Source organism: Heterodontus francisci, chromosome 1 (assembly GCF_036365525.1).
Source record: "Heterodontus francisci isolate sHetFra1 chromosome 1, sHetFra1.hap1, whole genome shotgun sequence".
Taxonomy (NCBI): domain Eukaryota; kingdom Metazoa; phylum Chordata; class Chondrichthyes; order Heterodontiformes; family Heterodontidae; genus Heterodontus; species Heterodontus francisci.
The window spans coordinates 74578499-74722677 of record NC_090371.1 but is presented as its reverse complement, the minus strand read 5'-3'; the positions used below and the strand labels follow the sequence as shown (position 1 = coordinate 74722677).

Here is a 144179-nt window from a genome sequence, read left to right as displayed (position 1 = left end):
TGCAGAGTTGCACGAATGTCCTGCATGTACAAAGTGCTCTGCTGGATGTGGCTCTCAATGGAAGACACAGTCAGAGACAATTCAGCACTCAAGGCTGGATGGACTCTTCCATCGTCCGCGCTTGGGGACACATAGTCTCTGTGCCACACGTTGCCTGACCTCTTGCTGCAGCTGCAGCATTTCTCATGAAGCTGGTGACACCAGAGGCACGTCATGAGCCTGGTGCTCAGCACGGGCCTGGCCTCCCACATTCCTCTGACTGTCCGAGGCCTGGGCTGTCACAGCCTCCTTCAGCTGCATGGGCGCATGTGTGCTGTGCTCACCAGGTTGTGGCCGAATTTTACCATGAGTGCATAGCCATCAATGTGGGAGTATCTGCGCTGGTGGAGGGTGCAGGGGTATGAGGTAATGATGCACCCTCTGAGGCTCCAGCCTCCCCCACAGTTTCAGAGGCTCTTTGTGGATTTCTACGTGACCAACATGAGAGAACAGACATCGAAGACAATGAGCCTCCCCTTCCGACATAGCACACACGCCTATGTAGGAGATCCCTGTCGACACCAGTTGCCTGATTAGCAACAGGGCTCCATCGCTGCAGATGCACTCTTGTGCCCCATGACGACCTTACTCACTGCCTTGGGAAGGTACCCCTGGCTCTAAGTCCGCCATGCTTCTTCCATCCTGTGTCCAGCCAGCTCCTTGGCCTCCTCCTCCATCGAGCTCAGAACATGGAGAATCGGTAGCCCTCCGCCTGTCTTGCCCACTTTCTCAGGTTGTGTACAGTCTTCTCTGGCAGACACAAGGATGAATGCTGTTGGTCTCCCAGCAGGAACAATCCCAAGATTGGTGTTTGTCCAGTAGTTACGGATGTAGCACTTAGATGCCTCCTGCATCCAGCCCTTGTCCAGGGTCCTTGTGGGGGTCCCCAATAAGAAACAGCCTCCCTTCAGAACCATTTCTTTTTTTAAAATTCATTCATGGGATGTGGGCATCATTGGCCAGGCCAGCATTAATTGCCCATCCCTAATCGCCCTTGAGAAGGTGGTGGTGAGCTGCCTTCTTGAACTGCTGCAGTCCATTTGGGGTAGGTATACCCACAGTGCTGTTAGGAAGGGAGTTCCAGGATTTTGACCCAGTGACAGTGAAGGAACGGCGATATAGTCCCAAGTCAGGATGGTGTGTGACTTGGAAGGGAACTTGCAGGTGGTGGTGTTCCCATGCATTTGCTGCCCTTGTCCTTCTAGTTGGTAGAGGTCACGGGTTTGGAAGGTGCTATCTATGGAGCCTTGGTGCATTACTGCAGTGCATCTTGCAGATGGTACACACTGCTGCCACTGTGCGTCGGTGGTGGAGGGAGTGAATGTTTGTGGATGGGGTGCCAATCAAGCGGGCTGCTTTGTCCTGGATGGTGTCGAGCTTCTTGAGTGTTGTTGGAGCTGTACCCATCCAGGCAAGTGGAGAGTATTCCATCGCACTCCTGATTTTTTTTTATAAAAGAGATACAGCACTGAAACAGGCCCTTCGGCCCAAGTCTGTGCCAACCATCAACCACCCTTTTATACTAATCCTACATTAATCCCATATTCATACCACATTACCCCTACCACCTACCTATACTTGGGGCAATTTATAATGGCCAATTTACCTATCAACTGCAGGTCTTTGGCTGTGGGAGGAAACCGGAGCACCTGGCGAAAACCCACACGGTCACAGCGAGAACTTGCAAACTCCGCACAGGCAGTACCCAGAATTGATCCCGGGTCGCTGGAGCTGTGAGGTTGCGGTGCTAACCACTGCGTCACTTGTGCCTTGTAGATGGTGGACAGGCTTTGTGGAGTCAGGAGGTGAGTTACTCGCCTCAGGATTCCTAGCCTCTGTCCTGCTCTTGCAGCCACGGTATTTATATGGCTACTCTAGTTCAGTTTCTGGTCAATGGTAGCCCCTAGGATGTTGATAGTGGGGGATTCAGTGATGGTAATGCCATTAAATGTCAAGGGGAGATGGTTAGATTCTCTCTTGTTGGAGATGGTCATTGCCTGGCACTTGTGTGGCGCGAATGTTACTTGCCACTTATCAGCCCAAGCCTGAATATTGTCCAGGTCTTGCTGCATTTCTACACGGACTGCTTCAGTATCTGAGGAGTCATGAATGGTGCTGAATATTGTGCAATCATCAGCAAACATCCCCACTTCTGACCTTATGATTGAAGGAAGGTCATTGATGAAGCAGCTGAAGATGGTTGGGCTTAGGACACTACCCTGAGGAACTCCTGCATCAGGCCTCAGGCAGTTTATTTGCACCCCTTGACCCTGTGCCCACATCTGGGTGGGCATTCTCTCTCCTCCCAATGCACTATCCTCCTTTGCCAGATGCAAGACCCAAGAGCTGATGGTTTAAGAGGTATTCACTTTTGCTGCCCATTAAGCCACTTGTGGCACTGAATCCAGGTCCTTGGAGTGACCCCACAGCTGCTGACCTCCTCTGCAATCTGCAGCCAGGCACGCTTGGTCTGGCTCTCAGCTCTTCTCCTCCTGCCTCTAGAGAACAGAATCTCCAACCTTTCCTTGGCAGCTTGTAAGAGCACCTGGCGGGAGGCATCTTTAAAATGTGGGCCCCCTGAGGTTTACAGTCCTCCATTACTCAGCAGTCTTTCTGCACTCTGCAAATCCTATCAATACAGACTGCAACATTGAATGCAGGTCTGAAAGCCCTGTAAAAATGGCATCAGCACCTGCCGCAGTGTCAACTGATGCCACGTCCCTGCCACGGCTCCTGGCACCGACCACATAATTGGTTGGCCCCAGCACTTCATTGCCTTGAATTGGCCGGCTGCCGCTCCTGACCCCGACATAAGGCGCATCCACTTCTGGTCCCAACGGCAGGACTGGCGGCTTCAACACAAAATCTGTCCCCTTCTCTCTGTAAGGATTCTTCAATCTGATTGGTCGAATTCAAACAGACACCAAGGATGGAATTTCCATTCCTGGGTCAGCATCCCAATATTGCAGTTACTTCTGGGTCCCTACCCTGTTCCGTGTTGACAACATGCATGTGTTGCAATTGTGATTTGTAAAGTATTTAGTTGGTTTGGAGTTGCATTTGCTGCCCAATTAGCGGAAGTGGATGTGGGAAGGAGGTGGGACTTAGGCAGCAGCAGGCCCGATTTAAAGGATGGATGCAGCCATTGCTGAGGAAGGTGAACAGCAAAGGGAATTGAGAAAGGAGCCCTGCCCTCCCAGCCCCGTGCCAGGGCAGCCCCCTCCCCTTGTGTTTATCGGATGCCTCACGGGAGGTGCTGCTGGAGGCGGTGACTGAGAGAAGGAACGTCTTGTTCCCTGCCAGTTGCAACAGAAAGCCTGCAAAACTCATCAAAAGAGCATGGCAGGAGGTGGCACACAAGGTCAGCAGCAGAGGAGTGGTGAGAAAGAACTGGGGTGCAGTACAGGAAGCTTTTCAATGACCTTCTCAGATCTGGAAAGGGGAATCCAAAAATAGGCCCAGACGGCATGCCTTCTGGTCAGCAGTCACCATGGTGCAAAAGACAGGGGCATCTTCAGGATGCACAGAATTCTCCTGACCATGGGACAGATGTGTGTGCAGCAGCCTTGAAGACCCACAAGCATAGGTCAGAACCCTAGTGATGTTGGACAGGAGGCTGGAGTGCAGACTGCAGCTGCATATGCATTTGAAAAGCTGCGAGTGGTGAGGGAGAGAGGTATTGTCCTAACTGTATCTTTCTTCAACTCCCGTTTGGCTTGTAAGGTGAACATCAAGAACAAGAGGGCAAGCCTTGACGGCGGGCTGCCACAGCTCGCATCGCTGCGCATTTTCAGGAGATGGCCTTTGACCTGGTCACAGTGTCAAGCCACAGGGACACTGAGGATGGAGAAACCGGGGCCCACTGGAGACAGAGTGAAAAGATCTCAACATCTCCATGTTCAGGGGATATATGGCAGTGCTTGCTGTGAAACAAGCTGTCAATGCCTAAGCTGTCACTTCATTGTTTTTAGCAGTGTGAGCATCTGTTGACTGTCCCGATTTCTCACCAACATGTTTTCATGTCTCCCAAGGGCTAGCCGCAGAGGGACAGGAGGCCACGCAAAGACAACATGTTCTTGAGGAGTCAGAGAAGGACAACACCTCAGAGCTTGTACCATCACATCTTTCCTGTGCAGATACCTTCCACCAGTGCAGATACTCGCATCACACTGGGTATTTGGGCATTATTAGAGAGGGTGGCACAGGGACCACACATCCAAGCTGGAGGATTTGGGGGATACAGAGTTGGCCATGGCCAGCCCCACTTGGAGGATGGGGGACAGGCACAGCCCTGCTCAGAACCTGGGGAATCACAAAACAGGCAGCTCTACTTGGGGAACCAGCGTGAGATGTGTGCCCACGTGTTGGAGTTAACTAAGGCACTGGGGAGTCATGGGATAAGAATAGAGGAAGTCCATTCATTTCATATGCTCCATAATATCTCAGTGCTTTGAGCTCATGAGCTCTTCCATTGAAAGAATGGCCAACCTCATGGAGAGCCATGTGCAGCAGCACTGAGAGTGGATACAGGAACAGCGCAATGACATACACGGAATGCATGCCACAGTCTGTAGTATTGAACAGTCAGTGGTACTAATGGCACAACGGACCATTCCTCAAAATGAAGTTCAGGACCTGGAACATCAGGACCCTCATGGACAATCCCAACAGCGACAGACCTGAATGTCGTATGGCTAACATAGTTCGGGAACTCAGGTGCTAGGACATTAATATCATTGCCCTGAGTGAGACACGGCGGCTAGAAGAAGGCCAGCTCAGGGAACAAGGCGGCAGGTTCACCTTTTTCTGGAGGGAAATCCAGATTACAACTCCAGGCTTTCCACCTGGCAGGGGAGAAACCATGATCTGTGGCCTTTGATCCTGCAGGTGCTGTTTTTTGTGCTTTTTTGGGGTGGTTTCAGCGCCGTTTTTATGGTATTTCGCCCTTTGGGATTGGAGATCTACCGTGGTTGTTTTCCTGTTGGTTGGGGTTTTAATGCCTGTCCCAGGAAAGCTTCAAGCAAAAAATGGCTGCAACCAACACCAGAGCTCCAGGCCAGGGGGTGCGTAACACCGTTAGGGTGGCAGTGAAAGACAGCGAAGGAGGTGCACCCATCGACCGCGCCTTCTTCATTAAGAAAATCCTGATTGAATGCTGTGGATTCCAAACAGCGGACTTCTTCTGCCTGCAGGATTTCCCCAGCAGTGAATATTTTGACGTGATGTTCAAGAATGTGACGGGATGCGTCAAGTTCCTCAAGGAGAAAGGAAACCAGGCACCACTGTCCAACCTCACAGTGCAGCCGCTCTTCACGCTGCCATCACAACGCACCGGCTGGTGACAATCCACTTCTACAACCCCCATGTTCCTGTTGATGTGCTCACCTTCCTCGCCAGGTACGTTGAGGTGGCCGACTGCAGCACTGAGGTCAAGGACCCCTTTGGGATTTGAACCAGCAAGCGGCAGGTCAAGATGACCTTGAACATCGCGCCAATGGAGCCATCATCCATCCTCTTTTCAGTTTCGCTATTGGGGGAAGTCGAGGCTTCTTGTTTTACGCAGGGCACCCCAGCCTTTGTTGGACCTGTGGCAAATTTGGTCATGTGGCGGCCAACTGCCGCACAGTCGTCTGCAAGAACTGCAAGCAGGAAGGCCATCAGACCAAGGACTGTAAGCAGAGTAAATGCTGCAACCTTTGTGGTGGAGCAGACCACGTCTACAAGACCTGCCCCAAACGCTGCCTCAGTTACATACAGGCGGCAAGATCACAGGAAAGGATGGGCGAAGGAACGGTGCAGAAGAGGCCCTTCGGCCCATTGAGTCTGCACCGATACATTAAAACACCTGACCTGTCTACCTAATCCCATTTGCCAGCACTTGGCCCATAGCCTTGAATGTTATGACGGGCCAAGTGCTCATCCAGGTACTTTTTAAAGGATGTGAGGCAACCTGCCTCTACCACCCTCCCAGGCAGGGCATTCCAGACCGTCACCACCCTCTGGGTAAAAAAGTTCTCCCTTAAACCTCCCGCCCCTCACCTTAAACTTGTGACCCCTCGTAACTGACCCTTCAACTAAGGGGAACAGCTGCTCCCTATCCACCCTGTCCATGCCCCTCATAATCTTGTACATCTCGATCAGGTCACCCCTCAGTCTTCTCTGCTCCACTGAAAACAACCCAAGCCTATCCAACCTCTCTTCATGGCTTAAATGTTCCATCCCAGGCAACATCCTGGTGAATCGCCTCTGCACCCCCTCCAATGCAATCACATCCTTCCTATAATGTGGCGACCAGAATTGCACACAGTACTCCAGCTGTGGCCATACCAAAGTTCTGTACAACTCCAACATGACCTCCCTGCTTTTGTAATCTATGCCTCGATTGATAAAGGCAAGTGTCCCATATGCCTTTTTCACCACCCTATTAACCTGCCCTTCTGCCTTCAGAGATCTATGGACAAATACGCCAAGGTCCCTTTGTTCCTCGGAACTTCCCAGTGTCAGGCCATTCATTGAATACTTCCGTGTCATATTACTCCTTCCAAAGTATATCACCTCACACTTTTCAGGGTTAAATTCCATCTGCCACTTTTCTGCCCATTTGACCATCCCGTCTATATCTTCCTGTGACCCAAGACACTCAACCTCACTGTTAACCACTCGGCCAATCTTTGTGTCATCCACGAACTTACTGATCCTACCCCCCACAGTCATCTATGTCGTTTATATAAATGACAAACAATAGGGGACCCAGCACAGATCCCTGTGGTACGCCACTAGACACTGGCTTCCAGTCACTAAAACAGCCGTCTGTCATCACTCTCTGTCTCCTGCAGCTAAGCCAATTTTGAATCCACCTTATCAAGTTACCCTGTATCCCATATGCATTTGCTTTCTTGATAAGTCTCCCATGTGGGACCTTGTCAAAGACTTTGCTGAAATCCATGTAAACTACATCAATTGCACTACCCTCATCTACGCACCTGGTCACATGCTCAATAAGTTCAATCAAATTTGTTAGGCAATACCTCCCTCTGACAAAGCTATGCTGACTAGTCCTAATCAAATTTTGCCTCTCCAAGTGGAGATAGATTCTCTCCTTCAGAATTTTCTCCAATAGTTTCCCTACCACTGACGTGAGACTCACTGGTCTGTCGTTCCCTGGCTTATCTCTACAACCTTTCTCAAATAGTGGGACCACATTAGCTGTTCTCCAGTCCTCTGGTACCTCCCCCATGGCCAGAGAGGAATTAAAAATTAGGGTCAGAGCCCCTGCAATCTCCACCCTCGCCTCCCACAGCATGCTGGGACACAAATCGTCCGGACCTGGAGATTTGTCTACTTTTAAGCCTGCCAAAACCTCCAATACTTGTCACTCCCTATGACAATTTGCTCAAGAACCTCACAGTCCCTCTCTCTGAGTTCCATATCTACATCCTCATTCTCTTGGGTGAAGACAGATGTGAAGTATTCATTCAACACCCTACCAATGTCCTTTGGCTCCACCCACAGATTTCCCCCTTGGTCCCTAATGGGTCCTACTCTTTCCCTGGTTATCCTCTTCCCATTGATATACTTATAGAATATCTTGGGATTTTCCCTACTTTTACCAGCTATAGAATATCTTGGGATTTTCCCTACTTTTACCAGCACAGTCTCAATCAATGGGTGGGAATCAGAAAGATTCCCCATCAAATCTGGAGTCAGACAGGGCTGTTCTCTCTCTCCTGTTTTGTTTGTTTGCTGTATCAACCTTTTTGCTGAGTCCATTAGGAAGGATGCGGACATAAAAGGGATGACAATCCCAGGCAGCGGTGGCACTCAGGTCAAAGCCTCTCTGTACATGGACGACGTCACTGTCTTCTGCTCGGATCCACTATCCATTCGCAGGCTGATGAGCATCAGCAACCAGTTCGAACTGGCCTCGGGAGCCAAAGTAAATCGCAGCAAGAGTGAGGCCATGTTCTTTGGGAACTGGGCTGACCGATCCTTTGCTCCCTTCACCATCAGGTCAGACTACCTGAAGGTGCTGGGGATATGGTTCGGAGGGGCCGGCGCGTGTGCCAAAACCTGGAAGGAGCGAGTAGCCATGGTACACTATAAACTGAGTATATGGGAGCAGTGTTCTCTCTCCATTGCAGATAAGAACCTGGTCATCAGGTGCGAGGTGCTCACGTTGTTGCTATATGTGGTGCAGGTCTGGCCCATACCCCACTCCTGCATTGTGGCTGTCACCCAAGCCATCTTCCACTTTATCTGGAGATCCAAAATTGACCCTGTCTGGAGGGACATGATGTTCAAACCTCTAGATAAAAGGGGAAAAAACGTACCCAATGTCGCCCTCATCCTGATGGCCACCTTTGTGTGCAGCTGCATCAAGCTGTGCTTAGAACCTCGGTACGCAAACACCAAGTGTCACTATGTGTTGAGGTTCTATCTGTTGCGAAGGATAGGTCTGGCCATATAGCCACAGAACACTCCATCCAGTTGGGCCGTGCCATACCACCTAATCGTCGTGGAAAAATTTGTGCAGAAAAACACCTTTGACCACCAATCCATCAGGCAGTGGTCCGCACGAAATCTCCTCAAGAGCCTCTGGGACAAGGAGATGGTGGATCCTGTCGGATGGTTCATTTGGCAGAATGCCTCATCACCAGAACTTTCAAACAAGCACCAAGACGTAGCTTGGCTGGTGGTGAGAAGCGTCCTCCCAGTCAAATTATTCCTGCATGCCCGGAATCTCACTGCCTCCGCACGCTGCCCTCGAGGTGGCTGTGGTGGGGAAGAGACTGTTGCCCACCTCCTTCTGGAATGTGCTTTTGCAAAGTAAGTGTGGAAAGAGATGCAGTGGTTTTTGTCGAGGTTCATCCTGAGCAGCCCTGTAACACAAGAGTCTGTGCTCTATGGGCTGTTCCCAGGGACATATATCGAGATAAACATTTACTGCTGCTGGAGGACCATCAGCTTGGTGAATGACGCTCTTTGGTCTGCCCGAAACTTGCTGGTCTTCCAGTGCAAAGGGTTGTCCACGACCAAGTGTTGCAGACTTGCACATTCCAAAGGTCCAGGACTACGTGCTGAGGGACACACTAAAGCTTGGAGCAGCCGCTGCAAAGGCTCAATGGGGAAAGACCACTGTGTAAGGTTCTCCCGCCATAGTGAACCGAGGGGCTGAAACCTGCGTAAAACCCCTTGTGCTGTATGCACCAAAATATGGTTTTGCTGTGTAATGCAAATGTACACTGCATGCAAAATGGAATGGAAGGGTTACGAGGCAACTCACGTTCTGTATTGAAGAAAACGGATTTCTTTTGCGCTTTCTGGAATGTCAACTTGGAACTGTTTTGAAATGCAATTTTACATATTTTTATGAATAAAGTATATTTTTGGGAAAAAAAGCAGTCCAGCAGAGAAGCGACGCCTTCATGGGGTGGGCTTCGCCATCACGAACGAGCTGGTCTGGTGTCTCAGTGACTGCCCCTGTGGGATGTGTGAGTGCCTCATGACCCCAACGACTCTCCCCAACGAGGAACAAGTACGCCATGTCATCAGCACTTATGCTCCCACCCTATGCAACAGTCAAAGCCAAAGATGGATTCTACTCCGATCTTGAGCAATCTCCAGAGCGAGTTCCAGTGGGGTGCAAGCTGATTCTCCTTGGTGACACCAATGCCAGAGTTGGGAAGGACTCTAATCCCTGGAAGGGTGCGATTGACAAGGAAGGAGTAGGGAAAGCAAAATCCAAAGGAATCCTTCTCTTGATGAAATGCTTAGAACATGACCTTGTCATAACCCAACACCCTGTTTCATCAGAGAGACAAGTTCAAGACCTCATGGTAACACTCACGATCTCGGCACTGGCAGCCATTTGACTCCATCATCATCCGAGTGAGAGATTGCAGTGATATCTGTATCACTCTTGCCATGACATGTGCCGATGACTGCTGGACTGATCATTGTCTTATCCGGTGTATTATCTCCATTAACCTGGCTCCTAGACAGCGGCGGTAACAGAAATGTTGCCACAAGAAAATTAATATTGAAAGTCTCAGGGATCCCGTAAAGGCTGCTCTCCTCAGCCAGCACCTCATAAGCAACCTCTTGACTTCCAGCCAACATGAGCCACAATGTGTCCCTGGTCCACTCTAAAGTCCACTATAATCAGCACCTGCAAAGAGGTTCTTGACTTCTCTCCCATAAAGCATAGGGACTGGTTCAATGAAAATGACCAAGAGATTCAAGAGCTAATCGAATGTAAGCGCCAAGCATTTGTAGATTGGAAGCACAATCACATTTCAAGATAAAAGCAGCTGGCCTATAGGCATCTGCCTTCAGCGGTACAACAAAAAACCCATGACATAAATAACAAATGGTGGGAGATTCAACAGCTTGCGGACAACCACGACATGCGCTGTCAAATCCGTCTACAGCCCAAACACGCAAAGGCCCATCCTGCTAATAACTAAGAACAGAGAGCTCATTAAGGACAGACAGGCAGTCAGTATCTGCTGGAGGGTCAAAGAGCTGCTCAATGAAGACTCTGTCTTTGACCCAAGCGTCCTTGATTCCATCCCTCAGTACACTGCCTCACTCAACCTTGGCATTTGGTACCTCAACCTGGAATGAAGTTGGAAAAGCCATCCATCAGCTGAAACCAGCAAGGCCTCTGGAGTAGATGGAATTCCTGCCAAAATCCTGAAACACAGCAGTGCTGCACTCCTAGCAAGATTACACAACCTCATATCCCTTATCTGGGTAGAGGAGCATCTCAGGGACACTGTGATTGTGAAAATTTTCAAGAAAGGAGACAAATCTGATTGCGGTAAGAACATGGGAGTCTCCCTGCTGTCTGCCACAAGAGAGGTCAGCACAAGGATTCTCCGCAACCGCCACCTTCCAGTGGCTGAAGAGCTCCTCCCAGAGCCACAATGTGGATTTCACCCACTGAGAGGCGCGACAGAGATGATCTTCACTGCATGGCAAATCCAAGAAAAATGTAGGGAGCAGCATCAACCACTGTACATGACCTCGCAAAAGTCTTTGACTCGGTCAATCGTCAGGAGAGTCACCATCCTTCGCCTACTACATTTTTTTTTTTAACTGTTTGTGGGATGTGGGCATCACTGACTAGGCCAGCATTTATTGCCCATCCTGAATAGCCCTTGGCTTGCTAGGCCATTTCAGCAGGTATTTAAGAGTCAACCACATTGCTGTGGATCACATATAGGCCAGACCAGGTAAGGATAGCAGATTTCCTTCCCTAAAGGACATTAGTGAAGCAGATGGGTTTTCACAACAATCGACAATGGTTGTATGGTCACCATTAGACGAACTTGTAATTCCAGATTTTTTTTTTATTAATTGAATTCAAATTTCACTATCTGCCGTGGTGGGATTTGAACCCATGTCCCCAGGGCATTAGCCTGGGCTCTAGATTACTAATCCAGTGACATTACCACAACGCCACCGTCTCCCCTAATGTTGGTTAGGGCATGCAAGCCATAATCCTTAGCAACGGGACCACCACAGACCCTATCTCAATGAAGACTGGCATCAAACAAGACTGTGTCCTCACACCAACCCCAAAATTTCAACCCCCAAGATAGTTATATATGACCAGCTTTACTGAATCCATAGAAAAGTATAACTTGTTAAAGAATCGCGAAGTGTTTGTCCACGAGAACTCTCAAGATCTTTTCAAAGACATTCTCTACAATCATGGAAAGTTTCATAGAAAGTTTAAGGCACAGAAAGAGGCCACTTGGCCCATCGTGCCTGTGCCGGCTGAAAAATGATCCACCCAATGTAATACCACCTTCCAGCATTTGGTCCGTAGCCCTGCAGCTTACGGCACTTGAGGTGCATATCCAGACTCCTTTTGAATGAGTTGACAGTCTCTGCCTCAACTACCCTTTCAGGCAGTGAGTTCCAGACCACCACCACCCTCTGGGTGAAAATGTTTTTCCTCATCTCCCCTCTAATTTTTCTACCAATCACTTTAAATCTATGGCTCCTCGTCACTGACCTCTCTGCTAAGGTGAATAGACCCTTCACCTCCACTCTATCCAGGCCTCTCAAAATTTTGTACATTTCAAATCAGATCTCCCCTCAGCCTTCTCTGTTCCAAGGAGAACAACCCGAACCTATCGAATCTTTCCTCATAGCTGCATTTTTCCAGTCCTGGCAATATCCTCGTAAATCTCCTTTGAAACTTCTCTAGTGCAATTACATCCTTTCTGTAATGAGGTGACGAGAACTGCACACAGTACTCAAGTTGTGACCTAACCAATGAGTTATATAGTTCCAGCATAACCTCCCTGCTCTTATATTCTATACCTTGGCTAATAAAGGAAAGGATTCCATATGCCTTCTTAACCACCTTATCAACCTGTTCTGCTACCTTCATTGGTCTGTGGACATTCACTCCAAGGTCCCTTATTTCCTCTACACTTCTCAGTATTTTCCCAATAATCGTGTATTCCTTTGCCTTGTTTGACCTCCCCAAATGCATCACCTCACACTTCTCCAAGTTGAATTCCATTTGCCACTTTTCTGCCCAACTGACCAGACCATCAATATCTTCCTGCAGCCTACAGCTATCCTCCTCGCTATCTCCCACACAGCCAATATTTGTGTTGTCCACAAACTTCTTGATCATGCTCCCTACATTTACGTCCAAATCGTTAATATACACCACAAAAAGCAGGAGACCCAGTACTGAGCCCTGCGGAATGCCACTGGAAACAGCCCTCCACTCGCTAAAACAACTGACCAATTACCCTTTGTTTCCTGCCACTGAGCCAATTTTGTATCCACCTTGCTGCATTTCCCTGGATCCCATGGGATTTTATTTTTTTAACCAGTCTGCCATGTGGGACCTTGTCAAAAGCCTTGCTAAAATCCATGTAAATCACATCAAATGCACGACCCCCATCTATCTTCCTTGTTACCTCTTCAAAAAATTTGATCAGGTTGGTCAAACAATATCTTCCCTTAACAAATCCATGCTGACTATCCTTGATTAACCTGTGCCTTTCTAAGTGACAGTTTATCCTGTCTCTCAGAATATATTCCAATAATTTGCCCGCTACTGAGGTTAGACTGACTGGCCTGTAATTATTAGGCCTATCCTTCGCTCCCTTTTTAAACAGAGGTACAACATTAGTAATTCTCCAATCCTCCGGCACCACACTTACCAGTTTATACTTTCCAGGCATGTCCGTGAACCACTTTTAAATAACAATGTTAGCCACTTCCAAGCCTCAAATCTATCTCCAATGTAGCAAACTTACAAAAATATCAGTATAAGTGTCGTTAAGAAAGAAGGAATTTTTTTTTTCTTTCACAGGTTGTGGCCATCACTGGCTAGGCCAGCATTTATTGCCCATCCCTAATTGCCCTTGAGAAGGTGGTGGTGAGCCACCTTCTTGAACCGCTGCAGTCCATGTGGCGTAGGTACACCCACAGTGCTGTTAGGAAGGGAGTTCCAGGATTTTGACCCAGCGACAGTGAAGGAACGGTAATATCAACAGGACTGGGCGTGTAGGGGCCCGAACAACCCCACTGCCTTGTGGGCGTCTCAGGAGAGACCAAGGCTAAGGGAGTAAGCCCTAACAGAAAATCCGGAGCGGAACCCCGGAGGCAGTCATGTGTCACCTTTGGCATGTTTCCGGCAGTTCCTGCAGCCATACCGGTGCCAAACGTCGTGCTCTGCACTCCTTTGGACCCCACCAGAAAGGCAGAGAGGGGATTTTGACGATTGGGCAACTCTCAACCTCCATACATTCGCCCAGGTATGCGCCATGGAGAGGTCACTCTATAGTTGCCTCACAGCGACTGAAACAACACGGAAGGCAGCAGTTACGGGTTATAAGTCCAGCTAAATTGGCATAGAAACTGGGCGCCACGGGTTGCCTTTGTTGGTGGGAGAGGTCATCGCACCTCACTGGACAGCTACCGCCCGCCTCAAACCGGGCAGCCCCCGGTCAATAAGGTTCTGTCCCGCCACAGTCTACCTGCTTCAATGGGTGCTTGGAGCTCAGGGTCATTGCCCGAAAGGTGGACTGCAACACCGCACCAAACAACACGAAAAAAGGAAAGAAGGTACCAGCCCTTCGCTTTGCAAGCTGGAACATCAGAACTGTGTGTCCTGGCCTGTCGGAAGACCTTACACAAATCAACGATTCTCGGAAGACCGCCATCATTAACAACGAGCTCAGTAGACTCAATGTAGATATTGCAGCACTTCAGGAGACACGCCTCCCCACGAGTGGATCTCTAGCAGAGCAAGACTACACCTTCTTCTGGCAGGGCAGGGATCCTGAAGAACCAAGACAGCATGGAGTGGACTTCGCCATCAGAAACTCCTTGCTCAGCATGATAGAGCCTCCCTCAAATGGCTCGGAACACATACTGTCCATCTGACTGCTCACCACCTCTGGTCCAGTACACCTACTCAGCATCTATGCTCCAACACTCTGCTCCCCACCTGAAGCTAAAGACCAGTTCTACGAGGAACTCCATATCATCAGCAGCATCCCCAACACCGAACACCTATTCCTGCTGGGGGACTTTAATGCCAGGGTTGGGGCCGACCATGACTCATGGCCCTCCTGCCTTGGGCGCTATGGCGTTGGAAGGATGAATGAGAACGGGCAGAGACTGCTTGAGTTGTGTACCTATCATAACCTCTGCATCACCAACTCGTTCTTTCACACTAAACCCTGTCACCAGGTTTCATGGAGGCACCCAAGATCCCGTCGTTGGCACCAGCTAGACCTCATCGTCACAAGGCGAGCCTCCTTAAACAGTGTTCAAATCACACGCAGCTTCCACAGTGCGGACTGCGACACCGACCACTCCCTGGTGTGCAGCAAGGTTAGACTCAGACCAAAGAAGTTGCATCATTCCAAGCAGAAGGGCCACCCGCGCATCAACACGAGCAGAATTTCTCATCCACAGCTGTTACAAAAATTTCTAAATTCACTTGTAACAGCCCTTCAAAACACTCCCACAGGGGATGCGGAGACCAAGTGGGCCCACATCAGAGACGCCATCTATGAGTCAGCTTTGACCACCTATGGCAAAAGTGCGATGAGAAATGCAGACTGGTTTCAATCTCATAATGAAGAGCTGGGACGTGTCATAGCTGCTAAGCGCATTGCACTGTTGAACTACAAGAAAGCCCCCAGCGAGTTAACATCCGTAGCACTTAAAGCAGCCAGAAGCACTGCACAAAGAACAGCCAGGCGCTGCGCAAACGACTACTGGCAACACCTATGTAGTCATATTCAGTTACAGTTACAGAGATACAGCACTGAAACAGGCCCTTCGGCCCACCGAGTCTGTGCCGACCATCAACCACCCATTTATACTAATCCTACATTAATTCCATATTCCTACCACATCCCCACCTGTCCCTATATTTCCCTACCACCTACCTATACTAGGGGCAATTTATAATGGCCAATTAACCTATCAACCAGCAAGTCTTTGGCTTGTGGGAGGAAACCGGAGCACCCGGAGGAAACCCACGCAGACACAGGGAGAACTTGCAAACTCCACACAGGCAGTACCCAAAATTGAACCTGGGTGGCTGGAGCTGTGAGGCTGCGGTGCTAACCACTGCGCCACTGACCTCAGACACCGGAAACATCAGAGGAATGTATGATGGCATTAAGAGAGCTCTTGGGCCAACCATCAAGAAGATCGCCCCCCTCAAATCTAAATCAGGGGACATAATCACTGACCAACGCAAACAAATGGACTGCTGGGTTGAGCACTACCTAGAACTGTACTCCAGGGAGAATGTTGTCACTGAGACTGCCCTCTACCAGTCATGGATGAGCTGGACATACAGCCAACAAAATTGGAACTCAGTGATGCCATTGATTCTCTAGCCAGCGGAAAAGCCCCTGGGAAGGACAGCATTACCCCTGAAATAATCAAGAGTGCCAAGCCTGCTATACTCTCAGCACTACATGAACTGCTATGCCTGTGCTGGGACGAGGGAGCAGTACCTCAGGACATGCGCGATGCCAATATCATCACCCTCTATAAAAACAAAGGTGACCGTGGTGACTGCAACAACTACCGTGGAATCTCCCTGCTCAGCATAGTGGGGAAAGTCTTTGCTCGAGTCGCTCTGAACAGGCTCCAGAAGCTGGCCGAGCGCGTCTACCCTGAGGCACAGTGTGGCTTTCGTGCAGAGAGATCGACCGTTGACATGCTGTTCTCCCTTCGTCAGATACAGGAGAAATGCCGCGAACAACAGATGCCCCTCTACATTGCTTTCATTGATCTCACCAAAGCCTTTGACCTCGTCAGCAGACGTGGTCTCTTCAGACTACTAGAAAAGATTGGATGTCCACCAAAGCTACTAAGTATCATCACCTCATTCCATGACAATATGAAAGGCACAATTCAACATGGCGACTCCTCATCAGACCCCTATCCTATCCTGAGTGGCGTGAAACAGGGCTGTGTTCTCGCAACCACACTGTTTGGGATTTTCTTCTCCCTGCTGCTTTCACATGCGTTCAAGTCTTCTGAAGAAGGAATTTTCCTCCACACAAGATCAGGGGGCAAGTTGTTCAACCTTGCCCGTCTAAGAGAGACGTCCAAAGTACGGAAAGTCCTCATCAGGAGTTCGTCCTCTTAGCTGACGATGCTGCTTTAACATCTCACACTGAAGAGTGCCTGCAAAGTCTCATCGACAGGTTTGCAGCTGCCTGCAATGAATTTGGCCTAACCATCAGCCTCAAGAAAACGAACATCATGGGGCAGGACATCAGAAATGCTCCATCCATCAATATTGGCGACCACGCTCTGGAAGTGGTTCAAGAGTTCACCTACCTAGGCTCAACGATCACCAGTAACCTGTCTCTAGATGCAGAAATCAACATGGGAAAGGCTTCCACTGCTATGTCCAGACTGGCCAAGAGAGTGTGGGAAAATGGCGCACTGACACGGAACACAAAAGTCCGAGTGTATCAAGCCTGTGTCCTCAGTACCTTGCTCTATGGCAGCGAGGCCTGGACAACGTATGTCAGCCAAGAGCGACGTCTCAATTCATTCCATCTTCGCTGCCTCCGGAGCATACTTGGCATCAGGTGGCAGGACCGTATCTCCAACACAGAAGTCCTCGAGGAGGCCAACATCCCCAGCTTATGCACACTACTGAGTCAGCAGCGTTTGAGATGGCTTGGCCATGTGAGCCGCATGGAAGATGGCAGGATCCCCAAAGACACATTGTACAGCGAGCTCGCCACTGGTATCAGACCCACCGGCCGTCCATGTCTCTGCTTTAAAGACGTCTGCAAACGCGATATGAAGTCCTGTGACATTGATCACAAGTCGTGAGAGTCAGTTGCCAGCGATCGCCAGAGCTGGCGGGCAGCCATAAAGGCGGGGCTAAAGTGTGGCGCGTTGAAGAGACTTAGCAGTTGGCAGGAAAAAAGACAAAAGCGCAAGGGGAGAGCCAACTGTGTAACAGCCCCGACTAACAAATTTCTCTGCAGCACCTGTGGAAGAGCCTGTCACTCTAGAATTGGCCTTTATAGCCACTCCAGGTGCTGCTCCACACACCACTGACCACCTCCAGGCGCTTGCCCATTGTCTCTCGAGCTAAGGAGGCCAAAGAAGAAGATGAAGGGTGTGCTGTTGTCATTTCCAGTGCCTAGGTCAATGCCGGGTGGTCCGTCTGGTTTCATTCCTTTCAGACTTTTCTCTAGCGGATTGGTACAACTGCGTGGCTTGTTAGGCCATTTCAAAGGGCATTTAAGAGTCAACCACATTGTATTATTTAGCACCTTTTAATGTTTTCAAGAAGTCCCAAAGTACTTCACAACAAAATACATATTATAAATAAGAGGAATAGGCCATACAACCCCTTGAGCCTGCACCACCACCATTAAGTAAGCTCATCTTCTACATCAACTCTACTTTCCTGCCCTATCCCTTGATTCCCTTAGTACCAAAAAGCTATCAATCTCAGCTTTGAATATACTCATTGTTACGACCGAGGCGGGAGCAATGCACTGTCAATTCAGTCCCATCACTCCATAGGTCGCAGCATATTATTAAAGATTTCCCAGCCAACTGGAAAACAGCCAAATTAAAAACTCTAGTAACCCCCTGAATAAAATAGACCAAACCAGGTATCTTTAGACAGTAACAAATCAATTATTTATTAAGATAAACCTATGTCTAAAGACCTTATAACTTCTTATTTTAGCCTAACTTCCCCATTCACACACATACACTCAAATAACTTTATTTTTAAAATGTTTTAACAATTAGCTGTTTCTTAAGAATAAATAAATGGGTTATAAGTCTTTGTGGGTTACATTCCTGATGGGTGAGGTATCCTAATGTAAAAATAATCAAATGCCACTCGAAGTCTCCATTCGGATTTGATGAAACAGTCCTTCAATAGATAGGCATTCAAAGCACTTCGGCTGCAGCAGGTGTCAAACAGTTCTTTAAACAAGGAGTATAGCAATGGGTCCACTTGGATTTTATAACCGACAGTTTCTCAGTCGAAAACCCAATCAGTCAAGAGAGATTCAATCTTGAAGCAAAGACTTCTTGGATTGGAAGTAAAGAAAAGGAATTTTGCTACCTCCAGCAATACAAATGGTCTCTTCAAAGGCTCCCCCCCCCCCCCCCTTATGTAATTAACATAGCCTGTAGCTCATTGTAAAATTTCTGCTGAGAAATAGACAGCTCCTTTCTGCAGTGAGGACACTTTGCTGATGTCTCTCAAATACTGGTTTTAGCTGATTTTTACAGTAGAATTGAAACATTACACCATGTGACCTCCTCACTCCTGCTGTTGCCTAGGTAACAGGTGTAGCTGGTACACTGTGCCTCTTAGTTTTTAAAGGCACAATGTTTTTAAACAGAGTCTTAAAGGCACACTGTTTTAATCAGAGGAGAAAATAAATACAGTTCATGACATCATCAACTGAGCATCCACAGAGGGATTCACAACCGTCCGAGTAAAGAAATTTCTCGTCTCAGTCATAAATGGGCAATCCCTTATCCTAAAACTATGGCCCCTAGTTCTAGATTCTCCAAGGGGAAATGGCCTCTGTCAAGGCCTCTGAGAATTTTATACATTTCAATGAGATCACTTCTCATCCTTCTCAACGCCAGAGAACATAGTCCCAGTCTAATTCAATCTCTCATAGAACATAACAGCGCAGTACAGGCCCTTCGGCCCTCGATGTTGCGCCGACCTGTGAAACCATCTGACCTACACTATTCCATTTTCATCCATATGTCTATCCAATGACCACTTAAATGCCCTTAAAGTTGGCAAGTCTACTACTGTTGCAGGCAGGGCGTTCCACGCCCCTACTACTCTCCGAGTAAAGAAACTACCTCTGACATCTGTCCTATATCTATCACCCCTCAACTTAAAGCTATGTCCCCTCGTGTTTGCCATCACCATCCGAGGAAAAAGACTCTCATTATCCACCCTATCCGATTATCTTATATGTCTCTATTAAGTCACCTCTCCTCCTCCTTCTCTCTAACGAAAACAACCTCAAGTCCCTCAGCCTTTCCTCGCAAGACCTTCCCTCCATACCAGGCAACATCCTAGTAAATCTCCTCTGCACCCTTTCCAAAGCTTCCACATCCTTCCTATAATGCGGTGACCAGAACTGCACGCAATATTCCAGGTGCGGCCTCACCAGAGTTTTGTACAGCTGCAGCATGACCTCGTGGCTCCGAAACTCGATCCTCCTACTAATAAAAGCTAACACACCATATGCCTTCTTAACAGCCCTATTAACCTGGGTGGCAACTTTCAGGGATTTATGTACCTGGACACCAAGATCTCTCTGCTCATCTACACTACCAAGAATCTTCCCATTAGCCCAGTACTCTGCATTCCTGTTACTCCTTCCAAAGTGAATCACCTCACACTTTTCCGCATTAAACTCCATTTGCCATCTCTCAGCCCAGCTCTGCAGCCTATCTATGTCCCTCTGTACCCTACAACATCCTTCGGCACTATCCACAACTCCACCGACCTTCGTGTCATCCGCAAATTTACTGACCCACCCTTCTACACCCTCATCCAGGTCATTTATAAAAATGACAAATAGCAGTGGCCCCAAAACAGATGCTTGCGGTACACCACTAGTAACTAAACTCCAGGATGAACATTTGCCATCAACCACCACCCTCTGTCTTCTTTCAGCTAGCCAATTTCTGATCCAAAGCACTAAATCACCTTCAATCCCATACTTCCGTATTTTCTGCAACAGCCTACCGTGGGGAACCTTATCAAACGCCTTACTGAAATCCATATACACCACATCCACAGCTTTACCCTCATCCACCTGTTTGGTCACCTTCTCAAAAAACTCAATAAGGTTTGTGAGGCACGACCTACCCTTCACAAAACCGTGCTGACTATCGCTAATGAACTTATTCTTTTCAAGATGATTATAAATCCTATCTCTTATAACCTTTTCCAACATTTTACCCACAACCGAAGTAAGGCTCACAGGTCTATAATTACCAGGGCTGTCTCTACTCCCCTTGTTGAACAAGGGGACAACATTTGCTATCCTCCAGTCTTCCGGCACTATTCCTGTCGACAATGACGACATAAAGATCAAGGACAAAGGCTCTGCAATCTCCTCCCTGGCTTCCCAGAGAATCCTAGGATAAATCCCATCTGGCCCAGGGGACTTATCTATTTTCACACTTTCCACTCTCCTCATAGGACAGCCTCTCATCTCAGAATTCAATCTGGTGAATCTTCATTGCACCCCCTCTAAGGCAGCTTTATCCTTCCTTCGGGTAAGGATACCAAAACTGTACACAGTACTCTAGGTGTGGTCTCACCAAAGCATGATATAATTGCAGCAAGACTTCCTTACTCTTAATACTCCAATCCCCTTGCAATAAAAGCTAACTTACAATTTGCCTTCCTAATTGCTTGTTGTACTTGCATGTTATATTTCTGCAATTTCTATACAAGGAAACCCAAATCCCTCTGAATACCAACATTTACTTGTCCCACCTTTCAAAAAATATTCTGCTTTTCCATTCTTCCTACCAAAATGGATAATTTCTTAGACACATTCCATTATATTCCACATTTTATGCATCTCCCACTTTCTTGTCTAATTAGTTAACTAGTCTCTATCCATTTGCAGCCTTTTTACAAAAGCCTGATTGCTGAGTATTTTCAGCATTGTGTTTTTGTTGCACCTTCTTTACTTTCTCCTCACAGCTTACTTTCCCATATAATTTTGTTTTATCAGCAAACTCAGATAAATTACTCTGTCCCCTCATCTAAGTCATTTTTATAAATTGTAATTAAATGTGGTCCAAGCACTGATCATTGCAGCACTCTACAAGTTACACCCCGTCATCCTGAAAATGACCAGTGTATTCTTATTCACTGTTTTCATGTTAACCAATCCACGCTAGTATATTATCCGCAATCCTTTGAAACCTTATCACGTGCAACAACCTTTAGTGTGACACCTTATTGAATGCTTTCTGAGAATCCAAATATACGACATTCTATGTGACCCTGTCCTATCAACATCTTTACTTTTGTTAACTCTTGCCCCACCCCCACTTTATTTGCTTAAAACCTATTACATTTCTAACCTTTGTCAGTTCTGATGAAGGGTCACTGACCTGAAACGTTAACTTTGCTTCTTTCTCCACAGATGCTGCTGGACTTGCTGAGTATTTCCAGCATTTCTTGTTTTTATTATACTACATCTAATGGTTCCTCATCTAACCTGATAGCTGCACCCTCAAAAATCTCTAATAAATTGGTCAAATATGAATTTCTCTTTCATAAAATCATGTTGACTTTACCTAATCATAGTGTACTTTTGAAAATATAGTCGCTGTTGTCGAGAAACACTGCGACCGATTTGCACACATGGTCCCCAAAACAGTAATGAGTTAAATGACCATGTAACCTATTTTGGTGGTGTCAATTGAGGGAGAAATGTTGGCTGGTCCACTGAGAAATTCCCCTGTTCTCCTTTGAATACAGCCATGGGATATTTTACATTCACTTGGGGGTAGTTGGGGCCTCAGGTTAATGCTTTATCCAAAATAAATTCATTTCATTCTTTCTCTCACGACCTGTGGGTGGAAGTTGGTTAGAACAGGTATTTTCTCTAACTTTGGTATAGCAATACCCATTGTAATTTGCATACTATCTAGTTTCTCTGCTGGTCTAGTAAATCAGTTATCAGCCATGGAAAGTTCTCCTCGTCTTGGGTAAAAACAGATCACAAGATATTTATGGACGAGAAAGGCCATTTGGTCGACCTTCATCTATCCACAACAACCCTACTCTGTGTAATTGTTTCTTAAATGATTTCAGGATTTCATCTCCACTACTTCTCTCCAGAGTCCATTTCAAGCATTTAGCATTGTGTGAAGAACCTCCTGATATCAGTCATAAGCTTACTTTTAGTGTAAACCTGTGTTTCCTTGTCCTACTCACTTTATTTTAAAGAGTATTTTCAATTGACCTTTTCTGTACTATTTATTATCTTATATAACCCTCTAAAATCACCTCACGGATGCCTCCCTTGCAGATCGAAAAGTTCAAATCTTTCCAGTCTTTGTAACTTAGACCTTGACATTAGGGACAAACCCTGGGCTCCTCTTTTCAAACTTTGAAACATATTTTTAGTACCATTCGTTCTATGAATGGACAGCCTGATTTGCGGTTCATCCTTTGTAACCAATCAGCTCTATACACATAAATCTGCTATAAGTGGCTTATATTGTAGTGACTTGTGCCATTGGAGTGGGGAAAATAGAACTGGCACTTGAAGATGGTACAATGCAAGGCAGAACAATAAATTCTGAAGTAGTAAACACACAAAACAAAATCCTGACTTAGGTAGAAAAGCTAATGGATAAATAGAAAAATCTCATTTACTAAAAGAATTCCACTTCAAATGGAAGAAAAAAAGGAAATGTGGAATATATAAAAAGTCAAGTCTAAACAAGACCAATTAAAATGTTGTTTATTTGAAAGTAGTGTAGTGCAATTTGCTAGTTACAATTGCTTCAGCTACCAGGGCTAACTTTGCCAAGCAAGCTAAGCATTTACAAAAGTCAACCTTCTGGTATGGTGTCTGAAATCAGGAATAAAAAAAAGTTTCAAAATATTACACAGAACAACTTTTAATTATTTTAAAGGTCAGCCAACTAAAATAGAAAGCCATTGTGATGAAAGACCACTGACCTGAAACATTAACTGTTTCTCTCTCCACAGATGAAGGAACAGAAGGTTGAAGGGAAAGCAATGGATGCTGTCCATTTGGATTTTAAGAAAGCCTTTGACAAAGTACCACATAAAAGGCTGATTAACAAAATTGAGGCTCATGCAATAGGAGGGTCAGTGTCAGCTTGGATTTTAAAAAATTGGCTTAAGGACAAAAAACAAAAAGCTGTGTTAAATGGTTGTTTTTCAGACTGGAGGATGGTAGACAGTGGTGTTCCCCAAGGTTCAGTGCTAAGACCACTGCTTTTTTGATATAGGACTTGGATAATGGAATACAGAGCAAAGTATCAAAAATTTGCTGATGATACCAATCTTGGAGGTGTGGCAGACAGACCGTGAGGATTGACAAATCTCATTGAATTTTTTGAAGAGGTGACTAAGGTATTGGACAGGGGAATGTCTATGGATGTTATTTATATGGACTCCCAGAAGGCATTTGATAAAGTCCCACATCAGAGACTGTTAACTAAGGTAGAAGCCCATGGAGTTGAGGGCAAATTATTGACATGGTTGGGAAGTTGGTTGAGTGGTAGGTGACAAAGTGGGGTTAATGGGTAAGTACTCTGATTGGCAGGATGTGATCAGTGGTGTCCCACAGGGATCTGTGTTGGGGCCTCAATTATTCACATTATTCATTAACGACTTGGATGATGGCATAGTAAATCATATGTCCAAATTTGCTGATGATACAAAGTTAGGCAGCATTGTAGAGAGTCTAGATGATAGCATAAAATTGCAAGGAGATATTGACAGACTAGGCGAATGGGCAAAACTGTGGCAGATGGATTTCAATGTGGGCAAGTGTGAGGTTATCCATTTTGGACCAAAAAAGAACAGAGCAGGATACTCTCTAAATGGGAAGAGGTTAAGTACAGTGGATGTCCAAAGAGACTTGGGGGTTCAGGTGCATAGATCTTTAAAATGCCACGAGTAAGTGCAGAAAATAATCAAAAAGGCTAATGGAATGCTAGCCTTTATATCCAGAGGATTGGAGTATAAAGACACAGAGGTTATGCTGCAAAACCCTGGTTAGACCCCACTTGGAGTACTGTGAGCAGTTCTGGGCACCACACCTTAGGAAGGATATAGTGGCCTTGGAGGGAGTGCAACGTAGGTTTACAAGATTGTTACCTGGACTACAGGGGTTAAGTTACAAGGAGAGATTACACAAATTACGTCTGTTTTCACTAGAATTTAGAAGGTTAAGGGGTGATCTGATTGAAGTCTTCAAGATATTAAGAGGAAAAGACAGGCTAGATAAAGATAAACTATTTCCACTGGTTGGAACTTCTAAAGCTAGGGGGCATAGCCTAAAAATTAGGGCCAGACCGTTCAGGAGAGATGCTAGAAAGCACTTCTTCACACAAAGGGTGGTAGAGGTTTGGAACTCTCTCCCACAAACAGCAGTTGAAGCTAGAACAGTTAATTTTAAATCTGAGATAGATAGATTTTTGTTCAGCAAAGATATTAAGGGATATGGGCCAAAGGCAGGTATATGGAGTTAGGCCATGGATCAGCCATGATCTCATTGAATGGCTGGACAGGCTCGAGGGGCTGAATGGCCTACTCCTGTTCCTATCTTCCTATGATACCAATTGACTACAACAGGACACAGATAGGCTAGCAGAATGGGAAGACAAGTGGCAGATGGAATTTTGTAGAAAAATGTGAGGTGATACATTTTGGCAAAAGCGATATAGAGAAGCAATATAGACTAAATGGTATAGTTCCAAAGAGTGTACAGGAACCTGGGGATTCATGTGCCTAGATCTTTAAAGGTGGCAGGACATATAGAGAGAGTAGTTAGCAATGCATATGGGATTTTGAGCTTCATAAATATAGAGTATTGAGTAAAACAAAAGGGAGATTATGCCAAATCTTTATAATGCACTAGTTAGGGCACAAATAGAGTATTGCATCCAGTTCTGGTCACCACACTTTCGGAAGAATGCAAGTATCCTTCAGAGGGTGCAGAAGAGATTTACCAGAATAGTTCTAGGGATGAGGGATTTTAGATACCAGGTTAGTATGGAGAAGTTGGTGTTGTTCTCCTTGGTATAATGTTTCGATTTGACTGTGTAAAATTGGCCAAAACCCATCTGAACCAGCCACCAGAGAGGTGTACTACTGAAGAAAAGAACTGTCTATTCTCTCAGCAGAAATTCTACAAGGAGCTACAGGCTAAGTGAATTGCATAAGGGGAAAAAAGCCCTTTTTTGAAGATACCATTTGTACTGCTGAAGGTAGTAAAACTCCTTTTCTTTACTGCCAAGCCAGGAAGTATTTGCTGCAAGATTGAATCTCTCGTGACTGATTACTTTGAATTCCAGCAAACACAGTTAAGTTTCAACTGAGGGATTGTTGGTTTTGAAATTCAAGTTGACCTATTGCTGTACTCATCACTGAAGGAGCCGTTTGAGGTCTGCTGCAGCCGAAGTGTTTTGAGTGCCTGTCAAGAACAGACTATTTCATCAAACTCATGAGACTTTAAGTGGCATTTGATTATTTTCACATTAGAATACCTTACCTATCAGGAACGTAACCCACAAACACTTATTTATGTATTCTTAAGAAACAGCTAATTTTTTAAAACACCACTTTTAAAACTGGTTAACTGTTAGTTATGAATGTATGTGAATGGGGAAGTTAGGTTGAAATAAGTTATAAAGTATTGAGACATAGGTTTATCTTAATCTTAAACACTATTAAATTTTTTAATAAATAGTTTTTTTGTTGTTATCTAGAGATACCTGGTTTGGTCTGTTTTATTCTGGGGAGGTTATTAGGGTTTAATTTGGCTATTTTCCAGTTGGGTGGGAAAACCTTAATAAGTTGCGACCTGTGGAGTGATGGGACTGAATTGACAGTGCATTGCTCCCACCTTGATCATAACGATAGGGTAGACAAAGAAAAGCTATTCCCATTAGCTGATGGTGCAAGGACTAGGGGACACAGATTTAAAGTTTTGGGCAAGCGATACAGGCAGGAAATTTTTTTTTTAAAAACACAGCAAATAGTAATAACCTAGAACTCACTGCCTACGAGAGTGGTGCAAGCAGAGACAATGAATGATCTCAAAAGGAAATTGGATGGGCACTTGAGGGAAATAAAACTTACAGGGCTACAGGGATAGAGCCAGAGAATGGGACTGACTCTACAGAGAGCCAGCATGGACTCGATGGGCCGAATGGCTTCCTTCTGTGTCATTATGACCGACATCACAACCGTGCTCAAAGAGTAATCTTGCAGAAAACCTGCTGGTTTAAGAAAAATAAGAACAGTAACTTCATTTTATTCATCCTAAAATGGTTGGTGTGGGCTTAATACCAGATGTAAGCGATTACCCGAAGACGCAATTAAATCATGTTCTTATTGATAACAGATTTGTTTTAGAATGAGTGATATTATTTGTAACAAAAACATTGAGATGCAACATTGTAGAAGCTAAATGCTACCCAAATGAAACTGAAATATTGAGTTTTATGTTTTATTTGGGAAAACATTAATTTTCAACAATCTTTTAATGGCAACAGGATCAAGGTTAAAATGAATACTGTAGCAAAGATACAGTAATGTTTCCGCCAAAATACACTAGATACAATAACACCCATTATATACATTTAGTTCTGATATCAGTGCCACAATATAAAAAGTACAATATAAAGTATAGCTCACTTTGCGGTGTGCTTAAATTATAACTGTTATATTAACAAGGCACAATGAAGCAATTTGATACAATTTACAGTATTATACAGTATAGGTAAGGCTGTTCATGAACCAACTCAGTAGTCAAAATCTCAATTTTAAAAAAAGTAAAAGATTGAAACAAGCAGATTGATCAATGTATGGAAACACAGAAGTTGCACACTGAGAACTACCATATACCGCATACAACCAATAAGAGACAGATTGCATTGCCTATCCAAAAAATAAACTTTTGTGGTATATAACATTCTCTAATGACAGACTTTTATATGATGTAGAAAAACTGAAATGGATGAGGGTTTGCAAAGGTTCATTATACTTTCTGTAAATAGATAATGGGGGTGGGAAAGGAGGAGGTTGGGGTGCTTTCAGAAGTCTTCCATTTCTAAAAGGAAAGGAAACAAATGTTCTTGGTTTTCTGGTCTGGATTCGTATTTGAAGCTGAAACTCAAATGTTCATCCATATAACTTATAGCAGGTTTATAGTTTTCTCCTGGAGAAACAAAAAAAGACAACTATCTAATCTTTCATTTTCCTCCAGGTATTGTAATATATTGGTACAGTTGAATAAACACAGCTGATGAACTGCTGTTAATCAATTTCATCCATTCACTTCTATTGTATAAGCACACCCCAACCCCTAAAAAAATTTTGATCAATAACATTTTGGTACATTATAGTTGGCATACTAAATCTATTCAATACTGTCAAATTCTATCTATAAGTAGCAACAGTCTAGCCACTGTTTGTATAAAAAAGGCAAGTGGCTTTTGCTTAAAAAGTGATTTCTGATTATAGACCACTTTATTTGCATTTATACAAAGCTCAAACTGCATATTCAGTGGATTCAACTGAAAGATGGAAGATATTGCTACAAAAAACATTTCAGTTTATCCAGATACAAGGAAAGCTTTCCAAAGGTAGATTTTGTCCATGCAAAGTTGTGTAATTTTTCCAGTGTATTATAAATATTCAAAAGCACATCTTTGAGAAAAGGCTAAACAATCAAACAGGCCTTCATTTGGCAAAAACTGGCAAAGGGAACAAACTTGACAAATACAACAAATAAATTAAGGGGGAAAAAAAGGATATACATTGCAAAAACCAAAAATAAATTCCAGTTCCCAAAACAATTTTGGGTTAACATTCTGCTTACTTCCCTGGTTTCACAAAATTATTGATGTACATTGAGATTTTATACCCAAATAGAAACAAAGCAGGCGCCCAAAAACAATTGTCCCGGCAACTTCAATCTAATCTGCCGAAGACAGAATCTGAGCAATAAGCACAGGCACAAAGAAAAAAATCTACTTCATATTTTCCTGCATGCGTACAATTTAGAAGGGGAAAGAACAAGTAGATAGTGTAATAGACAAAGAAGTGCTGAACAGAGAAATTGTTAAATACATCAAAGCAGTTTACTCTTCAGTTAAGTAGTTTGGAAATTTCAACAAACATCGCAAAGAAAACTGCAGCTTTGAAAAAGCTGACATGCCTCCTAGTGGTGGGCTATACGGATAGTCAAAGGCCTGGGAGCTGGTTACCCTTGAAATGGGAAAAAAAATATACCTTTACATCAAAACAAAGTACGTACAGTGTTAAATACAGATGTACCATTTATTTTGTTTCCATCTGATACCTAAGGAGCCATTCAATAACATATTTTCATAAAACCTACAACTTTGAATATTAAACAAAAACAGAAAATGCTGGAAATACTCAGGTCAGGTTGCATCTTTGGAGAGAAAGTATTTCAGGTCTGTGACCTTTCAACAAATCATCTGATTGAAAGGTCATAGACCTGATACATTAACTATTTTTCTCTCCAGAGATGCTGCCTGACCTGCTGAGTATTTCCAGCATTTTCTGTTTTTGTTTCAGATTTCCAGCAGCCACAGTATGCTCCTGCAACTTTGAATATTAATTTGTTTGTTCAGGAGTTGCATTTTACATGTAATCTTTACAAGTAGTTGATGACAGTGAGAGGTTGTTGATTCAATGTTTTATCTCAAGGTAACTACAAGCCAGATTTAGACCAATTAATAGTCATTAAATTTATAATTTAAAAAAAAACTAATCACTTCAGTGTCTTCCAAAGATCAGACCAATTTAGAAACTGGATCAGTAAACGTATTCAACTCAGAAGGTTGCAGTAACATTTTACAGTAAAAAAAAAAAGCAGAAATAGGCTTACTGCAACTTTAACCACAACCATATGGCACAAGAGAACACAAATCAGTAGTCAGATTCTGCCCATCACTGAAAGCTATTCAGGATCATAGGAAATTAGTTCTAGCCAATAGCTGGACTGAAACCAGAATACATAATTGTAAAACTAAATAATTTCAGGAGAGTGGCACAGCATGAAATGTGATTAAAGAAAAATGGAAGGGCAAAACTAGAAATTAAAGCATGGCTAATTATCCACAGCAGATCATAAAAGGGTGCTTGACAACAGGAACGGAATAGATTTACTTGATCTGAAATATTAACCAACCATGTTAGATATCATTCACGTACAAAGTAGAATTTATTCTATTGTTTAGAGGAAAAAAAATTATTGCTCTTCAGGCATCATGGGATCATCATAGTTAAGGGTTATATCTATTTCCTGGAAATAATACAATAAACTACATTCAGTTGCAAACTGGCCAGAGGAGAAAAAAAAAGTTAAGCACCATATTTCTTTGTGCTTTAAAGAATCAGAGGCTCTTTAGCATATTCTTTGACAGTAGCATTTCAGGACTGAGATGGCACTGGTAAGCCACAAGGGCACTTAGGACTTCAACCCAATAAGTTACTGCCTTGTTGTTGTAACACACTGCAATGAGGGTGCATCATTTCTTTGGTGTAAAGTATTTGATCCCCTGAACTATCACATCGAGGGTCTTACTTATTTAAACTTGGAAGTGGGTAGAGAACGAGAAGAGAAAAAGTAAACCATCTAAAATAAAGCACAAGACATCCAGAATTAAAATGCAGTATGGAACAAATACCATAATCCACAACATTCAAGTGGTTGTGTTGCAGACATCCAGCATTGGTCTTAAGTCACAATAGAAACAGTAATTTAGAATGTTCTCAAAGTTTATAACTCTGATTATGGAGAAGTTGTTATATTCTAAGATTTTGCATCACTATCAAATAGTTTATTTTGGATTTTAATAATTTGCCATTAAAGATGAGATGTTGGTAACAGGGAATACATTATTTTCTATTTCACATACCTGATATCAGCATGAAGCTTTTCCAGTTTGTTTTGATGCAAAGTAAAACTCTGCCCCACTGCCTCATGCTTAAATGTTGAAGAGCACTCTCTACCATACAGACGTATATATGTATGCATAGCTCAAGCTGCTCAAACTAACAGATCATGTGCTGATGATGGATAAATCCAACGATGAGGCAACAGTGCCAAAAAAAGTGCTCATTATCCTGTGACTTCAGATTACTTATGAGTACCAAGTTAATTCAATGTGTGCCCACTAGGAGCTGGACTGAGACTATCCTAATCCTATCAGTTCAAGCTGATTTTCAGCCCAGGTCTTAAGATCAAATGCCCAATGAAATACTTAGATTAAAAAAAATACTAGCTTTCTTCCCTGCCCTCCTGAAGGGAATGAAATGCTCAAATACAGACAATGGAAGACAGTAACCCTCCAGAACTTAAAGTGATGCTTTTCAGGTGTGAGCTTAGACAAGAGTTATTTGATGAAATGCAATCCTGTTCTCACTCAATGTCCACACATGACCGCTCCAGCAGGGCTCAATGGATAGCATCAAGGCAAGAATCCTAGTTGATTTTTCTCCCTCCACCTCTGTAGCCAGGGTTGAAGAGGTGAACTATAGTACTAACTGGTGCTTCAGCTGATATCAGCTAGCTCAACATAGACGGGTAATAAAATTTGGATGTAGGACCTACTGCTGCAAAAGTCACGTCAGTACCCACTAGGCTAGGGGCAACCAAGCCTTTGTTTTAGTGTGTGACCTACATGTCTGCCAGGAGTTTTGGGGACCCTGTATATTCTCGTACAAGCTGCTGAAACTAATAGATCAGTGTTTTGACAGGAGATTCTGACAACGAGGCAATAATGCTAAAAACAAAAAATCCCCACAAATTCAAACATAAAAAGCAAATTAAGTGAGCACAAATAGGATGATAAATTTGCCAAGGCTTCAAGGGCTGCATTGAGGGCTCAGTAGCTGCAAGTATCTCTAGGGTTAGTTTGGATACAACTGCAGTAGACCAGTGAAATCAGTCTGTTTAAATAGATCTTATTCCACCAGCAACGTCAACAACTATTATTTGAACAGCCACTGAACACTGCCAATCTTTTCCACCGATGAGATGCAAAAAACTATTTGAAAGCTTGTATTGTCATTTATTAAAACATTGTAAATCTGGTCTGTTTCCTAATTTTTAGCTTTCTACTTATTAAATGGGGGGGGGGGGGGGAACATCCATTGTATTTGCAAACCCAAATATAAATTTTCACTATTTGAGTAAGGCTAATTCTAAAGATGAGTTTAAACTGCCCAAAAAAAAAAGCTTGTAAAATATCTACAATGAATTCACTCGAATTGAGTCATGCCATTTCCCTCCACCATGTAAACCTCCTATAATATAAACAGCACCAGTAATGAATTAATGCTTGTCTTTACATTTTGGCAAAATCAGCACTGGTATTTGGCTTTGAAACTGTTTTGTGCCAACCAACAAGTACACAAATGCCTATAAACCAACTTTAGGCCTAAATAGTTCAGGAAATCAAGGTCACTGAACCAGTGGTTCGGATTTTAGCCCTACCAACATAAGCACAGTCTTTTTGGTTAAGAGACCAATTGCAGCTTCAAACATTTTGCTGAACAAAATTAGAAAACAGAAGCATTGAAAACAAATCAACTCAAACTCATGAAACACACTAAGCTGGTGTCATAGTCATGCAAAACATTCAAATTAAACTCCTGCAACATTATTTTGGTAAAGCACTACACCCAAGAACAAAATGTTAAGAGGGAAAAAGAAAATCTATGCTATAACAAACCTAGATCTTCCTCGTCATCTGGCAAATTCTCCATTGACCCAAAGCTCATTGAAAGATTTGTAGAGACTGGAATGCGGGGCTTTATAGACTGCCTACGTAATGTGCCAAATGGGAAAGTTGAAGAAAGACGGCTGCTCTGATGAAACAGTGTGAAGACATCAGTGTTTGGAGACCTTGGTTGCCTTTTGAGCATCTTCTGTGATACTTTAGTCTGTAAGATTTTTATCTCATCTACAATTTCACAGGCTTTGTTCAGAGTGGTTATGGAACCACCACCTGGTATTTGAAGCTCTGGAATCCAGCGCAAGTATCGCTGGCCCCAGATTTTTAAAGCAGGACCATCATGCAGAGGAAAGAGCAGTCCATGGTGATCAATTGGTTTACTGCGCCAATTTTCATCAAACATTCTGTAGTTAACTGAATGGTCTTCAGCTGTGAATGTCCACTTGCTTATTTTTTTGCCTAGAAAAGTTATCAAGTGATCAGTCTCCTCCCTCAAAAAGCCTTTTTTGGGTGAAGGTCTAGAGTGATAGGACGGACTTGATGGCAGGGACATCTGGCGTTGCGGCTGAGAAAAAGAAATAGCTGATTAGTGAAAATCAGATTATCCTTACATATTTTTAATCTGACAGAATAATTGCTCTGCTCCAAGAAAGTATAACTGAACAGACTTTTAAATCTTGGAAATGGACAGTAACAATGTCAAATAGTAAGATTCACATGCATGAATAGTATACAAGACCGAGGCACAGCAAAATCTAGAACTGTACAGAGTAGAGAAATGTGGCATGAAATAATTTAAGCTGTTGAGCCATACAGTAACAAAAGATATGTGCATTTTATTCTTTCAAGCAAAATCAGCCAAATTAAATCAGCATGGCATGCACACAAGCAAATTTCAGGGGGGTAAATTTCACTCATACGGTAAATCACAATATTAAACACCAACTGTGATTTGAATTTTTAATTAAACAAATTGTTTCCATTTCTGCCCAGCCCTCTACCAATAAAATAGCTCAGAAAGCTGTAGTTAACTACACATTACAAGTTACTTAAACCAAACCAAACGGACAAAATTGAAGTTACACAGAAACCACATGGCAGAAAATATATATATTTTGCAACATCAGCATGATGTTTTCCTTCTTTCCCCTCTATCAGAAGGCTCCAACATTGTTCTTGGATCCGATTCCATGGACAGTACCAATTCTCCAAAATCTTGACCAAAGGAGCCATTCTTTATGCGCGAGCCCAGACTAGAGTGTCGGCAAGATATTTAACTGGGAGGAGAGGGGAAAGAAAAGCAGTGAAGATTGTTCCCCTTGTCACTCATCCAAGGTCAGCTAATCAGCAAAGATCATAGGGCAACCTAGATGTTTTCTGGTCTATTTGGCTAAGTTCCACATTTATTCATTCAGCTTGCGTTTGGGGGGTAAGGAAGAATCCAAATGACAAATTTTATACAAAGAAGTAAAAATGTTTCTTCTAAGCAATCTAATTTTGGCCCTGCATTTCTCCATCAATTGACATTGTACAAAGGTAATATTTTGAGTTTTATAAATAAGAGCACAGAGTACAAAAATAAATAGGCTATGATTAGGTCACAATTAAGAGTACTGTGTGCAGTTTTAGGCATCCGACTGAAGAAAGGACATAAAAGACTTGTAGAGAGTGTGCAGTGTAGATATTCCCTGGTATCAACCTGGCGTAAGAGACAAGACTTGAGATACTGGGACTATTTCTACCAGAACAGAGAAAGCTAAAAGTAGTTATAGATTTATTAAAATGAAATAATTTCAGAAGGCAAAGTAAGTAAGTTTACTTTCTCTGGTGGGAATTCAGTGCTGGAGAATTAGCACTGAATAATGGGCTGAATGGCCTTCTGTCCCATAAGCTTCTATGGAAGGGATTCTAAAAAGGTGGCTTGATACGGTGTAAATGAATAAACATGGTTTATGCATCCACTGCAAATATTACAGCTTTAATTAGGATGATTACATATTTGAACAGCAGCTCTTGGAATTTAGGCACCACTCTACATGTAACCGAAATGCAAGTTTCTCCCACATGCACCCTCCCAAGTTAGTAGATGGGTGTGATCAAAAATTGAAGACCTTAAAATACCTCCGGTATATCCAGAAAATTTTCATGGACAATCTCCAAGCAGTTCAGTGCAGGGTCCTTTGATGATATGAAGAAGGCAAATTTACTCAAAGATGACAAATAAAGCTTCTATAAGAATATGCCACTACTCTCAACGTTAATCCATACATGGCTACTTTATGGTGGAGCATTATTGCAGGGAGAAACGATCATTGCAGGTATAGCATTGCTTCCTAATTAGATATACTTGATCTAGGCTCTTTTTGCTAGGCTATTTACAGTAGGTAGTGTTTCACACACAAATAAAATAACCTCTACTGACTGCCCAATTGCTCAAGTCATCAATATTTACCCCAATTACTCTAGCCCGTGTGGTTTTAGTTTTCTTTTCAAATCACTAGCTTTTTGTTTGCACTTGCCAATTGCTCCAGACAAGTCCTCTGTTGCAGCAAAGTTATAAGAACTGTACTGGTGGACAAACTGACTATGAGAAGGCAGGAGTAGTCATTTTTAAAAATAACATCTACAAAATTTGAAATTAAGAGTTTGCACATGCTTTTGTTTCAAGAGTCTGAATTGATCCTGGTCTCAGACGAGATCTCAGATGAAGGGGTGACAAATTAATCCTGGTTAAACCCCCATTTTACAGAAAAAAATGTAACAGTCAAACGATCTTTTGAAAATTGCAGGCATTAGCAGTAGATAAGCTATGTAACTCAGTGGGGTGCCCCCCTCTACTCCAAGAAAATATTGACTTTGGACTAGGTCACTCACCAACAAAACTTTTCCACAGCACTGAGCAGGAACTACAGGATATGCACATTGTATATTCACAGAAAAAAAAATCTAGATAAAGAAATTAACTATACCCTGATTTTAAGAACACACAATCCCAAAGTAAAATTTAGAAGAATTACCTTAATGCGTTGGGTTCTTCTAACCTTATCTGTTTTTGGCTTTCCAATGTAAAGTGGATTATAAAAGAGTGCTTGAACAGAGTTCTCAAACTGCACAGACCATTCCCACACACTGGGAAGTTTCAATGACCTGCTTAACATTCGCCGATCTTCATCAAGCTGCCAAAACAAAGAAAGCAGCATTTGACCTGGCTGGCAAAATAACACATCTTCAACAAGAACAAACTATTTGGATAAGGACAGGAACAAGATCCATACAAGACAGTATCTCTTTATATTGCTCTGCAGCACAAAGCAAAATAAGAGTGCAAAATATTGCCATTTGCACTAAACATATCTGCTAAATTCTAAATGGTAACGTGCTGTCTATCAATAGCAAAAATCAGGAGATTATGAAGTGCAATTTTTATAATTTATTGAAACATTCATGAATAAAGCATTGGCATTCACAACTATAGTTGTGAATAGAAGGGGGACGATTTTTTTTTTTAAATGTTGCAATGTTTTATTTTATAGAATCAGGAAATTTTCCAGCCCTAAAGGAGAACATTGGACCTACTGTGCCTCTGAACACCTATCCACTCAACTCCCATTCACTTGCCCCTTTCTATAACCTTTTAATATTTATCCACTCCCTCTTTAAAAGTCCTTACCATAGAAAAGTTACAGCACAGAAGGAGGCCATTCAGCCCATCGGGTCTGCGCCAGCTGATAAAACTAGCCACCTAATCTAATCCTACCTTTCAGCAAATGGTCTGTAGCCTTGCAGGTTACAGCAGTTCAGGTACCTTTTAAAAGAATTAAGGGTTTCTTCCTCCACCACCGATCTGGTGGGTGAATTCCAGACACCCACCACCCTCTGGGTGAAAAAGTTTTTCCGCATGTCCCCTCTAATCCTTCTACCAATCACCTTAAATCTGTGGCCCCTGTCAATTGACCTCTCCGGTAGTGGAAACAGGTCCTTCCTGTCTATCTAGGCCCCTCATAATTTTGCACACCTCAATTAAGTCATCCCTCAGCATCCTCTGTTCTAAGGAAAACAACCCTAGCTCATCCAATCTTTCCTCATAGCTGCAATTTTCAAGCCCTGGCAACATTCTTGTAAATCTCCTCTGTACTCTCTCCAGAGCAATTATGTCCTTCCTGTAATGTAGTGAACAGAATGCAATACTCCAGCTGTGGCCTAACCAGCGTTTTATACAGTTCCAGTATTACATCCCTGCTTCTGTATTCTATACCTTAGCCAATAAAGAAAGCATTCCATATGCCTTCTTCATCACTCTATCTACCTGTCCTGCCACCTTCAGGGACCTGTGAACATTAACTCCAAGGTCTCACTTTTTCTACCCCTCTCAATATCCTTCCATTTATTGTATATTCCCTTGCTTTGGTTTGCCCTCCCCAAATGCATTACCTCAACACTTCTCTAGATTGAATTCCATTTGCCACTTTTCCGCCCACTCAACCAAACCATTGATATCATTCTGGAGTCTACAGCTATCCTCTTCACTGTCAACTACACAGCCAATTTTTGCGTCATCTGCAAATTTCCCAATCATGCCTCTCACATTTAAGTCCAAATCATTAATATATACCACAAACAGCAAGGGACCCAACACGGAGCCCTGTGAAACACCACTGGAAACCACTTTCCATTCGCAAAAACATCTGTCAACCATTACCTGGCCCTGAGCCAATTTTGGATCCAACTTGCCATATAGCCCATGGGCATTCATTTTACTGACCAGTCTGCTACATGGGACCTAGTCAAATGCCTTATGAAAATCCATGTAGATCACATCCACTGCATTACCCTCATCAATCCTCCTTGTTACTTCCTCAAAAAATTCAGTCAAGTTAGTAAGACACGACCTTCCCTTAACAAATCCAGGCTGACTATTCCTGATTAATCCAAGCCTTAAGTGACAGTCTATCCTGTCTCTCAGAATTGGTTCGAATAAGTTACCCACCAGAGGCTTATAATTATTTGGCCTATCCCTCGCACCCTTTTTAAACAAACAATGGTACAATGTTCGCAGACCTCTAGTCCTCTGGTACCTTCGATTGTATCTAGCGAGGATTTGAAGATGATAGCATCTGCTATTTCCTCCCTGGCTTCCTTTAACAGCCTGGGATACAATCCATCCAGCCCTGGCGATTTATCCACTTTCAAGGATGTCAGGCCCTCTAGTACTTCCTCTCTCATTATGCTGATCATATCTAATATTTCTCACTCCTCTTTTACTTCAATCTCTGCATCATCCCTCTCCTTTGGGAAGACAGACAAAAAACTCATTAAGAACCCTGCCCACATCTTCTGCATCCACACATTAGTTCCCTTGTACATCTCTGATAGGCCCTACCCTTTCCTTAGTTATCCTCTTGCTCTTCGTGTATTGATAAAACATCTTTGGGTTTCCCTTAATTTTACCTGCCAATATTTTTCATGTTCTCTCTTTGCTTTACTAATTTCCTTCTTTACATCACCCCTGCACTTTCTATACTCCTCTAGGCTTTCTACAGTATTAAATTGTTTGTGACCGTCATGAGCATTCTTTTTCTGCTTATTCTTACCTGTTATGCTTCAAAATAACCAGCGGGCTCTAGATTTGACCATACCACCCTTTATCTTTGCGGGGACATGTCTACACTGCCTGTAGAATCTCGCTTGTGAATGCCTCCCATTGGTTTGCCATTGATTTTCCTTCAAGTAGCTACATCCAACAAACATCTGCAGGAAGCGTCACCGGCTGCAGAAGCTTGAGCTCCAGGTTTCAGAACTCGAGCGGCGGCTGGAGTCACTGTTGTGCATCTGCGAAGCAGAGGACTATGTGGATAACACATTTAGGGGGGTGGTCACACCGCAGGTTAGGAGAGTGCAGGCAGAGAGGGAATGGGTGACCACCAGGCAGTCTAAGAACCAGGCAGGCAGTGCAGGAGTCCCCCGAGTCTATCTTGCTTGCTAATCGGTTTTCCATTTTGGATACCGGTGAGAACGAGGGTTCCTCGGGGGAGTGCAGCCAGAGCAAAGTCCGTGGCACCACAGGTGGCTCAGCTGCACAGGAGGGGAGGAAGAAGAGTGGAAGAGCAATAGTGATGGGGGATTTGATCGTCAGGGGATCAGACAGGCGTTTCTGCGGCAGTAAACGTGACTCCAGGATGGGGTGTTGCCTCCCTGGTGCCAGAGTCAAGGATGTTATGGAGCAGCTGCAGAACATCCTTCTGGGGGAGGATGAACAGCCAGAGGTCATGGTTCATATTGGCACCAATGACATAGATAGGAAGAGGGATGAGGTCCTGACAGCAGATTTTAGGGAGTTAGAAAGGAAATTAAAAAGCAGGACCTCAAGAGCAGCAATCTCAGGCTAGTGAGCATAGGAATAGGAGGATTGATCGATTGAACACTTGGCTGGAGAATTGGTGTAGGAGGGAGGACATCAGATTTCTGAGGCATTGGGACCGATTCTGGGGCAGATGGGACCTGTACAAGATGGACGGCTACACCTTAACAGGACCGGAACCAACATCCTCACAGGGAGATTTGCTCATGCGGTTGGGGAGGGTTTAAACTAGCATGTCAGGGGGATGGGAACCTGAGGGGTAGCTGAATTTGGAAGGAAGTAAAGCTGGTAACAGGAGGTAGAAAAGTAGCAAGAGACATTAGAAGGCAGACGAAACAAAGGCGAGCATTAACTAGGCTTAGAATGCAGAATGTCAAGACAACAAGGTTAAGGGCACTCTACCTGAATGCACGCAGCATTCGCAACAAGGTAGATAATTTAAAAAGGCACAAATATAGAGGTAAATGAGTATGATCTAATTGCCATAACAGAAACGTGGCTACGGGGTGAGCAAGACTGGGATCTGAATATTGAAGGATATTTGACATTTAGGAAGGACAGGCAAAAAGGAAAAGGAGGTGGTGTTGCACTGATAAGAAGGGATCGAATCAGTACATTAGTAAGGAAGGAACTCAGATCAGAAGAACAAAATATGGAATCTGTTTGGGTGAAGCTAAGAAACAGCAAGGGGCAGCAAACATTGGTAGGAGTTGCTTATAGGCCAAACAGTAGTGGTAGTGTGGGGCATGGCAATAATCAGGAGATTAGAGAAGCATGTAGAATTGGTAATACAGTAATCATGGCTGACTTCAATCTGCATATAGATTGGGTAAACCTAATAAGCACTAACGCTGTGGAGGACGAGTTTCTGGAGTGTGTTAGGGATGGTTTTCCAGAGCAGTATGTTGAGGAACTGACTAGAGAACAGGCTATTTTAGATCTAATATTATGTAATGAGAAAGGGCTAATTAATAATCTTACTGTAAAAGAAACTTTAGGCATGAGTGACCATACATTCCTTCAAGGCACAAAAACCCTAAAAGTAAAGGCAGTTAACAGTGGATAACAAAGGAAGTTAAGGATTGTATAAGATTAAAAGAAAAGGCCTATAAAGTTGCTCGAAATATTAGTAAACCTCAGGATTGGGAGGATTTTACAATGCAGCAAAGGAGGTTGAAGAAACCGATAAAGAAAGGGAGAATAGAATATGAATGTAAGATAGCATAAAATATAAAAACGGACTGTAAAAGCTTCTATAGGTACGTAAAAAGGAAACGTTTGGCTAAGACAAATGTGGGTCCATTGCAGGCAGAGTCAGGAGAATTTATAATGGGGGATAGAAAAATGGCAGAGAAGCTAAATGATTAGAGTCATAGAGTTATACAGCACAGAAACAGACCCTTCAGCCCATCGTGTCCATGCCGGCCATGAAGCCCATCTATTCTAATCTCATTTTCCAGCACTTGAAATGCCGTAGCATACAAGGCTGTGAGTGAAATGCTCATCTAAATACTTAATGTTTGAGGGTTCCTGCCTCTACCACCCCTTCAGGCAGTGTGTTCCAGATTCCAACCACCCTCTGGGTGAAATTTTTTTTCCTCAAATCCCCTCCAAACCTCTTGCCCCTTACCTTAAATCTATGCCCCCTGGTTATTGACATCTCCGCTAAAGGAGAAAAGTTTCTTCCTATCTAACCTATGCCCCTCATAATTTCGTATACCTCAATCAGGTCCCCCATCAGCCTTCTCTGCTCTAAGGAAAACAACCCTAGCCTATCCAGTCTCTTCATAGCTAAAATGCTCCAGCCCACGCAATATCCTGGTGAATCTCCTCTGCATCCTCTCCAATGCGATCACATCCTTCCTACAGTGTGGCGACCAGAACTGTGCACAGTACCCCAGCTGTGGCCTAACTAGAGTTTTATGCAGCTCCATCATAACCTTCCTGCTCTTACAATCTGTGCCTTGGCTAATAAAGGCAATTATCCCATATGCCTTCCTCACCACCTCATCTACCCGTGCTGCTGCGTTCAGTGATCTATGGACAAGTACACCAAGGTCCCTTTGTACTTCCTAGGGTCCTACCATCCACTGTATATTCCCTTGCCTTGTTAGCCCTCCCAAAATGCATCACCTCACACTTCTCAGGATTAAATTCCATTTGCCACTGCTCTGCCTATCTATATTGTCCTGTAACCCAAGGCTTTCCTCCTCACTATTTAGGACACCACCAATTTCCGTGTCATCTGCAATCTTACTGATCATACCTCCTATATTCATGTCTAAATCATTAATGTACACTAGAAACAGCAAGGGCCCCAGCACCGATCCCTGCGGTACACCACTGGTTACAGGCTTCCAATTGCAATAACATCCCTTGACCATCACCCTCTGCCACTTGCCACTAAGCCAATTTTGGATCCAATTTGCCAAATTGCCCTGGATCCCATGGGCTCTTACTTTCTTAACCAATCTCCCACGCAGGACCTTATCAAAAGCCTTACTGAAGTCCATGTAGACTACATCAACTGCTTTACCCTCATCTACACACCTCATCACCTCCTCAAAAAATTCAATCAAGTTTGCTAGACATGATCTCCCCCTGACAAAGCCATGCTGACTATCCTTGATTAATCCCTGTCTCTCCAAGTGGAGATTAATCCTGTCCTTCAGAACTTTTTCCAATAGTTTCCCTACCACTGATATTAGACTCACTGGCCTGTAATTACCTGGTTTATCCCTACTACCCTTCTTGAATAATGGTACCACATTCCCTGTCCTCCAGTCCCCTGGCACTTCTCCTGGCCAGTGAGGATTTGAAAATTTGTGTCAGAGTCCCTGCAATGTCCTCCCTTGCCTCACATAACCTGGGATACATCTCATCTGGGTCTGAGGATTTAGTCACTTTTAAGCCCGCTAAAACAGCTAATACTTCCTCCCTTTCAATGTTAATTTGTTCAAGCATATCACAATCCCCCTCCCTGATCTCTACACCTACATCGTCCATCTCCACTGTGAACACAGATGAAAAGTAATCATTTAAAACCTCACCTACATCCTCCGGTTCCACACAGAGGTTGCCACTTTGGTCCTTAACAGGCCCTACTCTTTCCCTGGTTATCCCCTGGCATGGATTGGTTAACAGGCAGAAAACAGAGAGTAGGAATAAATGGTCATTGTCGCATTGGCAGGCTATGACCAGTGGGGTACTGCAGGGATCAGTGCTTGGGCTTCAGCTGTTCACAATATATATCGATGATTTGGATGTGGGGACCAAACGTAGTGTTTCCAAGTTCACGGATGATAAAACTAGGTGGGAATGTGCGTTGTGAGGAAGATGCAAAGCAGCTTCAAGGGGATTTGGACAGACTTAGTGAGTTGGCAAGAATGTGGCAGATGGGATATAAAGTGGGAAAAACGTGAGGTTATCCAATTTGGTAGGAGGAACAGATGTGCAGAGTATTTCTTAAATGGTAAGAGATTAGAAAGTGTAGATGTACAAAAAGGACCTGGGTGTCCTCGTCAATAAGTCACTGAAAGTGAACATGCAGGTGCAGCAAGCAATTAAAAGGCTAATGGCATGTTTGCCTTTATCGCAAGAGGATTTGGAGTACAGGAGTAGTGAAATCTTGTTTCGATTGTATAGAACCTCGGTTAGACCGCACCTGGAGTACACTGTGCAGTTTTGGTCCCCTTACCTTAGGAAGGATATTATTGCCATAGAGGGAGTGCAACGAAGGCTCACCAGACTTGTTCCTGGGATGGTGGGACTATCCTATGAAGAGAGATTGGGGAAACTGGGCCTGTATTCTCTAGAGTTTTGAAGAATGAGAGGTGATTTCATTGAAACCTACCAAATACTGAAAGGGATAGACAGGGTAGATGCAGCTACAATGTTTCCCCTGGTTGGGAAGTCTAGAACCAGGGGACACAATTTCAAAACAAGGGGAAACCACTTGACAGAGATGAGGAGAAATTTCTTTACTCAGAGGGTTGTGAATCTTTGAAATTCTCTGCCTCAGAGGGCTGTGGAAGCTCAGTCATCGAGTATGTTTAAAGCAGAGACTAACAGATTTCTAAATACAAATGACAAAAGGGGATATGAAGATAGTGTGGGAAAAGGCATTGAAGTGGATGATCAGCCATGATTGTATTGAATGGTGGAGCAAGCTCGATGGGCTGAATGGCCTACTCCTGCTCCTATGTTCTTCTATCTCCCTCTCACTACTTGGAAGTCTATAATACACTCCTAGTAGTGTGGCTGCCCCCTTTTTTTTTAAATTTCTGAGCTCAACCCATAAGGCGTCATTTGATGATTCATTTAGCATACCATCACTCTTGACCATCATTCTCCAGTTCTCACTGGATACAGGTGTAGTGCCAGAGGATTAGAGAACTGCTAACGTACCTCAGTTTAAAATGGGAGCGAGGGACAGACCGAATAATTACAGACCAGTCAGTCTAACCTCAGTAGTGGGCAAATTATTGGAATCTGAGAGACAGGATAAACTGTCACCTAGAAAGGCACAGGTTAACCAAGGATAGTCAGTATGGATTTGTTAAGGGAAGATCTTGTTTGACCAACTTGATCGAATTTTTTGAAGTAGAAACAAGGAAAATAGATTAGGGTAGAAACATAGAAAAGTAGGAGCAGGAGTAGGCCATTCAGCCCTTCGAGCCTGCTCCGCCATTCAATACGATCATGGCTGATCATCCAAACTCAGGAACCTGTTCCAGCTTTCTCCCCGTATCCCTTGATCCCATTAGCCCTAAAAACTATATTGAATATAGTTCATGATTTGGCCTCAACTGCTCTGTGGTAGAGTATTCCATAGTTTCACCACTCTCTGGGTGAAGAAATCCCTCCTCATCTCAGTCCTAAATGGCTTACCCCTTATCCTTAGACTATGACCCCTGGTCCTGGACTCCCCTGCCATTGGGAACATCCTTCCTGCATCTAGTCTGTCCAGTCCTGTTAGAATTTTGTAGGTTTCTACAAGATCCCCTCTCATTCTTCTAAACTCTAGCGAATACAAGCCTCATGGACCCAATCTCTCTTCATATGTCAATCCTGCCATCCCAGGAATCAGTCTGGTAGTGCAGTTGATGTGGTCTACATAGATTTTAGTAAGGCTTTTGACAAGGTCCCACATGGCAGACTGGTTTAAAAAACAAAACCCATGGGATCCAGGTAAATGCAGCAAGGTGGATAAAAAATTGGCTCAGTGGCAGGAAACAAAGGGTAATTGGTAACGGCTGTTGTAGCAAACGGCTGTTTCCAGTAGTGTTCCACAGGGCTCAGTACTGGGTCCCCTGCTTTTTGTGGCATATATTAATGATTTGGACGTTACTGTAAGGGACGTGATCAAGAAGTTTGCAGATGACACAAAGTTTGGCCGTGTGGTAGATAGCGAGGAGGATAGCTGTAGGAAGATATTGATGGTCAGATGGGCAGAAAAGTGGCAAATGGAATTCAACCCGGATAAGTGTGAAGTGATGCATTTGGGGAGGTCAAACAAAGTAAAGGAATACACGATTAATGGGAAAATACTGAGAAGTGCAGAGGAAGCAAGGGACCTTGGAGTTAATGTCCACTGATCCCCAAGATAACAGGACAGGTCAATAAGGTGTTTAAGAAGGCATATGAAAGCCTTTCCTTTATTAGCCAAGGTATAGAATATAAAGCGCAGGGTTATGCTGGAACTGTATAACTCATTGGTTTGGCCACAACTTGAGTACTGTGTGCCGTTCTCGTCACCTCATTACAGAAAGGATGTAATTGTACTGGAGAGGGTACAGAGGAGATTTATGAGGACGTTGCCAGGACTGGAAAAATGCAGCTATGAGGAAAGATTGGATAGGCTGGGGTTGTTCTCCTTGGAAAAGAGAAGGCTGAGGGGAGATCTGATTGAAATGTACAAAATTTTGAGGGGCCTAGATAGAATGGAGGTGAAGGGCCTATTCACCTTAGCAGAGAGGTCAGTGACAAGGGGACATTGATTTAAAGTGCTTGGTAGAAAAATTAGAGGGGAGATGAGGAAAAACTTTTTCACCCAGAGAGTGGTGATGGTCTGGAACTCACTGCCCAAAAAGGTAGTTGAGGCAGAGACCATCAACTCATTCAAAAGGAGTCTGGATATGCAAGTCAAGTGCCGTAATCTGCAGGAATACGAACCAAATGCTGGAAGGTGGGATTAGAATGGGTGGACCGTTTTTCAGCCGGCACAGACACAATGGGCCAAGTGGCCTCTTTGTGCCTTAAACTTTCTCCTCACAGCTGTTATTGATTCCTTAATAATGCTACACCCCCTCCTTTTTATCCACCTCTCTATCCCAACATGTTGAGCTGCCATTCTTGCCCCTTTTTAAGCAAAGTTTCCATTATAGCAATGGTATCGTGTTGTCATGTGTCTATCTGTGCCCTCAGCTCATCGGCTTTATTTTCTATACTCCTTGCAGTTAAATAAACACCTTTTAACACTGCAAAATTCCTGTGCTGCACACATTTTAACCTTTGCTTCTTCTTTCTTTCAGAGTCACTCGCTAATTTTCTGCCTCCCGTTCCCTGCCCTGAAATTGTCCTAATGCTTCCACATCCCCATCTCCCTGCCAAACTGGTTTAAACCATCCCCAACAGCACTAGCAAACCTTTCTGCAAGGATATTCATCCCAGTCCTGTTCAGGTGTAGACCATCCGGCTTGTACAGGTCGCACCTTCCGCAGAACCGGTCCCAATGTCCCAGAAATGTGAAGCCCTCCTTCCTGCACCATCTCTCTCGCCACACATTCATCTGATGTATTCTCCTATTTCAATACTCACTAGCATGTGGCCTTGGGAGTAATCCGTAGATTACTACCTTAGAGGTCCTGCTTGCTAATCTCTTTCCTAACTCCCTAAACTCAGCCTGCAATATCATATCACTCTTTCTTCCTTGATCGTTGGTACCAATGTGGACTATGACCTCTGGCTGTACACCCTCGCCCTCCAGAATGCTCTGAAGCCTCTCGGTGATATTCATGACCCTTGCAACAGGGAGGCAACATACCCATCCTGGAATCATGTCTGCAACCACAGAAACGCCTGTCTGTTCCCCTAACTATAGAATCCCCTACCACTATTGCTCTCGTCTTTTCTCCTCCCTCCCTGCACAGTTGAGCCACTTGTGGTGCTCTAGTCATGACTCTTGCTGCACTCTCCAGAGGAACCCTCTACCCCATCAGTACTGAGAACTGAATACTGGGTGGAAAGTGGAATAGCCTCTGGGGACTCCTACACTACCTGCCTTGTCCTTGTCTGTCTGGCAGCCACCCAGTCCCCCTCTGCCTGTGCTCTTAAGCTCCAGGGTGACTACATTCTTAACCGTGCTATCCACATAGCTCTCAGCCTCACGGATGCTCCACAGTGACTCCAGCTGCCGCTCTAGTTCCAAAACTCAGAGCTCAAGCTTCTGCAACCGGTGACACTTGGTGTCCATGACTTCCCACATACCACAAGAGGCACATTCCACTTGGCCGAGCTACCCTGCCATGCCTTAGACTTTACAAACTAATTATTGCTAGCCTAATAAGTAGAATAACTTATCGGATACTTGCCAATCAGCTTTACGGGCAGCCTTCTGGTACCTAATCCAAGTGATCATTTTTCACACAAGCCTAGGTAGACAGTATTGCAGAGTATTTGCCTGTGTGGAACATTGCAGCCAAGCCGAGTCAGGTTGGCACTCAATACACACACAACTTCACGTTGAAAGCTTGGAGATGGTAAAGCCAACTGCAGTAACCCCAGTGCACATAATCATCCTCATAAAAAGGTTTCATCTAGCTCTATCTACTCCATTAATGTAGAGCAGAATAATTGATTTTATTAGATTGCACACCTTCAGAGTTCCTAACCTCCAGTTCTCTCACTGCAATAGTTGAATCAATACATTATTTTTTCCTTCAATAAAAGGAATGGAAATCTTGGACAATTTTCCTCAACAGGCACTGTTGAACAGCACAGCATACCAGAAATCAGTAGAATGTCTGGACTCCCTGGTAGTCCTCAACATGGGGGGCAGACTTGGGTGTTGGCACAGGGAAAGGAAGATCATGCAAGTTGGGTCTTAAAGGCAGCAGCACCAATAAGGGGCAAGTACAGTTAAAGCCCCATGGGAGAACCATAAGGACTTTAGGTTTTCTTTTTGCATGTAATGGATCCTGACTGGGACCTCTGAATTTTTGGCACATTTTAAATTTACATATGCAAGAAGCTACAAGTTGCATGTTGGTCTTCACATTGTGGGCTAGAAATATGGTTATCCCACTTTGAGTGAGGGGCTTGCAATTAGTGACTTGCCAGAGTAGGTTCCGTCGAAGGTGAGCAACAGAAATTTGGTGCCCCCACCTCATTACCATAATTATAGCGTAAGACTGCTGGTTGCCTCTGCACTCAGAAGGGGGCCGAACAGCACTGTGCTGAGGGCATGTGGTGCAGCCAGCCTGCTGTACTTAAAGGCAGTCTATCCCTCTTAAAAGGGAAGCTGCACTGAATAATAATGTTACAATTTAAAACATGGAAAATGGAATATCAGGGCAGAGGGTTCCAGAGTGACAGACATAGTACTGGAGGTATTAGTAGTGGAGATGGGCAGGAGGAGACGTGCCATGGCTCCGTGTAGGGCCAGGAAGCCCTCAAGGCGCACCCTCAGAAGGGACTGGGAGCAGGTGGCCAGGGAAGTCAGTCAATTCCAGGCCCCTGGGATCCAAGGGACTTGGCAGCAGTGCCAGAAGGATTCCAATGATCTCACACGGGTGGTCTGGTTAATAAATGCATTTTCACATGACATTTCCTACCCACCAAACTAGCAACCTCTCAGTGCTCAATGCAACACACTCCCATTGCTCCCTGGCACCCAGGACTCATGCCCAACATCAAGATACTCCACTTTACCCTCACGCAGCCTCTATATACCTCCAGCTATTCAGCTATGGCAGGCACATCACCCAACAAAAGTGCGACAGAACCACTGATATTCTGTCCTCTCGCTTGCAGGACAAGGTGGCACAAAATAGAAGAGAGCAGAGCAGAATGAGCAGGGGACAGGCTGCATGCATCTCCTGAGTCCTATGGAGGAGATGGCTATCATCATGGGGCCAGCTGTGACAGCTGGTGGCATCCGTGATTCAGAACACATCGAGGGTGATGATATGTTCCTGCCTTATACCCCTTCTCAACTTCCACGCACCCTTGTCCTGCTATCTGGCATGAGCAAGCTGTTGTTGGTGTGACCAAAGACTTCTTGCTTCCCACCCCACGCCACTTCCCTCCACATCATCTTGAGTTCCTGCTTTAGCACAGCCACAGCAGCCCAAGGAAGAGAGCTATTTACAACACCAATGCCCTGTACAGTTGCAGCAAGACTTCCCTACTTATATACTCCATTGCCCCTTGCAATAAGAGGACAACATTCCATTTGCCTAATTATTTGCTGCACCTGCATGCTAACTTTGTGATTCATGCACAAGGATACAAAGATCCCTCTGTACCACAGCATTTTGCAATCTCTCTCTATTTAAATAATATTCCATTTTTCTATTCTTCCCTCCAATGTGGACAAACTCACATTTTCCCACATTATACTCCATCTGTCAAATATTTGCCCACTCACTTAACCTATCTATAATCGCTTTGCATACTCTGTCCTCCTCACAACGTACTTTCCTACCTATCTTTGTATTGTCAGCAAAATTGGTCCCTTCATCCAAGTCAATATAGATTATAAATAGTTGAAGCCCTAGCATTGATCCTGTAGCATCCCACTAGTCACAGTTTACCAACCTAAAAATGACCTATTTATCCAACACTGTTGCCTGTTAGTTAGCCAATCCTCTATCCATGCTATCCAGATGACCTCCAACACCATGAGCTCTGAGATTGTGCAGAAACTTTTTATGTGGCACCTTATCAAATGCCTTTTGGAAATTCAAATACATTACATCTCCTGGTTCCCCTTTATCCACCCTACTTGTTACATCCTCAAAAGAACTCTGATAAATTTGTCAAACATGCTTTCCCTTTCACAAAACCATGTTGACTCTGCTTGATGATTTTCTAAATTCCTTGATAATGGATTCCAGCATTTTCCCCAATGACAGATGTTAGGCTAACTGACTTATCGTTTCTGCTTTCCGTCTCCCTCCTTTCTTGAATAGAGGTGTTGCATTCCCAATTTTCCAATCTGTTGGGACCTTTCCAGAAACTAGGCAGTTTTGGAAGATTGCAACCAATGCACACTATCTCTGCAGTCAATTCCTTTAAGACCCTAGGATATAGGCCATCAGGTGCAGGGGACTGGTCAACCTTTAGTCCCATTAGGTTTCTTAATCACCATCACGAGAGAAAAAGTACAGTTTTAATTTCCTCCTTCCCTTTTGCCTCTTGATCAACTATTCTTGGGATGCTTGTGTCTTCCACTGTGACAACAGATACAAAATACTTGTTCAAAGTCTCAGCCTTTTCCTTGTTTCCTATTATTAATTCCCCAGTCTCATCCTCAAAGACACCAATGCTTACTTTAGCTACTCTTTTCCTTTTTATATGCTTGTAGAAGCTTTTACTATTTGTTTTTATATTTCTTGTTAGTTTATTTTCATACACCAACTTTTTTTTTTTAAGCCATCCATTGCTGGTTTCTAAAATGTTTCCCAATCTTCTGGCCGACCACTAACCTTCACAGCATTGTCCACCTTTTCTTTCAATTTGATACCATCCTTAACTTCCTTAGTTAGCCATGGAAGGTGCATCCTTCTCGTAGAATCTCTCTCAACGGTATATATCTTTGTTGAGAGTTATGAAATAGCTCCTTAAATGTCTGCCACTGCTCATCTACCATGTTACCTCTTAACCTATTTTCACAGTCCACTGTATCCAACTCTGTCTTCATACCTTTCTAATTGCTTTTATTTAAATTTAAAACACTAGCTTCAGACCCAGGTTTCTCACCCTCAAACTGAATGCGAAATTCTATCACATCATCATCACTCTTGCCTAGAGCATCCTTTTCTATGAGATCATTACATATGATCAGGTCTAAAATAACCTGTTCCCTGGTTGGTTTCACAATATATTGCATTATGATCCTGTAGTTTTTTTTTCCAGGAGGTATGCAGTGTGCCTTTAAGGCTGGAAAAGGATCAGTACTGCTTTATGGCAGCAAGTTCCAGGGACTGAGTCAAAGAATGCATTCGCTTTGCCGTAGGATACAGCCATTTGGAGAACAATGACAAAGATACAATGTTATTAGATTTATTAGAATTAGAACATTACAGCGCAGTACAAGCCCTTCGGCCCTCGATGTTGCGCCGACCTGTGAAACCATCTGACCTACACTATTCCATTTTCATCCATATGTCTATCTAATGACCACTTAAATGCCCTTAAAGTTGGCGAGTCTACTACTGTTGCAGGCAGGGCGTTCCACGCCACTACTACTCTGTGTAAAGAAACTACCTCTGACATCTGTCCTATATCTTTCACCCCTCAACTTAAAGCTATGTCCCCTCGTGTTTGCCATCACCATCCGAGGAAAAAGACTCTCACTATCCACCCTATCTAACCCTCTGATTATCTTGTATGTCTCTATTAAGTCACCTCTCCTCCTCCTTCCCTCCAACGAAAACAACCTCAAGTCCCTCAGCCTTTCCTCGTAAGACCTTCCCTCCATACCAGGCAACATCCTAGTAAATCTCCTCTGCACCCTTTCCAAAGCTTCCACATCCTTCCTATAATGCGGTGACCAGAACTGCACGCAATACTCCAGGTGCGGCCTCACCAGAGTTTTGTACAGCTGCAGCATGACCTCGTGGCTCCGAAACTCGATCCCCCTACTAATAAAAGCTAACACACCATATGCCTTCTTAACAGTCCTATTAACCTGGGTAGCAACTTTCAGGGATTTATGTACCTGGACACCAAGATCTCTCTGCTCATCTGCACCACCAAGAATCTTCCCATTAGCCCAGTACTCTGCATTCCTGTTACTCCTTCCAGAGTGAATCACCTCACAATTTTCCGCATTAAACTCCATTTGCCATCTCTCAGCCCAGCTCTGCAGCCTATCTATGTCCCTCTGTACCCTACAACATCCTTCGGCACTATTCACAACTCCACCGACCTTAGTGTCATCCGCAAATTTACTAACCCACCCTTCTACACCCTCATCCAGGTCATTTAATTTTTTTTAGTTTTTTTTTTAGTTTTAGTTTTAGAGATCCAGCACTGAAACAGGCCCTTCGGCCCACCGAGTCTGTGCCGACCATCAACCACCCATTTATACTAATCCTACAGTAATCCCATATTCCTACCAAACATCCCCACCTGTCCCTATATTTCCCTACCACCTACCTATACTAGTGGCAATTTATAATGGCCAGTTTACCGACCAACCTGCAAGTCTTTTGGCTTGCGGGAGAAACCGGAGCACCCGGAGAAAACCCGCGCAGACACAGGGAGAACTTGCAAACTCCACACAGGCAGTACCCAGAATTGAACCCGGGTCGTTGGAGCTGTGAGGCTGCAGTGCTAACCACTGCACCACTGTGCCGCCCATTTATAAAAATGACAAACAGCAGTGGCCCCAAAACAGATCCTTGCGGTACACCACTAGTAACTAAACTCCAGGATGAACATTTGCCATCAACCACCACCCTCTGTCTTCTTTCAGCTAGCCAATTTCTGATCCAAAGCACTAAATCACCTTCAACCCCATACTTCCGTATTTTCTGCAATAGCCTACCGTGGGGAACCTTATCAAACGCCTTACTGAAATCCATATACACCACATCCACGGCTTTACCCTCATCCACCTGTTTGGTCACCTTCTCGAAAAACTCAATAAGGCTTGTGAGGCACGACCTACCCTTCACAAAACCGTGCTGACTATCGCTAATGAACTTATTCTTTTCAAGATGATTATAACCTTATAATCTTTCTTATAACCTTTTCCAACATTTTACCCACAACCGAAGTAAGGCTCACAGGTCTATAATTACCAGGGCTGTCCCTACTCCCCTTCTTGAACAAGGGGACAACATTTGCTATCCTCCAGTTTTCCGGCACTATTCCTGTCGACAATGACGACAAAGATCAAGGACAAAGGCTCTGCAATCTCCTCCCTGGCTTCCCAGAGAATCCTAGGATAAATCTCATCTGGCCCAGGGGACTTATCTATTTTCACACTTTCCAAAATTGCTAACACCTCCTCCTTGTGAACCTCAATCCCATCTAGCCTAGTAGTCTGAATCTCAGTATTCTCCTCGACAACATTTTCTTTCTCTACTGTAAATACTGACGAAAAATATTCATTTAACGCTTCCCCTATCTCCTCTGATTCCACACACAACTTCCCACTACTATCCTCGATTGGCCCTAATCTAACTCTAGTCATTCTTTTATTCCCGATATACCTATAGAAAGCCTTAGGGTTTTCCTTGATCCTATCCGCCAATGACTTCTCGTGTCCTCTCCTTGCTCTTCTTAGCTCTCCCTTTAGATCCTTCCTGGCTAGCTTGTAACTCTCAAGCGCCCTAACGGAGCCTTCACGTCTCATCCTAACATAAGCCTTCTTCTTCCTCTTGACAAGCGCTTCAACTTCTTTAGTAAACCACGGCTCCCTCGCTCGACAACTTCCTCCCTGCCTGACAGGTACATACTTATCAAGGACACGCAGTAGCTGCTCCTTGAATAAGCTCCACATTTCGATTGTGCCCATCCCCTGCAGTTTCCTTCCCCATCCTACGCATCCTAAATCTTGCCTAATCGCATCATAATTTCCTTTCCCCCAGCTATAATTCTTGCCCTGCGGTATATACCTGTCCCTGCCCATCGCTAAGGTAAACCTAACCGAATTGTGATCAATTGACGTTTGTCTCAAAAGCCAGTCTTTTTAGCTAGTTTCACTTAACAGACACAGAAAGATAGCTGGACCAGCATGAACAGAACAGAGATCTCTGATAATTTAAACTGAAGGAAGGGAAGTTAGACTGTGACATTCTTTCATCCAAAAATATTCTAAAACCAAATTGATTCATTAAAAAGTGTTTTCAAGTTGTTAATTGCTGAATTCATCGCTGGAAAAGAAAAGCATCACTTCAACTGCTGAACTGGGCTACGGACTGTTGTACTGTTGAAGAACCTTTTTTTCCCATCAGATGGCGGAGAGAACTTCAAGCAACCTTGGACTGTTCCAAGTTGGAAGATTCTACTTCGGCAGGAGCGTAAATCTGCAAGAACACTCATTTTTTCTATTTTAAATGTTGTTTATATTTTAGTGTTTAAGAATTTAGTTTTTCTAATTAAACAGTTAATTTGTTGCTCTAAAGACACCTGGTTTGGTTAGCCTCATTCGGGGGTTGGTGGATGGTCAATTTGGCTGTGTCTTTCTTTAATTTGGAAAATTTAAAAATGATATGTTCGGTGATCTATGGAGGGACGGGACTGAATCAACAGTGCATTTCTCCAACCACAATCAATCAATCATATATTTTGATTGGGGCTTTGTCTTGAGCGGTCAGTTGTAACACCTGTTCAAAGAAACTGTCCAGAACGCACACTATGAACTCATCCTCACGGCTACCTTTGCCAATTGTTTTGTCCACGATTATTGCAATACCTTACTTACAAGCCCCGATTACTTCTTAGTTTACATAGCATAACGTCAGAAAGTGCCCCAAGGCACGTCAGAGGAGCGTAATCAGCCAATATTTGACACAGCCATAGGAGAAGGTATTTAAAGGTATATTATGTTCTCACATCGAACAACTTCTCATTTGACTTTACTCACTTCTTCAAAAAAGTGTTGCTATGGGAAACCATATGGGTCCTAGCTGCATCTGCCTTTTCGTGGGATATGGAGAACATTCCTTGCTTCAGTCCTACCCAGGTCCCCTCCATCACCTCTTTTTACAATACACGGAGGATTTTTTCAATGCAGTTTCCTGCTCCCGCCCCAAGATGGAAAATTTAAATCAACTTTGCTTCCAAATTCCACCCCTCCCTCAGCTTCAGATGAACCACCTCAGACTCCCATAGCTACCTTTAAAACACTTTCTCTTACCCTGCCTCTTTAAGAACTCTATTCATTCTCCCAGTTTCTCCTTTGTTCGAACGATGCAACCCTCCATACCAGTGCTTCCGATGTCATACTTTTATTTTATTTTTTTATTTAGAGATGCAGCACTGAAACAGGCCCTTCGGCCCACCGAATCTATGCCGACCATCAACCACCCATTTATACTAATCCTACACTAATTCCATATTCCTACCACATCCCCACCTTCCCTATATTCCCCTACCACCTACCTATACTAGGGGAAATTTATAATGGCCAATTTACCTATCAACCTGCAAGTCTTTGGCTGTGGGAGGAAACCGGAGCACCCGGCGAAAACCCAAGCGGTCACAGGGAGAACTTGCAAACTCCGCACAAGCAGTACCCAGAATTGAACCCGGGTCGCTGGAGCTGTCAGGCTGCGGTGCTAACCACTGCGCCGTCCAAAGGGCGGTTGAGGATTCCTCTCCTCCATGGTTGACAGGGCCCTTAACTGTGTCAGTTCCATTTCCCACACTGCTGCACTCACCGTACCCCCACCCACTACCTCCCAGAACCACAGTAGGGTTCCCCTTGCCCTCACCTCCACATGCACCGCCATTTCTGCCACCTCCAGCAAGATGCCAAACACCTTCCTCTTTGCTTTCAGCATTCCAAAGGGACCGATCCCTCCGTGACATCCTGGTCCATTCCTGAAATAAACTCCAACACCCCTTCCTTTTCCCCACAGCACCTTCTCATGCAAGCGCAAAAGATGCATCTGTCCTTTTATACCCCTCCCATCTCACCGTTCAGGGCCCCAAAGGCTCCTTCCAGGTGAAACAGCAATTTCCTTATACCTCTTTCAATTTAACGTAATGTATTCATTGCTTACAATGTTGCCTCCTCTACGTTTGAGGCGCCAAACACAAACTAGGTGACTGCTTTGTGGAACACTTCTCTTCAGCCTCCAAGCATGACAAAATTTCAGGTCACCTGTCATTCTAATTCTCCGCCCCATTCCAACCTCAATCTTCAGCCTCCTAGGCACTTTACAGCCTTCTGGACTCGGCGTTGACCAATTTCATATCAAAATCTCTACCCCCATTTTTTCCCCAGACGGCAGCTGTTGATAAACATAACATTAAAAAAAAAGGGAGTGTGCCATACAGCCTCTCAAGCCTGCTCCACCATTCAAGGAGGTCATGGCTTCAATACTACTTTCCTGCCTGTTCCTCATAACCCTCAACTCCCCGCAAGTTCAAAAATCTGTATCTCAACCTTGAATATGTCAATGACCCATCCTCCACAGCTCTCTGGGGTGGAGAATTCCAAAGATTCACAACCTCCAGAGAAAAAAATTCCACTTCATTTCCATCTTAAATGGGCAACCCCTTATTCTGAAACTTGCCCCCAGTTCTAGATTCCCCAAGGGGAAATATCCTCTCAGCATCTACCCTGTCAAGCCCCCTCAGAATGTTACATTTCAATAAGATCACCTCATTCTTCTAAACTCCAATGAGGATAGGCCCAATCTACTCAAACTTTCTTCATAAGACAACACTTTCACCCCAAGAATCGGCCTATGAACCTTCTCCAAACTGCCTCCAAAGCAAGTGTATCCCTTCTTAAATAAGGTGACCAAAACTGTACACAGTACTCCAGGTGTAATCTCACCAACACCCTGTACAGTTGTAGCAAGACTTCCCTTTTATACTCCACCCCCCTTGCAATAGAGGCCAACATTCCATTTACTTTCCTAATTACTTGCTGTACCTGGCATGCTAACTTTGAGTTTCATGTACGATGATTGCTTTTCCCATTTACACCTCCTCTAGACCTCTCGTTTCTTTATTGTCCTTTTTGCCTTGCACATCTAGTCATTTAATCTCTCCTGCCTTCCACCCTCAGACTTTCCCTTTTGTTCTCTCCCCTCCCCACTTTCCCTGCCTCCGTACTTGCTTAAAACTGGTTCAATCTCAACTTTTCCCAATTCTGATTAAAAGGTCATCAACTCAAAACATTAACTCTTTCTCCCCACAGAAGCTGCCTGACCTCCTGAGTATTGAGCATTTTCTGTTTTTATTTCAGATTTCCAGCATCTGCAGAATTTTGCTTTTTATTTAGATATTAGATGCCTTAATTAAAAGTTTGGTCGTAAAAATAGGAAGGAGAGGTTCAGGGCCTAGATAGCGGAATATAATGGGCCACCAATAATGGGGCAAAGGAGTTGAAGACCTGCTCGGGTCTGCAAAAAATAAAACACCCGACCCGAGCCGGACCCGGCCAGAGTCCTTCCATTTTTTCCCACACCCGACCATCAGTTAACCTACCTTTTGTTTTTCACTTTGTTGCTTATCTGCACAAGCTTAAAATAACTAAAAAAAAACACCTTTCTAGTCCAAAAATTAAATTAACATTGGAGCCACTTACCTGTGAGAGAGTGTCTGACCCGGCCCAACCCGAGCCCGAATGCCAGATCGGGGAGTGCAACCCGACCCCGACATGTCGGGTCCAGTCGGATAGCCGGCCCTTAAAAGGAGTGGAACAAGAGGCCAGAGTTGTAGGAACATTAAGGTCATGGAGGATTGCAAGGCTAGAGGAGGTTAGAGATAGGACGGACAAAGCCATGGAGGCATTTGAACATGAGAATGAGAATTCATTTTTAAAAAAAGAGGCATTGGTAGACTGGAAGCAAATGTTGGTCAGCGAGCACAAGAGTGATAGTGAATAAGATTTGGCGCAGGTGAGGATGCAGTTAGAGCTTAGAATAAGTTCCAGGTCATGGAGGTTGGAAAGCATCACTGTATCAAGCAGTAGATGGAAGGATAGGGAAAATAAAAGTGGGTTTAAAGAATGATGATATGAGAATAGAGAAAAAGGTACAGATTTGACTGAGGATTTTTGGTTCATTCCAAGTAACATGGAGCAGGACAGAAGAAAAGGGATTGCAATTTTGTGGTACAGAAGCAATTGTTAGTGGTTCTGGAGAAAGCCTGCTGTGGAGGCGGCTACTGGTTGCTTCACCTCATTTGCCAATCAAGATATATTGCAAGGGCGGGGGAGGCTTGGTGGTGGAGGGAGGTTGACAGAACAGCACTGAACACAGGTCCTAACTATAAGAACTAACAGTGTTCTGCAACAAGTACTGAAGCAGTAAATTCTCTCATTCAAAAAATGAGAAAAACCATGATTGTGTCCCTCAGGACCAGCGCCAGTTCATTTTTTTCAAAAAACAGGGGAAAGTTTGCCAGTGAACTGCACAAGACACTGTTAAGAGAAAGTGTGCACTAAGAACTCAGACACTGATTTGAAATTTACATAGCTGCATCCTCTTCAGACCCAGACAGGACCAACCACTTGAAAAGTCAATGCTATTCAAGCACAGAACAGGGAAAAGGATTAGTATCCATTTTTCCTGTATACTGTGCCCATTTTTCAGGTGTGACGTGGGTGTTGCAACATTTATTGCACATAGATGTAGTACACTTGGATTGCCGAAAGAGAGACATTCAATAAGTTGCCACATTAAAGTTTAATGTGCAATACAAGGGCTGATGGGAGTTGGGGATAATATATTCGCATGGATGGAGAATTGATTAACCAACAGGAAGCAGAGAATAGGGATAAACAGGCATTTTCAAGTTGGCTGGCTGTAACCAGTGGAGCGCTGCAAGGATCAGTGATGGGGCCTCCGCTTTTTATAATCTATATTGACTTAGAAGAAGAGACCAAGAGCAACATTTCCAAGTTTGCTGAGGATATAAAGTTAGGTGGGAATGTAAGCTGTGAGGAGAACACAGTGAGGCTGCAAAGAGATAAAGACAGGTTAACTGAGGTGGCAACTAGGTGGTAGATGGAGTATAATCTGGGGAAATGGGAAGTTATTCACTTTGGTAGGAAGAATACAAAAACTGAATTTTTTTTTTAAAAAAGCATGAAACTTTTAAATGTTGATGTTCAGAGAGACTTAGGTGTACTTGTAGAAGAACAGTTAGCATATGGGTACAGCAAGCAATTAGGAAGGCAAGTGGCAAGTTGACTTTTATTGCAAGGGGATTGGAGCACAAGAACAAGGAAATCTTGCTACATTTGTATAATGCTTAGTGAGACCAGACCTGGGGTCCTGTGTGCAGTTCTGATCTTCATATCCAGGGAAGGATATACTTGCCTTGGAAGCAGTAAAGCAAAAGGTTCATGAGATTGGTTCCTGAGATGAGAGAGGGTTGTCCTTTTTTTTGTTTATTTGTTTGTGGGAAGTGGGCATCGCTGGCTAGGCCAGCATTTATTGCCCATCCCTAATTGCCCTCGAGAAGGTGGTGGTGAGCTGCCTTCTTGAACCACTGGAGTCCTTGGAATGTAGGTACACCCACAGTGCTATTAGGAAGGGAGTTCCAGGATTTTGACCCAGTGACAGTGAAGGAACAGCGATATAATTCCAAGTCAGGATGGTGCGTGTAGCTTGGAGGGGATCTTGCAGGTGGTGTTGCCATGCATCTGCTGCTCTTCTCCTAGGCTGTAGAGATCGCAGGTTTGGAAGGTGCTGTCAAAGGAGCCTTGGTGAGTTGATGAGAGGCTGAGTAAATTGGGCCGATACTCTCCGGAGTTAAGAATGAGAGGTGATCTCACTGAAACATACAAGATTCTGAGGGGGTTTGACAGGGTAGACACAGAGGTTGCTTCCCCCTGGCTGAGGAATCTAGAACAGGGGCACAACCTCAGAATAAGAGGCTAATCATTTAGGACTGTGATGAGAAATTTTTTTGCTCACAAGGGTTGTAAACCTTTGGAACTCTACTCCAGCGGGTTGTGGATGCTCCATCGTTGAGGCTGAGACACAGATTTTTGGTCTCAGGGAACCAAGGGATATGGGGAATGTCTGCGAAGGTCGAGGAGTTGAGGCAGATCAGCCATGATCGCACTAAATGGCGGAGCAGGCACGAGGGGCTAGATGGTCTACTCTTGCTCCTATTTCTGTTCTTAGCCAATGATCCCGCTAAGCTGCGTGTGTGCGCGCAACCTTGCAGCAGCCTGAAAGGTAGTGCATTGGCCTTGTTCTGTAATAAATAATGTGCTTGCACAGCAGTGCAAAAACCATTTAAAAGAGACTGCAATTAAAAAAAAAGTCACGCACAGCAACTACATTTTAAAGCAAACATTGATCCTAGCTATGCCCGCATTTTATGTGGGATACGTGAAGCACCTTTTCCCAGTCCTACTCAGGTCCCCTCCCTCACCTCCTTTTCTAGTACATCCTTGCAGTTTCTTGCTCTCACCTTCAATTGGAATATATCAATGCCGCTTACAATTTTCTCCCTTCCCGCGCCTTCACGTGATCCATGTTCAACTCCTCCCTTCCCTTCCCTGACTGCTGTCGCCATTCCTGGGGATAGACTATCCACCAATATCTGCTATAAACCCATCAGCTCCCACAGCTACCTCAACTACACTTCCTTACACCACGCTTCCTGTAACGACTTTATTCCATTCTGACAGTTTCTCTGTCACATCTGTTCTGACGATGCAACATTTTATACAGGCATTTCCAATAGGTCTTTTTTATCAACTAAGGATACCCCCCAATGTGGCTGGCAAGACCCTCGACCATGTCCATTCAATTTCCCACAATTATGCTCTCAGCCCTTTCCCCTACCCCTGCACCCCTACTCACAGAACCATAATAGGATTCCCCTTGTCCTCACCTTCCAGCTCATCAGCCTCCACATTCAATGCATCATCCACTACTGCCACTACCAGACACTTCTTCCCCTCCCTTTTCAGCATTCCAAAGGGATCATTCCCTCCGCAACAACCTGGTCCACTCCTCAGTCACCCCAAACACCACCTCCCCTTCCCACAGTACCTTTCTACAACAAGCAGAGATGCAACACCTGCCTTTTTGCCTCCTCCTTTCTTATTGTCCAAGGTTCAAAATACTCCTTCCAGGTGAAATAGTGATTTACTTGTACTTCTTTCAATTTAGTATAGTGCAGGGGTGTCCAACGTTTTTGCGTGGAGGGGCATATTACAATTTTTGTTCTATATATAGAGGGCCAGTGAACTAATTTCGGAAAGATAAAGGCATTAAAATCTATCCTATCAAAACAACAACGACAACAACAACAAATGTGCATTTTGTGAAGAAGCTTTAAATGAGAAGACTAATTTATTGACTTACTTTATCATTTTTTTGACCACTGATTTGGTGACATACCTGACCTCTCCCCGCGCTCTTTGTATGTCTGTTATTCGTACCCACCCCACAACCCCTTCCTCTCCCTCTCTAGGACTAGGGGACACAGATTGAAAGTTTTGTGCAAAAGATGTGGGGGGCGGGGTGGGGGGGGGGGAGGGGAAATAGGAGGCGGCACTTTTCTTTTTTTACGCAGTGGGCAGTAATGACCTGGAACTTGCTGCCCATAAGCATGGTGGAAGCGGAGACAAATCAATTACTTCAACAGGAAGTTGGGTAGTCACTAGAGAGAAAGACTTGCAGGGTTACAGGGACAGATCCAGCAGAGTGGAACTGACTGAAACGCTCCGTGAAGAGCTGGCATGGACTCAATGGGCCGAATGGCCTCCTTCTGTGCCATAAATAAATGACTGTCTCTGCATCCCACCCCTTCCCACCCAATGTCTCTCTCTCTCTCTCTCCATCCAACCCCCGCTCAGTATTCCCCGCAGCCGTCATTTCCACAACTGGATACTTGCCATGCCTGTTTTATTTAGTTGGGGCAAGTAAAGGTGGGATACTGCCTAGTGTGCAGGATACAGGACATTTACCAAACCGTGAGAAAGCAACAGGGGTGGCTGATCCCAGGGTGCCTGCACTCCATTCCACTAATCAGCGTTAATGCCGCGAAGGCAGCCCCCATCAGTCACATGGTGACCAATCTCACACAGGGGTCCCCCACCCATCAGACACAGGTCCTACCTAGCCCCTACACCTGACGTACAGGGGAGCCATCAATCGGAGCCGAGTCACGAGCAGATTGACAGGCCAGATGCAATTCTTCGGCGGGCCAGATTCTGACATGTTGGACAACCCTGGTATAGTGTATTCACTGCTCATGATGCAGTCTCCTCTACACTGGGGAGACTGAACACCAATTGGGATGTTCTGCAAAGCAGTCATCCATTCAGTTCACAAGCACGATCCCAAGCTTCCAGTCACCTGTCATTTTACTTCTCTGCTCCACTCCCACTCTGACCTCAGTACTCAGCCTCCTACACTGTTCCAGTGAAACTCAATGCAAGCTTGAGGATCAGCACCTCATCTTTCGATTAAGCACTTTCCAGCCTTTTGGATTCAATGTTGAGTTCAACAATTTCACATCATAACCTCTGCTCCCATTTTCTTTGTTTGGTTTTGGACAGCAGCTATAAGGAATCTGCATTTTCCCATTAATAGCTCCTCTAGATACATCTTTTGTTTCTTGACTTGTTCCATTACCACTCTCTTTTGCCTTGTACCATCATCTCTTTTGTCATTTAATCTCTCTTGTTTACCCTATTATAGACCTTCCCTTTTGTTTTGTTTACTCCTTTCTCCATTTCCCCTGCCTCTATACTTAATAAAACTTGTTACATCTAACATTTTCCAGTTCTGATGAATTCAGAATTTTCTACTTTTATTTCAGATTTCCAGCATCTGCAATATATTGCTTTTGCATTACATGACTGACATCATCTAGCATGCTCAGTTAAGATTAGAACTCCCCTTTAGCATTGTAATGGGACTCAGAAGCAGATTTCCATTTATTTAGGCCTTAGAAAATGTACTTTACTAGTTAAAGAACCATATCAAGCATCACAGACATCACAAATAATGGCAAATTCTCAATAATGATCAGTTAACAAAAGCAAACGAAGAATCTAAACATTTTAAAAAAATAGGACACCTACCATTTGGTGATTATCCTTTTGGTGTGGTGAATTGAACAGAAAGGTGCTAAAGATGGGAATGTACATGCTGTCTGACAATATAGTCATGTAGGTCTCTGTAAACTCAAAGGCTGGTGGATGTTGCTGAAGTAACTGCCACACGCATTCCAAGAAGAGAAGAAATACTGGCACCTACGCGTCAAAAGGAGTTGCAAAAATTGTATTACTTTTGTCAAATCTTTTACCTTCTTTACAAGCAACATTTAAAATAACGATGCAATGACTATTTTCATCATCATTGTTATGACTGACCGCTCCTGTCAAAGCCTCCAATCAAAATATAACATTCTGATTGTGGTGGGACCAACGCACTGTTAATTCAATCCTGTCATTCCACAGATCGGCTAACATATCATTTAAAAACTTTCCAAATTAAAGAAAAACCCAGCCAAATTGTACCATCTATTAACCCTCAAATGAGGCTAACCAAACCAGGTGGCTTTAAATCAACAAATTAACTCTAATTAGAAGAACTAAATTCTTAAACACTATGAAGATATAAACAACATTCAAAATACTAAAAATTAGAGTCCTTGCAAATTTACAGTCCCAATGTTGCTCGAAGTCCTCACAGGATGTTGCTTTCCTTCTCCAGCGAATTTCAACAGTTAACGACTTGCAAACACTTTCAATAGGATCAATCTGACTAGAGTTTTTTGAGGGATAAAAGATGGTCACAGTCTAACTTCCCTTTCTTCTATTTAAATTACCAGAGATCTCTGTTTTGGCTTGATACTTTTAGAATTTTGAGAAGAATTAAACAGACTAAACTCCTATTCCTTCAGTTTAAATGGTAGAGAGCTCTTTTTCCAGGTGCTAACACCAGCTGTCCTCTGTGTCTGTGTCTTCTGTTGACACAAACTGTCTTCCTAGCAGCCAGTTCAAACTGAATTGTAACAAATGTATCGCATCAGGCTCACTCCCAGTGGCTATATCTATGGGAACGAGAATGCACCCTTTGAATCACAGTCTCCAAATGGCTGTTTCTAAAGCAACAAAAATGAACCTTCCTATAACTCATAAGGCTTGCCGGCTCTTAAAGCCATACTGATCCCTTGCATGCCTTAAAGGCAAACTGCATATTCTGAAAAAAAACTACAGGACCATGACATTATAAACTCACTTGACTTTCATAGATAAGACAAACTTGCTCTCATATTTCACAACTTTTCCGTTAACCCTACTCACTTTTTCCATATTAAAGGCGCTGCAATGGGAACATGTATGGGTCCTAGCTATGCCTTCTTTTTCATGATACATGGAACATTTTGTTCCAATCCTACCCATGTCCTCTCCTTGACTTTTCTTTCTGGTACAATGATGTATTGGTGTTGCTTCCTGCTCTTGTTCTGAACTGGAAAACTTTGCTCCTAACTTCCACCCCTCTCTTAATATTGCTTGATCCCTCTTAGACTCCATTTCTGGAGAAAAGTGGTTCACCATTGTCTACTACAAGCCCACCAACTCCTACAGCTAGCTCAACTGTACTTCCTCCATCTTGCTTCCTGTAAGGACTCAATTCTCCCAATTACTCCATAGCATCTGTTTCAATGATACCTTCTTCCACACCAGAACTTCCAAAATGCCTTCCTGTTTCCTTAGCAGAGGCTTCTCCTTCATAGGGGAAGAGAGTCCTCCACCAAGTCCATCCCATTTCCAGTACTTCTGCCTTAATCCCTTTCCAGAACAATGAAAGGGTCCCTTTTGTCCTTACATTCTACCCCACCAGGCTCCATATTCAACAGATCATCCGAAGCCACCTCCAGAATGACACCAAACACCTTTCCCCTCCCCTTTCAGCATTCCAAAAGTATCATTCTCTCCATTACACACTGATCCACACTTTAATCACCCACAACCCCGACTCTCCTTCCCACGCAGATGTTGCAGGAAATGCAACAAATACCCTTTCACCTCCTCCCTTCCCACTGGCCAGGGCCCCAAATACTACTCCTGGGTGAAACAGTAACTTGCTTGTACTTTATCCAACGTAGTATACTGTATTTGCTGCTTACGATGTGTTGTGCTACATTGGGGAGGCGAAACGCAGATTGAGTGATCTCTGTTCAGTTCGCAAGTGTGACTGAGCTTCCAGTTGCTTGCCACTTTAATTCTCCATTCCAATCCCACCTCTCTGTTCTCGATGCAAGCTCAGAAAATACAGCTCATCTTTCTGGCCTTGAGTTTAACAACTTTACTCCTTAACTTTAGACCTTAATTAGCTCTCCCATTTTCTGTTGGGGCACCAGGTGCTGGTAATCAAAGATGGCTGTACCAGAATCACTGGGAGTGGAAATGATGTGGGCTGGAGATCTCCCATTGGTACATGGCCAGGTGGTCCACACCACTGGGGTTCAGTTGCCTTTCTTCTGCCCCATTCCTGGGCCACGGGAGCCTTCTTCTCTGTGGCAGATTTTTCATGCTTCTCCTTCGCTGCTGTTGTCCTGTAACTATTTACACCTCCTCTGAACTCATCTTTGTTTCTATACTTGGCTCATCTCATTTTGCAATTTAATCATTCCTGCAGTCCACCCCATTAGACTTCTCTCTCGGTCTTTTCATGTCACTTTTCCCTGGCTCTGTAGTTGGTTAACAGACTTTCTCGAACTTCTTCCCAGTTCTGATGAAATGTCATCAACCTGAAATGTTAACTGCTTCTCTCTCCAGATATTGCTTGACCTGAAGGTTTCCAGCATTTTCTGTTAGATTACAAGCTTAGTTTAAAAACAAAGCATTTATTAAAGCAAAAGCCCACTGTGGAGTCATTTGCCCAGTTCTGGTTATTAAAAATTCTCATTGTTACTTTGGATGAAGGTTAAGATTCAAGTTCTTTCCAGTAAAAAACGGCTTTCAACAAATCTAAAAATCATCAAAATGCCTACATCACCACAGGAGAGCGCGCAACCGGATTTTCCTCTCGTTTCCCTAGGATCTCTTTCTTCCCCCCAACCACCACCACCCCACACCACCACCGCCCCCCCCGCCCCGCCCCCAAAGCAAATATCCCAGCTGAGATCATAAGCTCACGACATTTGGGAGAGGGGGTAAAAGAAAGAAAAAGGAAGCGAATGTTGGTTGTATTTCAGTAAAACTTTCCTCCAAATGTGATATTATTGGATACATCACTTGGCTGATATTACAAGTAATTCAATTTAAGTCTCGAGAATTGTTTCCCATTTAGCAAGTTACCTTACATTATGCAGAGATATTACTCAAAGTAGCCACTGTAATAGAGTTATACAGCACAGAAACAGGCCCTTCGGCCCATTTGGTTTAGTATATAAAAATTGGTCAAATCCTTGGTTTAATTCCACAAGCCGAGATGCAGCAACACACTAACATATCAAGCTTCTCATCCATGTCTTGAATGACAATTCCATAAATCTACTGGAAACAATTTTGAGACAAAGAACAAACTCCACTTAATATGTTACAAAACTGCATTGCACATCAACATTGGACACAGCTATCCAATTTAAATTTAGCACTGGAGAGCAATTACTCATGTCTCTTAATTATTTCAGCCTTACCTCTTTATCATTGCTTCGCAGAAGATTACATCGATCCAGAAAGCAATGGCAGCCCATCACCCACTCCTTCTGTATTAAACTCTGGAAGCCAGATATTGTTCTTAAATGTGGGTCTATGATCACCTGGACTAGACTAGCTATTAGACAGCACAGATCAGAGGAATTTTCTTCTGTATGAGAAAAGATAAGAACACACTTATAATGGGTTCTCTAATGTGAAGAAGCAGTTATGACTGGGGGGGAAATGGGGAAAGTGGAAGTTTTAACCCAAGTTAAAGGTTTTAAACAAAAAAAAAGGCTGATTAAATAAAGTGGAAAAAATGAACAAAAAGGTCATGGGCTGAATTTTACCAGCAGCGGCATGGCCTCAGTGCGGCCCCCCACTGCCGCTTAAGGGCGGTGCCTTCGTTTACATATTAAAATCAATGGAAATAAATTTAAAATCAACTTACCTTGCCCTGGCGGCTGTCCCACGCCAATATTACGGCCACTGGATGGAGGTCCCGTGCCTTTGGAACTCCATTTGGTTTCTAAGGCATGACACTGGTGGGGAGGCGGGGAGCAGTGAAATCTTCAGGTTGGGAGGGGTGTGGAGCAGGGAAAACTGCTCAGATTAGTTGTGGGGATGGTGGGAAGCGGTTCAGGGTCAAATGTTCTGAAGGTGGGAGAGTTAAAGTTTGTTACTTGAAAATTAGTTTTCTGGGGCTACAGTTAATTTTATTTATTGAGAACTCATGGGGGGGGTGGGGGGGGGGTAAGAGGGCATGGGGATGGGGGATGAAAAGTTTGAGTAAAATTTTATTTCAAAAGATTTGTGCAATAAGTCCTTTATACATTTAAAATTTACATGAAGGGCTTGAAGCACTTTAAAAATGGCGCTGGAACAGTAGCACCGGACACCGTTGCTGGGGACGGAGCAGCCGCCCCCTCTAAATCATCGGGGGTGGCCGCTCTGCCCCCTCCAATTAAATGAGCCCCCCTGCAAAATATTGCGGGGGCGCAGCAAAGGCACGTGCATGCCTGAAGACCGCCAGCATCTCAGTGCGCTGCCACGATTTGCGGTGCACTCAAGTTTCAGCTCCATATGTCCCAAATTGTATTTTTCAAGATCAAACAAAATATGGCAATGTTGCAGAACTCAATGTTATGCAAAAGACAAAGTAATCTAACTCTTCCTTACCCACAAGCACCACAGATGTGTTTTTATACTCCAGGCATTCAACAATATCCAAGGCTTTCTTCAGACATTGCCTGTGAAGGAACACAGCCCACATCTCATATTGGAGCAACTTATTTCAGTTTTTTTTTTTATGAGCAGAAATTATCTTTAAAATATCAATGCCATCTTCCAATTATCCTTCAATGCTTTTACCAGCAAGGAGAAAATTATGAGCCCTGTTTTTGGGCACACGCAAATGGAAACGTGAAAAGTTGGCCCAATATTGGGCCATGGGCCTTATTTTCTGCACGAGCTGTCGGCATCTGCTGCAACTCCAAAAAGGGGGCTCATGCATTTGAAGAGTACAAATGTCAGCCTGCTTGCCTGGCTAGCAATGCCAAAGACAAGTCTGGGAAAGCAGGAAATGGCGGTGACTGAGTCCGGGGCCATTGGTGCTGCCCCTACTCCAAAAAAAAAAAGACAGCTGTTAAAATTTACATTAGAAAAAACAACTTTACTTTTAATTGGTAGTACCTCTACAATGCTGAGTGGCGCAGGCCTGATGTCTGCCCTGCCCATCATTGCTCAATTTCTGTAAGGGGACTCAAAACAGGCATTAGGCCCTTTATTTACATATGCAAGGTACCCACCCAACTCCTCCACCACCACCCCCCACCCCCCCGCCTATTTCAGCATGCTACTAGGTACACCTGACCCAATTTCATGTAGAATGTTTTCCAGATGTTCTTGGAGCACAGAACTGGGTCTCATTGCCTCTTTATGCCTGTAAACCAGGTGCAACAAGGTTCAAGTTCTACATTTTTTACTTCACGTTATACAAGCACATTTACCTTGGATTACCAGTAGGCAACAAGCTGATAAAGGGCAAGAATAATACATTTTGCTCAAGCAGACAAGATTTAATTACTCCAATAACTCGTTGGGGGGCGGCAGGGAAACTAAAAGTCAATACAATCTCAAATCTGGATTTACAAACAAACAGAAAAAGTTAAAGTTTTACCAAAAAAAATTTAAAAAAATTTACATTTATAAATCCAGTTTACAAAATAATGTTTAAACCCAGGAGGTAAAATTAAGAAATTTTTTTTAAAATTACCATTTCAGTTCAGTACAAGTGCAACCCTACACCTTTAGACAGAAGTAGGGGGAAAAAAACAGAAAAATTTTCATTGAGAGAGATTGTGTGGCTTATTGTACACCTCCATCTAGTTGTTCACTCTTGGAGGCAATTTTTCTGTTGTGTTGTCTGTCTGCCCTTATGACTGGAAACCTCTATGTTGTGGGCTATTGAAAAATTATATTTTGAATGGAAGAAAGCTGGATGATGTGGCAGAACAGAAATTTGGGAGCTCATGTTACCCACTATACACTTGTGTTTTCATGCACTACAAAAGTGGTTACAGTTCAAAAGTACTTTATTGGCTGGGAATGATGTGGGACAATCTGAAGTTGTGAAAGGCACTATACAGTAATACAAGTTTCTCTAACAAATTTGTACAAATCAAAATGATAGCCATGCATTAGCTTTTTAGACTAATGAACAAATTGCCAGGAAATACCCATTTATCCAGGGATTCAATTTAAACAAACAAAAAAAGCTGTTACTTGTTACTTCTGAAAATGGTAGAGAAGTATATATCATTTCCATGGTCTAGGAACTGTAGAGCTGTAAAAAATATCCCTTCAATTCCATCAGTTGCGACTGGGATTACTGTCCATTAATGAAACACAAGATTAATATTCCCATTTTTCAAATTTTTAACAACCTAACAATATCACTAGTTGTTAGCAAATTTTATTGCTATGTTTCGAGCCACTGGTTCAGTCCTACTCTCCACTATGCTATAGAAGTGTAATTTTTATGAGGTTTTGCGCTAGTGAATAATTGCGCCATCCAAGCCTCAGTCGGCTTCTGTGCATGGATAATGTCAAACCACATTTTCCAACTTCACAAACTATGAACACATAAATCCCCAGGGCCTGACCAGGTGTATCCTAGGATGCTCTGGGAAGCAAGGGAGGAGATTGCTGGGGCCCTGGCAGAGATTTTTGTATCATCGTTAGCCATGGGTGAGGTACCGGAAGACTGGAGGATAGCTGATGTTGTGCCTTTATTTAAGAAGGACAGCAGGGATAAGCCAGGGAACAACAGGCCGGTGAGCCTTACATCAGTGGTGGGAAAGTTATTGGAAGGGATTCTGAGAGACAGGATTTATATGCATCTGGAAAGGCATGATCTGATTAGGGATAGTCAGCATGGCTCTGTGCACGGGAAATCATGTCTCACGAATTTGATTGAGTTTTGAGGAGGTGACCAAGAGGATTGACAAGGGCAGGGTGATGGACGTTGTCGACGTGGACTTTAGCAAGGCCTTTGACAAGGTCCCTCATGGTAGGCTGGTCCAGAAGGTTCGAACACATGGGATTCAGGGCGAGCTAGCCAATTGGATACAAAATTGGCTTGGTGATAGGAGGCAGAGGGTGGTAGTGGAGGGTTGTTTTTTCTGATTGGAGGCCGGTGACTAGTGGTGTGCTGCAGGAATCGGTGCTGGGCCCTCTGTTGTTTGTCATATATATTAATGTCTTGGATGTGAATGTAAGGGGCATGATTAGTAAGTTTGCAGATGACACCAAAATTGGTGGTATAGTGGACAATGAAGAAGGTTGTCTAAGGTTACAAGAGGATATAGATCAACTGGGAAAGTGGGCAAGGGTGTGGCAAATGGAATTTAACGCAGACAAGTGTGAAGTGATGCATTTTGGGAAGTTAAAGCAAGGCAGGACATATACAGTGAATGGCAGGGCCCTGGGGAGTGTTGTTGAGCAGAGACCTTGGGGTGCAAGTACATAGTTCCCTGAAAGTGGCAACACAGGTAGACAGGGTGGTGAAGGTGGTGTATGGCATGCTTGCCTTCATCAGCCGAGGCATTGACTACAAGAGTTGGGACGTCATGTTACAGTTGTACAGAACGTTGGTTAGGCCGCATTTGGAGTACTGTGTGCAGTTCTGGTCGTCGCACTACAGGAAAGATGTGAATAAGCTAGAGAGGGTGCAGAAAAGATTCACAAGGAAGTTGCCTGGTTTGGAGGGCTCGAGTTATAAAGAGAGAGATTGGATAGGCTGGGTCTGTTTTCCCTGGAGCGAAGGAGGCTGAGAGGGGACATGATAGAGGTATATAAAATTATGAGAGGCATAGATAGGGTAGATAGCCAGAGTCTGTTTCCCATGGTAGGGGTGACTAAGACTAGAGGGCATAGATTTAAGGTGAGAGGAAAGAGGTTTAAAGGGGATCAAAGGGGTAAATTTTTCACACAACGAATAGTGGGTATCTGGAATGAGCTGTCTGAAGTGATGGTGGAGGCAGTAACAGTAGCGACATTTAAGAGGCATCTGGACAGGTACTTGAATGAGCAAGGCATACAGGGATATGGAATTAATACAGGCAGGTGGGATTAGTATAGATAGGCATTATGGTTGGCATGGACATGGTGGGCCGAAGAGCCTGTTTCCATGCTGTACGACTATGACTCTATGACATAAAAACAATAAAAGTGCATGTGTATTGTTATGAGTGTTTCCATTTTGTTTTTGTTGAATTATGAGGATTTGTGTTTTAAAATTGTCAAAAGATTCCATAGATGGTGGAACTTTGGGTTTCTTTTTAAAAGAGAGGTTATCAGAAGGTCTTTTGGACTGAGCTTGTCGTTACTGGAAGATAAATACCCAGCAGGGGGTTTTTGGACTTGGGGAAAGATGTTTACAAAGAAGTGACAGGTCAAGATTTATAAGGGTCAGGAGGCTTGACTCTTGAGATATTGTATTTGGTTTCACTTTGGACAGTGAGTTGGGATATGGACAATGGTTTGAAAAGACAGTTGGAGAAAACTTGCCAAGGGAGCAAACCCCACCACAGCTCTTTGAAATGCCTGCCAGTTTTCCATTTCTTTGAGAAGTATAAGAAACTGCCCAAAACCCCTGTTGCTGCATTTTTCCTGGAAAGCCTGCCCAAACTGATCTTCAACGTCACCAGGCAAGAACTGTTCTAGGAAGATCCCAGTGACTACCGTCCACGTGTATTTGGGATGCCAAACAAAACATATCTTCTCTTTTTTTCTTCAAGAATTAGCAACTATCTGGCCAAAGTATTCTTTGTGCCTGTTTTTTGGTAATAGAGCCCTAAAGAGTAACTCTCTGTTTTAAAGGTTAACCGGTGTATGTGTGTGTACATGCGTGAGGGGCTAAGGTAAAAAGGGAACTTTTATATTTCAATCTGTGTGTTAGTGCTTTGCTTCATTACTGGTTATGTTTTGTTCTTATAATAATTTTGTTGTTGATTAAAGAAACCTGGTTGGTGTATTTTTTTCTGGGATAAAAATAGTCTATGACTGTATCGGTAACTAGAAAAACAGTGCACTCCTCCCACCTCAGTCATAACAGTATTGAAATAAAATAGGAAAGGTTAAACAAAACCCCAATAGGTGAAGCAATGTGTTGAAAATACTGCCGCTGGATCTTAAGAGAAGCTTTTCTTTCTGGTCTGCAATGATTGAAATGCTATACACTTCTGCAGCAGGCAGATAAGCATTCAGCTCTAGTTTATGACATCACTTCTTATCAGCTTTTTGCATTACAAGAGACTGAATGATGGAAAGCTCCTCTCTTCTGTGGCATAGCATTTCATTATTCAACATGCTAAATGTGCACTGTTGAAAACACTAGTGTACAAAACCCATACAAACAATGTGGTTTATTTTATGCCCTATGTTTTGCATATTGGAATTTTGGTATCTTTTAAACTGAGCAAGGGATGTTCTAACAACTACCTCTTTTGGAAGAGAGCAAAAAAGCTGTAAATATTAAAATACAAAATGAACTGAACAGTTCAGGCAAGCCAAAGTTTTCTTAATTGGCAGCCACAGAACAGAAGTAAGGAACAGTATATTTGCCAAAAAAAAAAAAGTTTTTCCAGTGAATTCTCTTTAGCTCTAATGTTCCTGTAGTATTCCAGCAGAGGCAAAAATCCTTTTTCTTTACATGAACAGCAGAAATTATGTTTGATAGCATTATGCTTTCAGTGTAATTTCACTTCAATTAAATGTTAAAACGTGCAAATGTTCGATGAAAGAAAAAAGATCTACAATAGAAAAAGTTATATTGGCTTTAATTATGACAGGATTAATGAACCAACTGCATTGCTGCAGTGTTAAATATTTTTGCTTTAGCACCTCCACCCAATTATACTGATGGATTCAAGAAACAAACTACACATAAATCATGATTTAACAAGAATACTGGATAGATGAACAAACCTGATAACTTCCAGCCAGTTTGCATTCTCTAAAGCAGACAGCCATTTAATGTCAGACTCCCAGAATTCAGCAGCATTATCTGGTCAAGAACAATTATTATTACATAGAGCTGAATATATCTACATCAATACACAAGTTTACCCGATTAGGCAAAAAAAAGGAGAGGAAGGTTTCAGATTGCAATTTGACCTCATTCATACCAAAGTTTTTTAAATGTGTTAAGTGGGTTCTGTACATAAAGTTGAAAGAGCTAAGATTTTAGGAAAACAATGCTAACCCTGTTTTATTTATGGCTCGGACCATTTAAATAGCAAACATTTTAAAACCAAATGTGAATACTTAGGCAAAACAATTGTTCCAGTACACCTTGGAATGAAAAGGACTCCTAGATACTAGGTTCAATATATTTATCATGAGTCAACTGTAGCTTTAATGTCCAGAATGGTTCAACATACCCCAACTACAAACCAATAATGACATGTTGTGGTGTTAAGGCTAGACAGTATATACACTTAAACACCAAATATTATTTTCCTTCAACACCCATTAGCACACTTAAGGTTTAAATCAGTATTCAAACCCTATATAAATTTACCAGTGAACTGATCAGTATAATTTGTTTAAAAGCAAATCAACACTTTTAATTTCAATTACTATGGCCGGAATTTTATGCTAGACGGACGGGAGCTGGACTCCGACGTAAATGTCGGTGCCGATCCCGCTCCCGCCCAGCCCGGAGATCTGTCCCGTATTTTACAGATCCCCAAGCTTTAATTGGCCCGAGGCGGGACTTCCACACACTTGAGGGAGGAGGTCCCACCTCAGTGAGCTGCCGGCCAATCAGCGGGCTGGCAGCTCTTAGTCTCAGCAGCGCCACAGGGAGCGGATCTTGGATTCCGGGGTTGGGTTGGGAGGCGGGGGTGGCTCTCAAATCGGGCCACCTGTGCTATAGCTGGGCGGCCTTTCACGTTCCCGGCACACCTGCTTACCACGGGTAAAATACCTGTGGAGGCAGGCGAGGGCCCTTGAGTGGTTGTTAGGTGGCCACTTAAGGCTCTTGATTACGGAGGTCCGGCGGGGTGGTGAGAAGTGGCCCACCCGAGGGCAAACTTGGTTGGAGGCGGAATCGGGGCGGTTAAGCCTCCCGGAGCCTGCCGCTCAATTTTACGCTGCCACCCCCCGACCCCCCACCCGACCCGCTGGGGCGGCGTAAAAGTCCGGCCCATCACTCCATGAAGAAATGAGGTAAAATTAAACTAAAAATCCTTTGTTTACAAAATAAAAACTATTTTAAAAAGTTGGTGATGAGGAAGATAAAGCTAATAACCATTTTCAAGCTCAATGTGAAATTTAATCGGGCTCATTTCAAATGAAAATATCTGAATGCTTTTAAACAGAGTAGAACTGCTCATCGTTGCAGATTAAGTATTATAACTACTGTGGTTCCCAAAGTTAGTTTACCCAGCAGGAACAGCTGCTTAAATCTGCTGTAAGAAGCCTGTATTTCCTGCAGAGTTGGGAGAGTGGCTGAAAGGATCTCAGTTCTGACTGTGTGATTCAAGCGATGGGTTTCTCCGAGCATTTGGAACAGCCTGCAAAATCAAAAAGGAGTATAACCATTAGATTAGATTAGTAATAGTCACACAAGCCAGATGTGCAGGCAGAACATTTTAAATTGTACACACTTCCAAATGCTGCACATACACATACCCTCACCCCAGGTATACACATGTCGAAGGAATGGGGAGAGATCCTGGGGCAGACTCCACTGGAACATTTAAACACGGAGGTAGTTGATTAGATTTTTGAACATACAATAAACAAAAGATACAAGTGGCATTTGAAATTTTGTGGCCTGAAATCAAACAAAGTCCAGATTAACAAGTACCATCCCTCTGTATTGGCAAAAATCACTACTCTATGTTGACCACCGCTGAGAGAAGCAAAGGCACAGAATGTATTCCTGAGGTGACGTTCCTGAAAGTTTTGCATGGACTTCAAGTGCTAGCACAAATAGTGGCTCCAACGAAACTGGCTAAATCCAGAAATGACAGAGCTGTCAGACTGGGCCTGCATTGGGTGGCAAGGGAACCAACATGAGCACTTGACCTGTATCTCATCAACCCAGATCTACGATCACATTCGTAGGAGTGCTTGTAGAACAGAAACTGCCCTTGACATCAATGCAGCATTTGATCGAGTATGGCATCAAGGAGCCCTAGCAAAACTGGAGTCAATGGGAATCAAGAAAAACTCTCTGCTGGTTGGAGTCATACCTAGCACAAAGGAAGATGGTTGTGGTTGTTGGAGGTCAATCAGTCCCAGGACATCACATCACTGCAGGAGTTCCTCAGGGTAGTATCTTAGGCCCAACCATCTTCAGCTGCTTCATCAATGGCCTTCCCTCCATCATAAGGTCAGAAGTGAGGATGCTTGCTGATGATTGTACAATGTTCAGCAACATTCACAACTCCTCAGATACTGAAGCATCGAGTGCCCATATGCAGCAAAACCTGGGCAACATCCAGGCTTGGGCTGATAAGTGGCAAGTAACATTCACACCACACAAGTGACAGGCAATGACCATCACAAAGAGGAGAATCTAACCATCTCCTCTTGATTTTCAATGGCTTTACCATCACAGAATCCCTCACTATCAACATCCTGAGGGTTACCATTGGCCAGAAACTGAACTGCACCAGCCACATAAATACTGTGGCGACACGAGTAGGTCAGAGGCTAGGAATTCTGCAGTGAGTAACTCACCTCCTGTCCCCCAATACCTGCTCACCATCTACAAGACACTAGTCAGGAGTGTGATGGAATATTCTCCACTTGCCTGGATGGGTGCAGCTCCAACAACACTCGAGAAGCTCGACACCATCCAGAACAAAGCAGCCCACTTGATTGGCACCCCATTCACCACCGACGCACAGTGGCAACAGTGTGTACCATCTACAAAATGCATTGCAGCAACTCACCAAGGCTTCTTAGACAGCACCTTCAAATCTGTGACATCTACCACCTAGAAGGACAAGGGCAGCAGATGCATGGGAACACCTCCAAGTTCCCCTCCAAACCACACCATCCTGACTTGGAACTATATCACCGTTCCTTCACTGTCATTGGGTCAAAATCCTGGAACTCCCTTCCTAACAGCACTGTGGGAGTGCCTACACCCAAAGGACTGCTGCAGTTCAAGAAGGCAGCTCATCACCACCTTCTCAAGGGCAATTATGGACGGGCAATAAATGCTGGCTTAGCCAGCAATGCCCACATCCCATGAACGAATAATAAAAAAGCTCTTGGAGTCCATATCTCATCTTATAGAATCACAGAATGGAATCTATAGAGTGCACTGTACACTGCAGCAACACAAGGTTATTTATCACAAAACCTCCAAGTCCCCTGGCCTCTACCACAAAGAAGGTAAAGAGTAACAAAATCTTGGGAACACCATCACCTCCAAGTTGCCATCCAATCACACACGCGGTCATGACTTCGACGGACATCACTGACCCTTCATGGACACTGAGCCAAACTCCTAGAATTTACAACTCCATCAGCACAAGAATTGCAGCAATTCACAAACACCCATCACCGGCTTCTTGAGGCAACTTGGATCAGCAATAAATGTCACCATGCCGATGTCCCAAAAGCAAAGTTTTAAAAATAGTTGTGCAGCATTGAATTCAATTTTATATTTGTTGAAAAACTTGCAACATTTTGTGAAAATGTGACTGCCTTTCTTTAAACTATGTACAAACGTAGAGTTACATTTTGCAAATTTTGATTCCATCCCCTTTTCTAAATTAAAAAGCAGTAACGCATCAAGGTTTTGAAATGTCAAATTACAAGAACTTTGCTCTGGCAGATTATCAATGTCATCTTAACCTCATCGTGACATTAGGTTATTGCCTACAACATGCTGCAAACAGTTCAGAAAGTAAAGATTCATTTTTTGTTTGTGTGCTTGGTTTATTTTATTCAGACTTTTCTTCTGCTAGAGAGGAGTCATGGAAATGATGTACTATTAGCTTGACACTGAAAGTGGCAACGCAGGTGGATAAGGTAGTCAAGAAGGCATACGGCATGCTTGCCTTCATCGGTCGGGGCATAGAGTATAAAAATTGGCAAGTCATGTTGCAGCTGTACAGAACCTTAGTTAGGCCACACTTAGAATATTGCACGCAATATCCTGTCGCCACACTACCAGAAAGACGTGGAGGCTTTGGAGAGGGTACAGAGGAGGTTTACCAGGATGTTGCCTGGTCTGGAGGGCATTAGCTATGAGGAGAGGTTGCAAAAACTCAGATTGTTTTCACTGGAACGACGGAGGTGGAGGGGCGACATGATAGAGGTTTACAAAGTTATTAGCGGCATGGACAGAGTGGATAGTCAGAAGCTTTTTCCCAGGGTGGAACAGTCAGTTACTAGGGGACATAGGTTTAAGTTGCGAGGGGCAAAGTTTAGAGGGGATGCGCAAGGCAAGTTTTTTTTTTTTACACAGAGGGTGCTGAGTGCCTGGAACTTGCTGTCAGGGGAGGTGGTGGAAGCAGATACAATAGCGACGTTTAAGAGACATCTTGACAAATATATGAATAGGAAGGGAATAGAGGGATATGGGCCCCGGAAGTGCAGAAGGTGTTAGTTTCGGCAGGCATCAAGATCGGCGCAGGCTTGGAGGGCCGAATGGCCTGTTCCTGTGCTGTACTGTTCTTGCATATCATGTAAAATTGGTTACACTTTCCTGAACATTATGCTGACAGGAAGAAAGCAAAAAAAAATTAAAATGTCACGCAGCAAAAGGCACCCTTCCAATTTGAAGCCCAGCTGTATATTTTTACAGACATATATAAACTACTGACCTGTCAACCCAACCTTTGTCCATTTGTGAAGTGCTGTCATCAGCTGTTTCAGGGAGAGCTGCCATCTTCAACAATGCACAGCCACTGGAGTGAGACCAGCACCAAAGCTGCACAGGGGTAAGTTAGAAATATTGTAAAAATGCAATATATTATTTTTTAAAAAGCACTGATTAAAAATAAAATGGGGAGAGACAACTTGTACTACTCACAACCAGAACAGGACTGCATGTGTCTGAGCTCACCTCTCGGGAGGAAGCTGCATTTATACATGACCATGTCCCATTACACGTCATAGGTATAAAGGATAACAGACACCAAAAGCTAAAGAGCAATAAATTAGGATGGTCATAAAGTGGTGGGGGTGTAAGGAGGATGGTTTAAGGAGTAAATTCCAGAGCGCAGGACTTGGTAGTTGAAGGTACAGCTAATAAAATGGTTAACAAAAGGGTAATGCACAACGGAGCCTGACATCTAAAGGATAGTGTTCAGGGTTGAAGGGTTGCAAGCAGCAAGTTACAGATAGAGTGTGCAAGGCCATGGAGCGATTTAAGCAACAGGGTAACAAAATGAGACAGTGGGGAACAGGGGGCCAATGTAGGTGAGCGAGTGTGGGAGTTTTTTTTCCACATTAAATTTTGGTCACTAAGATCATTGGAGAGGGTGGAAGAATTTCCTTTAGGGACATTTTAAAATTGCACTGCCCAGACAATGTATCTACAGCAGTGTGACAACATGTTCATGCATTTTAATAGTTCAAGCACTTTGGTAGATTTCTCCAGAAAGGACTTCCCACTAGTTGCTCACTCCATTCTGAAAGCAGGTTATGATGATGATATGAATTCCAGCCCACCAAAAATTGTGTTTGAAATACTGTGCATGTTTGATTCAATTTAGAAGTACATAAATTATTTTTCATTCCTGGTCCAATATCAAAGAGTACCAGGGATGTATCTTGGGAAGCATATGTCCAATTTACCAATCCTTCTAAGGGCAAAAAAAGAAGTTCCGTGGAAATTAGGTAACTGTCATGTAACGTTGGATCATTTAACAATCAGGCCCTGTTTTTCTATGAATAATGGGTACCACCATTTAAAGAAGCAAGACAACAGTATATATTAAATGTCTATATAGTACTAGCCCAGAAGCATTATACTTTCAGAATCTGTCCAGAATAGGCGATTAAGTTGCATGACGCATCAAATGTTTTTTCATTAAAGCAGAGCAAGGTTAACATTGAAAATGTCTGATCTTCAAGCGAATGGAAGCCATAAAGTTATTACAGTTTTCTCAATAAATTTCAATAACATGGTCAATCATTAACCTATTGTCATGAACATACACTGCCAACAGTAAAGGGTTTCAATTTTGAAGCCATACACATAAAAGAAAGCATTCCCTGGTGATTTTAAAAAGGTTGGATCCTAATCTTGTATTCAGGTAACATATTAAGCTTGTTCAATGGTTTTGATTTGTCCTAAAGCATCAGTTGCTACTTTAGAAGCGCTCCTAATGATTGTTTATATCTTCCTTATAACCAGGTTATGCTACAAGTGATTATTCGGTGGAGAAGGAACTTCAAAAATGCTTAGATTGCAGTGTTAATGTCTTAACACAACATGACACCATTTTTACTGTAGGAGTAACTAAGAGCTTATTTGGTTAGGCAACATTTTAAGCTTCCATGAACTAAAATTGTTTGAAAATAAATGTGAATCAACACTGTAAAGAAAAAAAAAGAGTCCATATAATACCAATTAGCCGAATTGCAAAAGTTGATTACATACTATAAAAGATATGAGCAATTTGGATCTGTTCAGCCATATATGCCAATAACAATTATTAAATATATCAAGTTGGAAGTAGCAGCATGTCATAGTTGTGATATTATAAAACTAGAACTGCTGCATACAGCAGTTTCTATTTATAGAAATAACCATTTCATCTTAGACTCGAGGTGGTTAAAATTCATATTTGGCAGGTTGTAAAATGGGCATCAGTAGATCGGCTACCCATAGAGATCACTCCCTCACCCCCAGATTTTTCTATTTAGAAAGGAAAATCAGATGGAGTGTAGAACAACTTGTATTTATATAGCACCTTTAAAATAGCAAAATGTCCCACGGCACTTCACAGCAGCATTATCAAATAAAATTTGATGGAGTCAAATAGTTTAGTTTAGTTTAGAGATACAGCACTGAAACAGGCCCTTCGGCCCACCGAGTCTGTGCCGACCATCAACCACCCATTTATACTAATCCTACACTAATCCCATATTCCTACCACATCCCCACCTGTCCCTATATTTCCCTACCTATACTAGGGGCAATTTATAATGGCCAATTTACCCATCAACCTGCAAGTCTTTGGCTTGTGGGAGGAAACCGGAGCACCCGGAGGAAACCCACGCAGACACAGGGAGAACTTGCAAACTCCACACAGGCAGTGCCCAGAATTGAACCCGGGTCGCTTGGAGCGGTGAGGCTGCGGTGCTAACCACTGCGCCACTGATGATCAAAAGTTTGGTCAAAAGAGGCTGATTTTAAGGGCTGCTTTAAAAAAAAAGGGAGATGCAGAAAGGTTTTGGGAGGGAATTAAACAGTTTAGGACCCAGGCAGCTGAAGGCACAGCTACCAATGGTGGAGCAATTAAAATGGGTGATATGCAAGAAGGTAGAATTGAAGAAGTGTAGATATCTCAGAGAGCTGGAGGCAGTTACAGAGACAGAGAGGGGTGAGGCCATGGAGGGATGTGAAGAAAAAAGGATGAGTTGCTAGACCAGGAGCCAACAGCACCCTTGCCTCCACTATTAGATTAAAATATTCAAATTAACAGGTGACTTGCGGCAACGTTGCTCATTCTATTACACCTGAATTGCTGTATAAGCTACTACCAGTCCTCTGTACCTGCATTAAAAGGGGACAACTGTCAAGAACAGACTTTGTGATGAAAAGGTACTGGTGGCATTAAGTGGGGGGGGGGGGGGGGTGGTAAAAGGTAACTTGAAAAAACAAAAAGCAAACTTACAGGAATTCCTTTTCCTTTGTATTTCCTAATGTCATCATCAGCAACAGATAAAGGAACAGCAAAGAACTGCGGAAGTCTGGAAGCAAAATAACCCAAATAAGTTTTGAAAATATAAAGTTTATGAACAAATGACAAACAAATCTATATAGTGTTTAAACAATGCCCCCTTTACTTCAGGGAGATGCTACAAAGTTGAAATATCTTTCCTTCCCTTTCACATTTTTGATATCCGACTCCCCAAATATATACACATTAATAGAACTGTATAGACCATTGTGCAGAACTAGTTCTCAGCTATCTACTTAATCCCCTGTCCTTTTCCCATATTTTTCACTTTCCTTTTAAAAACTACCGTGGATTCAACTTCCATCATGGTTTCCAATACAGCGCTCATGTCCTAACAAAACTTCAATGTAAAAACGTTTCTCCCAACTTCTCTGTGTTCTTTTGGTGATTAACTATTAACTCAAACTGTGGAAATAGTTTTTTCAGACTTACATCATTAAAACCCCACATGTTTGAACCTCTCTAGTCTCTTCATAACTAAAGCCACTTTTCCAGATACCATCGCAGGGTGCACCTTCTGCACATGACCTGGATATCTTGACTAAAAGAAAGGCACCCAAAACTCAATACAATATTCTAACTGTGGCCAAACCAATATTTTGTACAGCTTTAGAATTACTTCCTAGTTTCTTTTTTAAAAAATTGGATTACCCCACCCCCTCACCACATTTATAAATGGGAGGGAAAGAACAGTGATTACATCAATCAGACCAATTAAACAAAAAATAAAGAAGGACCTTCTCACAAAACTGAGGCAGGACTTTAGTTTGCATCTGGCCATAATATATCCAACCTGGGGAGAGTTCGAGGTGAAATGAAAAAGTGCAATAAACTGAAAAATCACTTCATTTCCCAGCATCAAGATTATTCACTTTAGATACAAATTCAAACAAAGTCAGCCCAGTTTTCAAGTCTTCACATGGAACTACAAAATATAATACTGTTTTAATAGAACTGCATAAAGTACACTTTGGCCAGAGGGGCCATATTTAGTATGGTTCAAATTTAAGACCTTACACAAATGCAAAGTCTCCTTCATGTAACTTTTAATGTCAGATGTACAGAAGTCACTTGAAATTTATTTAAGATCCAGCAAGTCAAAAAGTACTGAGGACACAAGTTCCCTTTTTAAGATACATGAACAAACAAGAACAGCAACCAGCTTAAACTTTATAAGGAATGAAGTTTGGCAAAAGGCAAGTGAAATTTTTAAAATAAGGAATTACACTGATAATTTAATACTCAGTAATTGTGTCATAACCCATATCCTTCCCTTTCCCCAGATGGAACAGAGGGTTACAGTATTTAACACAGTTGAGCAGTGTACCAGCATCAGTGAAGCAGAGAAAACCAATGTCGCAGAGCAAAAGAACACAAGTATGATTCCCAACCTAGAGAGTTCATGTTAACCAGACTGTACAGGAAACACATGCCAGAGGAAGAAGAAAGGGGACAGGGTGGAAAATGATTCACACATTAAATGGAAGGTGAGTCATTCCAGAAACCAGCTAAACACAGCACTAGCAGCGTTCTTAATTCAAATCTCAACTGGTATATGGCTCATTAAGTTCAAGAGGAGAGATAAAGCAAAAATACAAGTGAGAAACAGTGAGTGGGCGAGACAGTCCCATCAACCCTAAATTTCTTACAGGTACACCTCCATATAGTTCAACATAAAAAAAAAAGTCAAATATTTAACGGTTTCCACATTATATTAGCAACTTAATGAGCAGCATGTTTCAGCACGCTTAAGTTAATAGCAGAATGTTAAGAAATTGTATACTTGCTTTGGCAACTCAGCTGGGTCATCTGCTCTGGAGTATTAGGTTATGACAAGTCTATTTTCTTTGCTTTTAACTGACAGGAAATGCATTCAACAAGCAAGCTTATACGATTAAATTAAACATTTAAGGACATGACATTCAAAAATTTAAGAAAAAAGTTAATATGTCCAACCAAAGCTAAGCAGCAATCAGAATGGCCAAGAGAAACTACATAACCAACACATAAAATATACAAGTCTGAGGAAGTTATGATAAAACTATATAAATCACACACCTTGATTTTTGTGTCCTGTTCCGATCATAGACACAAAGGAAAAATTCAAGTATTGGAGTAGGAAGAGGCAAAGGCTGATCCCTAGTGTTAATGGTCTACAAAGATGAGAAAGAACCGGAAAAAATCTGGGCTTTTCAGCCTTGAAACGAAGTGCCCAAGAGGTGAACTTAGAGGTAGAGGGAAATAAAACAAACCTGCACTTATGTAGTACCTTTCAGAACCTCAGGATGTTCCAAAAGTGCTTCACAAATAAATTTTTGACATGTAGTTATTGTTGTATTTTAGGGAAACATAGCAGACAATTTACACACAAATGGATGGATTTTAAGCACCTGCTGCTGGGAACAGCGGCGGGCAAAAAAAGGCAGCCCACATGCACAAGGCATCTCCCCACGGCAGCTCATTTAAAAGCCCCAGTCGACCCTCACCCACCCCCCCCCCAAATGACATGGAGGGGGTGCGGGATGTCCGATGCCAGCAACATAGTCAGCTGCCTGTGCGCAGGCGCTTTTTTTTTTTTTAAAAAGGGCAGTCAGCCCTGCCGCCTAATTAAATTTCTAAAGGGAACCACCCCCCCACCAGTCAAATCAAAATTCTATCATCCCTTTGCCACCCCCAAATAACAATAAAATTAAGTAAAAGCAAAATACTGTTGATGTTGGAAATCTGAAATAAAAACACGAAATGCTGGAAATACTCAGATTTGGCAGCATCTGTGGAGAGAGAAGCAGAGTTAATGTTTCAGGTCAGTGACCCTTCACCAGAACTGACAAATATTAGAAATGTAAAAGGTTTACGCAAGTAAAGCGGGAGTGGGGCAAGAGATAACAAGAGAAGGTGTTGATAGGACAAGGTCACAGAGAATAACTGACCAGGTGGTCATGGAACAAAAGGCAAATAGTATGTTAATGGCATGCTGAAAGACAAAGCATTAGTACAGAGAGAGTGTCAATTGACAGAAAAATGAACAGCCCTGGCCCCAAGCACAAACATGAAAAAAAAAGTGGGTAGGCACAGGAGAAACAAACTAAAATAAAATAAAAAATAAAAAAGCAAAAAGAAAAAAATAACTAAAACTAAAAATAAAGAGGAGCCCGTGATGCTCTGAAATGACTGAACTCAATGTTCAGTCCGGCAGGCTGTGGCATGCCTAATCAGTAAATGAGATGCTGTTCCTCGAGCTTGCGTTGATGTTCATTGGAACACTGCAGAAATCCCAGGACAGAGATGTGAGCACAAGAGCAGGGGTGTGTGTTGAAATGGCCAGCAACTGGAATAAAATTAAGTATGTGCCCTCTCCACTACCCCACCAAAACACTTAACTTTCAAACATGACCTTCCCCCCCACCAAACTGAACAAAACTTACAGTTCACCTTTTCCCACCATCCCTTACACTAATGAAAGTTTGAACCCCCACCATCACTAAAAATCTCACATCCCCCTCCTTTCCCCACCACTGCGGTGCCCGCTTTCCCCAGACGGGGAAGTAAAGATCGCGGCCCGACCGTTAGATCGCAGGTAAGTATAAGTGTATTTAAATGTATGCATTTAATTAATTACCATGTTAATCCAGGTCCTGTCGCCCAGTGGCGGGGGAGCCACCACAGAGCCTCCCCACCGGGAAGATTGGGTCCGGCCCTCCCAGCGTCAGGCTCCATGGCGGGCCACTGCTGTAACGATCTTCCAGCCTCTCCCTCACCACGGAGCCGGACGTCGGGGGCCCTATAAAATCCATCCCAAAGAGCTCCCATAAATAGCAATATGATAAATAAGCAGATAATCTGTTGTTGGTGGAGGGATAAACATTGGCCAGAATGCTGAAAGAATTCCCATTCTTCAAACAATTCCAAGGAATGTCTTAAATTCACGAGGGCTGAATAAGCCTTGGTTTAACATCGCACCCAAAAGATGGTTCTCTAACAGTACAGCATTGTCAATACTGTATTGAAGTTAGAAAAATTTAGAGAGAGGCAAATCTTTTAATTTGCATGAGGACAAGAGGAAACATGTTCAGATTAGTAAAGGCAAAGTTTAGGACTGAAGATCACAAATTTATTCTTCATAGAAAGATCAATAAAAATAGGGAATGAAGTCCTGGATAGAGCAGTGGAGACAAATACCCTGGAATCATTGAAGAATAAATTTGATTCTGCAGTACGAGGATTTCAGTGTTATTTGGATAGAAGCACATACATAAGCACTTCTCCAAATCAAACCAGAAAATAACTGTCTGAGACCTGAATTATTTCGAGTTCAGCATCTGTTTAAAACATCCATTACTAAACAGCAGCAAATATTTTCAGTCAAGAAGAGAGAGAGTTGGATTTAGAAAAGTTTCCTTCCTTTTACAGACCTACATCTGGGCCTTGCAGCATTGAGGAATTGTTATGTGGTCAGCGCTGCTGTCTTTCAGATGAGACATTACAACAAGGCCAACCTGCCCTCAGGTGGGCCTAAGCAACCCTATGGCACTATTCAAAGCTGCGGGTGGGAGGAGATGGAGGAGAAGCTCTCCCTGTGTCCAGACCAACATTTACCCCTTAACCAATTATCTGATGATTTATCTCATTGCTGTTTTTAAGACAATGCTGTGCACAAATTAGCTTCTGGATTTCCTTACAATACACTGATACCACTTCTGGGGCATCCTGAGGTTATGAAAGATGCTATATAAATGCAAGTCCCTTCTCTTTCTTTCTGTGACCTTTGATTGAATAATCAAGTTATTGTGATGTGGGCACCTTTTTGGCAGTGTGCTGTCAGGTTCAGACTTAAGTGTCCCTTTTTTGGAGGCATTTTTATATTCCCTTTTGTGTTTTGCAGGGGACAGAAGTAGTATATTTAGTCAGGTTTTCTTTTGCTGTGCATTCCCAGTTGGAATTATCCCGTATGATCTACAATAACTAACAGCTAACTACTCACCTGGTGCTGATTTTGTAATTTTCATTCATGGAAATTATTCTGTAGGTTAGTAGGCCTCCAGTGCGATCCAGCTCCACTTTCCAGTCATTTCTAGTTTCAAACATTGTGGTCGGAGGTTCCTCTTCTATTCCTACGGGACCCACTGGAAGAAAAGTAACTTTTCATTGACTGAGACGCACACTTCTGCAAACTAAATACCTATGCATACGCCACCCATCATCACTTCCCCTAGGCAAAATTTAATTGCTATGGATCGTTATGGACAGACTTTAGCACTGAAAGTGCTGTGGAGTTCCACTCAAGAAGGAGATTTTTTTTTAAAAGTTAGAATTTCAATTTCAAGTAATGTTCTAATTCTAATTTAGAATTCAAAAAGAGAAAATGGATCAAGTAGTAAAGAACTGCCAAAAGGTTCAGATTCAGCAATATACAAAAATAAATATTTATAGAGGGACTAAGCACAATGTTATTTGTAACTGAAAGCAAGTTGCCCCAGTTCATGACGAAATGGAACTGTAGCCCAGTGTGTGCACCTCAAATATTTTAAAAGTGTATTTTTGATGTTAGGCTTGCAAATACTTTTGCATATCTTGAGCTTCTACTTAACATTCTTTCAAGTATTCATTGCATACTGCTTCCCTAGCTTAAAGCTAGCTTTTTAAACTCCAAACTTACAGCATTTAGCCAAACATTGTTTAAGAGCATTTAAAGCAAACAGCCATTTCATCCAACAGGCCCATGTCAGTGCTCACACTCCACACAATCATAACATACTGAACAGACTCAAATATTGCAAGAAACTGGTGGAAGTAACTAACTTTGTGCACATTACAGGAATCATCCTACTTTTTATTCCACTATTTTGGTGCAAATTCCCTGATGCTCCAAATAATTAAGGCAATGCATAACTAAGCCAGCAGGTACAAGCATGCGGATGTTGAATGAGAAGTTGATGAGACAGCCAATATTCACCGCAAGGTAAATACTGCCCACCCAAACCGAGAGGACATGATAAAGGATAGCAATTTTGGGATACTGGCAAATAGATCAGTGAAGCCTCCACAGACTGTGCAGTAACAGTAAAGACAACAAATTGGATAGAAGTGGGCCATATAATCAGAGGAAGAGAGCATAAATGCTAAGAGGTCAGTTTGTAGAGTGCTGGCCCAGCAATACCTGGAGTATACAGCATTCTAAGCTTCATTAATAGGGGCACAGAGTATAAAAGCCAGAACGTTACACTAAACTTATATAGAACACTATATAGGGTAGGCGGTGGCGTAGTGGTATTATCACTGGACTAGTAACCCAAAGACCCAGGGTATTTCTCTGGGGACATGGGTTCGAATCCCACCACAGCAGAAGGTGGAATTTGAACTTAATAAAATCTGGAATTAAAACTAGTCTAATGATGGCCATGAAACCATTGTCGATTGTTCTAGAAACCCATCTGGTTCACTAATGTCCTTTAGGGAAGGAAATCTGCTGTCCTTTCCTGGTCTGGCCTACATGTGACTCCAGACCCACAGCAATGTGGTTAACTCTTACATGCCCTCTGAAATGGCCTAGCAAGTCACTCAGTTGTACCTAACCGCTACAAAGTCTATAAAAAGGAATGAAACCTGACGGACCACCCGGCATCGACCTAGGCACCGGAAACGACAACGGCAAACCCAGCCCTGTCGACCCTGCAAAGTCCTCCTTACTAACATCTGGGGGTTTGTGCCAAAGTTGGGAGAGCTGTCCCACAGACCAGTCAAGCAACAGCCTGACAGTCATACTCACGGAATCATACCTTACAGACAATGTCCCAGACACTGCCATCACCATCCCCGGGTAGGTCCTTTCCCACCGGCAGGACTGACCCAGCAGAGGTGGTGGCACAGTGGTATACAGTAGGGAGGGAGTTGCCCTGGGAGTCCTCAACATCGACTCCGGACCCCATGAAGTCTCATGGCATCAGGTCAAATATGGGCAAGGTAACCTCCTGCTGATTACCACCTGCCGCCCTCCCTCCCTCAGCTGATGACTCAGTACTCCATGTTGAACACCACTTGGAGGAAGCACTGAGAGTGGCAAGGGCACAAAATGTACTCTGGGTAGGGGACGTCAATGTCCATCACCAAGAGTGGCTCGGTAGCACCACTACTGACCGAGCTGGCAGAGTCTCAAAGGACATAGCTGCTAGACTGAGTCTGCGGCAGGTGGTGGGGGAACCAACACGAGGGAAGAACATACTCGACCTCGTCCTCACCAATCTGCCTGCCGCGGATGCATCTGTCCATGACAGTATTGGTAGGAGTGACCACCGCACAGTCCTTGTGGAGACGAAGTCCCGTCTTCACATTGAGGATACCGTCCATCGTGTTGTGTGGCACTATCACCGCGCTGAATGGGATAGATTTCGAACGGATCTAGCAATGCAAAACCGGGCATCCATGAGGCGCTGTGGGCCATCAGCATCAGCAGCAGAACTGTACCCAAACACAATCTGTAACCTCATGGCCCGGCATATCCCCCACTCTACCATTAGTTTCAAGCCAGGAGACCAACCCTGGTTCAATGAAGAGTGCAGGAGGGCATGCCAGGAGCAGCACCAGGCATACCTCAAAATGAGGTGTCAACCTGGTGAAGCTACAACCCAGGACTACTTGCATGCCAAACTGCATAAGCAGCATGCGATAGACAGAGCCAAGCGATCCCATAACCAATGGATCAGATCTACGCTCTGCAGTCCTGCCACATCCAGCCGTGAATGGTGGTGGACAATTAAACAACTAACTGGAGGAGGTGGCTCCACAAATATCCCCATCCTCAATGATGGGGGAGCCCAGCACATCAGTGCAAAAGATAAGGCTGAAGCATTTGCAACAATCTTCAGCCAGAAGTGCCGAGTTGATGATCTATCTCGGCCTCCTCCTGAAGTCCCCAGCATCACAGATGCCAAACTTCAGCCAATTCGATTCACTCCGCGTGATATCAAGAAACGACTGAAGGCACGGAATACTGCAAAAGCTATGGGCCCTGACAATATTCCAGCAATAGTACTGAAGACCTGTGCTCCAGAACTTGCCACGCCCCTAGCCAAGCTGTTACAGTATAGCTACAACACTGGCATCTACCCTGCAATGTGGAAAATTGCCCAGGTACGTCCTGTACACAAAAAACAGGACAAATCCAACCCGGCCAACTACCGCCCCATTAGCCTACTCTCAATCATCAGTAAAGTGATGGGAGGTGTCATCAACAGTGCCATCAAGCGGCACTTGCTTAGCAACAACCAGCTCAGTGATGCTCAGTTTGGGTTCCGCCAGGGCCACTCAGCTCCTGACCTCATTACTGCCTAGTTTCAAACACGGACTAAAGAGCTGAACTCAAGAGGTGAGGTGAGAGTGACTGCCCTGGACATCAAGGCAGCATTTGACCGAGTATGGCATCAAGGAGCCCCAGCAAAACTGAGGTCAATGGGAATCAGGGGGAAAACCCTCCGCTTGCTGGAGTCATACCTAGTGCAAAGGAAGATGGTTGTGGTTGTTGGAGGCCAATCACCTGAGCTCCAGGACATCACTGCAGGAGTACCTCAGGGTAGTGTCCTAGGCCCAACCATCTTCAGCTGCTTCATCAATGATCTTCCTTCAATCATAAGGTCACAAGTGGGGATGTTCGCTGATGATTGCACAATGTTCAGCACCATTCACAACTCCTCAGATACTGAAGCAGTCCGTGTAGCAATGCAGAAAGACCTGGACAATATCCAGGCTTGGGCTGATAAATGGCAGGTAACATTCATGCCACACAAGTGCCAGGCGATGACCATCTCCAACCAAAGAGAATCTAACCATCTCCCCTTGACATTCAATGGCATTACCATTGCTGAATCCCCCATTATCAACATCCTGGGGGCTACCATTGACCGAAAACTGAACTGGAGTAGCCATATAAATACTGTGGCCACAGGAGCAGGTCAGAGGCTAGGAATTCTGTGGCGAGTAACTCACCACCTGACTCCCCAATACCTGTCCACCGTCGACAAGGCACAAGTCAGGAGTGTGATGGAATACTCTCCACTTGCCTGGATGGGTGCAGCTCCAACAACACTCAAGAAGCTCGACACCATCCAGGACAAAGCAGCCTGCTTGATTGTTTGTAGATGGGATGCCATTCATTCCCTCCACCACCGACGCACAGTGGCAGCAGTGTGTACCATCTACAAGATGCACTGCAGCAATGCACCAAGGCTCCTTCGACAGCACCTTCCAAACCCGCGACCTCGACCAACTAGAAGGACAAGGGCAGCAAGTTCCCCTCCAAGTCACACACCATCCTGACTTGGAACTATATCGCCGTTCCTTCACTGTCGCTGGGTCAAAATCCTGGAACTCCCTTCCTAACAGCACTGTGGGTGTACCTACCCCATATGGACTGCAGCGGTTCAAGAAGGCAGCTCACCACCACCTTCTCAAGGGCGATTAGGGATGGGCAATAAATGCTGGCCTGGCCAGCGATGCCCATATCCCGTGAATGAATAAAAAAAAACTAATTTGGCCTCAACTGGAGTATTATGTTCAGTTCTGGGTGCCATACTTTAGTAAACAGGTGAACAGATTGGAGAAAGTGCAGAAAATGTTAATAAGAATGGTTCTAAGGATGAAGTACTTCAGTTACGTGGTTAGATTGGAGAAGTTGGGACTGTTTTCCTTGAAGAGAAGGTTGAGAGGAGATTTGATCGAGGTATTCCAAGTCAGGAGGGGTCTGGACAGAGTAGTTAGGGAGAAACCATTCCCATTGATGGAGGGATCGAGAACAAGAGGGCAGAAATTTAAAGGTAACTGGCAAAAGAAGCAATAGCGACATGAGGAAAAGCTCTTTCATGCAGCAAGTGGTTAGGATCTGGAATGCACTGCCGGGGAGTATGGTGGAGGCTGGTTCAAATCAAGGCATTCAAGAGGGAACTGGATTGTTAATGGAATTGGGAGAAGGCCGGGAAGTGATACTTGGTAAACAGCTCTTTCAGAGAGCCAGTGCAGACATGATGGGCTGAATGGCCTCCTTCTGTGCTGTAACAATTCTGTGGAGTACTATGTACAATTTTGTTTACTGTACAAATAAAGGCATTGGCATTGAAGGCAACAGAATTGATAGCACCCATGTTATGAGGAAAGAATTCAGAAGCTGGAAACCTTTACACTGGGGAAGGCCCAAGGGTGATCTTATAGAAGTATTCAAGATCCTAAAGGGTATGGACAGGATAAATATCTTAGAAGAAATGGGTGAAAAGGGAGTTAAGATGTCACTAATTTATGCACATGGTGATGAGTGTATGTGTATGGTTTGCTACAGCAGGCAGGAGCTGTTTTGTCTTGTAAATTCATTCATGGGATTCCATCAGCAAACTGAATAAATACTTGGGGGGGGGGGGGGGGGGAGGGGGGGGGGCAGGTTTGACAAGTATTGTGGGATATGACATTTCCTAGACACTGGGATCAGCCAAACGGTCTACAATAGTTTTTTCTGGTCTTGTACATTCTTATGCAAGACTGGAGAAAAAGTTAGATAGATAAATGCATTTTCTTTTTCTTCTATCAAAAGAACAATTTTTTTTCCTAAAAATATGCTTCTGAAGTAAAGATTGTTTTGTGCAAGAGAAGGGTTATCTGTACTGAGGATATGAATATTTTTTCTCCCTCCACATACACTTTTAGTATCCAAAGTCACCAAATACTTTCAGGTCAGGTCAGTTCAGGTCAGATAAGAGTAATGTGCCTTGGAAAGCAAGCCACAGGGAGATATCTTTCACTACACCAGTGAGAATTTTCAATTTCCCACAACAATCACCCATGTGACATTGGAGGAAGATTAAATATAGTCTCAATCAATACATAATTAGGGACATAGAAACTTTAAACAGAAATGGGAACTATTTGAATGGCGCCAGCTCTTCATTGTATCCTTGGATAATTCTTTTTCTAAATATTTACCAAATTAGTTGTTTAAAATGAGTTAATAATTTGACTCAGTAGCCACTTGTGCTAAAGCAATTCATGTTTTATTAATCTTCTGAATTTTCTCTAAACTTTCCTCATGTCTCTTATTAGCAATGTACCAACCAATTTTGATCATCTCTATTAAATATCCCCTTCAGATTCCGATGTCTTTCATGACTTCACTCTACCAAATGTATCCTTTCCTTGGTGCCATCCTAGTTATTGGAGCGGTAACATGAACAGAATCCGGCTGGCTGGATTCAAACTCAGGCCACAAAGATGAAAGAGCAAGGAGACTGGATGTAATAATGGACCAAAACATAATACTTTCAAGGTAAGCATGTTCAGGTCTGTTAGAATAGTCCACATATGAATCAAAGCAAAAAATAAGAGTAGGAGAAGCAAAAAAGGATTTATATGACATTACCTTTAAGACCACCTGCTGCACCGACATAGGAGAAAGCAAACAAACATTTTAAAGATGTTTGATCCAAACAATGATGAACTATTCCCTGGATCAGCTGAAGGAAAAAGAAAAGGAGGATTTGTCAATACATCTATTAAATTTTAATGACTTTTTGCAGGGGGTGTTGGTGTGTAGGAAAGAGATAATGATGGATTAATATATTCTCTCACCTCAGTGGGCCAGAAGATAAGTAGACAAAAAGATCAGAAACTCATTGAACAAAGTAATTTTTTTTTTTTTAAAAAAGGCTACACTTTCTATAAAAAGCACACAACATACTTTTCACAATAAATAAAACCAGTCTAATTTCAAAAGATAAGAAATGCGGGAACCACTCAGCGGGTCTGGCAGCATCTGTGGAAAGAGAAGCAGAGTTAACGTTTCGGGTCAGTGAAGAGTCACTGACCAGAAACGTTGAACTCTGCTTCTCTTTCTGCCAGACCTGCTGAGAGGTTCCAGCATTTCTTGTTTTTATTTCTGATTTCCAGCATCCGCAGTATTTTGCTTCAAATTTCAAAAGAGCCTCTCTTTCTATCTTTACTTAGTAATAATTCCCTTATCCCCTTCCTTGGCCAATACTCCCATCTGCAACCAACCTGTTCTCAGGTCTCTCCTAATCTACTCCAAAACAGAGTGCTTAAAAGTCACACAAAGATGATCCAGGATAACTTTTCACTCCTGCGGAAGTACGCGTTCTCCGCTTGGCACTTCCCCACAGATGAAACCAGAAATTTAATTTAAGGAAAAATCACTAATGTATAAACATATCCTACTCCTCCATGGATCATCTTCGTACCCAACTTCACTAGTTATAATTCTTTATGTTCTCCAGCAAGCCCTGCTGGAGTATGTACTATTATAAGTCATACGAACATACGAATTAGGAGCAGGAGTAGGCCGCTTGGCCCCTCAAGCCTGCTCCGCCATTCAAGATCATGGCTGATCGGATCGTAACCTCAACTCCACATTCCCACCTTGCCCAGATAATCTTTCACCACCTTGCTCATCAAGAATCTATCTACCTCTGCCTTAAAATATTCAAAGACTCTGCTTCCACTTTGAGGAACAGAGTTCCAAAGACTCTCAACCCTCAGAGAAAAAAAATCTCATTGGTTTTAAATGGGCAACTCCTTATATTTAGACAGTGACCCCTAGTTCTAGATTCTCCCATAACAGGAAACATCCTTTCCACATCCGCCCCGTCAAGATCCCTCAGGATCTTATGTTTCAATCAAGTCGCCGCTTACTCTTCTATCCAGCAGATACAAGCCCAGCCTGTCCAACCTTCCCTCACAAGACAACCGCCCATTCCAGGTATTAGTCTCGTAAGCTTTCTCTGAACTGCTTCCAACACATTTACATCCTTCCTTAAATAATGAGACCAATATTCTATTAGCTTTCCTAATTACTTGCTGAGACGGCATACTAACCTTTTGTGATTCATGCACTAGGACACCCAGATCCCTCTGCATCTCAGAGCTCTGCAATCTCTCACCATTTAGATAATACGTTTGCACAGCCAAATGCGTGAGGTGGCACATTTTGGTAGGAGGCGGCAGTAGGCCACATTCTCCTTACAAAGTAACAGCCTAAGGGCAGGGTTCTTAGTTTTGGGTCAGACCCCAATGTCAGGGTCAAATGCAGGTCCCAAACCTGCAGCATGTCATGAGAAGTCACCCGACCTGGATTTTGGCTGGATTGGCCAATTAGTGGCTGGGTGGGGGGTGGGCACGCTCACCATCGAATTAAGGATGGCAGACTGGCTCTCAAAGGCTCCATCAAGGCACCCACTCAGCACTTTTAAAATATTTTACATTAAAAAATGGTCACAGCTGCCAGACCACCATTGTGGAGGGGAATCTCTCCACTGGGCAGCCTGTGACTACAGCTGTGGTCAGGTAGGCTTGGGCTTCAGTCATCCTGCAGCACTGCCCAACACCCAATAAGCCTCTGATCAAGGGCCTTAAATTTAATTACCTTTTAATTACCGTAACAATTACCCACTGCTTGGGGGTAGGATGGTGCCAGCAAACTGGCACAGCGGCTGGCTGCGTGCAATTACATGCCCGCATACCTCAGTTCCCCCCCTCAGACAAGATTTTGGTGCCAAAATCTTGCCCTAAAGTGTGGTCGAGGGACCCGGGGTACACATTCACAAATTATTTAAAAAAGCACCATAAGTTTAAAAAAAAAAAATCACTAGAGCTCATTTTTAGTGGCATAGAATTGAAAAGCAGGGAAGCTATGTAAAGTTGCATCGAGCCTTGGTTAGACCCTTGGAGTATTGTGCAGAGTTATGGTCTCCATATTACAGAAAGGATAGGGGCACAGGAGGAGATGCTAAAAGATTTACAAAGATGATACCAGAACAGGGAGGTTATCACTAACGACGTGTATTTGTATAGCATCTTTAGCGTAGTTAAATGTCTTAAGGCACTTCACAGGAGAGTTAAATGGAATTCGACACCAAGCCACATAAGGGGATACAAGGATAAGTGACCAAAAACTTGGTCAAAGAGGTAGGTTTTAAGGAGGAGAGCAAAGTAGAGAGTTGGGGAGGTTTAGGGAGGGAATTCCAAAACTGTGGGCCTCGGTAGCTAAAGGCACAGCCAACAATGGTGGAGCACTTAAAATAGGTGAAGTTCAGAATTCTAAGGGCTCGCAGGGCTGAGTGGAAGTTGCAGAGTTGAGGGATTGTCAAAGGAGGGTATTTAAACATTAAGATGAAATTTTAAATTGAAATCATTTGGGGACTTGGATCGAATGCAGGTCAGCAAGTCCACTGGCAATGGGTTATTGGAACTTAGTGCAGTACAAGACACAGGGAGCAGTTCTGGATGAGCTGAAGTTTATGCAGGGTGGAAGATGGGAGGCCAACCAGGAAAGCACTGCAATAGTTGCAGCTGGAGGTGACATAGGCATTTAAAACAATTCTTAGTGTATCAGTATTATTGGTCAACAGTAATTTACTGACCATTCCTACTTGCCCCAAGAAGGCATTAAGCAAATGAAATGAGGCTTTGATTGGCATAATGAAAAATCCTTTTACTTATTACAAAAGAAAAAAAGTATAAGTGTTGAAGTCTAGAGTTTCTCCATACTGTGACATGGCAGGGAAGGACATAGCTTTATGCATGATGTTTAGAGTATTTTGGAGGATGTCACTAGTAGGGATAAAGGGGAACCAGTAGATGTAGTATACCTGGATTGCCAAAAGGCATTCGATAAGGTGCCACACAACAGGTTTATAAGCGAGAAAAGGGCTCATGGAGTTGGGGGTAATATATTGCATGGTTAGAGGATTGGTTAACAGACAGGAAACAACGAGTGGCCATAAACAGGGCATTTTCAATTTGGAAGGCAATGAATAATGGAGTGCTGCAAGGATCAGTGCTGGTGCCTCAGCTATTTACATCAATAACTTAGAAGAGACAGAGTAATGTATTTAAGTTTGCTGATGATATAAAAGGTAGGTGGAAAGGTAAGCTTGGGGAGGACACAGGGAGATATAGACAGGTTAAATGAGTGGGCAACAAGATGGAAGATGGAGTATAATGTAGGAAAGTATGAAGTGTTCACTTAGGTTGCAAGAATAGAAAAGCAGAATTTTTTTTTTTTAAAAAAGGTGCGAAACTTGCAAGTGTTAATGTTCAAAGAGATGGGTGTGCTCGTACAAAGAACACAAAAGGTTAGCATGCAAGTATAGCAAGCAATTGGAAGGCAAATGGCACGTTGGGCTTTATTGCAAAGGATTGGAGTACAGAAATAAGGAAGTCTTGCTACAGTTGTACGGGATTTTGGTAAGACCATACCTGGAGCACTGTGTGCAGTTTTGGCCTGCACATTTAAGAAAGGTATACTTGCATCAGAGGCAGTACAGTGAAGTTTCACTATATTGGTCCCTGGGATTGGAAGGGGGGGGGGGGGGGGGGGCAGGGGGTTGTCCAATGATGAGAGGCTGAGTAAATTGGGCCTATATTCTTTGGTGTTCAGAAAAATGAAAGGTGATCTCATCGAAACATACAAGATTCTGAAGGGGCTGGATAGGGTACATGCTGAGAGATTGTTTCTGCTGTTTGGCGAATCAAAATCTCAGGATAAGGGGCCAATCATTCAGGACTGAGATGAGGAGAAATTACTTCACTCAATTCTCTATCCCAGAGGGTTGTGGATGCTCTGTCATTAAATACATTTAAGGCTGGGACAGAGAGATTTTTTGGTCTCTCAAGGAAGCAAGGGAATGGGCAGAAAAGTGGAATTGAAGCCCAAAATCAGCCAAGATCATATTGAATGGTGGAAAGACAGGCCATATGGTCTACTCCTGCTCCTATTTCTTGTGTTCTTATACCACATAGCACTAAGCAATTTCAAACAAAACTCCAATGATATACACCCTGTAAAGGGTAGGCACTACCCAAAGGCAAAGAGGGGGATAATGTGCAAGGAATCCATAATGAGTAAATTGCATGTCAGACAGGAAATTAGATTTTTTGTTAATTTTTAGTTCTCATTTACCCTTCTAGCATCCTCCTCCTTGGTGTATCTTAACCCAAAGTGAAAGACCCGGAAGTCTTTACAGTACAGTAGAAGCTTCTCAGGAATTTTGTTCTTTACAGCACCAGGCAGTAGCGGCTTCTTTTTATCATCATACACTAAAAAGAAAACCACAAAAACGTTATGAAATCTTTACACATGAAGCAATAGAAATATAGGATAGGCCAAACTTCAGTTGCAGTTATTCTTGTTAAAAGTATCAATAAATTACAAATTTCCCATTTCAACATCCCTCTTCCAAAACAAAAGTTAAGCCACCAATTCTATAACCTGACAATGACCATTTCCAACAAGACAGAAATCATACAATCTCCTTGACATTCAACGGCACTGCCATCGCTGAATCCCCCAGTCATCCTGGGGAATTACCACTGACCAAAAACTGAACTGGAGTAGCCACATAAATACTGTGGCTACAGGAGCAGGTCAGAGGCTAGAAATCCTGCGGCGAGTAACTCACCTCCCGACTCCCCAAAGCCTGTCCACCATCTACAAGGCACAAGTCAGGAGTGTGATGGGATATTCTCCACTTGCCTGGATGGGTGCAGCTCCAACAACACTCAAGAAGCTTAACACCATCCAGGACAAAGCAGCCCATAGAATCATAGGAAATAGGAGCAGGAGTAGACCATTCGGACCAATGAGCCTGCTCCACCAAACAGATCATGGCTGATCGTCTACCTCGATGCCATTTTCCCCCATTATCCCCATATCCCTTGATGTCATTAGTATTCAGAAATCTATTGATTTCTGACTTGAACATGCTCAATGATTGAGCTTCTACAGCCCTCTGGGGTAGAGAATTCCACAGATTCACCACCCTCTAAATGAAGACATTCCTCTTCACCTCAGTCTTAAATAACCTACCCCTTATTCTGAGACTGTGTCCCCTTGTTCTGGACTCACTAGCCAGAGGAAACATCCTATCCACATCTACCCTCTCACGCCCTGTAAGAATTTTGTAAGTTTCAATGAGATCACCCTTGTATGAAACTCAAAAAAAAAAACAGGCACAGTTACTGCAATCTCTCCTCAAGACAATCTCGCCATCCCAGGGATTAGTCTGATGAACCTCCTTTGCACTTGCAAGTATATCCTTCTTTAGGAAAAGAGACCAAAACTGAACACAATACGCCAGGTGTGGTCTCACCAAGGCTTTATACATTTGAAGCAATACATCATTACTCAAATCCCCTTGCAATGAAGGCCAACATACTATTTGCCTTAATTGCTTGCTGTACCTAATGTCACGGAACTGTAATTATTTTTCTCCTCGGATTAAAACAGTGTGCCTTTAAGACAGGGAGAGAAGTTTTGGATTTCAGGGACACTGTGCTACAGCTGCACATGTTACCCTAGGCAACAGCAGGAGAGAGGTCACATGGTATAATGTTTTGATTTGACTGTGTAAAACTGGCAAAAGTCAGGTCTGAACCAGTTTGTTTTGAGAGACTTTCCAGCAAAGCGTGAAGAAAAATCACTGTCCATTCTCTCTCAGCAGAAATTCTACAAGGAAGAAAAAAGCCCTTTTTTTAAAATAAGGAGACCGTTGGTATTGCTGAAGGTAGTAAAATCCCTAAACTTTACTTCCAAGCCAGGAAGTATTTGCTTCAAGACTGAATCTCTCTTGACAGTCTATTTTCTGAAATTCGCCGGCGTTTGATGACTGCTGCAGCCGAAGTGTTTTGAGTGTCTATTAAGAACAGACAATTTCATCAAATCCAAGTGAAGACTTCAAGTAGCATTTGATCATTTCCACATTAGAATGTCTTATCCATCAGGAATGTAACCCACTAAGACTTACTTATTTATTAAGAAACAGCTAATTTTTAAAAACACCACTTTTGAAACTAGTTAATTTTTGAGTGATTTTTGAGTGTGTGTGTGTGAATGAGGAAGTTAGATTAAAATAAAAGTTATAAGGTCTTTAGACATAGGTTTATCTTAAGCGTTTAAGATTTAGTTATAATAAATAGTTAATTTGTTGTTGTCTAAAGATACTTGGTTTGGTCCGTTTTATTCTGGGGGTTACTAGAGTTTTTAAATTTGGCTGTTTTCCAGTTGGGTGGGAAAACTTTAATATGCTGTGACCTGTGGAGTGATGGGACTGAACTGACAGTGCATTGCTCCTGCCGCGGTCATAACACTACATACTAGCTTGTAGTGACTCAAACAAGGTCTCTTTGGACATTAACACTTCCCAACCTCTTACCATTTAAGAAATACTCTGCCTTTGTTTTTTTCTACCAAAGTAGATCACTTCACACTTATTCACATTATATTCCATCTGCCATGTTCTTGCCTATTCACTTAGCTTGTCCAAATCCCCTTGAAGCCTCCTTACAACTTACATTCCCACCTAGTTTTCTGTCAGCCACAAATTTGGAAATATTACAATTGGTCCCCATATCCAATATCATTTATATAGACTGTAAACAGCTGTGGCCCAAGCATTGATCCTTGCAGTACCCCTGTAGTAACAGCCTGCCATCCTGAGAATGACACATTTATTTCTGCTCTCTGCTTTCTGTCTGTTAACCAATTCTCAATCCACTGCAGTATATTATCCCCAATCCCATGTGCTCTAATTTTGTTTACTAACCTCCTGTGTGGTACCTTATCAAAAGCCTTCTGAAAATCCAAATACACCACATCCACTGGTTCTCCTTCATCTATGCTACAGGTAACATCCTCAAAAAACTCCAACAAGTTTGTCAAACATGATTTTCCTTTCGTAAATCACACCGTCTGCAAGGTCCCCTCCAAGCCACACACCATCCTGACATAGCAATATATTGCTGTTCCTTCACTGTTGCTGGATCAAAATCCTACAACTCCCTCCCGAACAGCACTGTGGGTGTACCCGCACCAGATGGACAGCGGCAGTTTGAAAAGGCAGCTCAACACTACCTTCTCAAGGGCAATTAGGGATGGGCAACAAATGCTGGCCTTGCCAGCAATGCCCACAACCCAAGAAAAAAAATATTAAAAAATCAAGTCAAGAGACTGGAAGATTTTGACGGACAAATTTAATCCAATTTAACAAAATGAATATTTTTGGAAATACACATTTTACCATAATGAGACACTGAATACTGCATTCCAAATAGCTACAAATCTGGTCACTTCTAAAACTTCCCCGTTCTTGGTTTTACTACCACGCGCTGAAAGCACAGGCCGACAAGCACACGAACAAAGAAGAAGAATCTACATGTCAATAGACAGGAGTAAAGAGCAAAATACATTTCCTTCACTAAAGTTGAAGCCATTAAGAAATTACCATTTGCAGGGAAGCTAATAAATTACATAACAACTTCTCTTTCTCTTCGGCCTCCTAGTCTCGGGAGACAATGGGTAAGCGCCTGGAGGTGGTCAGTGGTTTGTGGAGCAGCGCCTGGAGTGGCTATAAAGGCCATACTAGAGTGACAGACTTTTCCACAGGTACTGCAGAAAAAATTGGTTGTCGGGGCTGTGTTGCGCCTCTGTCTTTTTTCCTGCCAACTGCCAAGTCTCTTCGACTCGCCACACTTCAGCCCCGCCTTTATGGCTGCCCGCCAGCTCTGGCGATCGTTGGCAACTGACTCCCACGACTTGTGATCATTGGCACAGGACTTCATGTCACGTTTGCAGACGTCTTTAAAGCGGAGAAATGGACGGCCGGTGGGTCTGATACCAGTGGCGAGCTCGCTGTACAACGTGTCTTTGGGGATCCTGCCATCTTCCATGCGGCTCACATGGCCAAGCCATCTCAAGCGCCGCTGACTCAGGAGGGTGTATGAGCTGGGGATGTTGGCCGCCTCGAGGACTTCTGTGTTGGAGATACGGTCCTGCCACCTGATGCCAAGGATTCTCCGGAGGCAGCGAAGATGAATGAATTGAGACGTCGCTCTTGGCTGACATACATTGTCCAGGCCTCGCTGCCATAGATCAAGGTATGGAGGACACAGGCTTGATACACTCGGACTTTTGTGTTCCGTGTCAGTGTGCCATTTTCCCACACTCTCTTGGCCAGTCTGGACATAGCAGTAGAAGCCTTTCCCATGCGCTTGTTGATTTCTGCATCTAGAGACAGGTTACTGGTGATAGTTGAGCCTAGGTAGGTGAACTCTTGAACCACTTCCAGAGCGTGGTCGCCAATATTGATGGATGGAGCATTTCTGACATTCTGTCCCATGTTCATTTTCTTGAAGACGATGGTTAGGCCAAATTCGTTGCAGGCAGCCGCAATCCTGTCGATGAGTCTCTGCAGACACTCTTCAGTGTGGGATGTTAATGCAGCATCGTCAGCAAAGAGGAGATCCCTGATGAGGACTTTCCGTACTTTGGTCTTTGCTCTAAGACGGGCAAGGTTGAACAACCTGCCACCTGATCTTGTGTGGAGGAAAATTCCTTCTTCTGAAGACTTGAACACGTGTGAGAGCAGCAGGGAGAAGAAAATCCCAAACAGTGTAGGTGCGAGAACACAGCCCTGTTTCACGCCACTCAGGATAGGAAAGGAGTCTGATGAGGCGCCGCCATGCTGAATTGTGCCTTTCATATTGTCATGGAATGAGGTGATGATACTTAGTAGCTTTGGTAGACATCCGATCTTTTCTAGTAGTCTGAAGAGACCACGTCTGCTGATGAGGTCAAAGGCTTTGGTGAGATCAGTGAAAGCAATGTAGAGGGGCATCTGTTGTTCACAGCATTTCTCCTGTAGCTGACGAAGGGAGAACAGCATGTCAATGGTTGATCTCTCTGCTCGAAAGCCACACTGTGCCTCAGGGTAGACACGCTCAGCCAGCTTCTGGAGCCTGTTTAAAGCGACTCGAGCGAAGACTTTCCCCACTATGCTGAGCAGGGAGATTCCACGGTAGTTGCTGCAGTCACCGCTGTCACCTTTGTTTTTATATTGGCATCGTGCATGTCCTGTGGTACTGCTCCCTCGTCCCAGCACAGGCAAAGCAGTTCATGGAGTGCTGAAAGTATAGCAGGCTTGGCACTCTTGATTATTTCAGGGGGTAATGCCATCCTTCCCAGGGGCTTTTCCACTGGCTCGAGAATCAATGGCATCACTGAGTTCCGACTTTGTTGGCGGTACATCCAGCTCCTCCATGACTGGCAGAGGCTGGGCTGCATTGAGGGCAGTCTCAGTGACAACATTCTCCCTGGAGTCCAGTTCTAGGTATTGTTCCACCCAGCGGTCCATTTGCTTGCGTTGGTCAGTGATTGTGTCCCCTGATTTAGATTTGAGGGGGGCAATCTTCTTGATGGTTGGCCCAAAAGCTCTCCTAATGCCATGTTTCCTGTGTTTGAGGCCAGCTGAATATGACTGCATAGGTGTTGCCAGTAGTCATTTGCGGAGCGCCTGGCTGTTCTTTGTGCGGCGCTTCTGGCTGCTTTAAGTGCTACGGATGTTAACTCACTGGGGGCTTTTTTGTAGTTCAGCAGTGCAATGCGCTTAGCAGCTATGACAGGTTTCAATCTCATTTTGAAGAGCTGGAACCAGTCTGCATTCCGCTTCACACGTTTGCCATAGGTGGTCATGGCTGACTCAGATGGAGTCTGATGTGGGCCCACTTGGTCTCTGCATCCCGTGGGAGTGTTTTGAAGGGCTTTTTCCAAGTGAATTTGGAAAATTTTGTAACAGCTGTGGATAAGAAATTCTGCTCGTGTTGATGCGCGGGTGGTCCTTCTGCTTGGAGTGATGCAGCTTCTTTGGTTTGAGTCTAACCTTGCTGCACACCAGTGAGTGGTCGGTGTCGCAGTCCGCACTGTGGAAGCTGCGTGTGATTTGAACACTGTTTAAAGGAGGCTCGCCTTGTGACGATGAGGTCCAGCTGGTGTCAACGACGTGATCTTGGGTGCCTCCAAGAAACCTGGTGACAGGGTTTAGTGTGAAAGAACGAGTTGGTGATGCACAGGTTATGATAGGTACACAACTCAAGCAGTCTCTGTCCATTCTCATTCATCCTTCCAATGCCGTAGCGCCCAAGGCAGGAGGGCCATGAGTCATGGTCGGCCCCAACCCTGGCATTGATGTCCCCCAGCAGGAACAGATGTTCGGTATTGGGGATGCTACTAACGATATTATGGAGTTCCTCGTAGAACTGGTCTTTATCTTCAGGTGGGGAGCAGTGTGTTGGAGCATAGATGCTGAGTAGGTGTACTGGACCAGAGGCGGTGAGCAGCCGGATGGACAGTATGCGTTCCGAACCATTTGAAGGTGGCTCTATCATGCTGAGCAAGGAGTTTCTGATGGCGAAGCCCACTCCATGCTGTCTTGGTTCTTCAGGATCTCTACCCTGCCAGAAGGTGTAGTCTTGCTCTGCTAGAGATCCGCTCGCAGGGAGGCGTGTCTCCTGAAGTGCTGCAATGTCCACATCGAGTCTACTGAGCTCGTTATTAATGATGGCGGTCTTCCGAAAATCATTGATTTGTGAAAGGTCTTCCGACAGGCCAGGACACATAGTTCTGACGTTCCAGCTTGCAAAACGAAGGGCTGGTACCTTCTTTCCTTTTTTCGTGCTGTTTGGTGCGGTGTTGCAGTCCGCCTTTCGGGCAATGACCCTGAGCTCCAAGCACCCATTGAAGCAGGTGGACTGTGGCGGGACAGAACCTTATTGACCGGGGGCTGCCCGGTTTGAAGCGGGCGGTAGCTGTCCAGTGAGGTGCGATGACCTCTCCCACCGACAAAGGCAACCGGTGGCGCCCAATCTCTATGCCAATTGAGCTGGACTTATAACCCGTAACTGCTGCCTTCAGTGTTGTTTCGGTCGCTGTGAGGCGACTATGGAGTGACCTCTCCATGGCGCATGCCCGGGCGAATGTATGGGGGGTTGAGAGTTGCCCAAGCGTCAAAACCCGCCTCTCGGCTTTTCTGGTGGGGTCCAAAGGAGTGCAGAGCACGACGTTTGGCACCGGTATGGCTGCAGGAACTGCCGGAAACATGCCAAAGGTGACACATGACCGCCTACGGGGTTCCGCTCCGGATTTTCTGTTGGGGTTTACTCCCTTAGCCTTGGACTCTCCCGAGACGCCCACAAGGCAGTGGGGTTGTTAGGGCCCCTGTTCAGGGATAGGTGGATGCCGGTGGGAAGAGGGGGTGCGAGGGAGAGCAGGGGTAAGAGGGTGCAGGTAATACAACATTTCATCAGTTCCCATCATCGATGCCGGGAAAGTTCATCCGCGTCCTCCGGGAGGTGGGCGACAGCCTCGGACGCCAGTACCAGCAGGAATTCACCGACATTGCGCTGCAGATGCACTACGAGCCGCACATCTCCCGCGGGCGCTATGAAGTTGTGGACGAGGAGCCGTTCCGCAATGGAATCAACTGGGGCCGGGTCGTGGCTTTTTACCTGTTCGGGGTTTTTCTCAATGCTTCCCCTCTGTACTAGGTCTTATTACCCTAGGGTTCCGCTGCTCCTTCCTCTCTGCACTGGACTTACCGCACGCAGTGGCCGCAGACGCTCTGGACGATGTGGACAACAGGATAGAAGATCAGAGTATCACCAGCTGTACTTTGTAATTTTGTCCAGTAGAGAAGTGTAGCCTAGGCGTCCAGAAAACTGGATGTCAATTTGAGTACGATTTAGTGCTCAATGAAGAAAGTAAAGAGCAGGTATGGCTGGGAGAGGGCAGTGGGCCCAGGTAACATTAAACTAGCTGTTAACTTGTAGTTCGGGCTAAAATGTACTGATTAAAGAGCCAGGGGAATTTAAACAGTTTAAGAGGGTAGATTGGGGGAGAAAGCACTAAGAATGGGAGCAGATGGCCATGGATAGAGTTGCACAGCAAGGGAGCTATCTTCCAGGAGCCATCTTGGTCACAAGATATAACAACTATAACTGCCAAAATGTCAATTTGGCTCAACTGATATCTCTCAACTGAATAGTCAGAAGATTTTAGGTTTAAGGCCCCTCAAAGACTTATCTGGGCAGACAGTCCAGCACAACACAGAGCTCAGTATTGCAGGAATAAAACATTAACTAGAGGCTACATCTGCCTGTTCAGGTGGATACTAAAGATCTCCTGGCATTATTCAGTGAGCAGAAAGTTCTGCTGAAGCCCTGATAAACATTTCTCGTTCAACCAACACAGCTTAAAAAAAAAAAACTGATCATTCACCTCACTTGCTCTTTATAAGATCCTGCAGTGTAAAATTGGCTCCTACATTATAGCAGGCTGTTACTAGTGGGGTACTGCAAGGATCAAAGTAGTAACTTTGGAGATTGAGACAAATACACAAGCTGCAAGACGGAGCATCTTACATTACTGATGTAATGCATTCTTGCTGGTTACTTGCATCTCAAATAGTTACAACAGCTTAAAAAAGCTATATTCTCCCATATTTCATTTGACATATATTTTACAAATTGCAGTTTTGGCATCTGATGGATTGTCACCAACTGAATATATGCAGCATGACTGCAGGTTATTAACTTTCTATGATTACAAGTGACACTATTTTTTTATGCCTGTTTAAACAGAATCCATTGATCCTTTGTTTTTATAGCAAATGGTTATACTTGATTAGAAAGCAAATGAACAATTTAACGGGACTAAGTCAATTACTGCAATCTTTCCTCTTAAAACCTTCCCTCTATCCCCATTTCCTGTGAGTATTTACTCCTTGCAGTCACTCTGCAATATAGCCACCAAAATGACTACTGTAAATGTGCAAACTTCAGCAGGGAACAACAGCAGGCAAGCCAACCATGGAACATAACTAAGGGTATTAAGGGTTATTGTACCAAGGTAGATGAATGGAGTTAAGCTACAGATCAGCAATGTTCTAACGGAGTGGAAGAAAACAGGCTTGATGGGCTGAACGGCCTACTCTTGAATTTTGTCCTCACCCCACGCACACACTGCTGCAGTTATAATCTACATCTACTGCAAAAATCAAAGATTCCATGCAGCGTTTCTCATTATATGAGGGGAGGCGGTGGCATAGTGGTATTATCACTAGACAAGTAACCCAGAGACCCAGAGTACTGCTCTGGGGACGTGGCTTTGAATTCAATTAATAAATCTGGAATTAAAAGCTAGTCTAATAATGGCCATAAAACCATTGTCATAAAAACCCATCCGGTCCACTAATGTCCTTTAAGAAAGGAAATCTGCTGTTCTTACCTGGTCTGGCCTACATGTGACTCCAGACCCACAGCAATGCGGTTGACTCTTAAAGCCCTAACAAGCCACTCAGTTGTATCAAACTGCTACAAAGTCAATAAAGAATGAAACCGGACAGACCACCTGGTATCGACTTAGGCACTGGAAACAACAATGGCAAATCCAGTCCTGTTGACCCTGCAAAGTCCTCCTTGCCAACATCTGGGGGCTTGTGCCAAAGTTGGGAGAGTTGTCCCACAGACTAGTCAAGCAACAGCCTGACATAGTCATACTCACTGAATCACATCCTACAGACAATGTCCCAGACACCGCCATCACCATCCCCAGGAATGCCCTGTCCCACCAACAGGACAGATCCAGCAGAGGTGGTGGCACAGTGGCATACAGTCAGGAGGGAGTTGCCCTGGGAGTCCTCAACATCGACTCTAGGCCCCATGACGTCTCATGACATCAAGTCAAACATGGGGAAGGAAACCTCCTGCTGATTACCACCTACTGCCCCCAGTCAGCTGATTAATCAGTATGCCTCCACGTTGAACACCACTTGGAGGAAGCACTGAGGGTGGCAAAGGCACAATATGTACTCTGGGTGTACTCACCAGGAGTAGCTCGGTAGCATCATTATTGATTGAGCTGGCCAAGTCCTAAAGGATGAAGTACGAGTGTACTTCAGGCCTCCAAACAGTCAGGGAGAGATTGAACAGATATGTAGGCAAATCTCAGAGGTGTAAAAATAATAGGGTAATAGTAGGGGATTTCAATTTCCGACTTTTTTTTTATATAGAGATACAGCACTGAACTAGGCCCTTCGGCCCACTGAGTCTGTGCCGACCATCAACCACCCATTTATACCAATCCTACATTAATCCCATATTCCCTACCACATCCCCACCTGTCTATATTTCCCTACCACCTACCTATACTAGGGGCAATTGCTAATGGCCAATTCACCTATCAACCTGCAAGTCTTTGGCTTGTGGGAGGAAACCGGAGCACCCGGAGGAAACCCACGCAGACACAGGGAGAACTTGCAAACTCCACACAGGCAGTACCCAGAATTGAACCCGGGTCGCTGGAGCTGTGAGGCTGCGGTGCTAACCACTGCGCCACCCCAACTGGGATAGTCTTAGTGCAAAAGGCTCAAAGGGGGCGGAATTCTTAAAGTGCATCCAGGAGAGCTTTTTGAGCCAGTACGTAGAAAGTCCTACAAGAGAAGTGGCGGTACTGGATCTAATCTTAGGGATTGAAGCCAGACAAGTGGTACAAGTGTCAGTGGGGGAGCATTTCGGGGATAGTGTTCATCTGTATTCACTGTGGAGAAGGACGATGTAAGCGTAGAGATCAGGGAGGGGGATTGTGATATATTTGAACAAATTAGCATTGAAAGGAAGGAGGTATTAGCAGTTTTAGCGGGCTTAAAAGTGGATAAATCCCCCTGGCCCAGATGAGATGTATCCCAGGCTGCTATGCGAGGCAAGGGAGGAGATTGCAAGAGCTCAAACACAAATTTTCCAAATCCTCTCCGGTCACAGAAGTGCCAGGGGACTGGAGGACAGCGGATGTTGTACCATTATTCAAGAAGGGTAGTAGGGATAAACCAGGTAATTACAGGTCAGTGAGTCTCACATCAGTGGTAGGGAAACTCTTAGAAAAAATTCTGAGGGACAGGGTTAATCTCCACTTGGAGAGGCAGGGATCAATCAAGGATAGTCAGCATGGCTTTACCAGGGAGAGATCATGTCTAGCTAACTTGACAGAATTTTGAGGTGGTGACTGGGTATGTAGTTGAGGGTAAAGCAGTTGATGTAGTCTACATGGACTTCAGTAAGGGTTTTGATAAGGTCCTGCATGGGAGATTGGTCATGAAGATAAAAGCCCATAGGATCCAAAATTGATTTAGTGGCAGGAGGCAGAGGGTGATGGTCAAGGGTTGTTTTTGCAATTGGAAGCCTATGACCAGTGGTGTACCGCATGGATGGTGCTGGGACCCTTGCTGTTTGTAGTGTACATTAATGATTTAGACGTGAATATAGGAGGCATGATCAGCAAGTTCGCAGATGTCACAAAAATTGGCAGTGTCGTAAACAGTGAGGAGGAAAGCCTTAGATTACAGAACGATATAGATGGGCTGGTAAGATGGACAGAGCAGTGGCAAATGGAATTTAATCCTGAGAAATGTGAGGTGATGCATTTTAGGAGGACTAACAAGTCAAGGGAATATACAATGGATGGTAGGACCCGAGGAAGTACAAAGGGTCAGAGGGACCTTGGTGTACTTGTCCATAGATCACTGAAGGCAGCAGCACAGGTAGATAAGGTGGCTAGGAAGGCATATGGGATAATTGCCTTTATTAGCCGAGGCATAGAGTATAAGAGCAGGGAGGTTATGATGCAGCTGTATAAAATACCAGTTAGGCCACAGCTGGAGTACTGTGTCCAGTTCAGGTCGCCACACTATAGGAAGGATGTGATTGCACTGGAGGGTGAGCAGAGGAGATTCACCAGGATGTTGCCTGGGCTGGAGCATTTCAGTTATGAAGAGGGACAGGATAGGCTAGGGTTGTTTTCCTTACAGCAGAGAAGGCTGAGGGGGGACCTGATTGAGGTATACAAAATTATGAGGGGCATAAATAGGGTAGATAGAAAGAAACGGTTTCCCTTAGCGGAGGTGTCAATAATCAGGGGGCACAGATTTAAAGGTAAGGGGCAAGAGGTTTAGAGGGGATTTGAGGAAATATTTTCACCCAAAGGGTGGTTGGAATCTGGAACGCACTGCCTGAAGGGGTGGTAGAGGCAGGAACCCTCAACATTTAAGTAGTATTTAGATGAGCACTTGAAAAGCCATAGCATGCAAGGCTACGAGCCAAGTGCTGGAAAATGGGATTAGAATAGATGAAGGGTCACTGACCTGAAATGTCAACTCTGTTTCTCTCTCCACAGATACTGCCAGACTTGCTGAGTATTTCCAGCATTTCTTGTTTCCATTTTATATTAGAATAGATAGGCTTGATGGCCGGCATGGATAAGGTGGGCCGAAAGGCCTGTTTGTGTGCTGTATAACTCGATGACTCTACGATTATGACATAGCTGCCAGACTGGGTATGCGGCAGGTGGAGAGAATCAACACGAGGGAAAAACATACTTGACCTTGTCCTCACCAATCTGCCTATTGCAGATGCATCTGTGGTATTGGTAGGAGTGACCACTGCACAGTCCTTGTGGAGACGAAGTCCCGCCTTCCCATTGAGAATACCCTCCATCGTGTTGTATGGCAGTACCACTGTGCTAAATGGGATAGACTTCGAACAGATCTAACAATGCAAAACAGGGCACCCAAGAGGTGCTGTGGGCCATCAGCAGCAGCAGAATTGTATTCAACCACAATTTCTAACCTCATGGCCCAGCATATCCCCCACTCTACCGTTACCATCAAGCCGGGGTATCAACCCTGGTTCAATGAAGAGTGCTGGAGAGCATGCCAGGAGCAGCACCAGGCATATCTCAAAATGAGGTGTCAACCTGGTGAAGCTACAACCCAGGACTACTTGAATGCCAAAGAGCGTAAGCAGCATGCGATAGACAAAGCTAAGTGTTCCCACAACCAACAGATCAGATCTAAGCTCTGCAGTCCTGCCACATCCAGTCATGAATGGTGGTGGACCATTAAACAACTAACTGGAGAAGGTGGTTTCACAAAATCCCCATCCTCGATGATTGGGGAGCCCAGCAGATCCATCTCAACCTCCTCCTAAAGTCCCCAGCATCACAGATGCCAGTCTTCAGCCAATTCAATTCACTCCATGTGATATCAAGAAATGACTGAAGGCAATGATACTGCAAAGGCTATGGGCCCTGACAAGATCCTGACTGTGGTACTGAAGAGCTGTGCTCCAGAACTGGACATGCCCCCTGGCCAACTGTTCCAGTACAGCTACAACACTGGCATCTACCCAGCAATGTGGAAAATTGCCCAGGTATGTCCTGTACACAAAAAGCAGGACAAATCCACACCGGTCAATTACCACCCCAGGCTACTCTCGATCATCAGTAAAATGATGGAAGGCGTCGTAGGCAGTGCTATCAAGTGGCACTTGCTTAGCAATAATTTGCTCAGTGACGCTCAGTTTGGGTTCCGCCAGGGCCACTCAGCTCCTGACCTTGTTACAGCCTTGGTTCAAACATGGACAAAAGAGCTGCTCTCCAGCGGTGAGGCGAGAGTGACTGCCCTTGATATCAAGGCAGCATTTGACTGAGTATGGCATCAAGGAACCCCAGCAAAACTGGAGTCAATGGGAATCGGGGGAAAATTCTCCACCGGTTGGAGTCATACCTAGTACAAAAGGAATATGGTTGTGGTTGTTGGAGGTCAAAACATCTCAGCTCCAGGATATCACTGCAGGAGTTCCTCAGGGTAGTGTCCTAGGCCCAACCATCTTCAGCTGCTTCATCAATGACCTTCCTTCAATCATAAGGTCAGAAGTGGGGATGTTCGTTGAGGATTGCACTATGTTCAGCACCATTCGCAACTCCTCAGATACTGAAGCAGTCAGTGTAGAAATACAGCAAGATCTGGACAATATCCAGGCTTGGGCTGCTAAGTGGCAAGTAACATTCGCACCAGAAAAGTGCCAGGCAATGACTACCTCAAACAAGAGAGAATCTAACCATCTCCCCTTGACATTCAATGGTATTATGATCAGTGAATCCCCCACTATCAACATGTTAGGGGTTACCATTGACAAGAAACTGAAGTGGAGTAGCCATATAAATACCGTGGCTACAAGAGCAAGTCAGAGGCTAGGAATCCTACAGTGATTAACTCACCTCCTGACTCCCCAAAACCTGTCCATCATCTACAAGACACAAGTCAGGAATGTGATGGTATACTCTCCACTTGCCTGGATGGGTGCACCTCCAACTACACTCCAGAAGCTCGACACCATCCAGGACAAAGCAGCCCACATGATTGGCACACCATCCACAAACATTCACTCCCTCCACCACTGACGCACAGTGGCTGCAGTGAGTACCATCTACAAGATGTACTGCAGCAATGCACCAAGGTTCCTTAGATAGCACCTTCCAAAACCATGAGCTCTACCAACTAGAAGGACAAGAGCAGCAGTTACATGGGAACACCACCACCTGCAAGTTCCCCTCCAGGCCACACACCATCCTGACTTTGAACTAGAGCGTCATTCCTTCACTGTCGTTGGGTCAAAATCCTGAAACTCCCTTCCTAACAGCACTGTGGGTCTACCTACCTCACATGGACTGCAGCGGTTCTAGAATGTGGCTCACCACCACCTTCTCAAGGGCAATTAGGGATGGGCAATAAATGATGGCCTAGCCAACAATGCCCACATCCCATGAATGAGTTAAAAAAAATTACCTCCAAAGATCTGGTCCACGCAATGCAAGGATACATCATTTTCACCCATCAGTTTATTCCTATAGGACTGTTCCTAAAATGCAAATGACAGGACAAAAGAAATCCAATTAAGTATACAACAAAGACAACAGATCACTTAAAGCCAATGCCTAGATCATACTTATTCGCACAACTATCTAAAGTGCAAGTCTTAATGATACTGGGTAATTTCAGCAAGTGTTTCAAATTACACAGAACACATTGCTCACGGCGTTACTTTTACTTAGTCTGAGATATGGAATGCAGTTGATGGATTAGCACTACCCCTTTGGAATTTTAAACATGGCAATGGTTCTCAATGCTTGAACAGCAATTGAACTGAAATAACACATGACTACAATTCAAAGCAAGCATACCCAATCTTGAAATTATACAATGGTTCGTATTATGGCCTCCTATAAACTCGCCTCAAATGAAATTTGCAATGTTTGCACAAGTTGGAAACTGTTCATTCCTTCCTGCCCAAGGACTTCCAATATTCTTAATTATTTACAAAATGATTTAAAAGGAGATTTTCCTCAACTTTATTCTATACTTCCCATGTGATTCCTCTCATACCATCCCTATCCCATCACATTTCCATATTGACCCTGACTCACTCCCACAATCAGCAGCTCCTCAGCTGACATCTTGAAAAATCAGCTAATTAAAATTCTGTAGGATCAGTTATGCCCGAATGAAACACAAGGCAGCGACAACTCAAAGGGGAAATGGATATCAGAGTCAGAGTGTTACGGTCACGTAAGGAGGGTTCGAAGGGCTTCCCTCTTTTCCCTGCCCTTGTTTGACCACAACAGGTATTATCCTTTTTTTTTTTTAAAGTGGAGGTACTGGCCAATTCAGTCGGTGTTTGATTACTTACTTGTTATGATTGCAAGAATCAATCGGACAAGTTTTCTTGAGTTTAACAATGAAAAAGAGGTTAACTTTATTGTACCTAAAGAGAACTAATAAAAATAATAATGAACGGGTGACAGTGGTTATCACTGCAGCCTCACAGCTCCAGCGACCTGGGTTTGGTTCTGGGTACTGCCTGTGCGGAGTTTGCAAGTTCTCCCTGTGACTGCGTGGGTTTCTGCTGGGTGCTCCGGTTTCCTCCCACAGCCAAAGACTTGCAGGTTGATAGGTAAATTGGCCATTATAAATTGCCCCTAGTGTAGGTAGGTGGTAGGAGAATGGTAGGGATGTAGTAGGGAATATGGGATTAATGTAGGGTTAGTATAAATGGGTGGTTGTTGGTCAGCACAGACTCGATGGGCTGAAGGGCCTGTTTCAGTGCTATATGACTCTCTCTCTGCCAACTTTCTTACACACACACACACAATCCATTAAAAAAGGGCAATACAGTCTGTGGCATTTGGTGATTCGGCTGGCTTTCAGCTGAACTCAGTGGTCCTAAAGCTTTTAGTTTGAAGAGGTAGATGACTGGTTCAGTGGGTCTCTTGGAGACAGCGATGCAGATGATTTCCTCCAACGGTGTTTGATTGTAGCCGGAGTATGCAAAAAGTGGTCAGTCAACAGGCAGGATTTGAAAGCTTTCAAGCTGGAATGGAGACAGAGACAGACTCTCACTCGGGTCTGCACATGTCAGAATCCAGTTGCTTTTCCTTTCTCTGCTTAAAACCACAGATGGGGAGGGGCTTGTCACATGACAGTCACAGTCAAACATAGAAGTTAGCAGTATTTCTTGCATGCTAAAAAGAACAGTTAGTTCCTTTGAACTTCCTGGGTCTTGGTTCTTGCTGGGGCATGAGCAGACATATCATCTCCCTCCTCAAGCATTGCAGTATAGGATACAGGGTTTCAAATTAAGCCATCTTGAGCTGCCAGCAAAGTCATCCTTGTAGCTTTTCTTTAAATGTCTTTTAAAAAGATATAAATTCAGATCTCCAGTCAGTGGATTAAAGAAAATGATCAACAAAGCACATTGGCGTAACAGTCACTCATTAACCAGCTGGTGGGTGGGGGGGCACCTTCCTGGTGTCCTGCTGCAATTTCGGCTGTCCATACTTCCCATACCCTCGCATGCCATGTCGCCCCATCCCCCTACCAACCCCACTACACCCCCCCAACCCATTCCACGCACCCATGGCCATCCTGTCGCCCAAACCACCCAACCCACTCCCCATGCCAACCCATTCCATCCTCACCCCATACCATCCTGTTCACCTCCCCCAACTCAGCCCCTGTGCGTCCTGTTTTCCCTTCCCTCCCCCACCCAAAAGCACTGTCCCGTTTTCCCACCCACCCCCCCCCCCCCCCAACACCGTGCCATCCTGTTTTCCCTCCCCAGCGTAGTCCCCCTCAAAGGAGGGCCTTATACTTTACTCCAGATGCCTTGCATCAGATGGATCAAAAAGTAGTTGCACTCAGTACCCGAAATGTAACAATAAAGTTGCAAAATATTTAATTAACCAACTGTAATCCCACAGCTGCAGACATACACCAGACAGACAAAAACTGTGTATTGTTATGGTTTCTCATTTCCTCTAGGGCAAATCAATCTAACACAGCATCAGTTTCTTTTTCTCACCTCTAGGATTTGTTCCTTCTCAAAAAACTTATTCTGCCTCTGACATCAAACCATGCACCCATCGATTCTTCCAGCACACACCTGCTTCTGCTCTTCAAAACTACAATTTCACTCACTCAGCAATCCAGCCAACTTCTGATGCCAGTTGCCAACTTAATTCTGGCCTCAATCCCTCAAGCTCCAGAAAACAGAAATGGAAGATTGCAGTTTAATTCAGCAAACTGGAGCAAGCAGCAAACACAGAACCATAGAAATTTATAGCACAGAAGGAGGCAAGAGCTATCCAGCCTAATCCCACTTTCCAGCTCTTGGTCAGTAGCTTTGAAGGTTACAGCACTTCAAGTGCATATTCAAGTACTTTTTAAATACAATGAACGCTTCTGCCTCCACCGCCCTATCATGGAGTGAGTTCCAGAGCCCTACCATCCACAGTGAAAAATTTCTCAACTCCTTGTAATTGTTCTACCAATTACTTTTAATCTATGCCCCCAGTTATTGACCTCTGCTAAAAGAAATAGGTCATAGAACAAAAGAAATGGCCCTTAAAGCCTGCTCCACCATTCAATACAACCAATCAAGACCTTTCCAAACTATCCAAAAAAAATCAATCGGTCTGGAATATACTCAATGACTAAGCATCCACAGCTCTCAGCCCTTTGAGTGAAGAAATGTCTCATTTCAGACTTAAATGGTCGTCCCCTTATACCGAGACTGTGCCCCGTTCTTGGCAAGCCCCTTTTGAATCTTCTATGTTTCAATGGAATCACCTCTCATTCCTCTAAACTCGAGAGTATAAGCCCAATTTACTCAGCCTCTCATCCTAGGAATCAGCCTAGCGAACTGTTGCAGCACTCCCAAAATAAGTATATCCTTCCTTATGCAAGGAGAACAAAACTATACTTGGTACTCCAGGTGTGGCCTAACCAAGTTTTATACTCAAAACCTTTTGTAATAAAGGCTAACATGCCATTTGCTTTCCTAACTGCTTGATGTACCTGCATGTTAACTTTGTGGTTCATGTACAATAACACCCTTTCAGATCCACTTTATCCCCTCAATTAATTCTCTCCTCAGCCTCCTCTATTCCAAAGAAAACAATTCCAGTCTATTAGAGCTTTACTCATACAAAAATTCTCCAGTCCTGCAACATCTGCGTAAATCTTCTCTGTAACCGCAATAATGCAATCACATCCTTCCTGCAATGCAGTGATTAGAACTGCATGCAGTACTCCAGCTGTGGCCTAACTAGTGTTTTACACAATACTAGCATAAGCCACCCGCTCTTATAAATGATGCCTCAACCAAAGTTTCCCAAATGCCTTTTAAACCACCTTATCTAGATTCAGACATCTGTGGTACCCAAAAGGTCCCTCGGCTTCTCAGATCCTACCATTTAAGTATTCCATTGCCCCGTTTGCCCTCCTCAAATGCATTACCTCATACTTCTCCAGATTGAATTCCATTTTCTACTTTGTTGCTCACCTACCAGTCCATCAACATCTTAATGCAGTCTACTGCTTTCTTCCTCACGATCACCCCTATGACCAACTTGTGTGTGATCTGCAAACTTGTTAATCCTACATTTAATTCTAAATCATTGATGTAAACTAGGAAAAGGAAGGGCACAGTATGGAGTCCTGCAGAACTCCACGAGAAACAGCCTTCCAGTGACAAAAACACCCATCAACAATTACTTTGTGTTTCCTGCCACTGAGCCAATTTTGGATCTAAATTGCCACTTGCCTTGGATCCCAAGGATGGGCTTTTACTTTTCTGATCAGTCTGCCAGAAATGAGACCTTGTCAAAAGCCTCCCTGAAATCCACACGAACTAGATCAAGCCCACTACCCTCATCGACCCTTCTGGTTATCTCCTCAAAATTTCAAATCAAATTAGTCAGACACTACCTTCCCTTCAGAAATCCATGTCAACAGTCCTTGATTAATCAGTGCCTAAATGGCAATTAATACTATACCTCAGAACATTTTCCCCAATAAATTTGCCCACCACCGACATTAGGCTAACTGGCCTGTAATTACTTCATATATCTCTTTTTCACATGTTGCCATTTTGGGTCTACTTGAGGTTCACTCAGTCGCACAGACACTGGCCTGCAAGCAAAGCATCCACTTGCCCTTCAAATTGAAGGAAGATTAGAAACCCTCCAGAAAAAAAGAAAAAAAAAATCCACATTCACCACACACAAAATGTTCTTACTGATGCTTACCACTTCATCCAACAACTGCTCAGCACTTAAAAACGAAATCTTGAAATTTGTACAGACAAGCTTTCCGTAAAAGCCCCGTTGTAAAGAATCTTCTCGACTGTATTTCACTACAGTGTTTGCTTCACAGATTACAATTTCCCCTGTGCGAGACAGAAAAGGGAAATGGGGAGTCGGGAGAAGAAACATTAGAACTGGTCAAATCAATTATTTGTACAGGTTGCGAAACATGTGAACTAGTAACATTTATCCGACCTTCTATCATCTCTCCGCATAACTGAAGTCCCTCATCCCTGGTACCATTCCCTTTGAACGCTGTTAAAGGTCTTGACATCCTTCGTAAAGTGTGGTGCCCAGAACTGGACACAATACTCAATCCGAGATCCGACCACTATATAGAAGTTTAGCACTTCTTCAAATCATGCGCTTTTACATCTTTCCACATTTGAATCTCTCCAAATTAGGTTTCCACAGCACCATACGGCCCTAATAAAAGCCATGAACAACATCCTTTGCGGCTGCCTGTAAGGTCACCGAACTTAAACATTAACTCTGCTTCTCTCCACAGATACTGCCAGATCTGAGTATTTCAAGCACTTTGTTTTTGTTTCATCCTTCTCAAAGGCCATCTCTTCAATTGTCCGGCTCAGCAGGACAGTTCTTTAGACCATGCAGCCCAAGACTGTTCTGCTATTCAACAGATCATGGTTGATCTATACCTCAACTCCATTTACTTGCCATTGTTCCATATCCTTTGATGCCCTCATTTAACAAAAAACAAACAATCTCAATCTTGAAAACTTCAACTGACCCAGTGCCACAGCCTTTTGTGTGAGGGAGGGGAATGCGGGGGGAGGGGGGGTTAGAGGCGGAGAAAGAGGGAACATGCTCCAGATTTCCACTACCCTATGTGGAAAACGTGCTACCCAATTTCACTCTTAAATGACAAAGCACTAATTTTAAGATTAGGCCTCCTTTTGTTTTGGATTCCCCCATCAGCAGAAATGATTTCTCTACCTACCCTATCAAATCCCTTAATACAATACTCTGATTAAAATCACCCCATTCAAGGGAAAACAGGCAACTTGTCCTCATAATTTTACCCTTTAAGCCCTGGTAGCATCTGGTGAAACTGTACGCCCTCCAAGATCAATATATCTTTTGAGGTTCAACACCCCAAACAGAACAGGACTTCAGATGGGGTCTGACCAAGGATCTGTGCAACTGAAGGATCAGTTTTGAATATTAATCCCCTTGAGATAAGACAAACATCCATTAGGCTTTTTGATTACTTTGTACCTGCGCTCTAGCCTTTAGTCAATTATGTACCTGGACCCCAAATCCCTTTGCTCCTCCACAGCTCCTAGTCTCTCCCCATTAAGGAAATATTCCAATGTCACTCCGATGCAAAGTGGATAACCTCACACTTCCCCACATTGGACTCCATCTGATACAAAGGGACATAGACAGACAAAGTGAGAAAACCTGTAATTTCCTACTCCCACCAATAAAAACAACTTACTTTGCCTCCCAACTTTGTCATTCGCAAACTTGGACATTCCACATGAAAGGCTGAGGCCCCAGTACAGATCTCTGGGGAACATCACTTGTCACATCCTGCCAATCGGAGAAGAAACCCTCAATCCCTACTCTGTCTCCTATCAACCAACCAACTACCCCCACTCATGTCACAAGGTTACCTCCAATTCCAAACCAATTGTAGCCAGAGCATTTCTTGAAATGACTTCTCCTTTCCCTGCAGAGTCATCTCTGGAGTCCCCACTGTGGCTCTCTCCTTTTCTCAGCTACATGTCAACACCAACTGAAGACACAAAAATCAAGTTCAACTTGCACTATGATGACACACAGTTCTACCTCTTCACCTTTTGCAATGCCTCAAATGCCTTTATGGTGTTAGACTAGTGCCTGACTTACTGGATGACCTGCACTTCCTCCAGATAAAAAACAATGGGAAGACAATCATAATTTTTGGTTGCTGCCAGAAACAATGCCCTTGTCACCAATTCCATATCCCTCCCCAACCACTGTCTTGATTAACCCAGAGAGTTTACACTCTCACTGTTCTATTTGACCCAGAATTGATTTTCTAACCATACATTCCCTCTGCCACAAAGGCCACCTATTTCTACGACCAAGATCACCCACCTCCATCATTGCCTATCTGCTGATGAAATCCTTATTCATGGCCTTTGGCACCTTCACACTCAAATGCCATTGGTCTCCAGGCCAGCCTCCCATCTGCCATAAGCTTCAGCACATTCAAACTTTTGTGGCCATATCCTATCCTGTGCTTCATTCACCCTCACCCCCTGTGCTCACTGACTGACATTGGAAAAGACAGCCAACACTTCAAATTTAAAATTCTCTTTTTTAAATTCCTCTGATGCTTCCTACCTCTAACTTCATATAGCCCTACAATCCTCAGCGGTACATTCTTTGCCACTGGCCTCTTGTGCACACCAGAGTCCTTTTTCTGCATCATGGTGCTTGCACCTTCAACCGTCTCAACCCTACGGTCTGGAATTCCATTGCCAAAACTTTGCCACCTGTGTACTTCTGTCTTTTTCATTAAGGCCTGCCTGAAAACCCACCTCTTTAACCAAGCTTTAAGCACCCAAGATACTACATGCAAGTTGCAATCATCCATCCAAAAGGGAAGACGTGGCCTGAGTTTAACATTAAAAGATGGCACTTCAATATTTCAGTGATGTAATGAAGGGGTGCAGTAATGTTACGTGTTCAAGTCTCCAGAATGACCTTCTGATTCAGGCAAGAGTCTACCACGGAGCCAAGGCTGACACGTATCACATTGATTACCCAGGTTTTGGGCTTTTAAGGAGAGAAGTAAAAAAGTCATTTTATTGCAGCTCAAGTTTGATTTCCTTATTACACATGGAGAAAAGATCCCATTGTTGTAAAAAAAAAAAAAATCTATGAACGGTCACATCAGCTCCAACTGGATCAAAATCCTGGAACACCCCTCCAACACCACTGAGCGTGTCCGCACCAGACTGACTGCAGCAGTTCAAGACGATGGCTTACCATCACTTTCGAGGGCAATGCCCATATCCCATGAAACAAACAAACTGAAATTAAAATACAAATGACTAGTTTTAATTTTTGTTTCAACAAAATAGCACCAAGGGGTTCCGCTTTTGTTAATAGTGGATACTTTCTACTGCTCATCTAGCATGAAATAAGTGGCCAATAAGGCAAAAAGGTCTAAACATGTGTTTGGAATTCAATTTCTTCACAGCAATATTAAAATCAGGCATTATGCAGATAGACTATCCCAAATCTAAGTTTCAGTTTGTTGCAAATATTGGTGTACAATTAAGAGATAATCCTAGTTAGTTTTTTTTGAATACCTATCATTTTTAAATCAGTTAAAATTAGATACGATGGCAAATATTAGACTTTAAAGGATGGCAGGTAGCCAAAGTTAGATACTATGGTTCATTAGTGGATTGCTACATTCAGGAGAAGAGAACAGGATTCTTTGCTTAAGCAAATATGTGCCTAAGTCACTCCAGAACAACTGAATGAACTGACTATCACCAGGGAGTAGTAAATACTGACAAGTATTGAAAAGGAACATGGATTAAATTCTTGACCCAAAGAGCACAGGAACAGGAGCTTGGTACAGAAAATAGTAAGCCCATTTCCTTAAATACTACAGCAAGCTCAGTGGCCTTCACACTTTTTTCACTTCACCTCACTTGTAGGCACCAATTCATATTGGTCAGATCTCCAACCATTTTTCATGCCTGGTTCTCCAGACTGTTCAACTGGGGTATGCATCACAGCCCTATCCAGTCAGTCAGATTATGAAGTCCATTTTCCAATAGGGATCACTTGATATGATCAAGAGTGGAAAATCTGGCTGACTTTCTCTTCAAGACTTAAAAGAAAAAAAAATTCATTTACTGCACAAATCTTTTAGAAGATTTTTTTTTTACCCGGTAATAAGTGCGGCTTCAGCTCATCGTTAATGTTTTCTTTTCTTTTAATTTCCTGGAATAAAAGAAAAGACTTTCAATGATAGATTAAGAAAGCATGCCTTAAGGAACATCATATTGAACTGGACTTGAAGAAAAAGATCTGGATTTAGCCTGGAACATAATCTCAACTCAGATTACATATGGAGTTAAAGTGGCACAATTGTTCTGGTGTATGTGCTCCACAAACTTAACACATTGCTCCAACGAGAACAGCATGATGACTGTTACAAAAGGTTATTGACAAATTAACAGAATATTTTCAACAGGATCATGCTCTTCCTAATGTCAGCATCAACTATTAATTCTTAGGCAACCAATTTAGGAAGTAGAATGGACATTTTTCAGATTTATGGAAGGCGATGTGGGGGGGGGGGGTGGAGAGGAGGGAGATGGGGAAAAAAAAAAAAAAAAAAAAACTTAAGCACTTTTGCTCTGCCAAATTTTCCCATCCTTGAAGATATTATTGAATCTTTCTGAAGTGTCGACTTTTATTGGTCCTAAGTGCCCTTTAGTATCATGAAGTGGTCATTCATAATAGGTTAGCCTATTTGATTTCCAGGAACACACACCCAATCCCATTCTTCAAACATTCCACATATTCAGTTATTACCAGAAGTATGAATTCTTCATATTTTTTCCGATCCAAGCCTTGGGATTTTTGAGACCAATTCTTCCTTGTAAAGGCAGGAACAATTCCACACTGGAGTGAAAAATCAGACTGGAGACTGAATGATATATTGTTCTTTGAGAGACACTGGCTCTCATCTATCTAATGGAGTGATTAACCTCTCTGCTGTTAAGGTACAATTTAGAATGAATTCGGGTACAGCTCTACTCAATTTCTTGTGGGTCCATGGTTCCAGCACAAAACTGACTTAATTCACTGCTAAAATTGGTCTCTTAAAAAAGGAGGCTTTATGAAGCCACAAGTGTGAGAAATGAAAATATCAGGGGGTAGATGTTGGATGCTTGGAATGAGAAAGTGTTCCATTGCCCACCACTGTCATTCATCTTGTTGGGCACATAAGTTTACCAAAAATATTTGAAGAAATTGAGTGCCCTTAGCAGGGTCATGTAAATCCAACATACAACTTGAAGATTTTAATTCCTTATGGGTTACGTTTTATTGAAAGTGAACATTAGATAATAGCAAGGACTGGAATTGTAGGTCATTTTACTGTACTTTGTGCAGAACGAAAAGCTCTGAAGCTTGATGAGAACATGCGTTTTAGAAACTAATATCCAGCCAATTATATTTTTAAAATCCAATAAGTCCACTCGCTACATCAAACACAAGTCAGCATTTCTTTAAAAATAAAAACACCTCCGGCACCAAAAGCTGAACGTGAAAATTGCCAGACTGTTACAAAACCTCACTGGTTCAGTAATGTCCTTCAGGGAATACCTGCCACTCCCCAACCTATCTGGCTTACACATCCTTTTCTACCCTCCCTCAGTCATTGTTGAGTTATGGAACAGCATTTAGCAGGCAACTTCTAGTATCTTGCCAAAGTGGTTATTATTGATGTACAACTCTTCACAGCAAATACTAGCATGCTATTCAACAGAAGGAATATCACAGCCAAGTCCAATCCTGTCTTTTTCCAACATCCTCACATTACATCCTCACACATGCACTCTCAGCAGAAGCAAGAATCCTGCAGGACTTTTTTCCCCTTCTTACCCTAGGCTAATTGTGACATGGCTACTGCCATCCTTAGTTTAGTTTAGAGATACAGCACTGAAACAGGCCCTTCAGCCCACCGAGTCTATGCCGACCATCAACCACCCAGTTATACTAATCCTACACTAATTCCATATTCCTACCACATCCCCACCTGTCCTGATATTTCCCTACCACCTACCTATACTAGGGGCAATTGCTAATGGCCAATTTACCTATCAACCGGCAAGTCTTTGGTATGTGGGAGGAAACCGGAGCACCCAGAGGAAACCCACACAGACACAGGGAGAACTTGCAAACTCCACACAGGCAGTACCCAGAATTGAACCCGGGTCGCTGGAGCTGTGAGGCTACGGTGCTAACCACTGCGCCGCCCTTGCTGAGTTCTGCCCATGCATGGGGCCGCCTTGGTCTGTCTAGTTCAACTACTCGCTGCATCAGATCACTGACCTCTCAGAGGATCACAGAGATTCTGAATTTGTTTATAAGTTCCTGGTTATTCTCCAAATGTACATCCCTGCACGATTTCTTCACACCTTAACTTGTACGTATAAATTTAGAGATTTTGTGAAATTGCAGACACTCTATGCAGGGAGAGATATGCACAATGAGTTATAAAAACAAGAAATGCTGGAACCACTCAGCAGGTCTAGCAGCATCTGTGGAAAGAGAAGCAGCGTTAACGTTTCGGGTCAGTGACCCTTCATTGGAACAGCATTGGAAGGGTCACTGACCCGAAACATTAACTCTGCTTCCCTTTCCACAGATGCTGCCAGACCTGCTGAGTGGTTCCAGCATTTCTTGTTTTTATTTCAGATTTCCAGCATCCGCAGTATTTTGCTTTTATTTATGCACAATGAGTTCTGTGGCCAACTCCCTTTCTCCCAAGAGGAAGTTGAACATTTCTGGTGAAGAATGCTTTGGGTGGGCAACATACAGCAGGAAGGTTAGATTAATGTTTACACATCATTCATAAAACCAATCATGGTTGCCTCTGCTTAAATGCTAGATTTACTACTTTCTTGCCATGTAAATACCTTGGGGTAGAGTTTCCACTTGGTTGAGCTTGTGTTTTTAAGTGCAACTGGGCAAAGAGTAAAAAAAAAGTGTAACATACACAAAAGATCATGGAATTTAAGCACAAATTCCATTCAACACAATTTGATTTTCTGCAATCTTCCATACTAGTTTTAAAAAACCCATTGTTAGAATCTAGTCCCACCCACAAAACAAACCATGCCAAGTTGAATCAACCATTGGGAGTTTCTGTCAATGGCGTTCGTGATTAGCAACGCATTTTTTTTTTAAACGAAAAAACTCATTTTCAACTATATTAATCAAACTGCACCAAGTCCCCGTATTTAAATATACCAAGGAACAATTTTTAAAGCAAACTTTGTATTTTAAATCTCATTGTAGTGGTTGCGCTGGATCGTGACAGATTTGGCAGTGCCATGAGCAGAAACTCAAGAGTGAAAAAAAACTTCTCAAAACCGGCACAATTTTGTCAGCAATTTTTACCCAGATCATCAATTGGACCCAAAGCAGAAACTAATCCATTGTATGAAAAGGCCCAAGAGGTTGAAACTAACTTTCATAGCAAATCTAACAAGCCAATCCACAAATCTGCAAGATTGCACTTTAAAAAAAAAAAAGTTTTGGTTAAAAATTCCCTTCCAACTTATTTTTCCTCCCATCTCCCTTCAATGCACCATCTCCAGCAAAGGAAAGAAGCTATAGTCCTGGTTCCAGGCCTCTGTCACTATAGTCAGCCATGACTAAAACGCATGGAAGCTGCTTACAATTACTGGTCCTTCTTAAGAAAAGAACATAGCTTCTGCTCACATTTTCTCCACAGCATCAGGTTGAGGGAAATTTACAATGGAGCCATGAAACCAGAACCTTCCTGGTACACTCAGCTCCAATATCAATGACACTAATATTTATATTGCTAAAAATCGTGTGGATGTCACTTCATAATTATGTTTGTATGTCAACATTTAACATTCAAACTGTGCATGTCAATATTTACAATGAAAAGTGGCATGTAAACATCCCTATATAAATTGTTGCTGCACATGTAATTGCACACCGCGTCCATTATATGGCAGTGATAAGAATCTCAGTTTTTACAACTATGCCTCCACACGCTGACTTTTAGGTGATTAAACCTCAACAGTTTGAAAGCCTCCAACAATTTTGGAAAACCAGTTTCAGGCAGAGGCTTAAGACAGAGACAGAACTGTAGGTGTACTTACACCAAAGGACTGCAGCGGTTCAAGAAGGCAGCTCACCACCTTCTCAAGGGCAATAAATGCTGGCCTACCAGCAATGTCCAAAATCCAAATGAACGAAAAAAAAAGTTATGCTAATGGATAAGGATTCTAGAGATCATGAGTTCAAATCCCACCATAGTAGGTTGTGAAATTGAATTTCAATAAATCAGGCACCAAAGGCTGAACATGAAAATTGCCAGACTGTTACAAAACCTCAACTGGTTCATTAGTGTCCTTTGTGGGGGGGAGGGGGGGGGGGGTGGAAAAGAATGAAGTCTCATGGCATCAGGTCAAACATGGGCAAGGTAACATCCTAATGATTACCACCTACCGCCCTCCCTCAGCCGATGACTCAGTACTCCTCCATGTTGAACACCACTTGGATGAAGCACTGAGGGTGGCAAGGGCACAAAATGTACTCTGGGTGGGGGACTTCAATGTCCATCACCAAGAGTGGCTCGGTAGCACCACTACTGACCGAGCTCTAAAGGACATAGCTGCTAGACTGGGTGTGCAGCAGGTGGTGGGGGAACCAACACGAGGGAAAAACATACTTGACCTCGTCCTCACCAATCTGCCTGCTGCAGTTGCTTCTGTCCATGACTGTATTGGTAGGAGTGACCAACGCACAGTCCTTGCGGAGACGAAGTCCCGCCTTCACATTGAGGATACCGTCCGTCGTGTTGTGTGGTACTATCACCGTGCTAAATGGGATAGATTTCGAACAGATCTAGCAATGCAAAACTGGGCACCCATGAGGCGCTGTGGGCCATCAGCAGCAGCAGAACTGTACTCAACCACAATCTGTAACCTCATGGCCCGGCATATCCCCCACTCTACCATTACCATCAAGCCAGGAGACCAACCCTGGTTCAATGAAGAGTGCAGGAAGGCATACCAGGCATTCCTCAAAATGAGGTGTCAACCTGGTGAAGCTATAACACAGGACAATCTGCGTGCCAAACTGCGTAAGCAGCATGCGATAGACAGAGCTAAGCGATCCCATAACCAACAGATCAGATCTAAACTCTGCAGTCCTGCCACATCCAGCCGTGAATGGTGGTGGACAATTAAACAACTAACTGGAGGAGGTGGCTCCACAAATATCCCCATCCTCAATGATGGGGGAACCCAGCACATCAGTGCGAAAGATAAGGCTGAAACATTTGCAACAATCTTCAGCCAGAAGTACCGAGTTGATGATTCTTCTCGGCCTCCTCCTGAAGTCCCCAGCATCACAGATGCCAGACTTCAGCCAATTCGATTCATTCCACGTGATATCAAGAAACGACTGAAGGCACTGTATACTGCAAAAGCTATGGGCCCTGACAATATTCCGGCAATAGTACTGAAGACCTGTGCTCCAGAACCTGCGGTGCCCCTAGCCAAGCTGTTCCAGTACAGCTACAACACTGGCATCTACCCTGCAATGTGGAAAATTGCCCAGGTATGTCCTGTACACAAAAAGCAAGACAAGTCCAACCCAGCCAATTACTGCCCCATCAGTCTACTCTCAATCATCAGTAAAGTGATGGAAGGTGTCATCAACAGTGCCATCAAGTGGCACTTGCTTAGCAATAACCTGCTCAGTGACGCTCAGTTTGGGTTCCGCCAGGGCCACTCAGCTCCTGACCTCTCATTACAGCCTTGGTTCAAACATGGACAAAAGAGCTGAACTCAAGAGGTGAGGGGAGAGCGACTGCCCTTGACATCAAGGCAGCATTTGACAGAGTATGGCATCAAGGAGCTCCAGCAAAACTGAGGTCAATGGGAAACAGGGGGAAAACCCTCCGCTGGTTGGAGTCATACCTAGCACAAAGAAAGATGGTTGTGGTTGTTGGAGGCCAATCATCTGAGCTCCAGGACATCACTGCAGAGGTTCGTCAGGGTAGTGTCTAAAGCCCAATCATCTTCAGCTGCTTCATCAATGACGTTCCTTCAGTCAAAGTCAGAAGCGGGGATGTTCGCTGATGATTGCACAATGTTCAGCTCCATTTGCAACTCCTCACATACTCCTCAAGCAGTCCATGTAAAAATGCAGCAAGACCTGGACAATATCCAGCTTGGGCTGATAAGTGACAAGTAACATTCGCACCACACAAGTGCCAGGCAATGACCATCTCCAATATGAGAGAATCTAACCATCTCCTTGGCATTCAATGGCATTACCACTGAATCCCCCACTATCAATAGCCTAGGGGCTACTATTGACCAGAAACTGAACTGGAGTAGCCATACAAATATCGCAGCTACAACAGCAGGTCAGAGGCTCGGAATCCTGTGGCAAGCAACTCATCTCCTGACTCCCCAAAGCCTGTCCATCATCTACAAGGCACAAGTCAGGAATGTGATGGAATACTCTCCACTGGCCTGGATGGGTGCAGCTCCAACAACACTCCAGAAACTCAATACCATCCAGGACAAAGCAGCCCGCTTGACTGACACCCCATCCACAACCATTTACTCCCTCCACCACCGATGCAGTGGCAGCAGTGAGTACCATCTACAAGATGCACTGCAGCAACACACCAAGGCTCCTTAGACAGCACCTTCCAAACCCACAACCCCTACCAACTAGAAGGACAAGGGCAGCAAATACATGGGAACACCACCACCTGCAAGTTCCCCTCCAAGTCACACACTATCCTGATTTGGAACTATATCACCATTCCTTCACTGTCGCTGGGTCAAAATCCTGGAACTCCCTTCCTAACAGCACTGTGGGTGTACCTACCCCACATGGACTGCAGCGGTTCAAGAAGGCAGCTCACCACCACCTTCTCAAGGACAATTAGCAATGGGACATAAATGGTGGCTTAGACAGCGACGCACACATCCCACGAATGAATTTTAAAAACCTCCACATCATATTCAGTCCATTTTTTCCAGCACTTCCCTCAGTCTATACAGCTCCAGAGAAACTCCAACTCATCTAGAATTTTACTGTCCACTTCCAATTTTTTAAGTTCCTGTCACCCTGTACATGCCAACTTCCCTGGCAACATGTCCTACTGTATATCAATTTAAAAATATAATTGCATAGTTAACATTTCAGGTCAGTGACCATTCAACAGAACTGGTGAAGCTCTCAAGAAAGATCAGTAGCCTGAAACGTTAACTGTTGCTCTCTCCACAGATGATGCCAGAACTGTTGAGTATTTCCATAATTTCTTGTTTTTATTTCAGATTTCCAGCATCTGCAGTATTTTATTTTATAAAAATATAATTGTCTTGGTAGCCTAGCAGTTATGGTTTCGGACTAACAACCTGGAGATCATCCGGCAATCCTCCTCAAAGCCTGTAGTTGAACCAGACCTTTGACCACCTCCCCCAACACTTTCCGACCCCACTCACCCCCACAGCGCTCATGTTCAGTGTCTCACCCTACTCCTTTGGGATACTTTGCTACATTAAAGAGTTACTGTGGAAGTGCATGTTGCTATAAAGATCAGATTTCTGTAGTTAACAGATGCAAGCATTATAATTTTGATATTAACCATATTTCAGGGTAATTAAGGTATTGCTACACGTGGTGTTGGTGGTGGCGGTGGAGGAGGAGGAGGAGGGCAGTAATTATAATAATTTCATCTAACATTTAAATTGAAAATCAACAAGGAAAACACACCCAAGCTCCTCCATCCTATTCAAAACTCCCCTTAAAACCCAAATTTTGGGTCTCCCTTCTTAATGCCTTATTTGGATCAGCATCCACTTTTATTTGTGAATATACACAGCTAAAGTGCCTTCGGACAGTTTTCTTTATTAAAACAAGTGTACATAAATGCAAATTATTGTTTTTCCTCCAATTCCGTACTGAGTTTTCAAAAAAGGAAAGCATTTTGCCTTAAAGTAATGGTATATTAATAGATTGGATCACAGTGGCGCAGTGGTTAGCACCGCAGCCTCACAGCTTCAGCGACCCAAGTTCAATTCTGGTACTGCCTGTATGGAGTTTGCAAGTTCTCTGACGTGTGGGTTTTCGCCAGGTGCTCCAGTTTCCTCCCACAGCCAAAGACTTGCAGGTTGATAGGTAAATTGGCCATTATAAATTGCCCCTAGTATAGGTCGGTGGTAAGGGAAGGTGGGGATATGGGATTAGTATAAATGGGTGGTTGATGGTCGGCACAGACTTGGTGGGCTGAAGGGCCTGTTTCAGTGTTGTATCTAAATAAAATTTTTTAATGGTTTTCTAATGCAAATTAGAAAATTATACAAATTTGCTAACTATCATTTTTTATGTACTGTTCAAGACATTCTCTAACCGATTCTGTTAGCCAGTAGAGCACTTTGGTAAGAAATCTAATGAAGTTATTTAATTTCTGATATAACATATACAGACAAAAATATTGAAAGTCATCTTATCATTAGGGTCAATCTATGTGCACACTCATATGTAGCTCCAAAGGAGTACCAAAGCTATACAACAGCAAGTAGGAGTGCCAAATTCTTAGAGCTTGGTCAAACTAAATTATCGTTGCTGTAATCATTTTAGGGGTGTGGGAGAAATTTTACTTTTCTTGGGACCGTTGCCAGTTATTCACTTCTCTTTTCAGAAGAACAAAAACTGGAAATGTTGACAGTGTAAAGTGGGCAAGGAAGGAAGTGAAAAACAACTTAGACAGCCAAAGTTTTAAAAACTTATGTAAGGAAATGTGACAATCATTGTACACTATAAGATTAAACTGAGGGAAGAACTATGGTCAGATCATAAAGGCTGCATGCTCCTCCTCAAAAGTGTCAAGGGATCTTTAAAATTGGGTAGAGAACCAGAGAACACCGATTTAAGGTGAATGGCAAAAGAACCAAAGGCGACATGAGGAAAAACCTTTTTTCTTTTACACAGTGAGTGGTTAGAATCTAGAAATGCACTATCCGAGTGCATTGAGGAGGCAGATTCAATCATGGCTTTCAAAAGGGAACTGGATAATTATCTAAATCATGAGAGGTATAGACAGGGTGGATAGCAAGAAGCTTTTTCCCCCCCCCAGAGTGGGGGATTCAATTACAAGGGGACACGAGTTCAAAGTGAAAAGGGGAAAAGTTTAGGGGGGGGATATGCGTGGAAAGTTCTTTACGCAGAGGGTGGTGGGTACATGGAACGCATTACCAGCGGAGGTGGTAGACGCGGGCACGATAGAGTCTTTTAAGATGTATCTAAACAGATACATGAATGGGCAGGAAGTAAAGAGATACAGACCCTTAGAAAATAGGCGACAGGTTTAGATAGAGGATTTGGATCGGCGTAGGCTTGGAGGGCCAAAGGGCCTGTTCCTGTGCTGTAATTTTCTTTGTTCTTTGTTCTAAAGAGAAAAGATTTTCAGGGCTATGGTGAAAAGGTAGGGGAGTGGGACTAACTGTGTTGCTCTTAGAGAGCTGGCATGGACACAACCACAATGGGCCAAATGGCCACCTTCTGTGCTGTAATCGTTATATGATTTGTGATCTACCTAATTAGATATGGCACTTCCATAAATACAACATCTCCTCAGTGCTGCACAAGAGTGTCAGCTTAGTTTCAGGTGGTCAAGCTCTGAAATAGGACGTCAATGACAACTTTCCAACTCAAAAGGCAAGGGTACTACCAACTGAGTCAAGTTGAATTACCTTTTCCCATTACTTCATTCTTTGTGGTTTCTTTTAGTAGTGTCATCAATATTTTAGCAATACCAAGAAACCATTTCCAAGCTAGTCACTAATTAAAATGAAACGAAGCAATTTAGAAAAGCGAATAGAAACCTAGGATATACAAAAAAAAGACGACTAGCCAAAACAGTAGAGCAGAAATCTACAGAAGTTATGCTAAGGCTTTACAACAGTCATATAGCAATATACGTTTGCATCCTTCCAATAGAAAGAGCTAGACTGAGCGTGAAGTAGATGGACTGTGCAGAAAGATTACAGAAGATTAAGCTTTAGTTCACAAAACAGTGCTCACCTGAAGTGCACAAAAAAATTGAAGAATACAGGTATAGACCAAAGTTGGAAATCTTATTAGACTTAACGCTCAACTAGTCCAAACAATGCAGAACAAACCAATGCCAAGAGAATGTTAGACTTTTGTTTCTGTTGGAAAATCTAAAGTTATGTGTAAATATTAGATAAACTTGAGTTTGTCAATTTGGATAGAGATGTGCAAGATGGTCATACGTACAGAAAGAAAATCTATAAAATCATTGTAAATAATTTACTTGAGCAGGGCAAAGAATTACAGGTTCAAAAAAAATTAGTAAAATGCAAACTAATGATGGATATTAGGAGGTTTTTCTTCAGAGAGAGAGATCTGTAGAGGGAATAGGCTATTTAAAATAGCAGAGTCAAAAATATTGGGATTATTTACAAAATATTTACATGCACTTGCCTTCAAGACTGAATGGCCTTTTTGCATCCTAGTCTTATACTCTAATGAAACTAACAAAATAAATCTTTTTTAAAAAAAAACCAGGTCAGATGAAAAATAGTAAACTATTGCTAATTTATTGCTCATCCCAAGAGTTGCATTACTCCATCACAATTCAGCAAAGCAGGAAGGAAATGTTAAATGTAGCCGTTTATGACTGCAAACACACAACCTTCTACCCAGCAGGCCAGAAAGTCTATTTTTCCCTGTAACTCAAATCATCAACTGAGATACATTTAGATGCTTATAAAAAATGTGTGTTGCGTTAGCTGTTTCTATGAAAGAAATTTTACAAGGTTGCTGCATTCTTTTGGTGTTGGACAAAACCTATTTCGTCAAAACGCTTCCTGTGCTCATCATTACCACTGAAAAGTTCAGCAACATTTGGAAATATGCAATATAAACTGTGATGTAGCAATGCAATTTGTATCAATGATCTCATCTAAGATTGGAGTTTAATATACTCAACACAGCAACACAAAATGTTAAAGATCAGTAATTTGACATTCTCAGTGTGGAGCATGATGTTTCAGCATGAAAACTATCAATATGATGATACCTGGGGAGAGCAGGAAAGAAAAGAATTATGCACAATTTGTTTTAAATTAATGTTTTCAAATAAAGAAAAACATACATGTGCAATCTTCCAGAATAAAATTCTGAAAACAGCTCAGAATGACGTTTGAAAGAGAGCTGAAAGGGTCACACCTAAAGTGCTGGCAAAGTTAAAACACTTCAGAAAAAGGAAAGCTTTCCAAAAAGTGAAGCACTTTTTTTTTTATAAAAGTGACAAACTGCTGAAATGCTTACCCATCACTTTCCAGCAACATTTATTAAAGCAATTTAAAGAATTTTTCTAAAGATAAGTAACTGAGGCAAGTATAGCAAATGCATCTTGAGACAGTTGATATGTTCCTACCGACCATTCCAAAAGAATGGCCCTGGCACAATTAGAGACAGAACAGTTTAATATACTTAAAATTGAAGTTAAAAATTAAAGCAATGACTGCATAGGCTGATTTTTTTTTTCCAGGCAATCTCTTAAAAAAATTCCCTTTGTTCAGATCCTTCAGCTGTCCTTCATTTTGCAAAAATTCTTCCCTAAGCCACCCACCTCTAAAGAGCTCTCCAAATTCATCTCATCAAATCAAGATTTTGCTCACCTCTTCGACCATTTGTTGCTTTACCCCTTTTATTCATCTATGTTTCCCTCCTTTCTTCCACCCATGCCACCCACCCCAACCAAAAAATTGCTTCTGGCCATTTTCATGGAGGAATTTCTTTACTCAGAGGGTGGTGAATCTGTGGAATTCTCTACCCCAGAGGGCCGTGGAAGCTCAATCATTGAGCATGTTCAAGACAGAAATCAATAGATTTCTGGATACTAATGACATCAAGGGATATGGGGATAGTGGGGGAAAATGGCATAGAGGCCATGATTTGTTTGAATGGCAAGCAGGCTCGATGGGCTGAATGGCCTACTCCAATTTCCTATGATCCTATAATTTGCAGCAAAGTCATCAATAAACCCAGTAATTTTTGAATTTGGTATCACAAAAGATTTGAAATTACTTTAAAATCCCATGTTTTAACATTAACGTGATCACAAGGTTTTTTTTAAAAAAATGCTGAGATGATGGGTACTTAATATTCTTACCTTACGTAGAAAACAAATAAACACTTGTTAACCTGCCTCATCAATAGTGTTAAAAAACAAATTCCATTGCTGTGGAAAGATGTTAATCTTTTTTGGCTGCAAAGCAAGGGACATAAAATAGGATCGAACTCGAAACTAGCAGAAAGACTTTTTGAAACAGAATGCTGCTTAAGCACAAAGGTCTTCGAAACACAAAGCTAACGCCTATTAAAAGGTTGCATGGAAGTCAGAAATCTAGCAAGATATCTTGTTTAGGTGAAGCAAGACAGCCTACCAACATTGGGGGGGGGGGGGGGGGAAAAAAGAGAAGAGAGGGAGGGATGCACGCAGGGGAAGTGTGGCATGTTCATTTGGTATTGTTACAATAAGATTAAGTGATTCTGATCATAACTGCTGCTTTGGGGAGTCTCCAAAGGATCGTTGTTTGGCCCCTTCTTCATCTAAGCACTGTTCCCAGGCAACATTATCCAAAGACACAGGGTCATGGGTATCGACAACACCCAGCTCTACCTCTTTACTGACTTTGTGTCGTCAGACTGCTTGTCCAACACCTAGTCCTGGATGAGCTGCAATTGCCTCCAGTTAAATGCTGGAACGACCAAAGCCATCAGCTTTGGCCCAAGCCTCAAATTCCATACCCTTCACCACCAATTCCATCCCCCATCTCAGTGTCCCTCAGAATCTGGCCTCATGCTTCACCCTATTGGCAGTTGTGCCTTCATCCATTTAAGCCCTCAAATTCCCTCCTTTTAAAGAAAGCCTTTTTTGACCAAGCTTTTAATCACACCTCATTTAACTCGGCACTAGCACTACATTAAAACTGCTATACAAATGCAAGTTGATGCTGTTGACTTATTGTTATATCCCTGGATTATGTTACTGTACAAGTAGGCATAGCACAGGGCGAGTCAACTCCCACAAAAGAAAGACACTTAGACTACAGAGAGGTCAATGGCTTCAGTACTCTAAAAAGGTAACAGCAGATCCAAATTTGTAAAATACTCCTAAAAGTGCACACAAATCAACTAATTACTTGCGCAAGGAACAGCCTGAACCATCTCCATCCAAATAAAATAGAAAACAATTCTACACTAATGCTGTTCTGTAACCTGTAAATGTATCCTGATAGGAGATTCAAGGCTGAGCATCCTCCTGTGCAAAGATATCAAAAGAAAGAGATTGCAAATTACTGTTGAATTTAAACACCTGCATTGTGTAATGTATTATACCTTTGTATAATAGTACATTATACAAAAGAAACTAAATATCTACAGAATCCCTAAAAATGCATTCTACAGTTATGACATACATCTTCAAACATCTTTCAAGGCTAATTTTTATTTTAAATTATACTAGGTATTATACTCATGAATTATCACTTTTCTTTTAAGAAAGACAAATGTTTAACTCTGGTTTCAAAAATTGAATCATAGGACCCTAGAAACCAAAAGGGTTCTATGTAGTCTGCAAGGTCAAAAAAGATTTATATTTATTTTGTATTTATGGAACATATTTAAGAAAACTACAATAATAGCACTATTTTATACTGGATAGCTAATGATCCTTTGGAATATATGAACAAGAGTAAACCATTCAGCCTGTTGAGCTTGTTCCACCATTCATTCATTTAGTTCATGCCGGATCTTCATTTACCCACCTTTATTCCATACTCCTGGATACCCTTAGCTAGAAAAAAAAAATCTAGCTACCTCAGTCTTGAAAATTTCAATTGGCCCATCGTCCATGGTCTTTTTTTTGTAGGGGATGGGGAGGTTGGTGGGAAAAAGTTCCAGATTACCACTATGCTGTTTAAAAAAAAGTCCTTCCTGATTTCATTCCTAAAATGGCATAGTTCTAATTTTAAGATTGTGCCCCCTTTTTCTGGATTCCCCAACCAAGGAAATAGTTTCTCTACAACTGCACTATTGACTCCCTGTATCATGTTAAACACCTCAAATTAGATTATCCCACAACCAGCTCCCTAGAGTGTGCCAACATTTCAAGGTATTATAGAAAAAAGTTTGAAAACCTCTACTTTTTTTTTTCCTTGCTGTAGAAGCTTGAACATAAAGCAGTGAGTAGAAGTATTCTTTCAATTACCACCCCATCAATCTACTCTAAAAAAAATCAGCAAAGTGATGGAAGATGTCATCAACAGTGCCATCAAACAGCATATTCGCTGATGATTGCACAATGTTCAGCACCATTCGCGACTCCTCAAATACTGAAGCAGTCCATGTAGAAATGCAGCAAGACCTGCACAATATCCAGGCTTGGGCTGATTAGTGGCAAGTAACATTTGCACCACACAAGTGCCAGGCAATGACCATTTCCAACAAGAGAGGAACCATCACCCTTGACATTTAATGGCAGTATCATTGCTGAATCCCCCACTATTAACATCCTAGGGGCTACCATCGACCAGAAACTGAACTGGAGTAGTCATATAAATACTGTGGCTACAAGAGCAGGTCAGAGGCTAGGAGCCCTGTGGCGAGTAACTCACCTCCTGACTCCCCAAAGCCTGTCCACCATCTACAAGGCACAAGTCAGGAGTGTGATGGAATACTCTCCACTTGCCTGGATGGGTGCAGCTCCAACACTCAAGAAGCTTGACACCATCCAGGACAAAGCAGCCCACTTGAATGTTTGTGGATGGTGTGTCATTCACAGTGGCAGCAGTGTGTACCATCTACAAGATGCATTGCAGCAACGCACCAAGGCTCCTTAGACAGCACCTTCCAAACTTGCAACCTCTACCATCTCGAAGGACAAGAGCAGCAAATGCTCCTAACTTGGAACTATATCACCGCTCCTTCACTGTCGCTGGGTCAAAATCCTAGAACTCCCTTCCTAACAGCACTGTGGGTGTATCTACCTCATATGGATTGCAGCGGTTTAAGGATGAAGCTCACCACCACCTTCTCAAGGGCAATTAGGGGTGGGCAATAAACGTGGGCATAGCCAGCGATGCCCACATCCCATGAATGAATAAAAAAAAAAGTAATGGAACGCTGCTGGTGCCTGATTCAATTGTTCCAGTCATTCCTTCTGTAAAACTGATAAAGAAAAATTATACATCGCAGACAAAAAAAAAAGACAAGGTTTACTTATAGATCCCACCCACACCCACTGAGCAAGTCAGAGTAGCACAGGGTAGGGCTAAAAGCACAATCCTGATAACCAATAAAATCACAAATGGTCATCCAAGTCCCTAAAATAATGATCAGGATATTTTGCCTTATAAATATGCAGTAGCCAACGATCAACATTTTTCCACAAAGTAATTCGTAACTGATAACATGATCAAGAGAACGCATGCAAGTACGGTACCAAGGTCTGACAGATGATATCAAGAGAAGTAAGCAGGCTACGCAAACTTTATGGGTAGAATTAAGAAATACATGAAGTGGCAGAATGTATTAATGCAGAGATTAGGCAAGCATGTAGTAAAGGCAGCATGATTTTAATAGGGGATTTTAAATTCCCATGTACATTGGAATAAGCAGACAAGCTAATGTCAAAAAGGTACCAAATTTTTGTGTGTTCAGGATGCCTAGAAACAAGGAGGCAGGCTATATTAGATTTAGTAATGAGCCAGATTTAGCCAACAGCCTGAGTGGCGCTTGAGCATTTATTGAGTAACGATAATACGATTGAGTTCAATGTTGTGTTTAAAAGGGAGAAACACAAAAGAGCGATCAAGATTTTCCCAAGGCCGACTTCAATAGGATGAAATATAAACTATCCACATCTGCTAAAGGGTAGCAGTTTATATCCCTAAGGTGCAAGAGCCATGGGCAACTAAAGAGACAATATAAAACTAAAAATAAATGTAAAAACTAGCACAGATCTTGGCGAATGATAGAGGTAAAAAAAGAGCAAATGGTGACAAAACAGATAGCAAGAACTAGAAAAAGGACTGTATGAAAAGAAACTTGCAGATATATCAAAAATAGAAAATATTTTCAGTTATATTTGGAAAAAGAGGGTGGTTAAGATCACCACGGGCTCCTTAAAAACTGACACTGGTAATAAATATTGTCAATGAAAATAAGGAAGTGGCAAAGGTTAAATAGTTACTTTACATCAGTATTTACAAAAGATGATATCATGCTAGATGGCTCAAGGAAACGAATATTGAATCAGAGATGGGAATGCACCAAAATTAATGTAAACCATTAACAGTAAACGAATAAGACACTAAGACACTAAAAGAGTAACAAATCACCAGGACCAGATGGTTTTTAAAATAAAAAAATGTGGGGAGAACATTTCAGACGCCCCAAGCATGATCCTCCAAAGTTCTCTGGATTCAGGAGCTGTTCCTTCAGATGGGAAAATTACACATGTCATCTGCCATTTAAGAAAAGAGAGAGACGGTAACCAGGGAATTATAGTCAGATTAATCTATTGTCGGGAAATTACTAGGATCTATAATAAAGCTCAAGTGTGACTGAACACACAAATTTTCAGCTGATCAGAGACAGCCAACATGGATTTGTAAAGGATAGGTCAAGCCTGGCAAACCTGATTAGTTGCCTCTTCAAAAAATTCAAAGTAGTGGACAGGGAACTGTCAATGGATGTTATTTAATGGACTTCCAGAAGGAATCTGATAAAGTCCATAGTAGCTAAAGCTGAAATTCATTGAATTGAAGGCAAATTATTGACCTAGTTATTAAACTGGCTGAGAGGCAAGAGACAGGAAGTATGAAAAATGGGCAGGTACTCTAATTGGTACATGTGACTAGTGGTGTCCCACTTTCACTAGTTCAGGAATCCAAGATTAAAGGGGACATCACCTAAAATATAGAGCTAGGCTGTCATAGGTCAGGAAACATTCTATATGCAAAGGGCAGTAGAAGTCTGAAAACACTTCCACAAATGGCAGTTGATGCTGAGTCAATTAATCTCGGATTTAAAATTGAGACTTTTGTTAACCAAAAAGGTATAAGATATGGGGCAAAGGCAGGACATGAAGTTAGGTCACAGATCAGTCATGATCCCATTAAATAGCAGAACAGGCTTGAGGGGCGAAAAGGCCTAGTTTGTTCCTGTGTTGCTACAGTTCATCGCTACAATGGCATATTCACAACCCACAAAATTAGCATTGTTGCAGTCAGAGCAGCTCCACAAAAACATAAAAATTGATGTAAAGTTGAGCACCAAGGTCCAAACTTGGCAAACTGAAAAGGTCTGCACTACAGAGTTTGATTCCAATTCATCAGGTGCCAGGTCAAACTAGACACCAGATTCAAGCTGTATTTATGTTATAACTGTAGTGTCTGTGCAAATACACCTTTTTTTAAAAAAATTCATTGGATGTGGGCATGCCAGCATTTATTGCCCATCCCCAGCTGCCTTCGAGAAGATGGTAGTGAGCTGCCTTCATGAACCACTGCAGTCCATGTAATGCAAGTACACCCACAGTGCTGTTAGAAAGGGAGTTCCAGGATTTTGACCCAGCGACAGTGAAGGAATGGCAATATAGTTCCAAGTCAGGATGGTGTGTGACTTGGAGGGGAACTTGCAGGTGGTGGTGTTCCCATGCATTTGCTGCCCGCGTCCTTCTAGTTGGTAGAGGTCACAGGTTTGGAAGGTGCTGTCTAAGGAGCCTTGGTGCATTGCATCTTGTAGATGGGACACACTGCTGCCACTGTGCGTCGGTGGAAGGAGTGAATGTTTGTGGATGGGCTTCCAATCAAGTGGGCTGCTTGCCCTGGATGGTGTCGAGCTTCCTGAGTGTTGTTGGAGCTGCACCCATCCAGGCAAGTGGAGAGTATTCCATCACACTCCTGATGTATGCCTTGTAAATGGTGGACAGGCTTTGGGGAGTCAGGAGATGAGTTACTCGCCGCAGGATTCCTAGCTTCTGACCTGCTCTTGCAGCCACAGTATTTATATGGCTACTCCAGTTCAGTTTCTGGTCAATGGTAACCCACAGGATGTTGACAGTGCAGGATTCAGCGATGGTAATACCACTGAATGTCATGGGGAGATGGTTAGATTCTCTTGTGTTGGAAATGGTTATTGCATGGCACTTCTGTGGCATGAATGTTACTTGTCACTTATCAGCCCAAGCTGGATATTGTCCAGGCCTTGCTGCATCTCTACACAGACTGCTTCAGTATCTGAGGAGTCATGAATGGTGCTGAACATTGCGCAATCATCAGCGAACATCCCCACTTCTGACCTTATGATTGAAGGAAGGTCATTGATGAAGCAGCTGAAGATGGTTGGGCCTAGGACACTACCCCGAAGAACTACTGCAGTGATGTCCTGGGACTGAGATGATTGCCCTCCAACAGCCACAACCATCTTCCTTTGTGCTAGGTATGACCCTAACCAGTGGAGAGTTTTCCCCGATTCCCATTGGCGCCAGTTTTGCTAGGGCTCCTTGATGCCACATTCGGTCAAATGCTGCCTTGATGTCAAGGGCAGTCACTACCCCCTCACCTCTGGAGTTCAGCTCTTCTGTCCATGTTTGAACCAAGGCCGTAATGAGGTCAGGTGCTGAATGGCCATTGCAGAACACAAACTGAGCATCAGGTGAGCAGGTTATTGCTGAAAAAGTGCCACTTGCTGATGATCGGGAGTAGACCGATGGGCGTTAATTGGCCAGATTGGATTTGTCATGCTTTTTATGGACAGGACATACCTGGGCAATTTTCCACATTGTTGGGTAGATGCCAGTGTTGTAGCTGTACGGGAACTCTCTTCCCTGGAGAGGGGCTGAGGCAGGGTTATTGAATGTTTTTAAGGCAGACGTAGACAGATTCTTGACAAACAATGGAGTCAAAGAGTATCGGAAAAGGCAGGAAAGTGTAGTTGAGTGCACAAACAGAAAAGCCATGATCTTATAGAATGGCAGAACAGTCTCGATGGGCCAAATGGTCTATTCCTACTCCTAGTTCGTATGTTTCTATGTAACAGCTTGGCCAATTCTGGAGCACAAGTCCTCAGTACTATTGCTGGAGTGTTGTCAGGGCCCATAGCCTTTGCAGTACCAGCACCTTCAGCCATTTCTTGATATCACATGGAGTGAATCAAATTGGCTGAAGACTGACATCTGTAATGCTGGAGAGCTCAGGAGGAGGCCATCACCACCAATTTATTCAAAAGAAACTGCACTGATAACTAATATCAAATAACTTCTGCAATTCATAAGCAATTAATTAAATCAAGGGGTTTGTTTCACATTGTAACTGAGTGAGGTAAGTGGCTTACATTTGTTAGGCCACCTATCCAGTGTATTCCACATAAGTTCTTTTTCATGATAATTTATTCTATAAGAAGGAGACATCTTCCTATATCCCCATTACTCAAAAACTGCCCAAATGATAAACTAAATCAGAAGATCCTAAACACCACTGTTTAAAAATGGACTGTAAAAAAAAAAAACTTTAAACAGACCAAAATACAACCTATTTTCAAATAAACGCAATCATATTATAAACTTTGGGAAAAAATTGTACTCTACTAGGAAACAGGCGGATTTTTTAAAAAATTAGATATAGGGTACAATATTATTGTATGCTTAACAGCTGTTGACCTCACTAAAATTTAACTGTAAACCCTATTCACTTTAACGCAATTTTTATTTTATGCTGCACGTCCTACACATGAAAGAGGTTGACCCACTGAAAACCCCCTTGAGACTCCACCACGGTGCTTTCCGGTGCTGTCAAGGAGTCTCCAACTTCCCTGCAGTATAACAACCTTGATCAGAGATAATATTAAAAGCCTGATTATTGGCGGGGTCGGGATAGCTCGGTCCCACACTCCATGCCTGGATATTGGCTGCACTCTTACTGATTTTCTTGACCTAAATTCACAGACAGGAGTGCGGGACACTGAAATCACAAAGACAGTACTGCAAAGCTGAAAGCTTCTCATGCCAGGCCTTCAGGCATAGTTTGAACTGTTACTACAGAAATAAACAACCACCGCGCCCAATCGGCAGGTTCTCTAAGCAACAGCATGAGATTCAGCCGCAGTATTCTCCTCCTGGCTTTTAATTAATTAAAAGGAAGATGAAGACCCACCTCTGGTGAAACGTAAGACACGAAAGATGGTTTCGCCATTTTTCCGCCTCCCGATCCTAAACTCAGCATTTTGTGTGGTATTTTTCCGGGGATACTTTGTTGCTGTTTGCCCAGGTGTTGTTACCACTGATAAAACTTGTATCCGTCTCAGGCCCGCCTCCTGCTCGGCTCTGATTGGCTCTGAGCTGTCCAGAAAGTTTCCGATTTCGGAACGTCGCTCAGGCTCCGCGGTAGTTGATTGGGTCATTGTTGTGTCAATCATTGTGAGCCCTCCCGACTCCACTGCGTTGCCATTCGCCCCCATGCGCTCTGTGCTCTCCATTTAAGGGCTTATAAATCAGCGGCCCCTCTATTTATTGGCTGGTTGAAATGCCAATCGCTGCTGCCTGTGTACACTGCTTTTTTGTTCTGTAAAAATATTGAAAGCGGCTTGTAAACTTTTACCTCTCTGTTGTATTAACACTGCAACTTAGGGCGATGGCAGAACGTTTAAGCTTCGCACCAATTCCAGTCTTGCAATGAGCCGGGACAAATTGGTAACCGCGCTGTAAATGTATCCAGAGGCACCAATGAAGAAGCTCAGTCTGTAGTGTATCTGAAATCGTATTTCATGATGAATGAAAGAAAGAGCTCTTTTCACGACCTGGTGTAGTGCAGGGACAGATTACACATGTAGGGAGGGGTGAATCCAGGAAGGGATTTAAAAACCAGCAGGACAGTTTTACATTGAGTTTGGGGTCAACGAGTACAGGAGTGATATGGGAAAGAAGGATTTGCATTTTATATCGTTCCATTTATGCTTTCCAACCAATTTTCAAGTGTCGTCACTGTTGTAATGTAGGAAACGCGGCAGCAAAAATTGCACACAGCAAGCTCCCACAAACAGCAATGTGATCATGCCTAATAATAGGTTTTGAACTATTTTAATGATGTTTAAGAGATAAATATTGGCCAGAGGTTTGTGTATATGAATGTAGCTGTATTAAATTATCTTGAATCCTGAAGTGCATTCGAGTTCTTTATTGTTTGGCTATAATTTCTGTAGACACTCTGCTGATGATGCTGCATTAACATCCCACACAGAAAAGAGGAGTTCCCTGATGAGGACTTTCTGTACTTTGGTCTTCGCTCTAAGACAGGCAAGGGTGAAAAACCTGTCATCTGATCTTGTGTGGAGGAAAATTCCTTCTTCTGAAGATTTGAACGCATGTGAGAGCAGCAGTGAGAAGAAGATCCCAAATAGTGTAGGTGCGAGAACACAGCCCTGTTTCATGCCACTCAGGATAGGAAAGGAGTCTGATGAGGCACCGCTATGCTGAATTGTACCTTTCATATTGTCATGTGGCTTTGGTGGACATCCGATCTTTGCTAGTAGTCTGAAGAGACCACGTCTGCTGACGAGGTCAAAGGCTTTGGTGAGATCTATGAAAGCAACGTAGAGGGGCATCTGTTGTTTGCGGCATTTCTCCTGTAGCTGAAGGGAGAACAGCATGTCAATGGTGGATCTCTGTGCTCGAAAGCCACACTGTGCCTCAGGGTAGACACACTCAGCCAGTTTCTGGAGTCTGTTTAAAATGACTCGAGTGAAGACTTCCCCCACTATGCTGAGCAGGGAGATTCCACAGTACTTGTTGCAGTCATCGCGATCACCCTTGTTCTTATAGAGACTCATCGACAGGATTGCGACTGCCTGCAATGGATTTGGCCTAACCATCAGCCTCACGAAAATGAACATCATGGGACAGGGCATCAGAAATGCTCCAACCATCAATATCAGCAACCACGCTCTAGAAGTGGTTCAAGAGTTCACCTACCTAGGCTCAACTATTACCAGTAACCTGTCTCTCGATGCAGAAATCAACAAGCGCATGGGAAAGGCGTCTGCTGCTATGTCCAAACTGGCCAAGAGGGTGTGGGAAAATGGCACACTGACATGGAACACAAAAGTCCGAGTGTATCAAGCCTGTGTCCTCAGTACCTTGCTCTACGGCAGCAAGGCCTGGACAACGTATGTCAGCCAAGAGTGACGTCTCAATTCATTCCATCTTTGCTGCCTCTGGAGAATCCTTGGCATCAGGTGGCAGGACCGTATCTCCAATGCAGAAGTTCTCGAGGCGGCCAACACCCCCAGCATATACACCCTACTGAGTCAGCGGCACTTGAGATGGCTTGGCCACGTGAGCCGCATCGAAGATGGCAGGATCCCCAAGGACGCATTGTACAGCGAACTCGTCACTGGTATCAGACCCACTGGCCGTCCATGTGTCCGCTTTAAAGACATCTGTAAACGCGACATGAAGTCCTGTGACATTGACCACAAGTTGTGGGAGTCAGTTGCCAGCGATCGCCAGAGCTGGCGGGCAGCCATAAAGGCGGGGCTAAAGAGTGGCGAGTCGAAGAAACTTAGCAGTTGGCAGGAAAAAAGACAGAAGTGCAAGGAGAGAGCCAACTGTGCAACAGCCCCGACAACCAATTTTATCTGCAGCATCTGTGGAAGAGTCTGTCACTCTAGAATTGGCTTTTATAGCCACTCCAGGCACTGCTTCACAAACAACAGACCACCTCTAGGTGCTTACCCATTGTCTCTCGAGACAAGGAGGCCAAAGAAAGAAAGGTTATAATTTCATTTTTAATTACTCATTTTAAATATGTCTGTCAGTTTGACCAGTGCACACTCTTCCCCATATGACCTCAATGAATGACCATTCTTTGCTTCTGAGCCTGAGGCATGGAACTTGAACAGAAAGGAAGATTCAGCATAGGTTGTTTTCAAAGGTCTAGGGAAGGACATAAACATGCTGGAAGTTGGTCTGTCTTGAATAGACTGCTAAAACCTTGATTCAGATGTACTACCGTAATCCCATCACTTCACTTCAAAAGAATGCCTGGAATTTGCATTAATATTAACAGTAAAACAGTCATTATTACCATAACAGAAACTTCTGGCGGGGACACATGCTTAGATAATCATAGAAATATAGAATTTGCTATCATAGACTGATAGATGGAGCACAGAAGGAGGCCATTCGGCCAGTCATGTCCGTGCCGGCTCTCTGCAAGAGCAACTTAGCTAGTCCCACTCCCCTGCCTTTTCCCCATGGCCTTGCAAATTTTTTCTCTTCAGATAATTATCCAATTTCCTTTTGAAAGTCATGATTGAATCTGCCTCCATCACACTCAGGCAGTGCATTCCAAATCCCAACCACTCGCTGCATAAAAAAGTTTTTCCTCATGTCACTGTTGCTTCTTTTGCCAATCACCTTAAATCGGTGTCCTTTGGTTCTGGATCCTTCAGCTGGTGAGAACAGTTTCTCACTATATACTTTGACCAGACTCCTCATTATTTTGAACACCTATATCAAATCTCCTCTCAAACTTCTCCGAGGAGAACAGCCTCAGCTTCTTCAATCTATCCACATAACAAGTTTCTCATCCCTGGAACAATTCTCCTGAATCTATTCTGCATCTGTACTGCCTTCACAACCTTCCTAAAGTGTGGTGCTCAGAATCATAGAACGTTTAAGGCACAGAAAGAGGCCATTTGTCCCATCTTGTCTGTGCCAGCCGAAAAACTATCCACCTATTCCAATCCCAGCTTCCAGCATTTGGTCCGTAGCCCTGCAGATTATGGCACTTGAGGTGCATATCCAGACTTCTTTTGAATGAGTTGAGAGTTTCTGCTTCAACTATCCTTTCAGACTGTGAGTTCCAGACCATCTCTGGGTGAAAATGTTTTTCCTTGTTTCCCCTCTAATTTTTCTACCAATCACTTTAAATCTATGCCCCCTCATCACTGACCTCTCTGCTAAGGTAAATAGGCCCTTCACCTCCACTCTATCCAGGCCCCTTAAAATTTTGTACCTTTCAATCAGATCTCCCCTCAGCCTTCTCTGTTCCAAGGAGAACAACCCCAACCTATCCAATCTTTCCTCCTAGCTGCATTTTTCCAGTCCTAGCAACATCCTCCTAAATCTCCTCTGTACCTCTCTAGTGCAATTACATCCTTTCTGTAATGAGGTGACCAGAACTGCACACAGTACTCAAGTTGTGGCCTAACTAATGAGTTATACAGTTCCAGCATAACCTCCCTGTTCTTGTATTCTATACCTCGGCTAGTAAAGGAAAGGATTCCATATGCCTTCTTAACCACCTTATCGACCTGTCCTGCTACCTTCAGCTGGACTGGACACAATACTCTAATTGAGACCGAACCAATATTTTATACAGGTTTATCCTTGTTCTTGTACACTATGCCACTATTTATAAAGCCCAAGATCCGTTATGCCTTATTAACCACTTTCTCAACCTGCCCTGCCACCTTCAATGATTTGTGGGGTGTGTTAGATTAGATTAGATTAGAGATACAGCACTGAAACAGGCCCTTCGGTCCACCGAGTCTGTGCCGAACATCAACCACCCATTTAGACTAATCTTACACTAATCCCATATTCCCACCAAACATCCCCACCTGTCCCTATATTTCCCTACCACCTACCTATACTAGTGACAATTTATAATGGCCAATTTACCTATCAACCTGCAAGTCATTTGGCTTGTGGGAGGAAACCGGAGCACCCGGAGAAAACCCACGCAGACACAGGGAGAACTTGCAAACTCCACACAGGCAGTACCCAGAATCGAACCCGGGTCCCTGGAGCTGTGAGGCTGCGGTGCTAACCACTGCGCCACTGCGCCAAAGACTGAGTCTTTGCATGCAGATGGATTCATTAGCAGTCATTGATTTGTTGTGAACTTCAACTACTTACACACGATTCTCACTGTGACAACCAATGAAAATGTCAACAAAAGCAAAATACTGCAGATGCTGGAAATCTAAAATAAAAACAGAAAATGCTGAAAGTACTCAGCAGGTCTGGCAGCATCTGTGGAAAGAGAAGCAGAGTTACGTTTCAGGTCAGTGATCAATGAGAATGTTAAGTTTTGTTCAATCAGGAGTAGCTGAGTTTTTAACAGCGTACTAAGTCATAATTAATGAATAACCTCTCTGGCCCTAAAAAGAAACTAATTTTACGAGGGTGACATCTCATTCCCTCAGAAGAACATGTACAAATTGCAGATTTTTATATTTTTTTAAATGATTTTATTTCAATATTTATGTTTCTCCCTTAATCCTATGTGAATATCCCAATCTTTATTCACTTTCTGTACAATGATTTAATTGTGATTTGTATTCCCTGCTTTTTACTTCCTGCTTTGCTGTCTCAGAATTCCTCAATCAGTTTGGATCGTTAACCTGCATGCAGCCTTCCCTGCTGCTGGATGCCACAAGAAGGCTCCCAATTAAAACTGACAACTGGCATTGGAAATCTACACTCTGAAGCTCGACTGATTTTTGTGAGCAGCTTTGTTTGAAATC

The 144179-nt window shown here is 43.5% G+C and overlaps 1 protein-coding gene across 3 annotated transcripts; it reads right to left on the bottom strand.

Annotated features, from left to right (window-relative positions):
• Positions 1-26246: 26246 nt before the first annotated feature.
• mtmr12 (myotubularin related protein 12) lies at positions 26247-138957 on the bottom strand. 3 transcript variants are annotated; one of them, XM_068031960.1, is made up of 18 exons: positions 138803-138957; positions 118700-118754; positions 114723-114862; positions 109924-109996; positions 95379-95515; positions 90825-90918; positions 84414-84555; positions 79367-79442; positions 76343-76449; positions 72936-73066; positions 71475-71553; positions 66165-66235; positions 64985-65154; positions 61416-61586; positions 35103-35261; positions 34207-34263; positions 32083-32650; positions 26247-26589 (listed from the first exon to the last, which is right to left on the bottom strand). In XM_068031960.1, exons 1-18 carry the CDS (start codon positions 138869-138871, stop codon positions 26357-26359), a joined length of 2532 nt encoding a protein of 843 aa, XP_067888061.1. In that variant the 5' UTR covers positions 138872-138957; the 3' UTR covers positions 26247-26356. The 3 variants fall into 3 exon arrangements, with proteins under 3 accessions (XP_067888061.1, XP_067888071.1, XP_067888081.1); XM_068031980.1 differs by lacking the exon at positions 26247-26589 and adding an exon at positions 26848-27530; XM_068031970.1 differs by lacking the exon at positions 34207-34263 and having other exon boundaries at positions 26248-26589.
• Positions 138958-144179: the final 5222 nt, after the last annotated feature.

Excerpts from the sequence above, each read along its gene's own strand:
- mtmr12 (XM_068031960.1), bottom strand. The coding sequence starts at position 138,871 with ATGCTGAGTTTAGGATCGGGAGGCGGAAAAATGGCGAAACCATCTTTC. Across the intron at positions 90,919-95,378 it reads AGGAGGAGGATGCTAGAAGG|CTGATCCAGGGAATAGTTCA; the intron begins GTAAATGAGAAC and ends TTTTTCCTTCAG. Across the intron at positions 66,236-71,474 it reads AACTGGCTGGAAGTTATCAG|GCAATGTCTGAAGAAAGCCT; the intron begins GTTTGTTCATCT and ends GTTCCTTCACAG.